The sequence below is a fragment of the Hyaena hyaena genome, unplaced genomic scaffold, assembly GCF_003009895.1.
Source record: "Hyaena hyaena isolate Hyena2069 unplaced genomic scaffold, ASM300989v1 scaffold_1044, whole genome shotgun sequence".
NCBI lineage: Eukaryota > Metazoa > Chordata > Mammalia > Carnivora > Hyaenidae > Hyaena > Hyaena hyaena.
In genome coordinates, this window is record NW_024081681.1 from 269151 (window position 1) to 413329 (window position 144179).

The 144179-nt window shown below is 37.8% G+C and overlaps 1 protein-coding gene across 3 annotated transcripts; it reads left to right on the top strand.

Moving 5' to 3' along the window:
* Window positions 1-2091: 2091 nt before the first annotated feature.
* Window positions 2092-112895, top strand: MET (MET proto-oncogene, receptor tyrosine kinase). 3 transcript variants are annotated; one of them, XM_039222056.1, is made up of 21 exons: window positions 2094-2568; window positions 29328-30544; window positions 56311-56502; window positions 67239-67373; window positions 68143-68316; window positions 73209-73369; window positions 75171-75273; window positions 75374-75510; window positions 76195-76356; window positions 77361-77460; window positions 81528-81746; window positions 86763-86909; window positions 88498-88654; window positions 88854-88994; window positions 91282-91512; window positions 93406-93486; window positions 95149-95330; window positions 99972-100081; window positions 101284-101449; window positions 110441-110577; window positions 110686-112895. In XM_039222056.1, the coding sequence occupies exons 2-21, from the start codon at window positions 29330-29332 to the stop codon at window positions 110894-110896; spliced, it is 4161 nt and encodes a 1386-aa protein (XP_039077987.1). In that variant the 5' UTR covers window positions 2094-2568; window positions 29328-29329; the 3' UTR covers window positions 110897-112895. The 3 variants fall into 3 exon arrangements, with proteins under 3 accessions (XP_039077988.1, XP_039077987.1, XP_039077989.1); XM_039222057.1 differs by lacking the exon at window positions 88854-88994 and having other exon boundaries at window positions 2092-2568; XM_039222058.1 differs by lacking the exons at window positions 2094-2568; window positions 29328-30544 and adding an exon at window positions 50969-51126.
* The last annotated feature ends 31284 nt before the right edge of the window (window positions 112896-144179 follow it).

Consider the following 144179-nt stretch of genomic DNA (forward strand, 5'->3'; position numbering starts at 1 on the left):
GAACTCCATCATACAGTGTGTCACCCATGCCATGGATCCAAGGAAAGTTAAACAGCAATAATTAAAGTTAGCCACAAAACCAAAAATGAACTGTAGAACTCTTATTGGCTTTTTAAAGTATCTGCTTCTATCCATTTCCAAATATGTGAAATGACTTCTAACCCTTTCCCTGATGAAAACTATCTGGGTAGTATATAAAAACTGATTATTTTATTTTCACACACCCAGATACTTTTATGATGCTATTCCTACTAAATGTTCTTTTTATAAAATGTTATCTCCTTATTCATGGTTAATAAATCAAGATGACAATTTTTAATACAGTTTCAAAAGTGGATTAAAATTTGTCAATAACTAGAAACTAGAAAATACATATCTAGTGCTAAAAATACATAATGCATTATTTGGAATTATAATCTATTTTCCAGTTTGTATTGGCTTTTCTACTAGTTTAATTGTAATTTTTTTCTTTTGTGTTTTTGTCACGGTACCCAAACTCAGAAAACCTGTTAAGGAAACTATATAATGCAATTTAAACATCCAGTTAACATATTACTATGAAAACCAGGAAATAGAAACAGCACTCCAGTCATTCCTTTGGACAACTTTGGCTAATTGTGTGTGTGTGTGTGTGTGTGTGTGTGTGTGTGTGTGAATTTATTAGTTTACTCCCCTTTTATTGAAAGTTGGTACTGAACCCCAAATCTATAATTGATTTGTCCATAAATAGGACCAGTGCCCTAAGACCTGTAACTTAGCGTTTAATAACTATATAACCAATATGGCTATACAGCAAATAACCATAGTCATAGTTAAATTATCTCATGTGATATCAGGAAATCTTCAGTAGGCTTGCTAAGCTTCGGCCTTTCGGCATGGTGTGAAGAACACCTGACTGGGATTTGAGAGTTAGGTTCTAACTTCACCTCTTTTACTAACCAGTGTGACCCTCTCAGGAACTCTTAGGCACTCAGATTCCTCATCTGCAAAATGGTTCAATGCAGAGCTCTAGTATCATGTAATAGGAAAGTTCTTTTTCCATAAAATTGGGGAATCGTGAGGTAATTACTTTTGAGGATTGAAACTGCTCTATGCAGTCCCTGATAAAGTGCCTGGCACACAGTAAGCTCTCAGAAAAATGACAGCCATTCTTATTATACTTTTCTGTTTTTCATTTTGTAGTAAATAATTCCTGAACCTGCACAGTAAATGTTTTGTCCCATGATTCTGTAATTAACAGATGCCACTATCTGACAAGCCCTTACGCCAGTCGGCAAGATTACTAAGACCTAAAAGGCAATGCTGTTCCTTAGATTCTGTTGCCTTTGAGTGTTTATTTTCTCTTGAAGGTTAATGCCAATTTTGAGAGTCAGGCATATGAAGTATACAAACTTATCCTAACACAATCCTAATACAATTCACCAGGCTTCCCAAGCCTTATTTTTTTTTTCATCATAAGATTTCAACGTTCAAGAATTAAACGTTTGTTCTGTTTTGCTTGTTCATTGCTGTTTGCCTAGTTATTTAATCAGCCTGTTTCCTGCTATGAAAGAAAAAAAAAATGAAAGAAGCTGAAGTTTCCTCAGGGCTAAACTCCTGTGTTGTTCTTCCTTCGAGAAATCCGAGTTATTATATAGCACGGGATAATCGTTGCATAATGAAATCATTGGGACAATTCTCCATCCACTCCTACCTCCGTCTCTGACAATGAATTCCTTGTCTCTGTGGTGTTCAACTCTTTCTCTACCCGGCTCAGTGCCCAGCGGCTGCCGGCGCCGTGGGAGACGCTGGCAGCAGCCCGCCGCGCTTCTCCCGCCGGTAGCGCGCGGGGCGTGCGCGGAGTGTGCGCGGAGTGGGCGCGCCGGGCGTTCTGAGCGCCGGCTGACGCTCGCCGAGCGAGCACCAGGAGGGGGAGACTCGGGATCGCTTATCTCCCGCTGTGCTAACTTCAAACTGCGGGCGCTGGGGGAGTTGAGATCTCGCGGCCTGGGCGAGAAAACTTCTCCACCTAGAAAGTTTCACCTTGTCGGGGGCGGGGGAGGGATGGGAGGAAACGCGACCCCCGCGGGGCCAGGCGCGGCGCGCGGGCGGCAGGAAGGGCGGGGGCCGATTTCCCCCTCTGGGTGGTGCCAGTCCCCACCCCAGCGGTCCTAGGACCGGCGGACGGGGCGGACGACCCCGCGCGAGACAGACGGACACGTGCTGGGGCGGGCAGGCGGACGAGCGCCTAGGTCGGGTCGCCTGCCAGTGCTTCCCGCCTGGACGCGCCCGGGGCCGCCGCGGGCCGCGCGCGCCAATGCCTGGCTGAGTCACCCGCTCGGTTGCGCGCGGGTGAGAAGGGGCGGAGGGAGCTCGGCCGGCTGACAGACCGGGAGTTCGGCTCGGCCCCGCCGCAGGTGACCCGGACGCTCTCGCCGCCCGCAGCGCCCCAAGCGCTTTGTGATCCGATGCGGAACCCAGAGGACGCCAGCCAGATGCGGGGCGACAGCTGACCTGCGGCCGGGAGGCGCGGAGCACGCGGGTGGTCTCTGTGCGACTGACTTCTCCGCAGTTCTTGGACACCTCGAGGTAAAGCTACCACCTCAGACCCCGCACCCCACCCCTCGGCCGCGGCGTTCGTCTCTTTGTTCCCCCTAAGAGACCCGAGTGCTGTTCCGGAGAGCAAGACCAGGGAGATGAACAAGAGTTTAGGGGTTTCAGAAACTGAAGGGAAGTGGCCGTGGAGAGGTGTAAACTAGAGTGGGGCTTTTCGTTTTAAGGGGTTGTTTCTGACGGCCACCTGTATGACTCAGGAGAGAGAGGAGCGCTGGAGTAAGGGGTGATGTCTGACTGTTATGGCCGGGCAAGTTTCAAGGCTGTGATCTGATTCAGCCCTTAGAAAAGGGATTTGGTCACCGTGTCCCGGAGTGATGCGGCAGGCAAGATTCGAGCCAAGCGCTTTCCTTGTTCCCAGCCCTGCTTTATCTGTAATACGTGAGGATCCTTCCAAGGGGCAGGTGTTTTTGTGAAAATCTGAATTGTTCATTTCTGGCAAATACACAGGGCTTGTGATCCATCATTTTCAACCGTACCTTATCTCTTTGCTGGGGCTACGTGGAGGGCATCTATCTTATTCGGGAAAATAGATTATAACCAGAGGTCGGGCAATCTAGCTAGTACTGGTACTGACCCAATAATTTAAGTTCCAATGAAAGTATTTTCACCGACTCTTGGCAATACAGGATTTACTCTAAAGTATGGCTTCCCATTTCATACCTTCCAAAAAGCCATTTACTAATTTGGCAGTTGGAGAGAGTTCCAGTGGCTCACGCATGAATAGTTGCCCAGTGCATTTTACCTTATCACAGTTTTATGTTCAAAGGAGCTCTGGGGCTGAATGAAATATCGTCAACCCTCTTAAGCAAAATAATCAGGATACTATAATTGTCAGGTTAAGATGGACGATGAATGTGAGAGGATTGTAAAAACTCACATTGGAGAGAATATAGACTGTATAGAATTTTAAGAACACTGTTCACATTCTGTAGAGTTGGGTGGAGGTTTATTCTGTCGTTTTCATCAGCCAGACACATGGACATTGCCATGCAAATGGATCCAGAAAAACATTATTTTCCTTTATAGCTGAACTATTATAGCTGACTAATGCATTTTTTCTGCATGAAGATGGTCTGAAAATGCTGTACATCATGTTTCTCTGTGCTACTGGGACATAAATTGTGTTTTTATGTAAACTGTTAAGTGGTGCTTGGATTACTTACATGTACATAGCCTTCCTTTCAAGCTCTAAGCTTACTGGGATTTGTTTTAACCTGTAAACTTCTGTGGAACAGAAGTAAGGTGCTGGGATTCCAATTATACACTCCAAGACTGTGGTGTATTCAAAGCTCATTCTCTTTAAACTGCTGAATAATACCAGTAACATTTATATTACTCCTAAGAAATTTTTGTAGTCCCAAAATGTGTCTGAGTGCCTATAAAATACACTGATGTTTTGGAAAATCTGTTCAAGTCTCAAACTTAATGCTGCATAAGTCTATAATTATTAACCTAAATATATTTTGATTTTAACATGAGGGACTTTATGGCATATAAAAGATGATCTGCTGAGTACTACTTTTTCAAAGATTGCTTTGTTCTTAATACATCACAGTAGGGGTTTACATTATGTGTACACGCCATGCCTTCAGAATTAATGGGTGAGGTTTATCTGAATAATAAAGATACACAAGATTAACCACAGCCAGTTAGTATGAAAACTGATAATATTTTCATGACTTTTAAAATTACAATAAAAGGAAAATTGATACTCTTCTAAGGAGACATATCCTTATTTTATGAATTTCCATGTAAGCATATGTCCCACTGTAATCTTGAAATTTAAAAAGAAAATTTTACTGTGGGTTAGACTAAGAAATACATTTCAAAAGTCAATTTTCTTAGCTGTTGTCTAATTTTCCTTTTATAAATCTATATAGTAGCCTCAAATAAACTTTTTCTCAGAAGTAATCATCTCAAAACAAAGTGAGTAACTCACAAGGGTTATTCCTTTCAGGACACAACACCGTTCTCTAGGTGGCTGCATCAGGACCTATGGCCACACACCCATGAGGAGTACACAGCTCTGTACACATGCAGAGCACCTCCCATCTTTCCCTTTCTCCTCATCCCTTCTCATGGGTTGGGTCAGAGTTGCTTCCAAACCCTCTGTACCCCTGTTATTCCACTCTAATTTTATGGTTTCTTCTTACCTGTCATTGGGCTCACAGAGCTAGCTATGTTTTCTTTCCCCCATCATCCCTAGTAGTTTCCTCAGGCTGCTATGCTCGTTAATGGGACACCAAATTTCCTAATTGTGCTGCCTTAAGTGAAGAAAATTTGAAGAAACTCACGTACCAGGAAATTAACCTTCTTTACCTCGCTGGTATATGTTGAAACTGGTATCCTTGACATAGAGCCCTCAAGGGCTTTGCTCTATGCAAAATAAATAGTAACCTCTTAGAAGTGGATGATAAATAGACTGACTAATGTCAATTTAAGATCACTTTGATTCTCTTTTCTTAACAGACAACTCAGTAGTTGCTGCCAGGTTCACATTTGCCTTACCCAAAATAGCTAAGAACTTTATGTTGAGCGTCATATGTGTCTGATACTAGAGAAACATTTTTAAAAAGGGAAAAATGAAATCCCTGCCCTTGAAGAGTTTATGATCTAGATTTTCAGATAAATAACATATAAAATGGAACCAAGATCCATAATTATTAAGGTGACATAACATGAAAATGACATTAGAAATCATCCCATTTACTACAAAATAATAGACCTTTTTTAAATCAAAAGATTGGAATTTAAAGACTTCTTAAAATTTTCAAGCTATTTCTGAGCATATCCTTTTTTTTGAGACTACAACAACCTTATGAAATAGACAAGGCTATTATCAATGTAGTAATCTCTCCTTGCTATAGGCAGGGAAACTGCATTTGAGCCTAACCTCCATGCTATCTCGACATCACCACATAGCATCTGCCCAGCCATCAATAAAGATTAACTATTTGAAGCATTTTCCACTGAAGCATATTAGGGATCCTTAGGTTAGTGATAAATGATGAGTGTAACATTTCTAGTTTCTGGAGTTTTTCTCACCTTCTTTTTTCCAAGTTATCTTTTTTGCTCTTTTTGAATAAAGATGCCAGAAAAAGCCTTCATTCATATATGTGGGGCATTCTGCTCCTGTTATCAGATAAAGAACTGTGAGTAATTTTGTAATCTGCCCTACTATCAGAAAGCCCATTCTCAGATATCTCTTCAGCTGTGTTTAACAGTTTAGTATATTCCCCTTGGGATTTGTTTCAATAAAAACATCCAGTAAAATCTTACTATGGATCCTTTGCTTTTCAGAGGACAAAATGAAGAAAGTGTTTTTATAAGCTGTAAAATGTAATTGAGAGAAAAATCACACGTGTGGCATTTGTAGTGGGAGGTGTGAGCACAGTAGGGAAAAAAAAAACTCAGCTAACTGGCTAATTGCATATCCAGGTATACATATTTCTTCTGTGGTTGTGTAAATTTGCACAAGTATATTTGCGCAGGTTCCTCATGTATTTTTTAAATTCTCTAATAAATTATGTAGCTATAGGAACCATAGAATTCATACTAAGGGCCTGTAGGGGCACCTCGCTGGCTTAGTCAGTAGAGCATATGACTCTTGATTTTGGGGTTGTGAGTTCACACCCCACGTTGGATATAGAAAGCCAGGTTCCTATACTCTAAGAATGTGATTGGGGATTTAGGCATTCAGGATAATTTATTGAGCAGCTACCAGCCATAATTCTAGACTCTGGCAAAGCAGTAGAGAATAAAACAGACAAAGTTCTCTGACAGTATAATACTCTGTTTTATATTGAGGAAGGCAAACAATAAATAAAATACATAAATAAAAATGTGGTGTTTGTGACGTGGTGATAAGAGCTGCAAGGAAGTAGAGGGAGACTGTCAAACATAAGAGGGGATGGAGTAGTAATTGAAAAATTCAACAGTAGAATTAGAGAAGGCTTCACTTTGAAGGTGACCTTTGAACTAGAACCTGAAGGAGATAAGAGAATGAGCCATGTGGAAATCTGGAGCAGGGCTTCTACTTTGCACTTCTTGGGACTGCTATTTTCATTTTGTTTCTGGAATTGTGCAGTGCATAGCCTGCACAGCTGTACTTGGAGTCCCTGATCTTTTATGGGAAGTCCCTGGACAGTGCTTACCATAGTTCATTGAAGTCCCAAAGGGGACAGTGAAGGGATGGCCCACATCTTTTGTTTTATGGTGTATGGAAGAAGCAAATCCATAGTATTTTCCTGGATTCAGTTGGTCCCATGTCCACATGCCATCCTTGATCAAGGTTCTTGCTGCATTCAGATGATTTTCCTTCCTATTTTCTACACTGTAAGCCTGGCCCAAAAGGATTTGTTGAGAGTAATACCCACAGCCTTTGTCCAGATCCCTTCCATAGTAAATATTTGGAGACAGCAAAGGAGACAGTTGTTCATGGTATGCAGCCTCTGTTTGCTGCACACTTCTTTCTTGTCTCTCTCCTTTCTTTTCCCTTCCCAATGTTGAACCACTGTGTTGGATTTTCTTTCTCTTTTTTTCTTGTCCCTTTAAGCCCTGTCTATATCCTGTATCAAGATTTGCACACAGGGGGGGAAAAAAGGGGAGGGAACCTGGCTGGCTTAGTCAGTGGAGCATGCAACTCAGTCTTGGAGTTGTGAGTTAAAGCCCCATATGGAACGTGGAGATTATTTTTTTTAAAAAATTTGAAAACAGGTAACCTAAATGAATGAAACTAACCATTTCACTTGGGATGACAACCTGCTTAGGAAAAAAACCCCACCTAAGAGGAGGCAGCCAGCGTTAGCATCATCAGAGTTACTGTGGATCCCAGTATATGTCATGGGCCCATATGGTGGTGTCTTTTAGATTTTCCAGAGAAACTAGAAACCTTGCAACTTTAAAATGTTGATCCAGCATCTTTAAATCACTGTGCAGGATACAGAGGCAAAAAGTCTGGATGCCAGATTTGGCTTCCAGTGGTTCTGTTTACAAGCCTTAGCCATGACTATACCTGCCAAGTGGTCTACTGTGTCACCTTCAGGTGTTATATTCAGCAGCATGCATGGCTGAAGTGTCCCAGAGCCACTTGTGCCAAGTATTTTATCATCTAGAGTTCTCAGATTTGTCCTTCCTCTGGAAAATTAGGTTAGCAATTAAAAAAAAAAAAAAGAAAAGAAAAGAAAAGATAGGGGCGCCTGGGTGGCTTAGTCAGTTGAGCATCCGACTTTCGCTCAGGTCATGATCTAACAGTTTGTGAGTTCAAGCCCTGTGTCAGACTGTGTGCTAACAGCTCAGAGCCTGGAACCTGCTTATGTATCTGTGTCTCTCTCTTTCTCTGCCCCAACCCTGCTCACCCTCTGTCTCTCTTTCTCTGTCTCTGTCTCTCTTTCTCTGTCTCTGTCTCTCTTTCAAAAATAAGCATTTAAAAAATGTGAATAAAAAAAGATACGAGTTTATTTTTCTAAACTCACTAACCAATATACTTTCTATCAAGCTATGTATAGTTGTAAACTAAAGGGTAATGTACTTTTTTTCATTCTTAAAGTGAAGCAATCATTTTCTGAAACCTCAGTTCATCATAACTGTATGCATAGATTTCATTTCCAAGTTCACATTCAGGATAAACTCCCTCTTTGGAATACTGGTGCTTTTGCTTTGTTTTGTTTTTTAGATCTGCCTGAACTTCACTAGTTGTTATTTCTCTTTCATTGAAATTCAATACGTGTACTGCATTAGTTTCTAGTGCCCTTTAAAAGCCATCAGATCAGTATTGCAATCTATTTTTCCAAAGGAATGAAAGCTCACAAGTTGTGTGCTAACTTGTTTCCTTTAATCCTAAAAACTCAGTGAAATGCCCAGGCTAGCGGCCTTCAGGAAGGCCATTGTGTTAGAACGGAAGATTATGTACTATATTTCTTCCTAGTATTTTAAGTGCAAATAAAATAATATATCATGAAACAGTGCACATATTAATATCAGTGGTTTTTTCCTGTTTTGAAGTGATCCCATAATCCCTGACAGTTGGATCTAAATCCGAATCCAGGGGTGCCTGGGTGGCTTAGTCGGTTAAGCGTCCGACTTTCGCTTAGGTCATGATCTCGCGGTTCATGGATTCGAGCCCCGTGTCGGGCTCTGTGCTGACTGCCAGCTCAGAGCCTGGAGCCTGTTTCAGAGTCTATGACTCCCAGGGTCGGCTTTAGCTCAAGCGGTTACTTCGCGACTGGTTACTTCAGAGTCTGTGACTCCCTCTCTCTCTGACCCTCACCTGCTCACTCTGTCTCTCTCTCTCTCCTAGAAATAAATAAAACATTTTAAAAAATTAAAAAAAATAAATATAAAATCCGAATCCAATTTTGAAGTTGTATGTAAGAAAAAAGAATTGACTTGGAGGAATTGAAAAGTACCGCAATTGTTTTTTAAGACCATGGGTTATTTCTGATTTTTAATCAGATATTTTTAATATTTTATTGAAAATATCAAGAAGACTATTCAGAGCTATAGTTGACCCTTGAACAACATGGGGGTCAGGAGCACTGACCCCCTGCACTGTCAAAAATCTACATATAACTTTTGACTCCCCCAGAACTTAGCTACTAATAGCCTACTGTTGACTGGAAGCCTTACCAATAATAGTTGATTAACACATTATGTTACATGTACTATATACTGTATTCTTACAATAAAGTGAAAAAATATTATTAAGAAAATGGTAAGGAAGAGAAAACACATTAACAGTACTGTATAAATGGACCCGTGCAGTTCCAACTAATGTTATTGAAGGGTCAACTGTAATGTAGTTTTCACAAGGCAGAGAGAGAGGTGGAGTAAATTTGTTTAACAGAAGACAGGTTGTCTCTTTTGAAGTCTAATCATGTGAGAAAGGGAAATCCAGCCAAGTTTGAAGTCCACAAGACAATTCAAACTATCTTTAAAAATAAGTTTTGGCTTTTCTTAAGACCAATGTGTGTTTAGACCAACATTTTAGCTCTTAAAATTTAAACCTAGGAGTCTTTTAAAGGAAATTTAATCCATGTGTTTTTGATTCACTAAATCCTAAATCATTACCCATAAACAGTATGTCTCTCTAAGCTCTTTGATGTCTAAGAAATCTTTGAAGCTATGTAAGGCCTTTTTTGTTCCAGAAGAATAGGAAGTTGGTTTTGCTAAGGGTCAGTAAACAGCATCTTCAAATATCTGAATTAGGTCTAAAATCTCACAACCATAACAGAATGAATATTTGAACGAGTGCTAATGCAGTTTTCTGATGCAATGTGAAAAATGTAAGTACTTTTAAAGACCCAGTAGTATTCAGTTGTAATCCTTACTAACCCCAAGGAAATTATTTTGCCATCACTCCTCTTTCTATTGTTAAAAAAAAAAAAAAATGGCAAGGTCCAAATGTTTATCATTTTATCCTAACACAGAGTTAGGTACTCAGTAACACTTTTGTTGAATGTTAAATGAATGACGTTTTCTTCTGCTTAGAACCTTCTAGCTAATGTCAATCTTTCTATTCAATATCAGTATCCATCTGTTATGTCTCAGAATAAATCTATCCTGAGTCAGTGACCTGGTTCGACAAATTTTTTAAATAAGCCATCAAACTAAATATATGACATTTATTGAAATACATTCTGTACCATGAAGCAACTGCCTTGCAAACAGTGCTGAAAATAGGAAGGCATTTCTAGGCTAATTAGATTAAATATTCAGTTGTTACCATATGCTCTCTGAAAATTGATTTTTCCCCCTTTACTGTTCCTGCCATTCTTCCTCCCACCTTGACATGCTTACTGAATGAAAACTATGCACAGAAAAGGGCAAGCCATTTGTATCTATAAGCAAGTTCAAACGGGTTTAGAAAATGTAATGCTATAATCATAAGTTGCCATAATGTAGAAGGGAAGAGTTTTCCAACAATAATGAGGGTGTTAGGTTTTGCTCCAGATTATATAGATGACATATCTTTAAACTGTATTGTGTGGAGAAAAACACCTCTTACTGTACTTAGGCTTCCTGTTTATGAGTATGTATTTTCTAGTAACTAGACTTCCCATATGGACTCGGCACAAATATGTAGCTTTAAGTGCAGTTGAAATGCTATCAAGACAGCAATTCCTTCTCTCTAAAAGAAAGAAAGTAGTATTTAGAAGAAGGCAGAGTACTGAAACATGGGCATTGAGATCTTCCTTGATACCATGTTGTGAATTTCTGACTACTCCTCACATTTTGTCTTCAGAAAACATTGGGGTGACAGAATTTGGCGATTTCTTATACCTTGGTGGGGAGAAAAAGGAAAATTGTGCTATTATGGTCTTTAAATAGAGGTTCTTTTAGGTGAACCTGAAGGTTTAGTGAATACATATTCCATCATTAAACTTGTTTTGAAACTTAATTATGGATAGCACTATTTAAGGAGTAATTTATTTATATGGTTTATATGGTGATATATATACACATAGAGAGATGCTTAATTTCTATTTCAATGGCTGAGCAAACAATTAGTATTAATCATATATCAATATGTGCATGTTCATTTTTAGATGCTCTTTAAAACTCTTAAAGCTCTCATAAGTTGATAAGCCTTTGTATTTATACATTCAGAAAACTGAAGTTCAGTTTAAGGAGGTTTTTGTGATAACTCTTATGCAATAGATAGACAAAATAAGTAATGAAGGAGAAGACCTGGAAGTTTGTTTTACTGTTTTTTTGTTTTATTTTGAGAGACACAGAGATAGCGCCAGTGGGGAAGGGGTAGAGAGAGAGGGAAAGAATCCCAAGCAAGCTCTGCACTGCCAGCATGGAGCCCAATCATGAACCTGTGAGATCATGACCTGAGCTGAAACCAAGAGTCAGATGTTTAACCCACTGAGCCACCCAGGTGCCCCAAGACCTGGAAGTTTTAATGGGTGTTGGATCAGTGAGGTTACAGGAGGGGAGAGGTGGGTGGATACACTGCAGAGCCATGAGCTTGGGAGCAGTGAAGGTTGTGAGGAAAGTGTCGCATTAGAAATCAGACTGCTGCCTTCTGAATAGGAAAAAGTCCAGGCAAAACTGAGTGGGGAATCCAGGAATACTCATAGGAAAAGGGTAGGGCATGTGATAGTTAGGCAAAGTCTGAACTTCCTCTGTCACATGTGGTTTGATTCTGGGAGAAGTGAGGCTATCATCTGCCTGGTACTAGACCAGACCTCTTAGTCTGTTCTACCCTCAGATACCAATAAGAATGGCAGGGATATGTAGCATGAAATAGAAGGAACTTTTCTTCTGAGTGTTGGAGACATGATCTAACCATTCTTTTATCTACTAGCAGACACTCCAAATGAAATTCTGTATTCTCAGAAGAATTTGTAGTATTAAAAGAAAAACCAAACTTACAAGTGTTTTACACAATGCTCATGACCAAAATTTTCAAGCATATCAGCTCGTTATAATGCATCAGTTACTCTTGGGATCAAAGGTTACAGCCTTCAAAATTATACCCATAACTATTCTCCATTAGAATAGTCTCTGCTGTAGATCTATATTAGCTTTTCTTTCAGGTATTCTCTTGAGGCTATTTCTTTGGGCTTTGATTATACACAGTTCATGCTGGAGTGTGTGTAATAATTACATTTGTTATGTTCTAAACACGAACTCAGACAGTGGTCTAAAGATTTGAGGAAAGCTCCTATCAAGGTCTACCTTTACTTTTTGTCTTTTTCCTCTTCTGAGAGACTGAGGTGAACAGATGTCATCTGATTCTAGTCTCATATTCAGGCAGAATCCCTTCAGCTCCTGCTACACTGTCCAAGGTGAGTTCATGGTCTGACCAGTGTCTAGTTAAGATAGAGACAGCAGACAAATAGAATCATTTAGGGCTTACATGAACCTTTGGGCTTAAAATGCTATTACCCCAGCAGGTTTTTTTTTTTTTTTTTTTTTTTTTAGCTAAGTGTAAAATAGTACAATATATATTTTAAGTACTATTTAATTATAAAGAAACAGCCAAAGTAAAGTTTGTTGACAGAAAAAAGTGTCTTCCTAACAGAAATAAATACACATTTTGGACTTCAGAAATTCGATTTCTGTTGTGTCAAAATTAAGATACTTCTAAATTTTATTTCAGTTTTACTAACACATACTTGGATTGTTCATTGTAATCTATATGTCAGAATTCAATTATTTTAAACACTCTTCTGCTCTTCAAAGAGCTTACAAAAAAGATTGTTCTTTAAATCATCAGAAGAGTGTAGATAAAACCCCAGTTTCACTAACCACAATGAAATGTGACAGCCCTTGAGTCTATGTCATAAGTTGATTAATTACTTTCCAAATGTTTTTAAAGATTCTGAATGAGTAACTAGAGTGGTATTTAGGATCAAGGCTCCCTCACAATTCCTAAATGGGTTTTATTTTCACAGTTAGATGATCATTTTATCTGATTCATTTCTTTAACATCTTCAGATTGTTGGTTTTATTGAAAAGAGAGCAGAGTATCTGTTTCAGTATGTTTTCTTTTCCCTGAAATTATTCCTTGCAGATTTTAATAAAACTGGTTTTGAAATAAAAATAATCAAATGCTGGCATTGCCCTTTAATAAAGGCCCATATATCCGATGAGTTATATAAACATTACAAGGAATTCACTACCAATGTCATGATTATGAACCATTTAATTCCCAAATCTACCTTGCTGACTGTTTGGACACTCATCTGCAGTCAGCATTGTGCATTAGGATGAATATCACCTCAAGTGAACTTTTATTTTGGTCATTTCCCATTTTTTCCCATTCCCAGGAAGATTCCAAACTTTCACCATTTTCTGAAGCTTTTGAAATCTCCCTTGCTTCCTTTACTCTTAGTATATCTGAGAAAGTATATCTCGCTTTATAGTTTAGAGAGTAAACAGAAGCCCAGATGGTTTCCATATACCCGTTATTACCTCCCTGCTTCTGTCTCAAGTGATAAAATGGTCTTTTCACCCGGTGGTCTTGATTCTATTCTTCCACATCTTTGAGCACCTTGCTTCATCTATCCTACCCTCTCTCCCCACCCCTCCCATCTTTTAAAACCTCCCTCATTTTTTTCATTCAGCCCTTACTCAACCTGCTGCTGCTTCTAGAAAAAGAAAAAACCCCACATATCCAGATATTCTAACAAGATTTTTACTATACATTTACCTTAAGTATTCACTCCTATTTCTGCCTTATCCTTTAAATAAAGAATTCTTGAAAATAATTTCTAACTAATTGTCTCTATTCTCATTCATTAATTCATTCAACTCGAGTAGTCTGTTCCCAACTACCAAGAAGATGCCTTCACTCTAATAACCAGCAACTTCCTCAGAGTGAAATCTGACGGACACTTGTTTTTATCCCACTTGACCCCTCTGTGAGATTTGACACCATACATATTGCTCCTCCTTTTTGAAATTTCTAGCTTCTGAAATACCACTCAAACTTTTCTTTTTAAAGCTTAAATTTAGGGGCACCTGGGTGGCTCAGTCAGTTTAAGGGTCCAACTTCGGCTCAGGTCATGATCTCATGGTTCGTGGGTCTGAGGCCTGCATTGGGCTCTGTGCTGACAGCTCAGAGCCTGGAACCTGTTTCAGATTCTGTGTCTCCCTCTCTCTCTGACCCTCCCCTACTCATGCTGTCTGTCTGTCTGTCTCTCTCTCTCTCTCTCTCTCTCAGAAATAAATAAAACATTAAGCAGACAAGAAAAATATTTTTTAATTAAAAAAATAAAGTTTAAATTTAAACTTTATATCTAAAGCTTGAATTCATTCTTTCTGCATACCAAACATGCCCATAGGTGATCTTACTTAACCTCCATGACTTCAGATACACTGATGGACCAGGGATTCACAGTTGTCATGTCTGACTCTCTCTGCTCTAACCACCAAGATGTTAGCTACCTTAAGGGCACTTGTACTTGAATGACCAGCAGATACCTCAGAGTTATTAATGGAACTTTTTTTTTTTTTTGCCCCATAACTTTTCTCTGCCTATGTATCTTACCTTTGTTTGTGACATCCAGGATAGATATATTTTAGTCAGCCCTGACTTCTGATTCTTCTCCTATATCCAAGTCCATGTTGGATCATTGTCACATTAATTTTATTTCTTTAATATCTTTCTAATCTAGTAGGTTTTTTTTTTTTATTATATCCATGCTGCCAGAGTCTTTGTAAAGTGTCATTCTTTTTTTTTTTTTTATGTTTTATTTATTTCTAGGAGAGAGAGAGAGAGACAGCATGAGCAGGGGAGGGTCAGAGAGAGAGGGAGTCACAGATTGAAACAAGCTCCAGGCTCTGAGCTGGCAGTCCGCACAGAGCCCGACGCGGGGCTCGAACCGATGAACCGCGAGATCATGACCTAAGCGAAAGTCGGACACCCAACTGACTAAGCCACCCAGGCGCCCCAAGGGTCATTCTTTATTAATTCATTTCATTACCCATTCCTTAACAAATCCTTGCCAAGTGCTATGTACTGCTAGGGTCCAAAAATGGAGCTTTCAGTCTGGTGGGAGTTATAGACAAGTAAATTGCAACTCAACATAAAAAAGTTTAAGAATAAGGCAGGTTTGATATGTGAGCATATGGAACAGTTTCTACTCCCTTTCTAGAGAGTGAGAGAGGCATCAGAGAAGGCTTCCTGAAAGAAGTGTCACCTACAGTGAGACTTGAAGAGAGAGTAAGTTAACCCGGTGAAGGTGAGGACAAGAGTGTCCCATAGAGAGGGATCCACATATGCTGAGACCCAGAGTGGGAGAGCTCACGGCCTGCTTCAGCAACTTGCAGAAGGGCAAGGTGGCTAGAGCCTAGATTTTTAGGAGGACGATAGCAAGAGGCAAGGCTAGAGAGTTAGGCAGAAGCCAAATCGTGAATGGCTTTTAACCTGTGCTAAAGAGTTTAACTGTATTTTGTTTTGTTTTGTTTTTTTGAGTTTATTTATTTATTTTGAGAGACAGTACACGCACACACAAGGGGAAGAGGGACAGAGAGAAAAGGAGAGAGAGAATCCCAAGCAAGCTCCACATTGTCAGCACAGAACCCTACGTGGGGCTCAAACTCACAAACTGAAATCATGACCTGGGCCAAGATCAAGACATTTAACCAACTGAGCCACCCAGGCATCCCAGGAGTTGACCTGTTTTTTGTTGTTGTTTGTTTATTTTTTTAATGTTTATTGTTCAGAAACGGGGAGGGGGGAAGGGGAAGGAGCAGAGAGAGAGAGGGAGATACAGAATCCAAAGTGGGCTTCAGGCTCTGAGCTGTTAACACAGAGCCTGACATGGGGCTTAACTCCACAGACCGTGAGATCATGACCTGAGCCAAAGTCGGATGCTAAACCCAACTAAGCCACCCAGGCCCCCGCAAATTGAACTGTTTTTAAACAGCAAAGTGACATAATCAGATTGTCATTTTAGAAAGATATCTCTGGTACATTGAGGAATCAGGGTTAAGAATGGAGGGAGAATACCAGTAGGAAGCTGTTGTAATCCAGGCAAGAAGTGATACCACCTTTAACTATGATAGACAGGTTTAAAACACCTATGGGAGTCAAGAGTGATATTCTGGAAAAGTGGGAATGTTAGGCATTGAGACAGGATTCGAGGTAGTAGAAGAAGTTTTCATGGGAAGGACATCTGACTGTTTCTTCTAAGTCTGTTTGTCTCATTCACCTTCTCCTCAGCCTGCTACCTTTGGTATGCCTAAGCAGGCCTCCTCTGCATTCTCTACACTCCTTTCCTTGGTGGTCTCATTCAGTCTCATGGCTTTTTCATACCATCATCAATACACAGTTTCCCAATTTAAATCTCTAGTAAGACCTTTCTTCTTAACTCAATGCCTCAAATATCCAACTGCAAACTCAGCATTTCCAATTGGATGCCTAAAAAGTATCTCAAACATGAACAGAACTAAACTACCTAATTGTCATATTTTCATGCCAGACTTGCCCCACCCACCAGCTTCTTTCTACATGTCAGTAACTGGCAAAACCATTGTCCTTGTTACAAAACCCAAAATATTTGGAGTATTCATGACTCCTTTTATCTCACACTTTATCTCCAATTCCTTTACCAAATCTTCATACCTCTGTCTTCAAAATATAACCAGAATTCAACTACCCCTCATTATTCACTCCTTTCTCTCTAGCCCAAGCTACCATCTTCACTCATCCAGACTACTACAACAGTCTCCCAACTGATTTGGCTTCTCCATTTTTGCCCTATCCCATCCCCCTGCCACCACCACTCTTCTTACACACACAGTCAAGGTGATTCCATTCAAATATATTCACTCTCTTGCTCAACACCCTGCAATGGCCCCTCATTCCACTCCAGTAAAAGCCCCAGTCTCACAGTGGCCTACACGGCCCTATATGGTCTGACTCTTTGTCTACTCTGACTCCTCTCCTCTCATGAGGGTCTAGGCTTATTGACAAATAAGATACACCAGGCATGCTTTCAACTTGGTCCCTCTTGCCTCTGTAAGAAAAAAAGAAATCTCTTTTCACATCTCACATGGCTAATTCCTCTCCTCCTTCAACTCTTTCCTTAAAAGCTGCCTTGCCAGCTTTTCAGAGCCACAGACTTCTCCCACCACTTTCCTTCTGTGTGTTCCTGATCCTCCAACTCTCTCTCCCTCTTTCCTGTAACACTCAATACTCCTCACCTTGTAACAAATTATATGTGTAATTTGTTTTCTGGACTTAACTGCTAGAAAGTAAGTTTCACTGCTAGAAACAGGAATGTTTGTTTTATTTACTAAGGTACCCCTACCCTGCCCTAAGTACCTCACACATATTAAGGCCTTAATTAGTATTTGTCAGATGTAGTCTTAAATAGCTGTTGGATATATAAAACTGATGCTTGAGAGATGGATTTCTGGACTTTCTGGAAATAAAGAGATAAAGATACAGATCAAGGAATCTTCACTGTTGTTAATCTTTATCTTCAATTGCCTGTACAGATGCAGTAACCTTTTGTAGTGTCTTCTGGCCTCTAGCTTCTTTCCACTTCAGTCCACTCACCACACTGTCACCAAAATTGTCTAGTAGGTGTAGTTACAAGTACTATGCTCATTTCCATCTCCTGCTTAAAACCTTCCAGTGACTCTTCACTACAGATCCTTCAACAGGATGTGTAAGACTTTCTATGATGTGGCCCTGGACTAATCTTTCAGTTTCATCCATAGCCAGCCCAGCCCACCCCACATAGTCTCTGTGCCAGTTAAAGCTTCCTGAACAGCCCTGCACATTCTACCCTAGGTGCCTATGTGTGTGTCCTGTCCATCCCCTGCCTCTGCTGTGCCTAAGCAACTCCTAACCTGCAAGACCCGACTCAAGTAATATCTCCATGCTAACATACTCCTTGGCTCTGCTTCTGTCTGACAATTAGCTGTTTGTCCCTCTGTGTTCCTTCAGCAATGTGCACCTGTCTTCATAGCACTTTATAGCACACTGGGGGTGGGAGGCTGGGACTGCCAGTCCATGAGCAACACCAATATGGTTGAAAAGGTTTTTTGTTGTTGTTGTTGTTTTTAATGTCTTGCCCTCTCCTTTGTCTTTCTGTTTCTTTCTCCCTCAAACACATGTACCCCTTACACACACATACACACACACACACACACACACACACCTGTGCTGGATTAACTTTCCTTGAATTGATCAGTTATATAAACACAATCTTGAGCACAGTTGTTTTTAAGTTGTCCTAATGTCCTAACCTTTTGGTTTATTGATTTTTCAAGGACCCTAAGTGTTTACTGAGTTTTAAAAATTGGATTTTGTACTTATGTACTTATTTTCTGCACTGTTCCATTTTTTACAAGGGTAGCTTTTGCTTGACATTCTCTATCCCTTTAAAAGTACTTTAAGATTTTTATAGAAAGTTTTCTTTGGTTCTTTTTATCCTCTGTATGTTGAACTCGATGTAGTGATATTTATATGCTTTTAATTTTTCTCCAAACACTGTTAATTACATTATGTTCACCCAAGGAATCCACATCTATATAAAATATGATTAGGTTTGACTATTCCTTCCATTCATAGTATTTATATGATTTCTGAAAGTTTTTTCTACATTTTCTGAAAAAGAACATGTTATATACTGAAAAAATGTATCTTGAAAAAGGTTCCTAGTTTATTCCCCTGGCAGAGAATCTACTTTCTTTGATTTCCAAGAAAAGTTCTCAGGTATGAGCAAAATAAAGTTCAGACCTACCCAAAGAACTTAGTGAAAATAGAATTATAGAATAATGCCCACCTCACATGGATTTGACTCTATATTTCTGGTTTGGGCCTCTCCCCTTGTCTCTCTTTCCCTAGGTACTGGTTTCTCTTTATGTGGCAGCCACCAGGACACAAGAACGATCCACTCATCACCACCATTTCTCACAACCATTTGATTGTTGATTGTTATTCCTTTAGGTAACACTAGAGGAGATTTGATCAGTTATATAGACCCAATTCTGAGCACAGCTCCCCACATTTGGAATTCACCATGCCTTATGCCAAGGACATTTTCAAACACTGAGGAAGGGAAATATGTCTGATTCATTAATGAGTAATGTACCAGCTTCCTTTCTAACTGGTCTCCCTCAGTGCTTCACATTCTGACTATTCAGTCAGGTTTATCCTATTCCAACCCTGTGCTTGAATACAGCTGGAAAAAGTTGCTAAGCTTATTTTAACTTACGTACTTAGGAAGATGTTTCTCAAGTGTGATTTGTACTTTCATGTTATTCACTGTTCCTGGATTAATTGAAGAAAAACTGGTAGCATTTCTGCACAATCTGAACTATAAAATTATACCTATCCATTAGGGAGAAAATTATTTTTAAGTACTTTTATAGGATTTCAAGCTTCTTAGCACTTTCTTAACAGTGAAAGTTCAGTGTTCACATTTTCAAGAGTAATGAAACATTCTTGTCTGACCTACAGCTTATTAATGGGACAAAAGCCTATCCAATCATTCAGAACTCTGACAGTTCAATGTATTTTCTCAATAGGACTTTTTATAGTATGTACAATGTTAAAACAAATGTCCATTTATTCTTCTTTCCCAGAACTTGAATATTTTCACCAGTCTTAAAAGGACAAAGATGTTTACTAACAGATTATGAATGTATGAAGGATAATCTTAAGAATATAATGAAATTCTTTTCTTTTATCTTTATTCTTACCAGATCAGAGTTGGACAATGGTCTCAGTCATATGTTACAACAAGAAAATGCACAGTTGGCTTTTTCTAACACTACAAATCTATCATTTTCAACTTTTAAAATGTTTATTGGAAGAAGAAAGGATGCAGTATTGGATAAGGATCTGAATAAAACCACTAATTAGGTCTTTTTCAAAGAAATAACATTTGCATAGTATTCAAGCCTCAGTGTTTAGAGGAGCCCCTAAAATATTAATTAATTATAACAAGTGAAAATTATTATTGCGCCAAGTTTAGTTTAACTTGTTTTCTCCTATAGCCACCTATATGTGAATTTTTAATAAGCTTTTTTATCATAAAGTAAGTATACAAATCAATCTAAAGATATTTTTCCTGTTTTAGAAATTTTGTGTCAATGACAGGCTGCCATATATAGTATAACTTTTCTCCACAAATGCATGAATCTTTTCCTTGGTTTTTAATTTTAAAAAAGAAAAGAATACTTACTCCCTTTCACGTAATTATATCTTCATGTGATATTTAAATTATATCTTCATGTGATATTTAAAATCACCCGTTAACAACAGTTTACTGCGTAAAGTTTACTGTACAAATAAGGCTTACTGTATACAGATAATCACTTTGAAAACAGCATGTTTTAGACCCACAGCAACAAAACAACAGAAACAAAATAATCATATATAGTTTTGCAATATCTATGTGCTACAGAAACTGTAAAAATACTGTTCTACCCCAATAGATAAATGTGGTTGGCCAAAATCTTTTCAGTCTGAATTCTGTTAGTAAAAAGAGTAGTTGTTTCCTGATTTTCTTCCATTTGCTTACAACTAGGATTGTCATATAAAATATATTCATGGGGGGGGGGTGCCTGGGTGGCTCAGTCGGTTAAGCATCCACTTTTAGCTCAGGTCATAATCTCACCGTTCGAGTTTGAGCCCTGTGTCAGGCTCTATGCTGACAGCTGAGAGCCTATAGCCTGCTTCAGATTCTGTCTCCCTCTCTCTCTGCTCCTCCCCTGCTCATGCTCTCTCTCTCAAAAATAAACATTAAAAAACTTTTTAAAATATATTCATGGGACATATTTATACTAAAAAGTATTGTTATTATCGGAAATTCAATTTAGCTGGAAATACTATATCTTTATTTGCTAAAACTTAAGTGAGGGTGTGGGTTTGCTCTTCTTTAAAGTGGTAAAGTAATGGTTTCCTTTTTTGTTGTTCTTCCTTAGAATGGAAGGTCCTTACCATGGCCTTTGTCTTGGAGGACAACTTAAGAGGGACTTCAAGAACTTGAGAATGGTTTAGAGAAAACCCACAAATGGCCAGAGTGTGGGAAAATAAGAAATAACAGTATTTAAACTGTGAAAATTAAGGTGATGAAGTAGTCACCAAGTATTTGGAGTGGGCTCACTCACTAGACTGTGCCAAGTTCCTCACTTTTGATGAAGGCAGGCAAAAAACTGGCTAAAACACAACTTAGGATAAGCATGGTAGCCATTTTATTAAATGCCAGTGTATGCTGCATCTATTAATGCCAGTGTCTCATGATTTATCTTTAATCTTCATGATCAACCCACAAGATGTGTATCATTATCCCCACATTTTAAAGAAACTGACACAAGGTATGTAAGAGGTGAAGCCCAGATTCACATCACATCAAATTCAGTCTGACACCAAAGCCCATACTCTTTCCACTATACCTCACCTCTTTTCTAGTAGGTTTTATGAACTTTTGGGAAGACTGTTGTCAAACAAACTAGTCTGTAAATATTAGACATAGGATTGACTCCTGAGTATTCAGATCATTTAAACGTGATGAGAGAAATTGGGAGGGCTGGAAAACTCTCAAGATTTCTTCTGTCATCTCAACTTACTGTTAGAAATCTCTGTCAAAGTAGTATCTGGCTACATTAGGTGGGATTTTTTATATGGTGTGTTGTTTTATCTTTCTAAAGTCAGTTTAGACATTTTTGATGTTCATAACACTATTAAATCTTCAGGTATAAGAATCAAAGGTTCAACAAAGCATGTTTTAAGATTTGCTTTCTCGACAGCCTGATAGATCCATTCACTTTTCAATTTAGGTTATACACTTAGATTTTTACCATTTATCTTGCTGTCTTCAAATCCACAGACTGGATACTTTTTTGAGAGTAGGAACTCTCAGTATCTGGTAAGCTCATGGTATCCAATGAATGTTGACAAACATTTGGCTAATATTGTGTGATATAATATGATTCTTCACATGCAATGAATGTTTATAAATACAGTATTTTAAATGACATCAGGAATCTCCTATTAGGATCTCTTAACTTGGCTTTTATGGGCCTACTTTTAAAGTTAATAGAAATAATCTAAGTGTGGAAAAGGCTTAGAATTTTTTTTTAAGATTTCACTCTTGCAAGTCCTCATGGAGATTTAGCTATGACTGTTTTTATGGCTGCAATTTCCTTCATATGGGGCCTCAGCCATTTTCCATCGTCGTAAATCCCTTTTAAATACTTAAAAGCAGGATTGAAATGTTTTCTGCTTTTTATATCTTGCCTCTTCACTTAGATACGTTATCTCTGTCTTGAGATTACATTATGTAAATATCATAGAAAAAATTTGGAATTTTATGGCAGGAAAAACTAGTAGACCACCTCAGAAATTTTAATTGATAGATGTGTTTCTAAATCCAAAGTGAAATATTTAAATTTATTTTTGAGAGAGAGTGAGAGAAAGAGAGAGAGCGCGCAAAGTGGAGGAGGGGCAGAGAGCGAGGGAGACATAGAATCTGAAGCAGGTTCCAGGCTCCAAGCTATCAGCACTGAGCCTTATGCGAGGCTCGAACCTACAGATGATGAGATCATGACCTGAGCTGAACTTGGATGCTTAACCAACTGAGCCACCCAGGTGCCCCATCAAAGTGATATATTTAAAATAATTATTCAAGTAAATAAGGAAACCTTCTTTGTTCTTTGTTCTAATAAATCAAATATTTTACTTAAAATTGCTTTTATGCACTTGACTTTGTGTTTGAATTCACAGGATTGTAGTATTTTCAACTGGACATTATTTGGTCAGCACTTTTTCAGGAGCAAGGAATAAAAGAATCACAATGAAACTGCTGATGAAAGAGAGAAAGAGAGAGAAAGAGAAAGGAAGGAGGAAAGATTTTACTGGTTTCCATTAATTTAACACATGATGGGCACAGATGCTCAAACAATAACATTGATAACGTGCCTTTCTCCATGTCTGGGTTCTCCTGCCACATGGGTCAGTTTCTTGTTCATGCAGGCTTTCTCCACATAATGGATGCCAAAAGTTGGGCATTGGACACTCTTAAGTTAACATCATTTTTAGTGTGTGTGATCTTCGGAGGAGAGAGGTCCTCTGCAAGTATCTGTACTAAATTTTAAAAAGACTCTGATTGGTCTTGCTTTGGTCACATGCTTATCCTGACCAAGCTCTGCATCAAAGGAAAAGTTCATTGAAAGGCCAATGAACTTGGTTTGCAAGCTCACCTTGTGATAAGGGAGGTAAGGCATGTGATGACAGCCCCATTAGATAGGAGGGGGAGTTTTCAAAAGAGCTGCCAGTAGTAGAGACATTGAGAACTGGGTAGGTAAAAACAAATGTGGTTTTTTTTTTTACGCCTTTTGAATAAAAATATTTTCTAGGAAATGCAGATAATTTAAAACTGCTCAAATTAGCATGATACATGTTTTAAAAGCATTAGAAACAAGAACCATAATGCATGTTTAGTACATTTTGCATAATATTTTCTATGAATCTGTTTCATTATCTGAAAACACAAGAATAATGCTTACCTTATAATTATGCATCAAGATGAGGATGTAACTGATGAGGTTGTAAACTATATAGTACTATTTATATAATTGCAAATTATTATGATTTTAAGAAAATCAGTTCCTAAAGAAAGCAAAGTTATCCCTGTCAAAATCTAGAAAGTTTCTCTTACAAGTGTATTCTGTTACATCTGTGGTGTTTTTTTCCTGAGGAATCAGTGCTCAAATACAGCACACATGTGCTTTGAGATAGGTTTTTGTTGATGAGGACAGTGCCAACAGTAGTAATAGTGATAGGCACAGGTGGCTACTCAATAAATTCTTAGAGAATTAAATATATTTCTGGCAAATGAAAAACCAATGTAAGTTAGTTTAATGAGAAAACTGCAGGGGCGCCTGGGTGGCTCAGTCGGTTAAGCGTCCAGCTTCGGCTCCTGTCATGATCTCATGGTTTGTGGATTTGAGGCTTGCATTGGGCTCTGTGCTGACAGCTAGCTCACAGCCTGGAGCCTGTTTCGGATTCTGTGTCTCCCTCTCTCTCTGACCCTCCCCTGCTCACTCTGTCTGTCTGTCTGTCTGTCTCTCTCTCTCTCTCTCTCTCTCAGAAATAAATAAATATTTTTTAAAAAGAAAGAAAACTGCAGATAGATGGCAGATAGAGTGGAGTAGCTTGTCTTAAGTTTAGGCTGAACTGATATTCCTAGCTAACAGAGTAATCCTCTTTAGAGGAAATACTCCTAAATACCAAGAGTTTAATAGCCAAGGTGCCATTCAGATAATTACTCCCAGGAAATGTTTTGCCAGTGAGATTATCTTAACTATCAACTGAAAAGAAATAAAGAAATGTTTTACGGATGATTCATTTTCACCTGCTATGTGTACAACATTTTAAGAGAATGAATTAGTCAATCTGTTTGAATCATCTTTACATGTACCTTTTAGTAAAGAGCTCAAAGTTGGTTAAATGGCCAGCAGTATTTCAGAAAGAAAGAAAAAACAGAAACAGTAAAAGCATTCTATATTGAAAGCCTGATCCAGGCACATCACAGGAATAAATGTATCAAGACAAAAATATATGAAAAGTGAAAGTATTTCTGGAGTCACTACCAATATAAATATTAAAATTGCTCACACATCCCGATCTGGCCGATTATATAGATAGAAAGGAAAAAGCAATATATGCCAACGCAGTGGCATTGAAGTAAAATATAATTGTAAAAAAAGTCTCAGAGTTGAAAATTATTACAGTTAAAAAATAACTTTGGAGGTCATTAGTTCAGCTCGGGAGTGTGCTTATATTTAATAATCATCTCTTCAAGGAAGGAAAAAAGCTCTGATTTGTAATGTTTGCCAATTTCTGTGGTGTAAATACTCCACGCAAGGCATATTTCAAGGTAGGTCACTGAACTCACAGTTGGGAAGAGAGGCACACAATAGGCTGTCATGAGCCAGAGGGCTCCAGCACATAATGAGTTCAACACTATCGTTTTGCAAATAAGAAAGCAGCTGAGGCCAAAGAAATTGTGTGACTGGCTTTGAGTCATACAACTATTTGGCTGCACTGCCACAAGCAAAACTTAGACTCTCCCCCTCAGGATTGTGAATGTCTTATGAGGAAAAGACCATGACTGATTGATGCCTGCCTGACTCCCCGAGCCTGGTTAAGCTCCCCTTCAGGGACCCCCCCCGCCCCCCCCGCCAAAACCTTTCCACCTTGAGTTTAAACTGTGGTCTGTTTGTCTGTCTCCCCTACTAGTCTGAGATTTCACTGACAATTATAATCACTCCCATATCTCAGATGAGAAAATAGAGTCTCAGAGAAGTTATTTGCCCAAATAGCACACAGACAGACAGCAAATGGTTTTAAACTTTGCAGTCTGTCTCTAGAGCCTGTGCACTTGACTATTCAGCTGCCACTTATTTAACCAGCAGTGTCATCAGGCTACATAGCTTAGTAAGAAATACTTCCAAAAGCTGTCCCTCCTCCATTCCTTATGAAAGACAGACATTTCCTGGAGAAGATCTAGTCTCACCAACACACACCTTTGTTAATGGGGAGGAGACTTAATTAATTGAAATGATCTAGGAAATGGAATGTTTAAGTTTTCTCATTATCTGAGGATTAAACAGAAACCTGTGTTTTAATTAAAAGTCCTATTGTTGACAGTGGGCTCTAGTCCTGGCTTTTGCTTTAATTTTAAAAAATAACCATTCTTTGATTTCTCAATCTGAAAAATGGCTTCACTGTTTGCTATCAAAAGAATGTAAAGAAGATGAAGGAGACAGGATTAACTAACTCCAGGGATATTATGCAATGTTGTGTGTTTTGTTTTGTTTTTTTTGTTAAATAGAAAAAAATATTCCTCCTACCCTACTGCTTTTATGATTTGCCTTCTCATCAAGTGAGATAACAAAAAAGCCCATTAGTATATTTGTACATTTTTTTGGATTTTAGTTAACTGAGGCTTTGTACTGAGAGTGACTTATATACCAACTTTAAGATATGGACCTTATTTTTAAAATAATATAATACCTCAAATTAAAAAAAAAAAAAAGGATAATTTTGAAGCCTCCTTCTAAAAGCCTAAATGAAAAAGTCATTCACCCTCCACATTGTATTAATGGATGTCAACTAAGATGCAAATTGGTCGTAATGCTTTTTTTCTTTTGGCAGTAATGGTTCGTTTATTTTCTTTCTTTATTGTTTTTCCTAAAGAAAATTCAGTGATAAATTATGTAGCAGACTAATGTTCCCAATTTTAGGAGATACACTAATACTATATCAAGAAGTTTGTTTAATTTTTCCGCATAATATATTCTAGAAGTTTTAGACACATATGCAGTTTGTTTGGAATTTAATTTAATTGTGTCTTCTCAGAGGGAAACTTGTCTTAAACCCTTCTTTTCCTCTACTCCTTGTCATTTCCCCCACTATTGCCAAAAATGTGTACTAGTACATTTCAGAACAATGAAAATTACATATGTAAATACCAAGTGCAATACCCTGCATTTATATTTACATACACTATATAATGGTCAAAGCTTTCAAAGATGAGATCTCTTTTTCATACTTAAACCAATTATGTGAGGATATTGGACCCCAGGATTCAGACAGAGGTGGATGAACTAACAAGAGTCCTGTAGCTAGGGAGGGAAAGGACAAGACTCAGGACTCTGATTGTCTAACTAACTTCTGCCCCAGTGCACTCTCCCCTTAGCTCAGGAAGCTGTTTCAGTACTAGGGAAGCATTTAAGAGCCTGGATAGATTCCTGTCAGGCAGACACGGGGTTGAATTTGGTTCTGTGTGACTTTTGGCTAGTTTGCTCATCTGGAAGAAGAGAATAATAATACTTTCTACTTCAAAGGGTGTTTTAGGGACGTCTGGGTGGCTCAGTCAGTTAAGCCTCTGACTCTATCTCAACTCAGGTCATGATCTCCCGGGTCATGAGTGTGAGCCCCTCATCAGGCTCAGAGCTGACAGTATGGAGCCAGCTTGGGATTCTCTCTCCCCTCACTCCCCCAGCCCTGACCCTTCTCCGCTTGTTCTCTCTCTCTCTCTCTCTCACTCACTCACTCAAAATAAATAAAGAAACTTTAAAAAAAAACAAAGGGCGCTTATAAAGCGTAAATCAGAGGGTTTAGCAGAATGCCTGGCACATGGTAAGTGTTCAGTACATGTTATTATTATTATATGACTTATACCTCTTTCAGTTCTTCACCTTAATGTCACTTTGCTTTGTCCTCTGGTCCAGCTAGAATTCTTTCTACTTGAAAAGAAAGCCACAACACGTTGTGTTTTATCTTAGGAGCCCTTGGACCTATTATGCAATCCTTCTTTTCATTTCCTGTTGACCTGTTTTTGCATGCCTTACTGTAGCTATTCTAAACCTGTTTCTCTACTGTGAAGAACCTAGTCCCTTTTCTGAAACCATTACTTTTAGTGATGGTCATTTACCCTAATTTATTTTTAGAATGTTGAGATCATATTCCCTGAACTCCTTCAGTGTCTCTGTACTTAATCTTACTTCATCTGACTAATCCTCACCTGCTGTCTCAGAAAAAGTGATGTCTCTTAATGTTCTAGGCTCTTGGAAATGCCTCTTTTTGCTCTTTTGGAATATTGCACCAACAATTTTTATCTCCCCCATTTGCTTTCCTTGGTTTCCCCACTTCTCTGAGCTCAACAACTTGCAGTTCTGGCCATGCCATATGCTCTCTCCTGCCTCTGTATCTTTGCACAAACTGCTCATAATCATGATAATTCAAAGTACAAGTTATGCCTCCCTCTCTTAATGCTTTTAGCTTTGGTTAGTACTAGGAAGGATATTATAATGCTGTGTATTCTTGTTATTTGTGTATGTGTGTTGTCTCTCGACCACACTGTAGGTTTACTGAAGAATAAGTGCCACATCCCATTTCCATAGTGCAAGCACAGAACCATGCACATACTAGTTGTTAGATTTTGTAGAGCTAAGGTTAGTCTTTGGCATAGTTATAATGCCTAGTAAGTCTTTAAAGGTTCCTTTTGTCCTGTCAGAATTATGCAGTAAAACAGGAGGGGAAAGAGTAATAGCTATTTGGTTTCTATTCCTTCTAAGTCCTCTCCTTTCTAACCTACCACCTTGCTTTCAACTTTTATTTATTTATTTTTAGATTTATTTATTTTTGAGAGACAGTGAGACAGAGCGTGAGCAGGGGAGGGGCAGAGAGAGAAGGAGACACAGAATCCAAAGCAGGCTCCAGGTCTGAGCAAGATTTCAGCGCAGAGCCTGATGTGAGTCTCGAACCCACGAACTGTGAGATCATGACCTGAGCCAAAGTCAGGCACTTAACCAACTGAGCCACCCAGACGCCTCTTGCCTTCAACTTTTATAGGTAGAACTAACAATGTTTGTAACCTGTGTACCTTAAATTTTTCAAAACTGAAAAACAAATATACTCGTTGAAAACTAGTTAGAAATAACTGTCCATGTGCATACAATGGAATGTTAAAATAATGTTCTTTTTACTAAATAGCTTTTGACTTGTTAAAAAACAATATGTTGTTTTTCTCTGAAAAATTTTAGGACTTTAGACATGAACATTTTATTTTATACATTTTCAGCTTGTTGTTTTTATGTTTCTAGTGATCTTAAGCATTTGTCTATCCAAAACAATAGGTCAGCTATAGCCAAATTATAACCATACCTTTCCTCTCCACACAAAATCCTATAAACAGCATGTGATCATATTGCTTCTAGAATTTATGATTGTTTTCTTCCAAAAGGAAGCTAAATTTAGCCTACTAATTCTACATGCTCCCAAGAAAACAATGCCTGCTGTGATTTCTAGAATAAATGAATCTGAACCACAGTTCCTTTACTTGACTGAGAAAGCTTAAATATCAACCTAGTCATTAACCACAAATATTAAACCACATTAAACAACCAGCAAGGGGTTAAGAAAGAAATTTGCTATTTCTGATTTCATTGCTAAATGAGTCTAACTTAGTTGCTGTATTGTCTTTAATACTGAACATTGTTTGCATCTCATAATGGTTCTCTAAAATTACTCGTTCTGGCTTGAGTTCTAAAATTAAACTATGTAGAGTCATGTCCATCTGCACAATGCATCTTTATGTGAAACCAGCTAGAGTTTTTCTTTTTCACTTGATGTAAAAATTCCAGTTAGGAAGCTTTGTTTCTAATGGTTTAACTGGTGTAGTTCTTTCTGTTTCTTTGTTTCTAATGACAACTAAACTGTTCTCGCCTTGAACATGTTTTGGCAGATATGCTTCTCACCATGAAGGCCCCTGCTGTGCTTGCACCTGGCATCCTTGTGCTTCTGTTGACCTTGGTGCAGAAGAGCTCTGGGGAGTGCAGAGAGGCACTAGTAAAGTCTGAGATGAATGTGAACATGAAGTATCAGCTTCCCAATTTCACTGCAGAAACGCCCATCCAGAATGTTGTTTTACACAAGCATTATATCTACCTTGGTGCAGTTAACTATATTTATGTTTTAAATGACAAGGACCTTCAGAAAGTTGCTGAGTACAAGACTGGGCCTGTGCTGGAACACCCTAATTGTTTCCCATGTCAGGACTGCAGCCACAAAGCCAATTTATCAGGTGGTGTTTGGAAAGATAACATCAACATGGCTCTACTTATTGACACGTACTATGATGACCAACTCATTAGCTGTGGCAGTGTCCACAGAGGGACCTGCCAGCGACATGTCCTTCCACCCAGCAATACTGCTGACATACAGTCAGAAGTTCATTGCATGTACTCCCCACAGGCAGACGAAGAGTCCAGTCACTGTCCTGACTGTGTGGTGAGTCCCCTGGGAACCAAAGTCCTGATATCTGAAAAGAATCGGTTTATCAACTTCTTTGTGGGCAATACCATCAATTCCTCTTACCTTCCAGATCATTCATTGCATTCGATATCGGTGAGAAGGCTAAAGGAAACGCAAGATAGCTTTAAGTTTTTAACAGACCAGTCTTATATTGATGTTCTACCTGAGTTCAGAGATTCCTACCCTATTAAGTATGTCCACGCCTTTGAAAGCAACCATTTTATTTATTTTTTGACAGTCCAGCGAGAAACTCTAGATGCTCAGACTTTTCACACACGAATAATCAGATTCTGTTCTGTAGACTCTGGACTGCATTCCTACATGGAAATGCCTCTGGAATGTATCCTCACGGAAAAGAGAAGAAAGAGATCCACAAGGGAGGAAGTGTTTAATATTCTCCAGGCTGCATATGTCAGTAAGCCTGGGGCCCACCTTGCTAAACAAATAGGTGCCAACCTGAATGATGACATTCTCTATGGAGTGTTTGCACAAAGCAAGCCAGATTCTGCTGAACCAATGAATCGCTCTGCCGTCTGTGCATTCCCTATAAAGTATGTCAATGAATTCTTCAACAAGATTGTAAACAAAAACAACGTGAGATGTCTTCAACATTTTTATGGACCCAACCACGAACACTGCTTTAATAGGGTAAGTCACATTTATTTCCCACTTATAAATTATAATGTATAAGTAGAATAAGTAGAAAAGAATATCAAAGGCTTTTTGGTGCTTGATAAATGACCTTTATCCAAAATATTTATACATTCTTTCCAAGAAAATTTAAATATTGACTCTTCTTTTAATTATAAAATCATAGCATGAGAGAAATTAATGTGGTTCTAAAAGAAAATATGTATTACAGTTTGGGCTTACGTGTTTGTCAACACTTCAGATTTTTTTTTAATGTTTATTTATTTATTTATGAGAGAGAGAACACAAAGGGGAGGGACAGAGAGAGAGAGAGAGAGAGAGAGAGAGAATCCAAAGCAGGCTTCAGCCTCTGAGCTGTCAACACAGAGCCCAACATGGGGCTTGAACTCACGCACTACAAGGTAATGACCTGAGCCGAAGTCAGATGCTTAACCGACTGAGGCACTCAGGTGCCCCAACACTTCAGATTATTAAACTTATTTCTCATAGAAGTTTTAATAGTTCTGGTCAGATTTACATAAAGTAAACACATAAAGTAAAGTAACACAACAGCAGTTCCTGTAAAACACAATTATGGAGATTCAATGCAGTCTTTACAACATTTAGAATAAGAAGCTCAAGTTAATTTTTGGAGTTTTGAAGGCATTTTCCTTATAAGGCCCCATTCACTCACTGATATACAAATAAATGCTTTACATTCTGAGCGTTACCTGAAAATTAACCAAAACCAAACAAACAAAAGATCTCTTCTAGAATGTTGGTAAATAAAATTTTTAAATCTGCTAATACACTTCTCTGAATAACTTAGAAAACTAGAGGAAATTTTTGCTCCTAAATCCTTCCTTTGGAACTTGCATGGACTTTCTACTTGAATGGACATGTTCTACCACCTTCTAGTTAGGTACTTTTACCAGGTTGTTATCAATGCTTGTTTAAGCCTACATGAAATGATACTTTCACAGGAAGTGCTAGGAACAGTCTCTTGCTTTGATTTAGATGTTGATTCAGATGTATATATCAGCTATCCCCAGGGGGGTTATCCTATTAGCAATCAGATCACTCGGTGCTAGAAGAAGAACACGGAAACAAGAGTTCATTGTGGCTTTAGGCTTTTTGGTTTGGACCCAGATTGAACATGTGAACCTGGCTACTCCTAACATAATGACCCCTAGTGATCATAATTGGATGAACAAATAGTATTGCTTTTCTGAAGATGGTTTGACTTTGGAAATCCACATCTCTCTACTCTAGTAGCTTTCAGTTTCAGAAATAAGGTTGAAATTGTAAGCAGGAAAAACATTAAACATATCCTTGAGGAAAGAGAGTATATAATTTGCTGAAGCGTACCAAAGACATATGAATTCAGAAACATTTGGTTCACTTTTGCTGAAACGTCTGGGATACTTCCCCAAATGGAAACTCCAAATAACTGCTTAATAAAGCTAGAAAATGCTGAGAAAATGAATTCATGTTTTGGTGAACTAAAGACATAACTTCCCTCCTCACCCCTCCAAAGTCTAGGAATAAAAAATAATATGCATGCATAAATCCCAAATAGTACTTATTTCTCCCTGCATCCATATCGTATATGTTACAAATTCTATAAGAAGCAATAAAGATGCCTCATGAGGCTGCCCCTTTCTTTCACTAGAAAATACAAAAGAATGAAGGAAACAAAAGAACTTTCAGAAACTTGAAATTAGGGGGAAAATGTAATATTAATACTATTCCAGAGAAAACACTTTCTTTGTATCCAATAAATTACAACAGAAACACGAGTTTTTAAAGATTCTATTAGAAGTTCCTCCAGGGCCTCTAAAGCACATGACTTTGCTATTTAAATCTTGTTCTATTGAAAATTAAAAAGAGACTTTACCTTATAAAGGTATATTGATATCTCATTTCATTATTTTATTTTGTACGTTTTAGCCCCCCACCATGTAAAAAACTTCTCAATTCTAGAAATTCTCAAAATACACTTAAACTTTTTTTTTTTAATCCCTTTCACTCTCTTAGTGTTTTACAAGGGAAATAAAAAGGCAATATTATCCAGTGAAACTCAGGTCAGTTTTAGCATGCAGGGAAAAAATGCACAAAATGCACCAACTGCACCTGAAATCATTATCATTCCCATTGCAAAATTCTTGTGGAAAACAAGATGGAGCTTGCCAGCATAGTCTTCTTATGAGGGAAGCCAAGTTTTGCACTGGCTAAATTCCATAAAGACAAATACATTCCAACCTCTTCTACTTATTTGCCTGTTTATCTTTTCTGGTTACTAAATATCAAAATTCTTCTGAGAATGAGATTACCTACATGGTCAGTTTTCATATACCAACCCACAGAAAGAGCTCAGGTTCTTCCAGTAATCAGCATACAGTCATTTCCTAGCTTTATCTTAAAATGAAGGCATCTAGGAGCCTTTACTCACACAAATGATTTATAAAATCAAACCTATTTGGAAAGACTAAGCAATAAGATGACTCCATTTTGTCTTGGCAACTTTACTTGGCAAGATATCAGGTGACCCTTCTAATAATTTCTTGGAACTGAGCTTTTGTTTTAGCATAAAGGTTGGTGAATAAACACATATATTATAGTTTTGTTATTAACATCTCTAATCCATCAGATCTTTATGGAGGGACTGTTGTGTGCTCTGTAGACAAGGAAAGCTGCAGTGGTAACTTTGTGCTAAGGCTTCTGCCCAATTCCTCAGTGTGTGAGCAAAGCCATGGCAGGTGTTTTCTGGCTGTCTTTGAGCTTCTACCATGTACAAAAAGGGTTTCTATCACAGGATCAGACAGAAAAAGGATCTTTAAGTTGTAGGGTTCCAGCCAGTATATAAACCTGACTTGTAGATTTCAGGTCACATATTAGGTTGCTTTTCCCACTCACATTTTATGAAACAGGTCTATACTTCTCATATTGGTGACCTCTATAAAGCCCTCTTTTGAGTCATTTGATAGTTTCTAGAACACATCATCTTCCCATCTAAGTTGTCTGTGCTTCAGAACTCTTTGATTCTACATAGATGTTGTCTCTGGAAACTTATCCTCAGCCATATGTACCCATTCATGTAATATTAGAGTTGATTGTATCAGTTCTATAAAAATAAATTCTTGATCTTCACAATGTAACCATTTTCTATGTTGCTATTGAAAATGATTCTTAAAGGATATGTTTACGGTGATTTCCGGCACTTAGAATTATGAGATTAAACACCCACAAATAATTACTAAATCTTTAGTCTTAAATATCTTACCATCTTTTCACTCATTCATCATTTGACCTCTATAAACATCCCAGACTGGTATTTGACTAAAGTTGTTTTAGTCTAATGCATATTCCCTAAACAGTACATTATTATTCAAAATAAGTGAGAAAACGTCCCATAATATGGAGACTTTGTAAATCAAATTTGAGGATAAACAATATTAAAAATTCAGTTCATTTTAGATGTGGTATATACATGCAATGGAATATTACTAGGCGATCAAAAAGAATGAAATCTTGCCATTTGCAACAACATGAATGGAACCCAAGTGTATTATGCTAAGCGAAATAAGTCAGAGAAAGATGAATATCAGATGATTTCACTTATATGTGTAATTTAAGAGACAAAACAGGTGAACATAGGGGAAGGAAAGAAAACATAAGATAAAAACAGAGAGGGAGACAACCCATAAGAGACTCTTAAATACAGAGAACAAATGGAGAGTTGCTGGCAGGGTTTTGGATGGGGGGGAGGGGCTAAATGGGTGATGGGCAGTAAGGAGGGCACTTGTTGGTATGAGCACTCAACCGGGTTGGGTATTATATGTAAGTAAGTGATGAATCACTAAATTCTATTCCTGAAAAAAAAAAATTAAAAATTTTAAAAATTCTGTTTATTTAAGCATATTAATGGGACTCTTCAACAGTATCATCTAAGGGATTTACTAACACAAAAATTATTCTGGGAAAAAAATAGAATCAATACACATTGGCCCAGTTCCTTAAAAACGGGATCCATATTGAATAAAAGAATTTTCTTAATCCCCAAATCTCTAGACCCTATTACCTAAATTATACTTACTAAGAGAGGTGGATTAATACATTTTGGAAAGATTTTTAATCACAGTGGAATTAGAAAAAGAGTTTTTGCAATATCTCTTGCCTAACCAGAAAATACGATTACCACATTACACTTTTTCTTCCAATCCCATTTTAAAGTTTTGCTCTATATGTAAGCATTTGAATGAATGAGTAGGCATGTAGTAAAAAATATTTTCACCAACATCTTAATGACCAGTGGTTGATCTGTTGAAGGGGAAAAGCAAGCAGTTTGGTGCCAGGCACAACTGGATGGAAGCCCCAGTTTATTGCACATCAACTATGTGACTTCTGTCACTTGACTTAACTCCTTAGACTCCGTCTCCTTGTTTGTAATATGTAGAGAACAAACCTTCTTCACAAGGTTTTGTAAAAATTGGGGATAATATATATAAAGTACCTGGAACAATAATATGACCATAAATTCAAGGCACCTAGGTGGTTCAGTTGGTTGAGTGTCCCACTCTTGATTTTGGCTCAGGTCATGATCTCAGGGTCTCATGGATTGAGCCCTGTGTTGGGCTCTGAACTGAGCATGGAGCCTGCTTAAGCTACTCTCTCTCTCTCCCTCTCCCTCTCCCTCTCCCTCTCCCTCCCTCTCTCCCTCCCTCTCTCCCTCTCCCTCTCCCTCTCCCTCTCTCTCTCTCCCTCTCTCCCTCTCTCTCTTTCTATGAAAGATTAAAAAAAAAAAAAAAAAAGGAAAAAGGATGGCCACAAATTTATTAGCTCTTTGGGAGACAACAGCATGGTCTAAAGGAACAAGACTGAAGTCAAAGATCTGGGTTCAAATCTGTACCCCATCATTTTATACCTGCCTGGTCACAAGAGCATTATTTAAATTCTCTGAACCCATTTTCCTCCATGCAGGACCATTGGAAAAACAAGTGCAATGGGGCACCTGGGTGGCTCAGTCGGTTAAGCGTCCAACTTCGGCTCAGGTCATGATCTCACGGTTCGTGGGTTTGAGCCCCGCGTCGGACTCTGTGCTGACAGCTAGCTCAGAGCCTGGAGCCTATTTCAGATTCTGTGTCTCCCTTTCTCTCTGACCCTCCCCTGCTCACTCTGTCTCTCTCTCTCTCAGAAATAAATAAAACATTTTTTAAAANTGGGTTTGAGCCCCGCGTCGGACTCTGTGCTGACAGCTAGCTCAGAGCCTGGAGCCTATTTCAGATTCTGTGTCTCCCTTTCTCTCTGACCCTCCCCTGCTCACTCTGTCTCTCTCTCTCTCAGAAATAAATAAAACATTTTTTAAAAAATGAAAACAAGTACAATAATGTTTGCAAAAGACCCTAATTTAGTCCTTGACACCTAATAAATAGCAACAGTTATTGTAAGGAATATTGTAAGCAATTCTTTATGTAAAGAAAGGCGAATTTAGATTATTGCATTTTCTGGAAGAAGTACACTCTGGTTCTACTGCTCATGAAAATCTTTCACTTATCTCCCTTCCTGTTATGAGTGACCTACCTCCATAATACTTAATTTGTATATAAGTCCTTCATAAAACTTGGTGATTCAGAAAAGAGAGAAGAAAAGAGGGGGGAGGGAGAGAGAGGTGGGGAGTGGTGGTAGTTCAGGGAAGAGAGAAAGATAACTGAAACAGAATTGTACTCTAGTCAAGCTAGGAGTTATAACGTGTGCTTCTGTTCCCAACTTTCAATTCTAACTATCCATGGCACTGTAAGATACTAGGCTTATGTAATTTAAATTATACTCTGCAAAAGTATTGCAGATAATGCTGTTTTAGAAAAAGTCAACCTCACAGGTTGTTTGTATCAAGTTTCCTTGTTTTTAAATATCATTTATACTCAAATTCAAAGAGTAGCCAACCACTTCCCAAAATAAAGGAAACCTAAAGTAGTAATTTTCCATCTCCGTTTTGAAGAGTGCCAAAGTTAAAGGGTCACCACTCAGAGCCATTAGAGGAGGAAAGCAAAGTGATTAGAACAGTTTTGAATGAAAACAAAATCAAAACAAGATGCAAATGAGGAATAATAGGAATAGGCAGAAAAATAAACATATAGTGATGTTTCTTTATTACTATTATAAAAATGATAGATGAGTAAAATTGGGTTACATTTAAGTTGTAATGGAAGAAAATAATTGCAGCCTTCCATCAGGAAACCACAAGGACCATTATTGATCTGTCATCCTCAGGGCATGTCTCGTAATATTTAATAAAATAAACAAAGATTTATAACTCTTTATAGGCCATATATCTGTAATCTCCCACACACCACACCATTTGAACTGGGAATGTGGAGTCAGTGTTACAAATAACATCCATGTAATTATACTGGTTTGGCATGTCTTATTTAAACAATCTAGCACTCTCAAGAGAATATTTTTGTATTAGGGATGAAAAATGTGAAGTTGGATTTCAGGGTTTTGGTTTTTTTTTTTTTTTTACTTCCTATGCTATGAAATGAGAGAATGTTATCCTATATGAAAAATGTTTTTGAGGATTCTTCATTCTAAACACTAGATACCTTGGCCTTATGCCAAATGTAAAAGCTACCAAAGCAAAATCTTGCAAGAAAGAAAATCCTTGAGGTATAAGGATTCAATATACTGTTTTAAAAATCTGAGTAGAAATTTGTTAATTTTAACTTGATTCCTCTCCTCCCATGAATCTCCTCTCATAAACTCATTTATTCTCAACCAGGCTCAGGGCATCACTGCTCCCTAACTTACTTATTTGAATTCTACATCCTGCCATCCCATGGAAAGTAGCAAATTGCATTATTTTATTAAAAAGAATTTAAAATTACTTTCTTTCCAGAATTTTGTGATTCTCTCTGAAATCACAGAGCACATCCAAAGGGTATTGAAAATGTGTTACAGTGAGCAATTAATATCCTCTACTCTTTCTCTTCCTCCTGCTAACCTTTCTTTAAACCACTTGGTGGTTTATTCAAAAGTCCACCCCAGGAAAGAATGAAAAAGCAAGGGCATGACATTTTTATAAGATAACAGCAAAGAAATACAGTTAGTGCTGCCACCGTCACCAAAAAATGTAGGTAGGCTTACCTGTGGATTATATTGATCCGTTATATGATGAATGCATTTTGAATTAACTGTTCATTGTTAATACCTTTTGAAGCAGGTGGTATGATCTGCATTTTATTTAAGTAGTTGGGTTCTACATGGAGATTCACTTGGTAAAATTAATGTAGCAAACAATAAGGAGTTCATATAAAAAATTAGTCTTAAAATTGGTTTTTTAAAAGCTAAAGTGTTAAGTCAGTTCTAATACATGATATTTTCATTGTCACACTACTACATGGTTAGAGGCAAATGAAAACATGTGGAATCCTGCATTTTGATAAAAATATTAAACCTCCTTGAGTAATAATGGATTTTTTAACTTAGAATAATATATCAAAGTTTGGGTGTTACACCTTTATGATACTTCTGTCTTATCAATCATCATCCCGCCCTACGCTGTTATCTCCCCTAAAAAGAAAATTGAGGATCTGTTATAATTTGGATAGAATACCCATGAGGAATTTCTGCCATTGCTTTTTCATGAATTGACACAGATACGGAGGGCACACGGAGTCCAGAATGACTCAGTGCCCTGATAAGTGCTGGAAGTCACATCTCCAGCAGCCAGAGGGCTGTAAAGGGCTCCTGTGTCAGGGGAATGAAACCAAGGGCTCAACTACTCTTGAAGTCATTAAAACTCCCTTAGGGTGTTTTGGGGTGTTTTGTTTGTTTTTGTTGTGTGTGTGTATGTGTTTGTTTTTTTAATAATAGTGAATGTGGTAAGTGATTCTGGTATCATGGATACATTCCAGTCTGCTAATTATATATTTTTTCTAACTAAAATGTTCCAGGCTGTTTCATTTGCATATGAATTACTTGCTGAGCAGTGTTACTTACTTTCTTAAAAGCCTTGGGGAAGAAGTTTACTACACTTCACCCTAGACCTAGGCTAATTTAGAGCAGATCAAGTATGTCTACCTTCTATATTTCAAAAATATTCTCTGGTTTTTCAACAAGAGAACAGAAAAATATCTTACAAATTTGTGCTGATATAGAATAAAGGCTATTTACACCACTCTATGCTCACAAGTAAAGGAAAATGACTTATGAATAGCATAACTGAAAAAAAAAATTGTGAGTTCAGACTAAAGTCTGACCTCAGTTGTCTTATTTGGGCAAATCACCAAAATGCTCATCAATCAGAGGACATTAAAATGGTAGGTGACATTTCAAATCATGTTCTAGGTAAAAGGGGTGAATTAAGGTCAGTTTTGATTTGTAAAGCACTCTTTTCTAGAGCTGATTTTATGAAAATTAAGTTTGCTAAGTTGTCATGTCAAAATATATGGATTATTCTGATTCGCTGTAATTTGTGTCCATGTACCAGAAAAGTGTAAATTTGTATCATATTAAATTTTTCAGTGACATTTTAAATTTAAAATCTGATTAACACTTGCAGGTAGCAGCCCCCCTACTAACTGAACTATAGGTGAGGTGGTGCATAGCAAATGGGAAAAATGCAAAGATTAAATTGGTCTGTTAGCTGAGCGAATCAATAGTATTTAGTGCTAATGCATTAAGCCGATATAAGCACTAATGCAGTGGCAGTCAATAGCAAAAACAAATATCTGTAAAAATTATCTTGACAGTAAAATGTGCAAAATTTCCCATTTTATTTAAAGCTACTCTCATTACATGCTTGTTCTTTCATCTTACTAGTTTAAGCCAAGTTCTAGAAGCCTAATCATTTTATTTAGTGCATAAAATGACCAAAACCTTGTGATCATTGTTTTCAGCAAAAGGGAAATCCCTTTCAGAGAAAGGAATTTATTCATACAACCAAGATTGAACAAGAAATTCACTAGATATGGAGTGCCTGGCCTTTCAGGTATTACAGTGGTGAATGACATAGCCATGGTTCTTGTCTTTATGAAGCAGACACACTAGGGGAGATGTCAGTAAGAACTCAGTCATACCAATAAATATATCATGATAGTTTATGAAATATATTGTGAAGGAAATAAAAATCTGTGAATGTGAGGAGGAATATGTTAATTTAATAGTATAGTCACAAAAGGCCACGAAAGGAAATGAAAGTTAACTTTTACATAAAGCCCAAAATTTTAGAAAAAGCCATATGTCTTTAGCACAAGGCCAACTACATAGCCAGTATTTAATAAACTTATAATTACTATCTCTTTCATAAATTTGAGGTCTTAACTACATGGTGCTCCATTTAACCAGCTTTTTTAAGTGGGTTCTGGATATGAGTGCATGTTATTTTATAGTTAGAAAAATATATCACAAGAGGTAGAGCTATGCCAGAGATTATAACTTTAACAGGTTGTTTTTTAAAAAGTTGTTAATTATATAAAGTTTGTCTTTTCTTTGATTTCTAAGTGAATTGAGTTACTTTTCATTAGGTAATTCTTAATCTGAAGAAGATAATATGTAGATTTCTAGAAGCTAAAGACACAATGCAGGTAGCACTGTGTCACATAGAGTATTCACATAGAGGAGGTGAATACCCTCCTCTCGTAGCCTGTCACTTTAATCAGCTCTGAAAAGTAGAGGTTTCTTGTATCTGTCCAAGTTGTTTCTTTCTCGTCCCTCTCGCCTTTCTTCTGTAGCCAGCACTTGGGATCCTATGCAGCAGAAGAATCTGCATTTCCTGGGGATGAAAGGGATTGTCCTATCACCAGTAAGTCCTATGGCAAAGTGAATCATAAATCCAAGAACACACAAAATAAGCTCTTTTGAAACTATCAAAATTATAAAAATTGATGGAATTTAAGGGAATGTGATGCTGAAGTGGGCCCAAATCATATTGTCTTTCTGTATCCATATACCGTCCTCTGGACAACTGCCTTATTTTAGACCATTTTGTTCTCATGTGAATCATGTGCCCTAGAGGGCCGAAGGACAAGTGCTCCCGGGACTCACGAGGATGTCATGAGCACCTACTGAATGTACGGGGCCGTGTCCTCTAGTTACTGCTGCCTTTATGTTGTTCTAATGCATCCCTAACTGCAGACATTTTGCCTTTCTCTTTCATTTTAATCATATTTATTTATATATACATAATCATGCAAATATCTAAATAAGTTTAAGGTCTTAGAGGGCAGGCAGTTTGTCATGTTTCTTTGTAGCTGGGTATATATGCCTTGCAGACAACAGACAATAGTGTTGATTTTATTTGGCAAAAAATAGTGCTGATTTTATTTGATTTTGTATTCCAAAAGAAATCTGTACATTTACACAGTAAACAGAGACCATCTAAATTGCTACAGTGGATAAAAGCCCTTGATAATATCTACAAATGTATTTTTATGAGGGCCGTAAAAAGCACTGTTTTTGCCATCCCCAGAAGCTATGAAGATTTGAAATGCAAGTGCAAAAAATACGTGTGAGGAATCCAAAGACATACTCACCTTTTTCTTGCTCACTTTGTTAACTTTTGTTTGGTTAAGAAAGAAGTGGAGTTACCTATCGGAAAAGATGAGGGAGTAGGAGCCATTTAATAATCCTCAGGGCTCGTTCCTATGCCCGCAAGTCAGAGAGGTCATTGGCTTGTCCCTTCCTGAAGGCTATAATTATGGCAAAGGACTATATTTACTTTCCAGTAAAGTAACCAGAATCTTGAATGTCAGAGATAGTTTATAAGAGTACAGTTTGGGGGAAGAGGGGGAGTGGGTGGATATATAAAACCTTAAAAAAGATAATAGGTGAGATTATTTTTCTAAATATGTTCATTAATATGAAAGGGTCTGAGACTCTGGAAATGTTCTGAAGTACAGTAATAGAGGTGAATATGAGGTCACATTAGGTGATCCGGTACTTAAGGAACTGAATTAAATGAATAAAGAAGAGGAATTTAAAATAGAATATATCTGATGATTCATTATAATATATCTGAGGATTCATTAATGTAAACTTATTTGTGGTTCCAACATCATGGTAAACAAGAATCAGTAAATGTATTAGTAAGAGTAATTGAGAAATATTTCTAATTTGAAAATACCAGTTACACTGGGTCTATCCAGAGCTGATAGGGAAAAAAATGGGCAGTGTTTCTTACTTTCAACTAAACTCACTCTGATTTCTGAAGAGTCATAACAAACATATTGATTCCAAATAGAATTGGGCAAACAAAACACAAGATCAGTTCTGTTACTGGCCCAATATTGAGAATATTAGTCAGTGTTGCAAAATGGTAAGTAATATATAAATGGTAGCTTAACAATAGCAGGTATAACCTGTAATTAACATTTAAAGGTCAGGTTTTTTTACATGCACAAAGAAGACTAAAATAATGTGCCTGTTTTAAAAAATATATATTATGATAAATTGTGACAATCATGATGGTATTTTCTTTTTTTTAATTTTTTTAGTGTTTATTATTTATTTTTTTGAGAGAGTGAGACAGAGACAGTGCACGCAGGGGTGGGACAGAGAGAGAAGGAGACAGAATCCAAAGCAGGCTCCAAGCTCTGAGCTGTCAGCACAGAGTCCAACACAGGGCTTGAACTCATGGATCATGATCTAAGCCAAAATTGGATGCTTAACTGACTGAGCCACCCAGGTGCCCCTATGGTATTTTCCGTGTAGATATGTTTTTAAGAAAACAAAAACACTAATTTCAGATTTTTAGGCAAACAATGCTTTTTGTGATCCTGAGTATGTGGCATGGTGGCACTATTGAAAATTTGAAGTTCACTGTTTGTGACACAGTTATAGATCACAGAAAAATAAACACCAGGACCTTATCACATCTAACAAGAAAGCTCTTTTTTAAAAAATAAATCAAAATTTTTCAAGATCTAGGGTAGTCCTGGTGTAAATGATATGATATTGAGTATCTTATGACCCTAGGGATAAGATAACAATCCAAGTGAATGCAGATGAACTCATAAGAAAGAAGGGATTATTAAATATTTGAAAAGTAAACATCTAAATTTTCATAAGTAAATATTAATTTAGTATTTGTGTGAACTTTAGATATTAAAGCTTTTCCTTCATTGTCTGGGCCCTTAGAACCAGCTGTTTTTAGAACTCCCAGTGCTTTTTTAAATACTCTCTATGCCAGATACTCACAAACTGGCTAAGAAATAGTCAAATTTTCTATTTTCACTGTAGAAATATAATAAAATCTCTGTTCCAGTGAATGGGTGGATAATTATTTTAGTAATGATCTTGACATTGCTTCATTTTATCTTTCTTGCTACTAGCAAGAGGCTTTTATTTTATACTCTGAACTCTGGCTAAATCACAAGTTAAACTGAACTATTGTTTGTTTAATGCTCTATTTCCTTCTAACCTTATTTTTGTCTGTCAACCTCAGCCCAGATCCCCAGTGGCTCAGGAAACCCTCAGCTAGGATTAAGTAATAGTTTACACAACCTCTCTCATTCATTAACCCAAGTTGACATTCTTATTCTGTGTACCAGCCTTATTTAAGACTTTCTAAGCACCTTTTCCAGATGCTGGTTTAGGTGCAACTAACAACACTTATTTAATGTAGGAACTTAATATTTCCATAGAATCTCTCACCCTATCTCAACCTTCTCCATCAGTGTGATCTAATTCAGCCTGCTTCTTCTATTCCTTCTTCAGAATAAAATTTGGCCTCATTCATAGTAAATGTGAAGTTTAAAAATCTTTACTGCTTCTTTCCTTCTGTAGATACACAAAGAAGAAACAGAAAATTGTATGTTATCGTTCCAGATAGATTTTGCTTTATTAGTATGTTGAAATTATGCTAGTTAGATAAAACTAGATCTTACTGGCTCCATTCTCATCCCCAACCAATCTATTTGTCTCCAGACTGCTGCTGGAATAAGTAATCTTTCTTGAAAGCAAACCCATTTGTGTTACTGTGTCCCTTAAAATAATTGGAGGGCTCCCCAATGGTTTCAAAGTAAAATCCACACTCTTTAATGTGTATTCAAGAAGTTTCCTACATTAGTCTTGACTCTTTCCTGGTCCTCAAACCCACTAGACTGCTGGCAAATGTCTAATTCTCAGGGAAGTAGGGAGTAAAAGCCCCAATCTGTAGTGCTTGCCAATTTCTGTGGTGTAAACACTCCCACCAAGCCAATTTCAAGCTGCCAAGTAAGCCACTGAACAGGATGAAATTAGGAAGACATGTTCACAATTGGCTCTGTAAACTGGTACAAGATGGCTCACTCAGAGCACTGCCACCCTACCCTACCTTCAGCCTATCGTCCTTTAAAAAAAAAACCCTGAAAACTGTCTTTGCAAATTTCAACTATATAATAGTGTTGTCAGCTATGATCACCATGTTATACATTAGATCTTCAAACTTTTTTAACTCTTTTAACCGAAAGTTTGTACCATTTTACCAATGTCCCCCTATTTCTACTATCCTCTCCACAACCCATCACCCCTACTGCTGCCCCAGCCCCTGGCAGCCAGTTTTCTACTCTCTATTTCTAGGAGCACAACACTTTTTTCTCCTTATATTTCACATAAAATTGATAACATGCAGTATTTGCCTTTCTCTGTTGCTTATTTCAGTTAGCATAATGCCCTCCAGGTTCATCCATATTGTGGCAAATGACATGATTTCTTTTTTTTTTTTTTTTTTTTTAAAGTCTGAATAGACATATCCTGATCCATTCATCCACTGATAGGTACTTAGGTTGTTACCATGTGTTGGCTGTTGTGTATCTTGCTGCAGTTAACATGGAAGTACAGATATCTCTTAGAGATAATGGTTTGTTTGTTTTTAAGGTTTATTTATTTTGAGAGAGAGCACAGCAGCATAGGAGGGGTGTAGAGAGAGGAAGAGAGAGAATCCTAAACAGGCTCCATACTGTCGGCTGCAGAGCCCTATGCAGGGCTCAGACTCCCAAACCATGAGAGGAAAATCCATACTGTTTACTGGCTGTACTGGTTTACATTCCCACCAACACTGTATGAGGGTCCCCTTAATGTCCTTACCAGCATTTGTTACCTCTTGTCTTTTGGATAATGGACATTCTAACAGGTGTAAGGTGATACCTCTTAATGGTTTTGATTTGCATTTCCCTAATTAATGATGTTAAGAACCTTTTCATGTTCCTCTTGGCCTTTGTATGTGTTCTTTAGAAAAATGTCTATTTAGTTTCTTTGCCCATTTTTTTTTCTTTTTTTCTACTACTGAGCTGTATGAGTTCCTTGCATATTTTGGATAGTAAGTGAATCAACCTGTGCCTTTATCAGACATGTGTCAGCCTATAATTGTTGTAGTTCCCAGAATCCATTAGTGTGTCTCACATCCCTGCCTTAACACATACTACTTCATCTGCTTCAAATTCCCTTTAACACTCGTTTTGACAAGTTAACATTTTCTCCCTCTTTTTTATAATTCTACTCAGGCATTTCCTTCCCCAGGAAATCTTTTCTAGCTTTCCCCTAACCTTCCATTCTGGATAAGCTGCTCTTCCTGAGTACTCCAGTAGCACCCTTTGCTTATTTCTACCATATCTCTTACCACACTCTGTGGTAATATGTTCACTGGTTTCCTCATTAGCCCCTGAAGACATGAATTGTGGCTTTTATCTCCACATCCTCAGCTTGAACAAAATATCTGTTTATCAAATGAGCAAATATTTATGGCAAAAGCTCATATTTCAAGTAATGTGATAAAATACTGATCAGTAAAAATACTTTTTAGATAAAACAGTTTTTCATTTTCTCCCCAACATCTCTAAAAACTAATTTATATAATTGAGGAGTTTCCAAAAGTTAAATTAGAATGGAAGAAATTCTGGGAAGTTTAGGCCCCTTCCTTACACACATAAACACACATTCCTTCAATCATCTACCAGTTTGGAATGAAGATGGATCAAAACACAAGGAGAACAATGAAAGAAGAAAAGATGAAGATGATAGGTAGAGTAAATAGAAATTCCAGAGATTTATACTTAATCAAAATTGGAAAAACAAAATTAGATCAATTCAAAGAAGAAAGGTAGAGTAACTTCTCTGTTCCATAAGTCTTTTTTGAGCCTTTCAACAGAGCTTCCCTTTTGAGTGGGTGATACTGTCTGTATGAGGGACTTTAGTCAAAACCTTCTGGTGGACATTGCTTGAGCAGTGGTCTTAGTAGAGGTGACCTCCCATGAAGTTTGCTTTTTGAATCCGTAGATTTTTCACTAACCACCAGTCTGTGATTTCAAGTTGAAAATAATATGTGGGTTAAGGAAAAGAAGAGCAAAGGTCTTTATCAATACCACCTTTACCTTGGCCATAATGGCATCACTTCATATGTACCAGATACATGTTTGGTGCAGAGCATGAGCTTGGCTTTGATGTAGATGTAGTACGATTAGAAGAGAGTTTGGCCAATGAGAAAGGTTGCCCACAGATTGAGGTTTCTGCCAATGAGGCCAATGAGAACTGCCCACAGTTCTGGAACAAGGGAAGATGAGTAAAGAGTCTCACTGCACAATGATAAGATGGAAAGGAGAGATAAGAGGTGATGACAGTCATGTCAGGTTAGAATATAGTCATGGGTTTAAACAAAATACTGGGGCACAATTGAAGAACTCTTTCATCCATCTTTCACCTCAACTGGACATGCAGTAAGACATTCATCAACCTGTTTTCTATTGAGCGTGACACTGTTAGGCACATAAATAGACTACAGCTCTTACACTTTACAGAAAGAATTGCTTCTGTTTTATTGCTTAGTGCAGGGTAACTAGTGTTCTTTGTTTTGAGTATCTCTTGCAATTCAGTGAGTAAGTACATTAAAATTTGTTTTCTATTAACTAAATAGAAAAGGAGAAAAATTCTATACACTAAGCATTAAAATTTGCTTCACTTGGAACAGCTTTCTTTATGAATCACTCTGTCACTCCTGGCTGAAGTGAGGTATGAAGGCTGCTGAGCCAAACCACATGGACTTGGTCTGTTTTAGATCTGATTCACCTTGGGAAATGATGATAAAGAAGGAAACATTTTAACACATAGAATTGCAGAACCCCTATCATTGTAGAATTCAGAGTCTTTTGAATCCTGGGATATGTTGAAAGGAAGGTAGATACATTTTTATTTCATTTATATATAAGTGCATTTGTATATGTGTGTATATAAATCCATACACACATATACATAAAATACATTCTGCTCCAAGTACTTCTTCCGTCTTCACTAATCCACTTTCTGTCAAGACCTGTGGCAGCTTCGGGGCGCCTGGGTGGCTTAGTCGGTTAGGCATCCGACTTTCGCTTAGGTCATGATCTCGCGGTTCGTGGGTTCGGGCCCCGCGTCGGGCTCTGTGCTGACTGCCAGCTCAGAGCCTGGAGCCTGTTTCAGTCTGTGACTCCCTCTCTCTCTCTGACCCTCCCCTGCTCACGCTGTCTCTCTCTCTCCTAGAAATAAATAAAACATTTAAAAAAAAAAAAAAGACCTGTGTCAGTTTTGGCCTCTGCCATGAGCAGAGCTGTTTAAGCCCATACTGATCTCTTTTTCCTAATCTTCTAGCATTTACCACCTGTACCAATGTTTTCAGACTGTATCTATCAATGATATTCCTTTTGCTTTGCATTATTAGTTAGCTATTTTGTGTGCCCGCCTCTGGCACAATTCATTTCATTTAACCCTCAAAACAAGTCTATTAGATAGATGTGCACTTTTCCATTTTACGAGTGAAGAAGTGAGGCTTGGTGATCTAAGTATCCTCTCTAAGTTTGCACAGCTGATAAGGGCAGGACCACCGCTGAATCCATGCTCTTCTCCACTAGGCTAGGGTGGTTACCACTGGATATGAATGAGTAAGTAGGCATTTGAGGAACCTTACTCTAAAAAGTTATGGAAGTGGAATTGAACAAAGAGATTCTGGAATCAAGGAAATTAGATTGTGGGAGGTCAAGTATGAGATTTCCTTTAACTATAGAAACATTTTTAAGAATTGACAGATGGATATAAACACTAAAATAAAAGGAAAAGTCAAAGATGACTGAGATGTCCCGTAGGGAGAGGGTGGCTCTTGATGCCATATAGAAATAGGAAACTAGAAGAGGGAATTAGTTTGGAAGTAAAAGCAATGAGTTCATATGTCATCAATGGCACATTCAAACTTGGCCTGAAGGCAGTTGCAAAGACAAGGCTGGTCCTCAGAAGAGAGAATGCTGCTTGGGTGTGTGAAGTTAGATCATCCACAAGGCAGTGTCCATCACCTCGTGAATCACTACTGTTGAGCTAGCAGCCTGTTGGCCAGATGCCTGGTTGTATTGCATTAAGGGCCATCTGAACACACAGAGCCTGAGTTGATGCCCTTTCTCTCTTCCTGGAGACAAATCAGCTCTTCTTTAACTGCACACCCCTCACCCCCACCCCAGCTTAGCTCCCCTGCTTGAGGTCTCTGGTTGTAATGAACTCCGTGGCTATTGAAGCCATGCGGCAGGATTACTTCATCAAGGAGAGTTTGTAACAGCACAAGTATTGAGGAAGCATCTTTCTTTTAAAACTGTGACTGAGCACAACATGAAGCAGAATTGTCTTTGTAGCACAAAACAACAGTCACATTCTTAACATTCAACCACACCAGTCTAACAGTCTGGCCTTGCATGAAGGACCCCAAAGAGAAGGGCCTGCTCTGTCAGAGAATTGGCTCTTCTGCATTTTACAGAGAACCAGACTTCAGTGTAGACATGTTAGACATTTGAGTACAGACTGATAGAGGTTAAATATGTCTGAAAGTAACATAAGCAGACATTGAAGTTCAAAGCTCTGTGCCTCTGCCTGCAGTCAGTTCCATAGCACCCTCCTCCCAGTCCCACCAAATAAACAGAACAGAGAACATGAATGAAATTTAGAGAAGTAAGTTATGTGGAATTCCTGAAATTAAAGCGGTTAAGCTTTTAACCAGCTACATGAAAATTCTAGGCAAAGAGGGACTATTTATTTTGAACATAACCCCTAGAAAACCACTATTACATGTCAACAGAATTTGTAGAAAGGGTGATTATGAATAAAATTTATATTAAAATGCTTCTGTTAATTTTGTCATGGAAAAAAAGAAAGAGGGCTGGTAAAAAAAACTGGCAAAGACTTTACAAAATAGTACGTTTTTTTACAGTCTAGCTGCAAGACTAATTTAAATTATCTACAGATGAGCTAAATCCGTCCTATAGATGAATTAAAGGAATCTCTATTTTAAATATATCACATCCTTAATTATATAGAATTAAATTTAATTGCATGTTCACTGCATGGATCATAATGTTAATTAGGGGAAAACGTTTGAATCAAATACATTGAGGTACAAGGCACTTCAATTTTCATTTTATAAAAAATAGTATATGTCTGAGTCAGGTAAAAAAAAATCATCTGGCCAAGAAGCAAGTTTGTAACAAGTTTTTTGTTTTTGTTTTTAAGCAGAACAGGATGTTTACCATTGGTTCTCAGAGTGGACTTCATATTATTATTTTAGAAAAGGGTAAACCTTGCACAATTAAATGCTTTCAGAACTTCTTTAAGAATAGGCATATGTATCCAGAACCTGTCACGTGTTGAAGTAGCCTAAGGTGATTGGCGGACGGTGACTGTTTACTCATGACATCCTTACCATCCTGAGCAATCATTTGTTCCAACAGCAGGCTAATGGCAGTTTGGTAATTCCAAGCCTAGAGGAAGCTTTGGAAAGCTATCCACAGACCCATAGCATGGTAGAGCCAGAAAACAACTTTGGATTAATTCACTCAACCCCTTCCTTTGCAGACAAGCCTGGGTGGGGCGTGAAGACACTGCTGCTGTGTGACCTAGGTTTAGTCTTTGCCTTGCAGCTTCTGCTGGTCTTTTGACCATGCAGTGCCTCAGTTTCCTCCTAGGATTGCTATGAGGATTCCATGAATTAATATTTGGAAAGTGCTTAGAACAGTGTATGATACATTATAAACACTCTGAACAAATGTTTGTTATATAAGTAAAGTAAAGCTCATACTCAGAAAGATCAAGCTGTTTGCCTAAGGTCATGTAACTCATCAAATCCCAGCTGGGTAGAACCAGTCCTGTGCTGTAGGCACACACATTCTTTTTCACCATGTCCTTAGGCCATCCCTAGATTTGTCTCAGAAACACTGTAGGAGTCTATAAGTAAGGAGTATGATGCCGTGGATTTGGATTTGAAATCAACAATTAGGATTCAAGCTTTGATATTTACTGACAACTCTCTAAACTTCAGTTTCTTCATCTATAGAAATATGATGATCATAACAAATCCAATTTACAGACCTGAGAGGATCAGATGAGATAATATACTTGAAAAACCATAACCCACTATGCAGATGATATTTAACATTATTACTGTGAGCTCCTATGAGCTGAGAAAAGCCATAAGAATGTTTCAAACCTGCTTAGAATGTCAAGAAATTGGGGTGGGAAGAGTTGTTAATAGGTTCTCTCCACTTTCTCACTTCCCATTTATTCATTGTTTTCTTTTAAAATTTATTTTTGTTATAGTATATTCATATGTGCAAAAAATCATGTAGTGTGTGTGTGCATGTGTGTGTGCACATGTACAGTAAAGCAGATACTGAGTTCTCTACCACCAGGCTTAAAAGAGAGAATATTACCAAAGCCTCTAAGTCCTCTGTATGTCCTACCCCAGTCATATCCCTCTCCTTCCCAGAAAAGTAGGTAAACAGTAATTGCAAATTGTTTGTCCTTACCTTGCCATTAGTTGCACTACACATGTATATATGCCTAAACAATATGTTGTATTGAGTGAACTTTTTTCCTATTTCTTTTTCCCTCTTGACTCAAATATCTCAAGCTATAGGATACCTTCCTATATCATATCCACCTTATGCTTTGTCACTATCTCCCCTCTCCCAATTCAATAAAACATAACTTCTGTCCTTCAACAAACTTTGCAAGGAGAGACTTTATAAAAGAGCCAGTCTTTAGGTTCACATGACCAAGGAGTGGGTGTCACTGACTAGCAGGAGCTATGACATCAGCTGCTAAAGCAAATGCAAGAATCCAAGAATGGGAGGGGTATCAGGATAGCCACTTGTAGATTCATTTGGTGTCCTAGATGGTCACTTGACCTTTCGCCTTAATGGAAAAAAGACTTAAAAACAAGCTAAGGCAGGTTTGGATACCATTAATAGGGAGTTTGGGCTTTTCCTGCAGTTCTTTGGGAAACAACTAAGGTTTTGAAGAAGAGAGTGACAGCTTATAACTGCTTCAAGGCAGATGAGATGGAAGACAGGAAGACCAAAGAGGAAACACCTAGCCTAGGGCAGGGGTGTAGGCGTGGCTAGAGGGCTGTAGCCTGAGGTCAGAGGAATTGAGCAACTAGCTGGATGTGGGAAATGCTCAAGAGAGAGGAGCTGGTGATGACTGAAATTTTAGACTTACCTGGGTGGAAACATGTTAACGTTCATAAGCCAAAATAGGCAACAGAGAGGAAGATTTGAGAGCCAAGCTGATTATAACAGCCCACAATGCTAGTGGTCATCTTTGTGCTGCTATCCAGAAAAAAGGTAATTAATTCCAACCTTTCTCTCAGAATAGCAATCAGGGGTGGGTGAATCTACATTTCCTACTTTGAAGGGTTGTAGGGTTTTTACATGCTAACTGATAACTTTCGCTGAATGATTCCAACTTTTTGAGAGATACAATTTCCCTGAATTTAGTTTCTTGTACTTAAAATGAGAAGCTGGGGTAAGATGGTCTCTAACGCCCTTTCCATTTTTGTAATTGTGCAATTCTTGGAACTTTGCCCAGATTAGTAAATAGTAGCAGAAGAAATTCATGAGCTTGAGAATCACAGAGAGCTGAATTCTAATGACTATTTCAGTTCTGTGGCCATTTCCAGCCTGCATCAGCCACTGTGGCCGCACCCTTGGCTGCTCCGAGTCTCCATTCCTAAAAACTGAAAACCTTCCAGGGCTGTGAGTCTGCTTGCACTTAAAAATGCCCAACTCAGTGCCTGGCACAGTGTAGGTAGGTGCAGGGTAAAGACAGATTTCCCCCGTCCCTTACTTTCTTCCTTCTTCCTTCCTTTGTTACCAAAAAGAGAGTGTTAGTCTGCCTCCCCAACTAGTGCTGGGCTGAAACCTTCTTTGTACTCTTCCCTGGTGCCCCAAAGCAGCTCTTTTTACCAGACAACTGTCTTCCACCAGCTATGCTCAGTTTTACCCCAAAGCATAAAGCTTTGAGGGAAACACAAGTGGCAAGGAAACCCCTGGCAGCAGATCTATAGATCTTCCATCTTGACCCAATCCCACCCCCAGATGCTGCACCAAGGAACTATAATTAAAGTTGTGAGAAGAAACCACTCCATCTTCCCTGCACAAATGAGCAGCAAATACATTTCCTTTAAGGGACATAGTGAATCAGACTAAGATTTAGTCATATTTGCACAGTGCCCTACCTTTCCAATGCTGAGAGCTTAAACCAAGGTTCCCTGAGAGTTAAAATTCTATTCAAACTCAAAAGCAGTAATGGGGCTGTATAAGCTAGCTCCTGCCACCCTGACCCCAATCATTCAGTTTATCAGGATTCTCAGGAGACAAGGAGAAGTCCCCTCTCCCCTCTCCTGCACTGAATGCTGGAATGTTATGTTTTCCTAGAAGCTAGTGGCCCCAGCCCTCTCCTGCAGATCTCTGCTATGGAGAAAATGAAAAATAAAAAGGTTAGGATCCCCTGATTTATAAAATCTGAATGTCATTTGGATCTGACATGATGTTTGTTTTTTAGCTCCAAATTGCATAATTTTTCAAGATCAAGGAGTTCTGTAGATCCTATTCCAACATTGTGCAATGTTCTTATACTTAAGAATTTGTTTTGGGGGGAGAAGCATAATCCAATTAGTCTTTAAGGAAGTACCATTTAGAGACCTTACTATTTCCTAAAGGAGATGTCTAAAAGTATAAATATACATGAATATACATAAATATGAATTAAGTCAGGTGCAGAGTTCTATGTTTATGCCTTACAAGTGAGGAAACAGACATACAGGCCAGAGTTCTGGTTGTGTTGCTTTCCCTCCATTAAAAACGATTGAGGACTTCTTGCAGGTTTGCAGACTCTCTCAGACCCATCTCACCTCCTTTCTCCCACTGGCCCAGTTCAGGAAAGCAGACAACAAAGCAAGCTGGGTAGGCAGATGGTCTTATCTCTGGGTACCTTGCAGATGCATTAATTTTTAAGGAAGCTATTATTATATGCCTACTGTGTACTGGGCACAATACAGGACGGGATGATAAAAGATGAATGAGACCATTTTGGGCCTCTTGTTGTTAGAAGTCTGCTTCTAGTTTACAATCTAAGACTCTACTCCAGGTGCAGCAAATTGTTTTTGTATTCCAGTGAGTCCATCATATCTCCACTAGGTCAAATTTGAGGCTTTAAGTTGCCAGGATGCCATCTAGACATAGAAAAAAGTAAGAACAATCTAGAAAAGGAAGAAAACAACAACCACAGATGCTGACCCTGAAGAGTAGTCCCTTCTGAAATGGGATATTTGAGATGGTCTTTGATTTAAAACTGGTCTTTGCTCCTTTAAGCAGCATCCCTAGGTTCTGACTATCTCTGCAAAATGGATGATTGATCACCAATGGAAACTTAATTACCAATTAATCGGTTACTATTGAGTTGCTGGTATGTCTCAGTTATCTGTTATTCCTCAGAGCAATCTATAGTACTTTAGTGAGGAAAAGCTTCTAATTAAATAGTGAAATAGCACTCATTAATATATCAAAATAAATGTCTAGAACCAGTACATTTCATTAAGTACAAAGTGAGTAGGTTTAGCATCACTGAGATTCTTTGTTTGCTAATTTATTGCCACTTAACATGAAGAAATATTTGTTGCTGTATAAAACAGCATTGTAGATTATTTTAAACCATAAAAGTTAATAGATGTAAGAACTCTGTATTCCATACGACAGAGAGAAGTTTGACACTGAGGAATAAGGCCATTTTGCATAAGGATAACTAAATTTTTTATTTTACTTTTTTCTTAAACATTAAGTTGGTTTGAAATCTATTATGACAGCTTTCTAATTATTATAAATATAATAGGACAATAATAGACAATTCCTAATCTTCAGATAATTCTCCTTAACTTGAAACTACATACAAAAATCTATAAAAACGAACTTTTTCTCTTTTTCTTCCAAATTAGACGTCATCTTCCTTGTTATATCTTCCTGCCTCCTGTTATCTGCCCTTGATTTACTAATTCCCAGATGTCTTAGTACAGTCAGGAGCCAGACACTATTCATTTCTTATAAACTCTTTACTATACCTACCTATTCCTGAAAGAAAAAAATAAGCTTTAGTAATATTAGTTTATATCTCCACACTCATCCCCTCTACTCATAACTGATTCATGTACTCATTCATTCAGTTAATATTTATTAAAGATCTCTATGTTATATTTCATCTACTAGCAATACCATAGTGAACAAGCAGAGTCTCTGATGGCAGGGACATCAGTCATAATCCACAAGCGAATAGTAGTTGCAGCTATGAGTGCTATGACACATAGGTGAAATGTATTATGACAGTCTGTAATAGAAGCACTTGACCTAGATATTAAGGTCAGGATAGGCTTCCTAAGGAAATGATGACACGCCAAGATCTGAAGGAGGCATAACAGTTAATAAAATGATTGAAGGTAGAAGGATCACTTCAGGAAGAGGGAACAACATGTGCAAAGGCCCTGTAGTGAGAGGACATGTGACATATTTGGAGAACTGAAAGAAGGCCAGCTCACTGGAGCACAGAGTACAAAGGAGAACCCAATGAGAATGAGTCTGGAAAGTTCAGTAGGATCCAGATGATGCAGAGCTCATCAGCCACGTTAAAATTTTTGTATTTTATCCTAAGAACAATAGGGAGACATTCAGTTTCTTAAGCAGAGTGATATGAAGAGATTTGTGCTTTATGGCAGAAAAAATCTGGCTGCAGTGTAGAGAATAGATCTGGAAAAAGATTGAATGAGATCAGATGTGGCAGGTCCATTGTGAAAGCCATTGTAGTAGTTCAGGAAAGGGAGAGGATGGCTTGGATAAGAGTTGAAGTTTGGAGGCTGAGAAAACTGGATGGATGCAGGAGATATTTAGAAAGTGCAACTGATGAAAATTGGTGATGGACTGTACATGGAGAGGAATCAGAGATGGCACCTAGATTTATGACTTGTGCATCTGGAGGAATGGTAGAACCATCCGCTAGGGTGTGTTGTATCATCACCAGATATATCATCAGATCAGGCATGGAGGAAGATTGTGGTTTCTACTTTGATCATGTTGAACTAGAGGTCTTGGAGACATCTGAATGTGTATTTCATAGGTAATTTGATATATGCACAGTCAGAGGAGAGGATAGGGTGGAGGTACAAATGTGTGTCAACTAAATAGTAATAGACATCATAGGAGAGACAGAGGTTGCCTAGGGACAGTGTGAAGAATGAGGAGAGGAGCAGTCCTAGAATGGAACCCTGAGAAACCCTGACACAGATGGTCCTACACAAGAGACCAAATGTTGCAGTCTAAGAAGTAGAAGGAAAATCAGGACACTGAAGTGTCAAGGTAGAGGAAGGGATCCACAGTGCTTAACTGACATATATAATTGAACGATATTTTTAAAATTTTGAAATTGAACCTAAAAGATAAATACCTGATTGAGTGGTAATTGCCTTTTAGTAAGTTGATTACTCTAGCATTTGATGCATGGTTTCTCCATCTTTTTGAGCCTTTCACCACAATAATGACAAATACTTCAGTGGTATTTTCTGGGTGCTGGGTTCTATGGTAAGAGATGTCTGTAAATTAGCTCATTTAACTTTTATAACAGCTCTGCAAGGTAGATACATTTCTAAAATTCTGTCAGTTTTACTGGGAGACTGAAATAGATAACCTTAATTTCACAAACACATAGAAGTTATAGGGGCCATGTAAGGTAAATAAGCATGACAGACTAGGATTTGATGCAGAACTTGAGTCTGGGGTCTGTGTTCCGCTGCCTCCCTGTAAATTATCTATCAGCCACCATCCCCTACCACCTCACTGCACACAAAGCCACACTTTTTAAAATATATGATGTATTATGTATGACTCTAACATTTGTTATTATTCCACTTGAAATCCATCTTATTGGACTTGCTTGCTAAAAGCACTACCTTTTTTTTTTTTTTTTTTTGATAGAGAAAGAGAGAGTCCGAGCTGGGAAGGGACAGAGAGAGACAGAGAAACCGATTCAAAGTAGGCTCCAGGCTCTGAGCTGTCAGCACAGAGCCCAATGTGGGGCTCAGACCCACGAACTGAGAGATCCTGACCTGAGCCGAAGTCGGACACTTAACTGACTGAGCCACCCAGGCGCCCCTAGAAGCACTACCTTTCTGCCCAGGGCTGAAACATTTATAGTTTTGTTTTTCTTTTACTAGCACCACTAAGTTCCATTTTTATGTATGCACATATTCAACCAAGCTGCAAACTGTGATAGTAAGGTTTACCCCAGTTAAAGTCTATTATACACATAGTGGCACCTACCAGTACTGGAGTCATGTAGGTCACTACAATAATTTCTGCATCTCTGGAGCTCTTTGCATAGTTATCCTTGCTATTCTCCTCTGAGCCCTGAAAAGACACACTGAAAAGTTTCTTACCAGCTTGTTCACATCTGACTCACATTAATTCTATGACCATATTTTATTCCAGACACTTTTGAGAAATTCATCAGGCTGTGAAGTGCGCAGTGATGAATATCGAACGGAGTTTACCACAGCTTTGCAGCGAGTTGACTTATTCATGGGCCAATTCAACCAAGTCCTCTTAACATCTATATCCACCTTCATTAAAGGAGACCTTACCATTGCTAATCTTGGGACGTCAGAGGGTCGCTTCATGCAGGTAAATGCTTTCTGAGAGTCTGTTTTACCTGGTTTTGTGCAATTAGTTGGGTTTTGTTTTTACAGAAGGTATTTACAAGTATTGTAAGGTGAAAATCACAGTAAAAGCTAGAGACACAGACTGAAAACAAAACAATGAAGCCTGGTCCACTCTTTATGAAGTGTTATGGCCTAGTTTTGTTAAGTTCTTGAAGCTTTCAGTTTAAAAGTGGTTGCTTTAATTTTCTTGCCCAGAATGGTTTAGAATTTTGTTTGTTGTTGTGGGGTTTTTTTGCCATTCATGATTTCTCTCACATGATTGGAAAATAAAATGAAACAATTAAAGCACTTCCAGGCGATGTTTTCCTATTTCAAGGGAAGCTACAGATCAAAGGAGAGCTATTGTGTGAACCGTGTGTCTCCATGAGAAGAAACATTCACATCATTGAGAAATATTGGCAGGAGTTAGGAAGGGACGTTATCATCAGGATCCCATTATAACTCCAGCTCTCCTGATTCTGCAAAAGGATAGGGTCAGACACAAAGAAGTTCAAATACTGGGGGAGGAAAAATCTGGATTTTTATTAAGAAATATTTTTAATGGATAGCAACAGTATTTCTATACAGTAAAAATTCACATTTCAGACTTGCAGTTTTCATGTTTCCAAGATACAAGAACCATAGCACTTTGCAGAAATTAAAATTTCTCTTGTGTTGAATCTGTTTGCTTTAACAGTGATTGGGTAGTGCTTTCAACATGAGTTCATTTGTAGGATCTTAATTAAGGCAGAATGACCAGGGTATCTTTGGAAATATTGACTTTTTACAAATAGTAGAAATTTTGTCTAAAGAGATTCTTACTTCATAATCATCTGATATAATTAACATCCTAATTAGACAGTGACTTCTGGTAAGCCAGTTGAGGACAATGATGTTTTCCTATGACTTGCCCATCTGTACATCTTCTATCTGTATTCTTTTACAAAATATATTTCTTAAAATTACCATTGTTTTTATAGTGGTATGGATATTGATCATTGCCATATTTTAAATCATGTTTTTCTTACACTAGTTGGATATATTTTTAAAACACATAAAACATAAATAAACCCTTTCTAGCTCAAAACTAATCATATAGATCCTGTTATCTAAATGTTTCCACACTTAGTCTCCACTCCTCCTGTTGCTTCAAATTACTATACTTTTTCTCCCCTCCCCTTTCTCCCAGCCCAGTGTTCTTATTTACCCACCTCACACCAGTTAGTTCTGTCTTAACTCCTCAAAATGTGAAGAGTGGATGCCCAGTCCCCTTCTACAAGCATTCTAAAGTATTTGAAATATGGTAGTATCTATTATATGTAGTTTTGTGTTTAAATGTGTTTTTAATTGACACTTCTATTATTCTGTAGAATTCCAAAAAAATTTTGAAGGAGGATGAAAGAATCTTGCATCTGTTGAATTCCTAAGGTGTTCACTATTTTGATTTGTTATCTTCATTTTTTTCTCTTTTTTTCTAAATTGTTTATTACCTCATTCATCCAGTTTCATATTAATAAGCTTTCTATAGTCACTTTAGGTCTGATACTTTTCTACATCAAAAGCTTCCTGGCCTATTTCCAGATTCTAAAGTTCTAATAAAATCCCATTTTTAGATATATTGCTTTAATAAGTGAATAAATCCTGCTGTGTGAAAGATTCCACCACCTAAGTGATATGTCATACATCAGTCTCATTGTGACAGAAATGCTGTGACAAGTGTTTTATTCTTATCTCCCAGAATTTTCATAAAAGAAGCAATATTATGCCCATTTTCTGTGCATCTAAAACATTAAAGAGAAAAATAAGTAAATATTTTATGGAAAGTGCTGGTATCACTGATTTTTTTAAAACTGTGTGGTTCTTAATTCATCAGATATCCACTGAGAACTTACTAACTTTGCTCTACTAGGCAAATAAGTGAAGCAAAGGAAGCACTGACACAGAACCTGCCTTTAAGGAACTAAAATTTTAGTATGGGAGATAAGAACATGTACCTGATATCAAAACAACAAGACAAAGACGTAAAGACAAAGGGCTATTGAGACTCACATATAGGATCCATTTCTCTGACACTCGTCCAAGAGAATTCCAGTCCCTTAAATTTTATGTAAATAAACCTAAAGCATTTGAAGGATCAGACAGTCAACATCACTGAAATCCAGTTTGTTTACAGCAAATAACATTGGGGGAGGAGTCCAGCGGCTGCAAAGACCTCAGGAACTTCAGTTTAAGCTAGCCAAGTAGTAACTGCATACCAAGTTCTGTAAATGTTTTGACTGCAATGAAGTGCTAAATCTGTGGCCAGGCCTACTTTCCTACATCTTGTGTTTTAGTAATACTATGGAGTTTCTGCTATAAAATAGAATGGATATAATTTTTTTTCCAAAGACAGCTGCCATCTATGAAAAGGAACAGAAAAATGATTTTTACTTCCTTCCTACCCTGAAGCCTAAAGGCAGAGTTGCTTTGCAAATGTTTTCTCTCATGAGTTTGCAGCTGTTTCTGCCTTTCCTATTGTGATTATGTTCAGCTCTGGCTGGGAATACAAGCTTCAGCCCCAGCTGTCGGGTGCAAAGTGAATCAGGTATTTCACAGTGGTTATTTGGTTAGAAAGAATTACATTGTTTAGCTAACAATATTGTATGTGTGGTAGAGAAGACATGTTTGTCATGTTTCTAACATTTAAACATATGTAACTTATCTTATACAGGTGCAGATCTACCTAAATATACTGATGTGTACATGTATTGGAGTCTTTCTGTAGCACCAATTCAACATAGATACAAATTTCTAAAATGGTTTTTATTTGTGTGATCACCCTCTTGGGATACTTTGAAGTAAAATAATGTGATATGTTATATTCAAGATAATATAAGTAAACAGTGAGAATGGGGCTTCTTACAAGTTTTAGAGGGGAAGGGGATGTTGAAAAGAACAAGACTCAGATACATTAGCACAGTGAGCAGGGCTGTGTGGGAGAGGGAAGACCGTTACTCATGATGATCACAGGACTAATCACAGGGATTGCTCGAGTCTCTCCTTCTGAGATCCTCATCTAATCAGTTGCAAAAATAATGCTTACTTGATATATAACTTTTTTTTTTTACAGCTCTCATATAAGGCCTTTAATCTCTAGATGCAAGGCATTGCTATTAAAATATTTGTGCATGACTGTCAAGCCAGGGAGAGTGAGTATATCGGGTAGGTTGGGGGAAGGGAGGCACTTTCAAGACTATGGAAGTTCAGTTCCACAAATATTCATGGGGCAGCTACCTTGTCTGCATACAGTAGCCTCTACCTGGGCACTGTCACAGCTGTCACTTGGTTCTTTGGCGTCATCCTTGCTCTTCTCCCATCCCCTTTTCCCCTCTCCTCAATTCTTTGATGCTGTTCCCACTCATTGCCACTATTCTCTTGTGTCTCTTAACTGGACTAGTTCGATCACAAGCAAGAAAGTTAAAAAGACATAGGGATCATCTAAAAAGACATCCTTTGCTTATGATCATTACTTATGACCATTACTGGAAGCATTATGTTAGTAATTGGTGAGCTTGAAAATAATCACACACTTTCAGTAAAAAGAATCAATTCATCTGTTGACTTCCTGTCTTCAGATTCTTTTGGTTCCTGTGCCACCATCATGGTATGTCAATGGTTTGTGTTGGAGTCCTGTGGCATACATTACCTTTGGGATTATTGCTGTGTTAGAGTAATAAATAAATGATATGAGCATCCAGCAGAGACCAAGGCAAATGAAGCTTGAACTTAAACAACATTTCTCTTTAGGGATTATTGATCTACTGGTCTCCTTTATAAAATGCTTAGATAAAAATATTATCTGCCCTTTTTTTAATGTGCACATGATTGATTTAATTATATTCCTCAAGAACAGTAGATTCGGTTTATTTCTTTTTATTAAATACTTATTCATTTATTTTGAGAGAGTGCACGAGCTGGGGAGGGATAGAGAGAGAAGAAGAGAAAGAATCCCAAGCAGGCTCCATGCTGTCAGTACAGAGCCCAATGAGGGCTTAATCCCACAAACCATGAGATCATGACCTGAGCTGAAATCAAGTTGGATGATTAACTGACTGAGCCACCCAGGTGCCCCCCTGATTTGGTATATTTCTTTAGAAGAAAATATATTCATTAATCTTGAAACTTCTTTTGTTTGAAAAAGAACCCATTATAAATAATAATTTCAGAGTTCTATCTATAACTAAAATTTAAACCCAGGGCATGTATAGTCTCCTAAAATGAATCCATGCATGCTCTTGAAATATGTATATCCTATACACTAGTATATTCATAGAAAATTAAAACATAAATATTTGAAACCCTGGGAAAATGGTAAGCTTTTGTTTGTTTTGTTTTTTGGAAGTAAGGAATAATTAGAATTTCTTTGGGTGCTTTTTTGAGAGAGTAGAGAGACATTTTAAAACATGAAGTATATGAATCAATAGGGTTTTTTTTTTTACTTTTATCACTTTTAAAATTCAGAAACAGATATACTCTGTGTATAGATTGACAGATCCTACAATTACCATATTTGGAGTATTGATTTGAAAGTACTGATAAAATTTTTATATTTGCTAGACTTTTTGGTTTTTAGATGCTTGATATTTTTTTTTTTTACAAAAGTCTCAATCTGGTTTTGACTCATTTCAACTTACAATGACTCATTTAAAAAACTTTAAACACATACATCACTATTGCAGCAATAAGGAAAATTGTTTTCCTTTTTGTGTATACCTGGCTTTTGTAGTATCAAGTTGTGTAGAAGTACTCATTCCCATTTACCAAAAAATAATAATAATAATAATAATAAGGAAAGAAAGAACACAGTAAAGCTTCATTTAATTCATTTTTACCACCTGGTACTTTGTCTTATGACTTTTATTTCTTGAGCTGTCAAGAATTTCTGTTTCTTTTCATGTTGTTGTTTTCCATTCCAGAAAACTAGATGTTTACCTTAAATGAAATAAATGGTTCCACTCTTCATATCTGAAACACCAATTTCTTCATACTGAAGAAGGTGTCTGAACCAGTTCAGGCTACTCTAACAAATTTCGATAGACCAGGTGGTTTAAACAGCAAATATAGTTCAGGAGGCTAGGAAGTTCAAGGTCAAGATATCAGCAGATCTAGTTTCTGGTGAGAGCCTGATTTCTTGTTCATAAATGGCTGTTCTTGCTGTATCCTCACATGGTGGAAAGAAGGAAAGAGAACTCTCTGGGATCCCTTTCTTTCATAAGGGCACTAATCTCATTCATGAGGGCTCTACCCTAATGACCTAATTGCCTCCCAAAGTCCCCACCTACTTAAACCATCACATTGTGGGTTAAGATTAAACATCTGAATTTTAGGTGGGCGCAAACATTCAGTCTGTTGCAGTAGGCAAGAAACGAGAGACATAAGAAGCCATACATTGAAAATGCAGATTGAACTCTTGGAGGTTATCTAAATATCTGAAACATTTAAAAACCTTATCCCTTCATCAAGACTTAAGCGACTTCTTATTTCAGGTCATTCATATATTTAGGTAATAGATATTCTTTTAGGTCCTACTGTGTGCCCAATCTTGTATTGGAAACTACAGTTAAAGCAGACCCACTCTAGATCCATAAGGTCACACCCAATTATAACCCAGGCTGTTTATTAATGGTGTCATCTCCTCTCACATTTTTTTACTTTCAATTCACATTTTTCTCTCACTGAGTTTCAAACTCCAACAATTTGCATCATCTTTCATTACAAATGAAGTTTCCCTCATTCCTTAACAGAAATCCTTTATTCTTCTTTATTTTTAAATTAGAAATCAGTCTAGATGATATCAAAGGTTCTATTCAGTTTTATTTGCCTAGAAATTGAACTGTATATATTCTTTTCTTATGAAAGGAAAATTTACTTTGATCCTCAATTTTAGTATATGTGCTGCCAAAGCGAGCACTACTTTGATCTTCAAAAAGCAGTAGGGCCCAGGGTGCCTGGATGGCTCACTTGGTTAAATGTCCAACTCTTGATTTAGGCTCAGGTCATGATCTCACTGTTTGTGAGTTCAAGCCCTGCTTCAGGCTCTGTACTGACAGTGTGGGGCCTGCTTGGGATTCTTTCTCTCTCCCTTAAAATAAAATAAAATAAACTTAAAAAAAAATTAAAAAGCAATAGGGTCCAGGGAGTGTGCTGCATCTCCCACTTTGATTCTTCTCATGAGAATCCATTTTTATTTCAACTTTTATCCCTTCCCCACTTCCAGCCTCTCTAGGACCTTCTTTTACAAAAGTCCAGTCTGACCATAAGAGGATATTCAGGACACTTAATTTAAGAAAACATTTGGCAGAGAAATAAAAACCGAAATCACAGTGAAGGACCACTTAACACAACTGTTGTTGGCTATAAATAATCAAGAAAATGGAAATTAGCAAATGTCTCTGAAGTTGTGAAGAAATTAAAACCCTCATACATTGTTGATGGGAATGTCGAATTGTACACACCTATGGAAAATGATATGACAGTGCTTTAAAAAGTTAAATATAGAGTTATCATAAATATAACATTTCTTTTCCTAAGTATATACCTGAGAAATGAAAATATATGTTCTCACAAATTGTATGTGAATGTTCATAGCAACATTACTCACAATAGCCATAAATAGAAACAACCCAAATGTCCCATCAGCTGTGAATGCATAAATAAGACATGGTATATCCATATAATGGAATATTATTCAGCAATAAAAAGGAATGAAGTACTAATAAATGTTCCAACATATTAAGCCTTGAAAATTTTATGCTAAGTGAAAGAAACTAATCACAACAAAACCATATATTGTAGCATTCCATTCATTTAAATGTCCAAAATAGGGAAATCTATAGAGATAGAAGGTAGATTCATGGTTGCAAGAAACTGGAGAGTGTGAGGAGCGAAAGAAGATGATGGCTAAGGGGTATTGAGATTCTGTTTGAGATAATGACACTGTTACAAAATTGTTTGTGGTGATGGTTGCACAAATCTGTGATGGTACCCAAAACCATTGAATTGTCCACTTCAAAAAAATTAAGAGAAAACCACATACAAATATCTCGTGTTAAAGTGTATTCATCATTCTTAAGGAAATTAAATTTTGAAACAGTTTAATCAAAAATAAAACTCTAGGGGTGCCTGGGTGGTTCAGTTGGTTAAGCATTCAACTTCAGCTCAGGTCATAATCTGGCAATTCACAAGTTTGAGCCCCATGTCAGGCTCAGAGCCTAGAGCCTGCTTCAGATTCTGTGTTTCCCTCTCTCTCTGCCCCTCCCCTGCTCACATTCTGTCTTTCAAAAACAAATAAACATTAAAAATTTTTAAATAAACAAATAAATAAATAGAACTCTATGTATGGGGTAAGGGAAGGTGGCCTTTATGTATTTGACGATATATCATGCAGAATTATTTTATTCAGGTTTATGAGTTTTGGAGCCTAACCACAAAGGTTTTATTTTATTTGTACGTATATTTCTTCCCCATGTCTTTTCCCAGATTATTTGAGATCACAACCACACAATTAAGTACATTTGGATCCCTCCCTACTCCCCCACACCCAAACATATTGGTCTTGTATTTTCAGGAGCATTAAAGAAAAAGGGTTTGCTTGTTTATTTTTTCTCAGATAAACATTAAAAATTAGTTGTCAACACAGTAGAAACTCAAAGATGATTGCCAATCTTCTATTTCATACTTACTTTCATAAGATTGCTAAGTGATTTATCCTAAGAATTAAATTTAAATGCCAGATTTAGTTCTGTCCTTAAAACTATCTCCATGATGACCAAAAAGAACTTCTAATTTCTTAAAAGCATTCCTACAGGGGTATTTTGAAGGTTAAAGTGGCTATTCGATTATTTGGACTTCTAGCAATAAGATAAAGTGAGGAATTAATGATAGAAAAACATTCTTGGCATGTTATATAGCATTAGGTATCCCTGCAGAGAAAGGGCTAATGCTTAACAAAAAGGTATTTGCATCTCTGGTATGACCTCTGCTTAAAACTCCAGGTATCTCACTTTTCCACATAGCCTTCCTGTTTTCTCTGGTTCATTCCATTTTCTGTATGAAGCCACAAAAAATCCTAGCTCATGCTCAAAAGTAGAACCCCCTGGCTCCACTAGTAACATTTCCTCCGTGCCATCAAAAACTATTTAGACGTAGAGTCTTTCTCCTTAGGCACATTTAACTTGTGCAGCTAAGATTGCTGAAACAAGGAGTATTTGGCAACGCAAATATATTGTGAAATTTGTTTTAATGCTTTGACTCGCAAGTGGCTCCTGAGAGCTCAGAGTCGAAGCTTTTTATTAGTATTTACTCTGGTGCTCCAAGAGTGTAGCCGTTGAGCGTTTAAGAAGAGGTCAAGCAGTTGGATTCTGGCATTAGATAAAGCTTCTTGGAAACCTGACTCTTGTACTTTCTAGCTAAAATTCTCTGTCGTATATTCTTTATGGAAAATATTAGTACCTACCTTGTAGGATTATCGTGAGGAGTAAACAAAATATCCATTTAAAGCTCTGAGCACAATGACTGGCTCAGTTATCATATATATGGTGCTCTCCAGACAGAAAGTCTTAGGGGATACATACATTAAATCAGTCTTCCCAGTTCCAGAGGTGCAGAGAACTTCTTTATGAAAAGAGAAACAAAGGTTAATCCTTTCTGGGCAATGAACATTTGGATGGACTTCAGATATTTGATAAAGTCAAAGATGTTGACCTAGTAATTAGGAAGGGATTGTTTATTATAGATATGGGAAATGATATTAAAGAGAGCAAAAAGATAGAAAAAAAGGGTACTAAGAGTTTATTGTTATATAGCAGGTCTGAATAGAATGGAAGCACAAGAGAGACAGAGGAAATATTCATAGGAAGGTTCAGGATGATGAATAATCTTCAGTGAAGTGGAAAGCACAGAATGAGGCAAAGAACAGAGTCTGATTATTAGAGAGGCTGGGGTTTTGTTTTGTTTTTGACATGTGTTAAAGATTTTTTTTTTCACCTTTGTAGTTGAAAGTGATTGGCAACCATCAGGGAAATATGAAAAACATGAGGGTGGGCGGATAGGAAAAACAAGTGGTGAGCCCCAGAAGTAAGTCAAAATTGAAAAATTGTATAACTGAAATCTGGATAATTTGGGATAGAGGCTTTAGAAGTCTGATATCCTGATTTCTGCTTGTAACCTGCACCCAGGGGGAGGTAGGACTAGTAACTGAACTTCTTTTTACTTTGGCTACAAAAGTCACAAGTAACTATTTGGCCCTAAATTTAGGAATAAAGTTTCCATCCTTTCTCATCCTGATCAAATGACCTTTGATCCATCATTTACTTCTGTGCAAATATAGCCACCCTGCTTAATGGAGATGTTTTGAAAGTGTTGAGTGTTTGGGTTAGAACAAGTGTTAGAAAAAAAAATGTCATGATGTTTAACTTTTGTGGCTGTATGTGAGTTTGGTTAGTTTCTCTATCAACACCCCACTCTCTGGAAGCAAATTAGGTACTTTGGGAATCTTCCCAAATTGTTTCAAGCTATTCAACTCCTTGTGCTTAAGAAAAAAATTATACTAGCTCTCCAGAACATTTGCATGTTCTGTGTGAGTTTATTAGAGTACTAAGCAGTTAATTACACCTGTAATTTTCATTACCATTTTACAAATGAGAAAGGTGAGGTAGAGGGAATGGTTATTTAATCATAATCTCACAGATGTCCTGTGATTTCATACCCACAGCAAGTAAATACATTTTAAATGAAACATAAAAAGGTGTTTGGGATGTCAGGCAATTTCACAAAGTCAGTTTCAAGCCCAGAACTGCAATCACTCTCCTGCAACTCATGTAGATGCAAACCCATGTCCTATTAAGAATGAAAATCTTTCTGAGCACTGCTAAATTCCCCTGAAGTCTGAGTGTTCATCTCAGAATGTCATTCAGATTTTATTCCTGGACTTCATTATTACTGGGTCCTAGCAGTAGGGAAGATGGAAATTATATAGCCTGAGAAGCATCCCAAATTAGAAATACCTGAAAGCAGGAATGACACAAGTCATCAAACCCCATTTCCAAGGCATTGTTAAAACGATCAGGCCTTATTGTAAAACCAAGCCAAGAAAAACTTTATAATCCAAGAAATAACATCTGATAGGACAGTGGTTTATAAAAACGACATTAAAGTACCTGAAGGCCTATTTCGACCTCAGAAGATCTATAAATATGGCTTAAGAGTTAGCAAAGCTGGAACTAGATTCAGGTCTCCAGACTCCCCGTCTACTAACCTTTCCATTACGTTATGAAAACTGTCCATTGGGGAGGGGAGGGAAGATAGATTTAAAAAATAATCTGAAATCCTTAGAGCGTAAGTGCGGTCTTCTGGTTTGGAAAGAGTTTTGGCTCCTCCAGTTCCCCATACAATTGTGAAGATTTGTCTTCATGTGCTGGCTGATTGACTGAAAGATCTACTTACCAATAAACCGTTAAAAGATCATATACAAAAGCCTATTTGGGGGGGGGTTCAGATGAACTGTCTTCATAGCAGGAGATTAGGAGATGTCGTATTGATTTACAATGAGATAAATTGTTGGGCCTTTAGTTCAAATACCCACAAGCTCTCCTAATCTGTTATTAACATGATCATCCACATTTTCCACTTACATTTAAAGTGAGCTTGTTGGACTAAGGGTGTTTGCATTTTGTTTCTCAGGTTGTGGTTTCTCGATCAGGATCATCAACCCCTCATGTGAATTTTCGCCTGGATTCCCACCCTGTGTCTTCAGAAGCAATTGTGGAGCACCCATTAAACCAAAATGGCTATACACTAGTTGTCACTGGGAAGAAGGTAAGGGAGGGAGGTTCCAGGGCTCTAGTTTTTAATGAGTGGATATTTACAGCCTGTATCATATGGTCCTTTTTTAACTTTTCTCTTGGTCTTCAATTCACCTCTCCTTTCTCATTATTTCTTGAGTATTCCAGAGATCTTCTGAAACCAAGTTAAATTTTTATTCAGGAACAATGGACCAAAGGGAGGTCCTCCTCATAGTGTATACGTCTCCTTTTGTCCTTTGTTTCTCAATAAGAAAAACAGACATGCAGAATGAGAATTATAGTCCTAAGGGCAGACTCTAGTGCAGGCTGGTAAGTCCTGAAATGTACATTGGAACCTGACACCAACCAGCCGTCCCTCTTCTCTGAGACGAGGTGCATCTTGATGCTGAATGATATGTAAACTTACTTAGAATTTCCCAGGGATTCACATGTGTTTTCCAGCAGCTTAAATTAAACTCTCTTACTTTTTTCAAATCACCTCAGACAGAGCAGAAAGTCCCTACTAAATAAAACTTCTAACATTGCATGACAGTACTTGTTTCCCTGGATAGTAATGGTAATGTTTATCACATATGTGCCAACAATAGAGGAAAGGAAGGAAAGAATTTGGTTTTTTGGTTTAAATCACTTAATCATTATTACATGATTTTTACACGTAGGTGTTATCTCTAGTAGACTCTATACAACTATAGTTACATATATCTTTGGGGTATTTACTTTTCATTTAACAAACCAATTTAAAAAACCTCTCTGTAACCTCTTTCAATCACTTTTCTTCACAGATCACCAAGATCCCACTGAATGGCTTGGGCTGTGAACATTTCCAGTCCTGCAGTCAGTGTCTCTCAGCTCCTCCCTTTGTGCAGTGTGGCTGGTGCCACGATAAATGTGTGCAATTGGAGGAATGCCCCAGCGGAACATGGACTCAGGAGACCTGTCTGCCTACAATCTATGAGGTAGGAATCTGTTAGCTGTCATGTATGTTTTTTGGTAAATATAAACCCCATTAATGAAAAATTCTGAACTTATTCACTTAGCCGTGAGACACCAGCCAAAACACCATCTCCCTCCAAAGTTTTCCTTCAAGGTGGCATTTGGGTGCATCACCCTGAGACCTGTACCTGAAGTGCTTGCTTCTCACTCCCTAAGTAGTTCTCTCCTTGAGCAGTTGCTGTCCCTTAGTGCTTTGTGAATAAAAGAATGGTGGCTAGTGAGCAACATGGCTCCCCATTTCCTTACCCTGGGGCTCTTCCCTACTGACTCATTTGACTCCATGATTTCCTCACCACCTGCTTAATCTGCCCGGTGCCCAGAAATGAACCTCCATCACTCACAGAGATCTGCACATGGAATAACCCAGAATCTTAAACTGAACTGTGCAAGCTAGGGATGTCAGCCATGCAGGAGCAGACAGAACAGAAAGTTTCTTCCTGTCTGATGCATAGATGGTGGCCTTGTCTCATCACACCTAAGACTAGAGATTACAGGGGCACCTGGGTGGCTCAGTCAGTTAAGTGTCCACAACTCTTGATTTCCACACATGTCATGATCTAACAGTTTTAGGGGTTGAGCCCTGCACGGAGCTCTGTGCTGACAGCATGGAGCGCTCCAGATTCTTTCTCCCTCTGTCTTTTCTCCTCCCCTGCTCATAGCTCACCATCTCTCTTTCTCTCAAAATAAGTAAACTTTAAGAAAAGACTAGAGGTTACCCCCAGGACAATATGGGAGGCAAGTAGACACTGAACACCCGTGGTTAGCTATGCACCTTCTCTTAAAGTTCCTAGAAGAACAGTATAAGTGCAGCTGATGACTATACTAACATCTATACTCTGTGAGCCATTTCATTTTTTAATTCATTCCAAAAATACTTACTGAATGCAAACCATATAGCAGGCACTCTTCTAGACATTAAGGAAATGTAGTCAAACAAGACAAAAGTGACTCCTGCTATCAGAAAACTTAGTTTCTACTGATAAACTCAGTTGGCTTATTGTAGCCATGCTCTCTAGCTCTCTACTGCCTTGTTTGGCACTGTGAAAATCTCCGTGGCAATTTTTTTTTTTAATGTCTTGATCCAAATATATTTTGCTTGAAAGTAATTTTCTGGAGAGGACCCAGTATATATTTTTTCTGTCCATATATAGAACAGTTGAACCTGTGAAAGATTCAAGTTAAAGGTCTCAGTCGCCTGGTTCAAGCCCAAGTAAACAAGTGTGCGAGTCAGAACAAGAACCGCCCCCCAAGTGCATGACTGTTTTCATTTAGTTACGGTTTGGGGCAAGATTTGTACAGGGTAACTGGGTTTTAAACCAAATTACTTTCTGTTAGGTAAGACACAATTATTAAGATTTAGTTTGATCAGTCAGGGAATAAACTAGAAGATAGAAAACAAATTTAAATCTATATGCATCCTTTCTGTTTTCATTGCTCAGTGTATTTGTGAAACCACATGCAAAATTATAGTTTCTTAAACACACAGCCTTGGCAACTTGAGACTCTAGAAATCTGAACTCAACAGCTCCGTGAAAGAGATACGGGAAGAGTGTATGTGGGGTGTGTGTGTGTGTGTGTGTGTACGTACATGCAACTGAATTACACCAATTTCATTTTTTCAAAAGTAGCCAAACTGGTGTTTTAAATACAAAGCAGGGAGAGCCTATACAAGTGAAACATTTAATTTTGACCAATGTACTTCCTTTTATGACTCATGAAAGCCATATTAAAACGTTTTTTTAAAACAACTAAATATTTTGTGCTCGCTTTGGCAGCACATATACTAAAACTATATGTTTTAAAACTAAATATTTTAAAAATTTTCTGGAACCAAAGACTATCTGACAGTGCTTAATAAACTCCCTCTTCTCTCCCCTTTCCTAACTCCACCTTTCTGTAGTTGGTGATTTTAAAAGGTTGCATTGCCTCATGCACAGGTCAGTGATGCTTGGCTGTACGGTTAGGAGGAAAGTAGTGCAGCTGAGTCCATAAATCCCTTTTGGTTCATAGTTGTTAGGAAGATTTCATGCTGCACTAGACCGTGACATTTAGCATTCTTACTGCAAAAAATAAGACAGATTGTTCATCTATTTCTTATCTGTCTTAAATACTATGGACACAAAACCCAACTAGTGTATAGTGTTACTTTCCAATAAATGTAAGTTAACCTGCTTTTCAAGGTATGTGATGTTCAGTGGCTGAAATTCTTTGCACTTCCACAGATGAGAGATTTCAGGATTGCAAGCCCATTATTTTGTTTCACACATGTTATCTGATCTCATACTTAAAAAGCAAAGAGAAATGCTTCAGAAAAGGAAAAGCACTTTCCAATGTATTCTGAATTTATTAAGATAAAATTGTCATATCTTATAGAATTGAATTCAATCCCAGTGAGACAATAAAACCATTTATTAATTGATAGGAAGATTCAGATAAGGAGCAACAGCAATATCTTATTGGGGCAGGGAGGTCATTCAGGCAAAAAACTATCACCACTGTATATCACCACTACTAAAGAGGCAAATTCTAATTTTCCAGGAGGGGTTTGTTGTTGTTTTAGCATTCTCTTGTATTATCTTGATAAGTTTTGAAAATGTGATCATTTAAATCATTTTTACCTGTGAAAGAGCACCAGCTGCTTTTGTGGCTGTTTCTTTCCTGTCCAGACAGGTGGGAGATCTGCCTCTGTGGCTTTATACTGGACACTCCTTTTCTTCCCACAGAGTTTTCCTGCCCTTTAGGATAACTCAGTTTGCCAGCTCATTGTTGGTTCTGTCCAAGGGTGTGTTGTCCAAGACCACTTCCTTCCTTTTACCCTGGAAGAGTGAACATTACCGCATAAGCTCAGTGGGAAATGCTCCCATATGCCACTCTAGCATCTCAGCCCAGGGAGGAAACCAGAGTTCAGCTGGCCTTTCGAATCCTGATCTACCATCTATCAGATGTTTTATAATACTCATTTCTGTTTGCCAGTATACCCGCTGAACAACTTTTATTGTGTTTTCTCAAATCATCACCCAATCCATTTGCCTTATATAGAAAGTGATGATGTATGTAGAGTGACGGAGTTCAGTTTTTATAGAGAAAGAGGGGATCTGGGCAGCAGGATCAGGCCATCAGCCTTTGACAGCTGTTTTCTATGGGGAAGCCTCCTCCTCAAACAAGGGAAAGGCAGCTGTGTGGCTGCTTCAGGCTGAAGAGAGTCCAGAAAGGTTAGGTGTCTTATTCTCTCCTACTGAACTCCTAGCATAATAATAAACAGATATTTTTTTTCTAGCAGTTCTTTTTTGGCTAGACATGGACGAGGTAAGTTTTCATGAAAGGCACAATTGTTTAATGGATTTTATAGGTAAAATAGCTATATAAAAGCATTAAGCTAAGACTTTAAAGGGGTTTGGTAATAAGGGTAAGTTAAGACTTTGGTTTGCGATTATTTACTTGGGATGAATGGGAATGTTTGCAAATGTGGATTTTGCTAAAAGCCCTTCTAAATTGTGAAGGAGTCACTTTTAGACTTGTACTAACTGGCCTTTAGTAAACACTTTTACTGGTTTTTGAGTTGCCTCTATGGTGGTGCTATGTTTTCCCACTATTGTACTTTTACAGCACAATTTACAATATGTCCTCCCCAAAAGAGCACTTCCTTTCTCAATTGTCACAAAGCTGCTGAGGAGAAGCTTATTTTTAACTTGGAAATTTGTTTTGTTTTAATAGTTTGAGCCTAGGAACAGTTATCTTATAGACTTCATAAGCGCCTACTGCTATCTTATATCACAGTTGCTGAAGTTTTGTTAATGAACTCAAGTTTTACTTTCAACACACCAAAAGTAAGCCTGCAATAATAAAATGAACATATTTATTTAACACTGAACATGGTAGAGAAAAAAAATCAACCCTAGAAATGAGATGCAAAATAATGCCAAGAAAGATAATTAGAAACATTGCTACAATACAGATTACGTCTGAGGCTGTCTCTAGTTTTTTTAGTATCTATTTCTAATATAAATACTATATTGTATGTATTTAAAATTGTGTCATTTTTTTTAAAAGCTGGGTGTGTCAACTAACCAGCTGGTATATATCAAATAGTGACCATATTTAAAGGAAAAAAGAAAAATCCCAAATCAGTAATAAATGTGAATTAACAAGTATAGATTCACGTATTCATTTGTTAGTGCTTAGCACATAGTAAATAATTTATAACAAATAATGAATGAGTGAATAGCAGATATATTGAATACCATCTTTGTGTTTGGTATTGTGATAGCTGCTGAATGCAATTATGAAAACACTGGACACCAAGAGGTGTTTTTACTGTGTGACTTTCTTCTCTGGGTGAGGAGTACCATAGCACAAGACTATAAGCAAACACCCAGCTGGTGCATGGACAAGGCACGTGTTGCTGCTTGACTTCCAGGGCGCATGAAGGACTTTTGATCAGAGTTTGATCTGGAGGCCCATGAAGGAGTTATAATGAGAGTTATAAACATAAAAGTCTGGGCCCAAACTGTGTCTACTCCACTCTAGAAGATTACAGATGGATTGTGGCCCACAGAGGCCCTACATTTCTACCCAGGCTGAATCTGCTTTCTTTCCTATCTCTGGATCTCCTGAAAACAACTTTTATTTCATCAGCATGTTAGGTAATTTTCGTATTTGTTCCAGATTCTGTGAAATTTGTGACACTTATTCAGGGGTTTTTTGGGGTTTTGTTTTTTTGGTTTTTTGGTTTTTTGGTTTTTTTTGGTGGTGGCAGGATAGAAGAATTTCAGACTGAGGATAAATATTTTGTTTTGCACACAAATGAAGGATAATATCTTGAATATTTTTTTTAAGTTCTCCATTGTCCTTTTAGGTTTTCCCAACCAGTGCACCCCTGGAAGGAGGAACAGTGCTCACTGTGTGTGGCTGGGACTTTGGATTCAGGAGGAATAATAAATTTGATTTAAAGAAAACTAGAGTTCTCCTTGGAAATGAGAGCTGCACTTTGACCTTAAGTGAGAGCACAACAAATATGTAAGGATCTTAAAATGTTTTGCTGGGGTGTGGTTGGAAAACAGGTTGTGTTGTAGAGTTATGCTTGTAAAATTGTCCCAAAAGTCCATGTCTTGAGAAAGCGTATTGGTCTTATAACATCCCTTGTGGAACTGTTTTGTTTTTAATCCTATTTACTTACCAGGATTAATAAAGAAGAAAGGTGACATTACCTAGTAACAAAAAGAAGAATCCAGCATCTGGAAGTTTTGAAACCATTTTTGTAACATTTCTTCAGAAATTGCCTAGGTAGATTTAAAAGAACAGCACTGGCTAGGGTTGCTCCATCTTTAAAGTCTTCAAATATAGAATCTCTAATGGCTTTTCCTATAAAAATCAGTAAAACAGCTCAATATAGACCCTCACTTGTAAATTCACTTTCTAAACCTCAGCAATGTAGTGAAGCAGCTCGATCATATTTTTGAGAATTGTTTCCTCTTTCTTTCTTTCTTTCTTTCTTTCTTTCTTTCTTTCTTTCTTTCTTTCTTTCTTTCTTTTTTTGATGCCTTTAAATTTATCTTCAGTTGATATTTGTTGGCACTATAATGGAAAGAGTGTATCTCATTTAGCCATTCCCAAGTCCAAGGAGATAACAATACCATACCTATTTTGCAAAGGTGGTGCCTGAAGTTCAGGAGGGTGGAATGTAGTTTAACAGGCAATCCAGAGAATAAGAGCTTAATAGGCCTTTACACTCAGGTGTCCTGATTCAAGACACATGCTTCTTCTGCCAGTTTCTACAGGTACTTTCTATCAAATGTAAATTCCATAATGAACAGAGAATCCAGAAATTTTTAGTTATCAGTAGTAATAATAATCAAACATTTAAAATTTTATGGTTGAACCTATTCTATCAAGTGATTATTTTATAACTTGTAGAATTCCTTCAAGGGTCACACAGAGGTCGAAGTCTACCCATTTGCTGAGACCAAAACATCAGTTAATGTCATATTTGTTTAGGCTAATGGAAAAACAAATCCATTCTAGAAATCTCCCTTGTAAGTTCTTACTCATTGCATTGTATATTAGAGCCTGTAAAAGTGAAACATAATTCATTCTCTTCTTTGAAAAGTTGTTTAACAAAACAAAACATATTTGTACTTTTTCAAGACTATAACATTATTAATTAAAAAATAATTATATGGAGGGGCACCTGGGTGGCTCAGTCACTTAAGCATCTGACTCTTGATTTTGACTCAGGTCATGAAATCATGGTTTGTGAGATCAAGCCCCCACAGAGACTGCTGGGGATTCTCTCCCTCTCTCTGTCTCTCTGCCTCTCCCCTAATGTACGCTCTCTTTTTCTCTTTCTCAAAATAAAGAAACATTTAAAAAAAAAATTCTATGGAAAGTCTGTCACAGTTTCATTACTTTTAAAGTAAGTTAAATAAACACACGATACATGTAACTACAGAAATGTACCTGTTGACGTACTTTAATGAAGAGATTTGATTTTTAGCCCATTGTTTCATATGCTGTTGAAATATTTCTTTAAGTATGCCAAACATTATGCCTACAATTTTAGAGGATTAGACTTAGATTATTATGAATTTTTTAGTTGGTAAGGTCTGCATTGATGAGGTTTAACAGTTCCTGTTTTGTCTGTGTGAAGTATAATAGTACAGAAATAGAAATACACAATTTTTAGCCCTAATGCTTACCATAAAACTGCTTGCTATTCAGAGTATCCAGCTCATCACAATTTAATGTCCCTTCATATAAAACAGCCAAACCAGAAAAAGCCTTTGGATTTGCAACATATTAAACTTTGGGTTTTTTTCAGGCTGAAATGCACAGTTGGTCCTGCAGTGAATGAGCATTTAAATATATCCATAATAATTTCAAATGGCCGAGGGACAGCACAATATAGTACATTTTCCTATGTGGTAAGTCTAAGCACTACAAGTTCTTATGAACTAGGATATTTGTTACCGAATCTGTGTAGCTATAAAATCAACAAGTTACTTTATTTTTATTTCCATTCAGGATCCTGTAATAACAAGTATTTCTCCGAGTTATGGTCCAAAGACTGGTGGCACCTTGCTTACATTAACTGGAAAGTACCTGAACAGTGGGAATTCTAGACACATTTCAATTGGTGGAAAAACATGTACTTTAAAAAGGTGTTGTAAATTTATTTTTTGTTGTATCAATTCAGTAGGATTAGTGTCTATACCTAACAAATCAAGAAGAGATTATTTTGTTTTGTGAAGGAAAATCAAGATGCATATCATTTACTCCGATACTGACAAAATTTCTTTTCCATATCCATCTACCTTTTTGCTAATTTTTCTACCGTTCCATTATGTTTATTAATTTCACTTTTAAGTTTCATCTTCCCAACTACTTTCTCTACTGTTACATTACATCTTATTATCCTAGCTATGCTGTGATCTGTGTGCTGCAATTTAATTGACAATAAATTAAAATAAACATTTCCATGAAGATTTACAATTGGATTAAATCACTTTGGGGAGGTGAGAAACATGGGGGAGATTGGGTTTAGAGAGAAGTTATGTTTCTGATTCTTCGAGGTGAAAGAGCTCAATTTAATCAAGTACCAAAAAGATACTTTAAAAATTGCTTTAAATCACAAATGTTCTGAGGTCAAAGATGACTTGTCTACAACAAGACTGAGTTTGGGATCCAGTCAAATGTAAAGAGGCTACATTAGAAAGAACTTCTTTCTAGACACATCTGGAAATTCTCATTTAGGAGCCATTAAGTGATACTTTTGATTTGTCCATATAATCCTAAAATATGTATATCTAATAGTTAACGTCAGTTTTCTTAATTTTTTTATTCAGTGTGTCAGATAGTATTCTCAAATGTTATACCCCAGCTCAAACCATTCCAACGGAGTTTCCTATTAAATTGAAAATCGACTTAGCCAACCGAGAGATGAACAGTTTCAGTTACCAGGAGGACCCCATTGTCTATGAAATTCATCCAACCAAATCTTTTATTAGGTAAGTAAAAGCTTCTGATGGGTATAAGAAAATAATGAACATAAGGATGATTTGTCTGTCAAATAGTCAAGAGGAATTGCAGTTTTATCTCTGGCTTTGATGCAGTTGCATTTCTTTTAAAACCTGCCTTTTTAATTCAGGAGTGAAAACTACATTCAGGTTCTGAGTACAATTTAATTTTATCATTTGCTAGGTTCATGCCAAGAAACATTTTATCCTACTCTATTACGTTTTAAATGGATTTCAGTGAAATAGTTCAATGTGGTACCATAGTATTTATGCACTTATATACATGTCAACTCTGTACTAACTTTAGTGCCCAAAAGTGGAATTACCTTTCTTCCTTCCATTCTTCAATGTATATTTGGTCTGCCTGTTTTAGACATAGCTTTTCCCTTTACCAGATTCCCTTTGAATCAGTATCTCATTGGAGCCAGTTCAGACTGCCAGTTCAGTCTGCATTAATTCTGCCAGTCTAATAGTTAAGTTTGTTTTTCTTTTATTTATTTTTAAGAGAGAAAAAAAATATTTCTTTTGTATATTTTGTGAATAAAAATAAAAATGCATTTCTTCAACTGATGAAATAGGAATTTTAAAAAATATTTTCAAGTTAAGTAAGTTGTTTCCAAAGAAGAGTTACCACTGAACTTCCATTTGACTTTGGTTCTGACTATATCTTGTAATCATTACATGTGATTTAATTTAACTTATTTCTTAAAATATTTGGTAAAGAAAGAACCTCCCATTATTGCCTTTTTTTTTTTACATTTATTTATTTATTTTGAGAAAGAGAGAGTGTGCATGTTTACATGTGAGCAGGGGAAGGGCAGAGAGAGAAAGAGAGAATCTCCAGCAGGCTTCATGCTCAACATAGACCCAACATAGGGCTTGATCTCATGAACTGTGTTATCATGACCTGAGCTGAAACCAAGAATCAGGACACTTAACTGACTGAGCCACCCAGGCACCCCTTGATATTGCTGTTTTTGTATTTTATTTTTCAGTGGTGGGAGCACAATAACAGCCATTGGGAAAAACCTGAATTCAGTTAGTGTCCTGAGGATGGTAATAAATGTACATGAAACAAGAAGGAACTTTACAGTGGTAAGTCCTTTGAGTGATGGTTGTACTTAAAGTTCTGCATCTCCACCTTTATCACTGGTTTTCAGGGTTCAGAGGGCATTTGGGTTTTGCTTCTAATATTTGCTAGTTCCCTTCCTTGCACCACAGGTCAAATAGTATATTTTATTCAACAACTAAAATTATCTTGTCTCAGGCTAACATTATGAAATGCACATATACACACAAAATGCTTAGACACAATGATGAGTAATAACTTGAGGCAGTGTTTTTGAAGATAGTACAGATGGAAACTACATCATTCCCTGTCTTAGTTCAGGCTGCTATAATAAAAACACCATAGACTGGGTGGCTTACACAGCAAACATTTATTTCTCGCAGTTCTGAAGGCTTGAAAGTCCAAGATCAAGGTGCCAGCAGATCTGGGTATCTGGTGAGGGCACTGTTGCTGATTTGCAGTAGAGCATCTTCTTATTGTATCCTCACATGGCAGAGAGTCAAAGAGGAAGCAAGCTCTCTTGTGTCTCTTCTTATAACGGCACTAACTCCTTTGTAAGAACTCCACTAATTACCTTCCTGAGGCCCCATCTCCAAATACCATCATGCCGAGGATTAGGGTTACAACATGTGAATTTGGGATGAGCATAAAGAGTCCATAGAATTCCTCTATCTCCCCTTTTCTGTTTATGCAGCAGAGAATGTTACCCCTCTTACCCCTTTTGCTGTAATCTTGCAACAGCATTCTTGTCTTTCTAGTCTTTCTAAGTGGTAGGCACACATATGTTCTTATATCCCAGTGTAGGAACGGTGTTCTTACCATTCTTCTTGTCCCTTTATTAGCATGTTATCAAGTAATGACAAAGACCATTAGGAGACTGATGTCCTAGACTCTTTGTTGCTTGGTATTTCTCCACCTTCCCTCCTTTTATTTGCAAGGTCAATCAAAATTTAACTGAATGCCTCCTTCAAAGTGATTGACCTATTTTGTGGTCCAACAATTTATATAGATCATATTAAAATGGCAATTTTCTTTTTTTTTTTTTTTTTAAAATATTATATATATATAAAAGAGAGAGAGAGAGAGACAGCGTGAGCAGGGGAGGGTCAGAGAGAGAGGGAGTCACAGACTAGAACAGGCTCCAGGCTCTGAGCTGGCAGTCAGCACAGAGCCCGACGCGGGGCTCGAACCCACGAACCGCGAGATCATGACCTAAGCGAAAGTCGGACGCTTAACCGACTAAGCCACCCAGGCGCCCCTAAAATGGCAATTTTCATTTAGACTTTAGGAAGGTTGGAGTTATTTACAAAGATTTCATATTTTTGTTGACATTTTTCTCTAATATAAAATACCATAATCTCATATGTTTGCATGTATAGGAGGATTAGGAGGAACTTGACGGAGGAACAAGGGGGAGAAGAAGGGCGGAAATGGTGGGGGAAAGGGAGAGAGGCAAACCATGAGAGACTCTTGAATGCTGACAAAAACTGAGGACTGATGGATGTGGGGGGGAAGGGGGGGATGGGCATAGAGGAGGACACTTATGGGGATGAGCACTGAGTGTTATGTGGAAACTAATTTGACAATAAACTATTTGTAAAAAAAAAAAAAAAATACCATAATCTAGTTGGACTTGTGCACTCAACTAAAACTGAAAGTTCTAAGTGCCCCCTCTCAAGCAGGGTCTTGATTGGGTAGGTGATAGATTGAATTACAGCACTTTCTTTTAGATCGCCATCCAATATTTCTTGAAGACTAAGGCCACAGTGTTCTTTAATTACGAAAACCAATTTGGGGCTAAAAATGTCAAGCCAAATCACCAAACAATAAGGTCACCTCCAATGAGATTTTTCTTGACCTTCTCAATCAGCCACATTGCATCACCTCTAAAGAATATTATTAGATTTTTATCATATTCCTGAGAGACTATACTCCAGGGAGTCACCGTATGAAGTAGAGAGCTTTAAAACCAACCCCCACACATGGCCACAAATGAAGTTAGAATACCACTGCTATTAATTTAAGGAATATCACTTCTCCACAGCCAAACAGAACAATTTTTCATTAACCAAATACCTTTTTTGGTATTGGCATGGGACTCTAGAAATCTGAGAAATTGTTAGCATATCTAATTCACGGTGAGCCTAGGTTAGTAAAATAATGGTTAAGTTTCCTTCTCCCTCACCAGCATTATGATGACACGTAGATCACCTTTTGGCTTTATTCATTTATTTGTAATCAACCATTTATTTAAAAACCTCCTACGTGTGAGACATTACAGTTCCATAACCCAAGAAAGATTCAAATAATGGTACAAGATAAAAATCTTATCTCTACATATCTGAAAATGTAAACTTCTATTGTTTTAGCCACAAACATATTAGCACAATAGAACTCTGCATTAGAATTGGACAAGAATGAAGAATTCTACTTGAGTATTGTTTATTGAGAACTACTTCATAAAGAAATGTGTGTTCCTTCTATGTTCCTTGATGTTTATAGAATTTGAAGCTGACCATGATGAATTGAACCCATTTATTATTTAACAAAAACTCTTGGCCAGGTCTGATTTAGACATACTGATCCAGCCCCTATAACTTTTAAGTCCAAAACTCTCTAATCTTTTAAAATAAAAATACTAACCACCTCCTTAACAAAATTAATATTAATACACATTATATCCCAGAAGCCAGTAGTTTATTGTATAGTTTTCAAATTTCCTGTTATTAATAGAGAATTATTGTACTGGCAGTAACACTGTTTCCATTTTCAAGATGATAAGAATAAATAGCTTTTGGCATTATAATATGAATTTGATATAAAACTAACATTTTATTTCTATTATATCTGTGCATCTGTTTTCTTTATCTGCTTACAGCATACATTTTAAAATGTGGAATAATTTTTAAAAATTATTTTTAGAAGAAAATACCAAATACCAAATTTTGTTTGTGCTTTTTATGTATATCCTGAGTCCTTTTTCTATTGTGGGCATAAGTAATTGTTTTATCTCCAACTCTACTTGTCAAAGAAAAGGAAATCTAAGGATGTTGTTGCTTGTTTGTCTTTTCCTTGGGGGAAAAAATGCAACCATTTAACTTGAAATGTGCCACTTCGTGTTGCTGGTTTAGTCTAAGCACAATCAAGAGGAAACCGCATTTTCCAAACTTCCATAAATCAGAATTCTAAAGGGGAAGATTTGAAATGAAAGATGAAAGCACATGAAATAATAATAGCAAAGCCTTTGTAAAATAATGTAGGAAAAAATCTACCAATATAGAATATAGAGTGAGCAAGAAGCCATATCGCATGGGAGTAAGTCAGTGAAGTTGAGCCAGTGGCCTAGGATTTATATTCCCACTTTGCCACTCAGAGTTGTGTGACCTGGTCTAATGGCATGAGCTCAAAAGCTTAGTTTCTTCATCTGTAAGATGTGGGTAATCATAGCACCTCTCAGAACCGTGAGAATTAAATGAGACCAGCCGGTAAAGTATTTTGCATAGAACCTGACACTCAAAATTGATAGCTTCAAACACACTAATCAGATGTCCTGACTACATAGATCATTATGATGTCAGCAGTAGGGTACTTGGTAGTTGACGACACACTTTAGCATGTAGTGTCACACACTTTAATTTCAATTCTTACTTGAGGAGATTGAGTCTCCTAGCAAGGACTTTGCCCTGATTCTCACAGCTTATTTTAAAGGTCTGATGTGAATTGAGGACTTTTAACCACACAAAGTCCAGCCCTCACTGTCCCATAGCTGTTTTGTAAATGAAGAGGCAGTCCCTTCAGGTGACTATCCTATCTTAAGGAAAATAAAAGTGATGGAGGGAGAGCCAGCTTCAGATAGATCAGTATAGCTTATTCCAGGCAAATGAAGTTCTGCGTTCCTTTAAAGACTGTGTTATTTGGATAATTTTGCATTTATCATGCTTCCAGATGCCTTAGCATTAGGAAGTTAAATGCAGATTTTTTTTCAAAAGTTACGTATTTTCAACTGACGGTCTGAAACAATGAAATGTGGAAGTTGCTATTGATGTTGTTAAGCTGTATTCTGTCTACAGTGGATAATTGTGTCTTACCATAGGCATGTCAACATCGCTCTAATTCAGAGATAATCTGCTGTACAACTCCTTCACTGCAACAGCTGAATCTGCAACTCCCTCTGAAAACCAAAGCCTTTTTCATGTTAGATGGGATCCATTCCAAATACTTTGATCTCTTTTATGTACATAATCCTGTGTTTAAGCCTTTTGAAAAGCCAGTGATGATTTCAATAGGCAATGAAAATGTACTGGAAATTAAGGTAAGAAACACTTAAAGATGTTCTCTTAAATCATCAACTTGAACTTAATTGACTTCATAGCTATATGAATAGAATTTTTGTACTAGGTTATTATCTTATACTATATCAGCAAATATCTAAGCTCTGAAAAACAAATCTTTTTGGCATTAAGACTGAAAGGTAAGTATAATCATGGGCTGCTTTTAAATGGAACATTTAAAAATTCTTGTGTGTGTATTAAAAAGTAGCAAATGTGGGACACAATCTATTAAATAGGCTGCCTGTAATGCATTATGCTGTGAGATTAACATTTCCCGGGACACCTAAATGTGCTCATTATAAGATAAAAGGTAAGAGCCATGAAAGTAAATGCATCAATTGTAGTTCTGTACTTCCTTATAATACTGGGAATTTTGTATCTGGGCATGGTCATCTCTAGGGTGATTGCTAAATGAGCTAGATTTCCTCTACCTGAGGAATATATTAGACTCCACATGTAATTTAATTGGAGGATAACAGATTGTTTTTTTCTAACCCAGGCTGTTGCAAACAAAGAATACTAATGCCCAGAGAGGTTAAGTGGTTTGCCAGGTTATGAAACAGTAGCAAAACAAAGACAAAAGTACAGCCCTCTTACATCACTTCAGTCATTCTTACTTCAAGTAGTAATAAAATGGGCAAAATGATCAAGACTTTATCAGTAGCCCCAGTCACTAGAAACAGCAAAATATTTACCTTTCAGCATGTTGTTTTAGACATTCTGACTTTTTTCCCTGAAAGATAACCTGAATGCAAATATGAACAAACACAAAGTAATAGGATAGTTCTTGTTTAGATGTAATATAAATTACTGTAGATCATCTCATCCAAGTAATGTATTTCTACTGAAATTTTCTGCTTTTTCAACAAGATTTTATCTACAGTTGAATTCATGCACACGTTCATAGTCATATAAGTTTACTAACCTTGAATTGTGTTTTATACAATAATTAAGCAAGCCCAGCATGAAATTAAATGGAAGCCTGCTTCAGTGAACAGCATGTTTACCACAGCAAAGTTCTTTCATCTGCTTCTTTAATTAGTTTTAGAAAAGGAGAAAAAGCTTTTATCACTTCTTTTTTTTTTTCAATAAAACTAATCTAGTGTGACCTTTTGCTTTCAACAATTACAGTGTTTGCCATTTGAAAGATTCCATTTGGTTTTTCTTGATGAAAACAAAGGTTTATTTGCAAATATTTTTACACCCAGATAAACTCTATTTTTCTGTTTCTATATCTCTGATGGAAGGATTAGAGATGAATGGTTCTTTATCTGCCCTTCCAAGCACAGTCCTATCTGGAAGAGAAAACTTATTTTTCTATAAATTAAATACCCATTATTCAATGTCCTACAAAATTGTTGGACGTAGAAAAACATGATTTGACATCATCCTCAGCCTTTCAGTGCTATTCCCAACATGGCCCAAAGGGTCTCTGCAAATAGATACAAAACACTTTCTTTCTTTGCTTACATACAGAATGATTCTTTTCTCTAACAAGGGTATAGCATCTGTCATGTCACAGCGTGGTAGTTTGGGGGAAAGAAGGGGCGGTTAGAAGGGATTTTTTGGGTATCATCATTCAATCTTCTTCCATTTTCTTTATATGTAAGAGGAAATATAAGATGTAAGATTTGCTTGACAGCTGTTTAACCCTTTATCAGTTTCTAAAGTTAATCACATCGAAACCTCTGTCTCTCTTGGGACAGAAACAAAGGAAAGCAAAGCATGAGAAAAGAAAGAAAAGTCTTCTGGACATTCAGTGGACTGTTTTTATCAAAAGAAAGGATACCATTTTATTTCATGTTGTGCTTGTCCTATTACCATTCAGAACATAAGTATAAAGTACGTTCATATTCCATCAGTGAAAACTATGGAGAGAATTATGTGTTTAGAGAGAGATTTGCTCCTTATTGCCAGGGAGAGTTCATGCTCCTCAGGCAGCCATGCATGCAAGAATTCTTTGCTAAAAAGTAGATTCCCTACTTGTAGTGTTACAGTGCCCCAACTAGCCAATGAAGAAACCATTTTAATTTTGGTTCATGCAGCTTTTCCCAAATGGCCAGGGATCTCCTTCTACAAATGTTTATTAACATCCTGTGGAACTCAGTTTTGAAGCCTTCTATCAAGGTTCTTTGGCCTGGTCCCTAAAGGAGGGGCTCCTATCCTCTGGATGAAGTATAAATCTCCTCCTTCCTGCCCCTATCTCCCCCAGTTCACTTCTTGCCAACCTCCCTGGACTGTTGTCTCTCTGGGTCCTGCTACCAGCCTGCACCTCACTGCTTTAGCTGTCTTTCCCAGACTCAATCCTGTGGCCACCTGGATGTGTGAAATCTTGTAAGATCCCTCCTGCTACAATGCTGGTTTTCAAATTTTACATACTGCTTCTCCCATCTGTTGTGTTCTGTAACCAGCTCAGACATGGATCCCTAGGCCTGAATCCTAGATAGAAACACTGTGTCACACCTGGCCAGAGTTGAAGTGGAAAAGAATAAGGAACATCCTAATATAACACATTAGGAGTAATTAGTTTTCATTTTAGAAATGTATTTATTTTAACATTACAGTGAAAAGAAAAAACTCTTGTTCATCTTTTATCTTTATATTCTCAGTAACTGGAAGTGTGTCTAACACACAGCAGATGATGAGTAGAATTTGTATCAAATGGAATTGACTTGCTTCATGACCTAGTCCCTTATTGAACCTTAGTTCTCAATGTGTAAAGCTAGAATGACAATAACACCTACCTCAGTGGGGCTGTCTTTACAAGATAAAATGAGATAATTCTGAATTGCTCTATGTGTGTAGGGAATTAAAATCAGAAAGCTTTTTCTGTGCTGCTTTATTTAAAAGAGTATATTACCATTTTAATGACTGAAGACCTGAGCCAAATTTATAAATATGTTCTTCTGTTTCATAATAGTTAATGTTAAATAATAAAAAGTAAATAATAAAAGTTCTAAACATATGCCTTTTTCCCATAACTCTATAAAGCTATGTTTATTTTAAATGACAAAAAGTATCCTATACCTTTTTTTTTTTTTCCTGATTTGGGCCCATCTGCATATAGTAGTGGGCTGCCAGTATCATTTATCTTGGGTTGTAGACTTTTAAAACAATTACACATACAAAGCTGATAGTAATTACTTGTATGTCACTATTTATTTTATGTTCCTTACTAGGTACAAATGTAAAGAGGGTCATTGTTCAGCTGAGTGGTCTGTTTTTGTTTTAGAGAAAACTTTTTGCAACATGCAAGGAGACCCTGTGCCTGAAAGGAGCATTTGGAGTACAAATGCAGTGTGTTCATCCCTTCCCCCAGCCTTCATTATTATCTAAGCAAGCAAGACACATTTTAGTCATTCCCTCATAAATCAAGTCCTTCAGCTCTTTAATCTCTTTTCTTTGTCATTCCCTGAATTCCCTCCAATATGTGAGTGAGTGCCTTACCCCTCCTCAGACCTAACCAACAAGTTGTCATTTGAAGCCCCAAAGTGACCTGTTAGATTTATGTGCTTTTATGTTGAATTGCCCTGTGTGGCTGACCTGGTTCAATGGCATACACATACTGCCTCTAGAAATATCTAGAAAATAGAAGCATACAGTTTGTCTCTATCCCATTTTATCTTAGAATCCAGATTCATGTTCGAAAAAGTATTTCCTTCCAACTTCTTTTCCCAGAATGATTTCTGACCTACCAATCTGTTGAGATCCACGCAAAACAATGTATATAAAAGCAGTTTGTCAAGTATTAAAGATCACATAAAACAAAGTGGCAGCACCGTAGTTATTACTGGCTCCTCTTTGTCCATGTTTTGATATATCTCTCTTTTTAACTTTTTAATAAATATCTATACTTATTAAGTCTTGATATAAGAAGCTGTACCTATATTTTCACTTTCCCAAGGCTAATAATTGGTTTCTTCAACAAAATGTTGATATTTTTTAAATGCTTTCGGTTAACTAAATATGTCAAGTTGCATATTTTTTTAAAATCCCTATGTAACTATAATTGGTCAAAATAATGTAATCATGCTCTCAAATCATAAGGAGGGTCATATGGCATCTCACAGGACTTTCTGGAAGAATTAATTTATTTATGTATAGGATTCAGCTGTGCAGGAAGGATGAAAAGAAATTGCCCAACTCAAACACAAAAGGAATATATTAACATAGATCAATTAAATCACAATCTCTGGAGATGGGACCCAGACATCAGTATTTTGTAAAGCTCTCAATGTGATTCTCAAAGTAAAGCCAAGGTTCAGTGTCACTGCATGAAATAGTGTTAGCACAACTGAATCTCTAAATTACTTCCTTTCTGCCAACCATTCATACCTACTGAAGACTTTAATAAGGTGAATTTGGTTAAGACGTCATTGGATGGAAGGATGTGAAATGAGAAATCTCTCCTTTGCTCTAAAATCCAATTTGATGGAAAAGCTGTAGGGGCTCAGTCCATAGGCCATGTGACTCTTTTTTTTTTTTTAATGTTTTATTTATTTCTGAGAGAAAGACACTCAGAGAGGGAGGGAGATAGAAAACTGAAACAGGCTCCAGGCTCTGAGCTAGCTGTCAGCACAGAGCCTGATGTGGGGCTCGAACCCACAAATCATGAGATCATGACCTGAGTCAAAGTCAAATGCTTAACTGACTGAGCCACCAAGGCGCCCCAGGCATATGACTCTTGATCTTGGGGTTGTAAGTTTGAGGCCCACATTGGGTGTAGGGCCCAATGGGTTTTTGTTTTTTTTTTAATTTAAAAATGAAATCTTAAAAAAGAAAAAAAAAAAAAGCTCTGTGCTTTGCATCCTAATTAGTGGCCCAGAATGGTCAGGCTCTCTGGCAACTATCCAAATTCCCATGAAAAGGAGTATCATAAAATCATGTGCCTTGCCAAACAACATGGCCTATGTTTGCAGTATATTTATGTTCTTTCCCAATTGTTAGTATTCCTACAAAACTGTGAAGTGTTAACAGCCTCCTTTTTTCTCTTTCAGGGAAATCATATTGACCCTGAAGCAGTTAAAGGTGAAGTGCTAAAAGTTGGAAATAAGAGCTGTGAGACCATATACTCACATTCTGACACAGTTTTATGCAAGGTCCCCAATGACCTGCTGAAATTGAACAACGAGCTAAATATAGAGGTGGGATTCCTGCATTCCTCTCATGATGTAAATAAAGATGCCAGTGTAATTATGTCACTTGCATGCTTAAAATAAATCATTAAAGCTCATTTGTGTGTTGGCTTTAGCTCATCAGCTCAGCCTTGATTCTTAGTTGTTATTTTAGAATTAGTTCTTAGTTGTTATTTTAGAATTAGTTTTTGTTGCACTGTCTTCCTCCCAGACATTAGCAGGTGGATCTCAAAAGTCCTGCTTAGCACGGTCTATCTCCATCATGCTCCACTTTTGCCAAAATTTATTGTACCTCTCAGGAAGAATAAGGGCACATCCTAGAGTACCCTACCCCCACTTCTTAGCACTAGGAGGTGAGAGCCAACATACAGCTGCTCTCCACAGTGATCTCAAATGCATGGACAAAGTAAAATAGTAAATAAACTAAGTTCTTTCATGTCGCACCATGCAACTCACACTTTTAAAATGTACATACAGTTCAGTGGTTTGGGGTGTATTACATTATTAATTTTTTTAATTGTGGCAACATGCATGTATCATTTTAAATATTTTTTAGAGTACAATTTATGGCATGAATTACATTCACAATATTGTGCAGCCGTCACCAATTCCAAAACTTTTCCGTCACCCCAAATAGAAACCCCAGAACCATTAAGCAGTACCATCATACTCCCTCCTCTTACCCAGCTCTGGTAGCCTCTAATCTATTTTCTGTCTTTATGAATTTGTCTATTCTAGATATTTATAAGTGGAATCATACAGTATTTGTCCTTTTCTGTGACCATTTTATTTAGCATATTTTCACAATTCACCCATGTTGTAGTATATGTCAGAACATCATTACTTTTTAAGGTTGAATATTCCATTGTATAGATATATCACATTTTATTTATCTAAGAATGATTTTTAAAGGGTTCCTGAAGTCTTCTAAAAAGTTATGAAATGGTCAGGGGGCAAGTTATGAAGTGGGAAAGTACAAAAAAATTAGAAAATTTAAAGCTGAATCATGATATCAGAGTTTGAAATTAAAAAGGACCCTAAATTCTAAAAGTCATACCATGTTAGAGCCAGAAGGATCCTCAAAGATTTCTTCAGTGTATCAAAACTGAAATAAAAATATTATGCAACCTTATTATTCCATATGATTATTTACTGCTTAGGGGAAGTCTTCTCTGCCCTCTACCCAACCCTACAGGACAGAATCAATGCCCTGTTGTCTCTGTTTCTTACCGTTTATTCATATTTCCAAGGTACATTTCACATTATATTATTACTTATTTATGTTTGTTTCCCTTTAATTTAGTTTCTCAAGATCAAACTCTGTTTTTTTTAATTTATCTTTTTATCCCTAATATCTAGTTATAGGTATAAACAGCTAAGTATCATATAAGTACTTTAGGAATCAGTAGCCCCTAATTATTTGAACACTGAAACAGAATTGAGGAATATCTTACTGCTCTGAAGGCAATTATGCCACTTCTAGAACACTAATAACCAGGTGGTGCTTTGGGTCCAAGGAGGCTATGATTCAACCTGTGTAGTATATTTTGTGTTTATCATGACTAAATTCTCACTTTTCTGTATTTGTCATTTTTAGTGGAAGCAAGCAGTTTCTTCAACCATCCTTGGAAAAGTAATAGTTCAACCAGATCAGAATTTCACAGGATTGATTGTTGGTGTTGTCTCAATATCAGTAATACTCTTATTATTACTTGGGCTTTTCCTGTGGCTGAAAAAGAGAAAGCAAATTAAAGGTGCATTTTTGTTATTACTATTTGCTCTAAGAGGTTACCTGAGGTATATAGTCATTACAGTTTAAAACTGCCATAGATTCATGTGTGTTGTCTTATGTACAATCCACAAAACCCAGGAGTTCTGGTCACTGGGTCAAGGTCTACTGGGACCCATGATAGCCAAATCTTTAACAAGCTCTTTCTCTCTCTCTGTTTTAAGATCTGGGCAGTGAATTAGTTCGCTATGATGCAAGAGTACACACTCCTCATTTGGATAGGCTTGTAAGTGCCCGAAGTGTAAGCCCAACTACAGAAATGGTTTCAAATGAATCTGTAGACTACCGAGCTACTTTTCCAGAAGGTATACTTCAGTTTATCATTCTAAGAAATACCTATACATATACCTCAGTGGGTTGCGGCATTGTTGTTTATTTTTGGTTTTGCCTTTATATTTTTATAAAAACAAGAAAGAAGAATTTACATCTTCCTTAGCCAGAGAATTAAGTTTAATTTGACACAGAATTATATGGCTCTTATTTTTAAATGGACTCATTTATATATTACATTAGCATTTGAGTCTTTAAGCTTTCTTCTTACAAAAAGGTTAATTTTAAAATCATTTGAGCAAAGGTAAGGTCTTTATCATCTGAGTTCAGTACGAAGAAATTGAGAGCTTCAGCTTTCTTTAACAACCCAGGAAGAGTTAAGATACAAACTTCTATTTATCTAAGTGGGCATTGTTTTACCTGTTAATCTACACACATTTAAATTATACTTCTCATATTCCTTTAAAGGATTCTCAGTGAGCTGTTCGTACACAGCCTTTTACCCACCAGCATTCCAGGACTTGGATATATTCTGAGTCTTATCCAATAAAAACCTTCAATTATGCTATTTAAAGACAAGTGGTTAGTGCCATCTGCTTTGCAAAACACTAGGCCTAATAATGGTCAGGTTAACCAGAGAATTTCACATTGTTTTATTTAAAATCTCCTGGTAAAAGCAAAATGTCTGTATTGTATCTGCTTCATTATCTTTAGAAGTTACAGGACGTGAGTCAAGTACAGCACTTCCCTGGTTGAATATTTACCATTGGACAAATAAAATGAGTCACAGATGGTTGAGGATACTGGAAAGCTAGAAATTGCTCATCAAAACAAGTATAAGAGCAGTGAGGCACTGAACATTTTAGCTTTTTTAACACTGCCTCTTATTTTTTGAAGTTTTTATTAGTTCTATAGAGATACATATAAATATTGTCTTTGCCCACATGACTCCATTTGCCTTTGAAAATCCATGCCCTTAACAACATGAACAAATCAAACCCAGTTTATAGCTTTGAAATTTGTATCTATTAGTATTTTATATCCACACTTAAGAGCTCTAATCTGAGATCATTAATATTCACAAGTAATTTTTTTTTAAAAACTTATTTAATCTTCCTCAACCTTGTTATTGAACAAACCTCTTTCATCATTACCAAGAGGCTTGTCTTTCATCCTCTTTCCTACATTAAACCTGAACTTTCAAGATGTGGAAAAGTAAAATAGACAAAAGAAGGTCATCCAGAGAGAAGAATGAGGAAAAATACACAACCAGCATCTAATAAAGAGGCAGCTACACAGCTTTTCTCTTTCATGCAGACCTAGAATGCTTGGTGGCATTACAGCAGAATCACACATTGATGGTTTAAATTGGTTTTTGAGCATGTTTGAGTTTAGCCAAGGACCAGTAGAATTTCTATACCAGAAGACTTTTTTCCTGTATCTCACCAAGGATTTCCCTCAGTCTCCGCACCCCTGAGAATTTAGAACTCTGATCTCCAGATGAAAGGTTTGAGAAGTGAAGGTGAAGGAATGAGATCAGAGAAACTTATTTGCATTACCCCTTGGGGAAGTTTTGGAGAAGCCGACTCTAGGATTAAAGGAACCAGGCACCCAACTAAGCTCCCTTCTTCCCTCACCCATCCAACATTCCAGGTACTCACCTGATGTTCTGCATCCTTTCTTCAAGGCTGCATCTGTCTTGTTTCCAGCCAGTTACTATACCTATAGGTGGTCCCCAAAGCTTTTATAGAACCACTATGGAGATTTACTGCTTTAGCCAAATTGATAATTGTGCATTATGGAAAATACTAAAAATGCTTAAACAGGGTTACAAATAGTGCACCATCAACTTTCTTTTATTCCCCTCTCTTAAGTTCTGATTTTCCTGGTCATTTGCTTTGGTCTTTCTCTCTCTCTCTCTCTGTCTCAAGAATAAACATTAAAAAAAAGAATATGGCATATTAAAAAAATAAGCCTCAAGCGTGGCCTTTTGCTATATATAAAAAGAGAAATGTCTAAGGAAATGAAGAAGATAAACAAGGTTTCAAAGTTAATGTTTAGTTTATTTAAAAGAAAATTTACAAACATTGTTTTACAACTCTTGTATATATAAACAAGATCTTGTATCTTTTCCCACCTTACCATTTTTATTAAACCAATTCCTTTGTCAAGGCTCTTTTTAGCCTCATTCAACAACTAAACTATCATTCCTTAAATTATAAAGTCCAGACTTCATTATTAATTCAATTTGTTACCCCTGTTGTAGTCTTCACTAAGAGAGGCTTTGCTGTTGTTTTCTAATAATTTTGCTTTGTCTTGCAGACCAGTTTCCTAACTCATCTCAGAACGGATCATGCAGACAAGTACAGTATCCTCTGACGGACCTGTCCCCCATGCTTACTAGTGGGGACTCTGATATATCCAGTCCATTACTGCAAAATACTGTCCACATTGACCTCAGCGCTCTAAATCCAGAGCTGGTCCAGGCAGTCCAGCACGTAGTGATTGGGCCAAGTAGCCTGATTGTGCATTTCAGTGAAGTCATAGGAAGAGGTAAGTATTTCCACTCAGCTTTTTGTTAAATACAGTTTTCCAGTAAGTATTTTATCTTCTCCCTTTGCAGATTAGAAGCTTAGACAATGGTGAAAGCAACTGACAGAGCAGTGATAACAAGTGCACTTGATTTCTGTTCTGCAGAAATACAGCTCTACAAATCATATCCATGGGGATTTGCCCCTGTGCAGGGAGGCAATTTGATAATCTTGTAAACATATTAAAAATAAATCACATCCTTTCCTCACTGTTATCATAATGGCAACTATAGTTTCTTGGAAGGTGCCGTTTACTTCTTTATCAAAATCATTAAGTTCCAATATTTTTACTCATATCTTCCTTCCTCTAGTCTTTCTTTGCCCAGACAACAGTGACTAACTTTACAAAGTCTTGGCTTATGGCAGTTTGTACACTTCTGGACAGCATCAAAAGATGGGATTTATAGCATTACCCTGATCTGAAGCAACATATATCATCTCTACAATGCATTTCAATTTCTTTATACAAAGAGGATGAATATTTGTAATAAGCCAGCCAGAGCAGCAATAACAGCTTGCATACGTAGTGTTTGAGGAATTATTTAGCAGGAAAAGAAAGCAACCAGAAGCCAGGAAATGAACTGCGCTCTTGTCGTTTTTACTAAAAAGCTTTTGCTGTTAATACTGAATGGCCTTTTATTCTGTATGTGCAGCAAGAGGTAGGCAGACATCTACCAGCATGATGCAGAAGAAGCTGATGGGACAATTTGCGTAATAGGAACACAAGACTTTCCCATTTTCCTCTATCATACATTCCAGATTTTAATCCTTAGCATTTTCTCCCTTCCCTAACAGTAGCTTCACTATCAACAAACCTGTTTTACATCAGAGTAATATTTAGTTCTATTACTGGCCTATAAATTAGAGAAATTGCACCAGTTTTAAAGTATGCAGCCTCTCACCAATTTTGTTCTAATTCTATACATTGTAAATTAGAATTGTTCATTTTTATTAGTAAAAGTGCTAAAATGGCAATTATTTTTCTTAAGGAGTAGTAACCATTAATGATTCTATAAATATTAACTATTATTTATTTATACATTTTTCCCAGTAAAATTTGAGCCCTCAAGAGCATAGGTTTTATTTTATTCATCTTTACATTATGAGAGGGTAAGCTAATGCCTGACACTCACATACTAGGAACTCAGAGAATCTTGGCTGGGTGGATGAATTAACTAATGAGTGTCTTCCACAGCTATCAGACATTTGGCACCTCTGGGGAAAATTACTGCCACTGGATGAAAGGCTACCATTGGAAAGTGATGTGGCTACACCAGAGAGAACTAGATGAAATGACTCAGAGTGAATTTGCTTCATTTGGGCAGTTGCCTTTTAGTTTCTGCCAACCTGGATTACGTATTAACCAGTGACTAATGGGGGAAATCTTTATTCTATAATGCTAATCTTATTCCTAATGGTAATATTTTTATTTTGGTTTAGTTTACTGGTATATAGGGAGCTGATTTTATTGCATTTCTTCACGTGATAAAACTTTCTTTTCATATTTAGAAGATATTATTTGATCCTTAAAAATAATAAATATTTTTTATGAGGCAGATGTTACTCCTGTGTTCAGTGGCTCCACTATAGTTGAATATTTTGCTGTATTAGTCTTTAATAAGAGTTATAGAACCCAGATTTTTTTCAAATAATCCTATAGCTTATATCTTAAGAGGGAAGTACATTACACCTAGAATTTTACACACACACACTGGTACTACTAATTAAAAGTGTAAGAAACAATGTACTTTTTTGCCATGTGGAAAAAAGTAAATGAAGATCATGAAGGGCTTTGCATGTGATATTGCATAGTGATAAGTAATGCAGCACTAACCAAATTCCCTCTTTCATGTAGGACATTTTGGGTGTGTTTACCATGGGACTTTGTTGGACAGTGATGATAAGAAGATTCACTGTGCTGTGAAATCCTTGAATAGTAAGTAATACTTTAACAGTGGAGTACACCTCCATGGACTGCTAACTAATAAATAGTTCATAATAAGATGTTGATTTAGACTTTCCTTTGTGAATCGTTTCTTGGCCTTTTGGCTAAGATCAAGTATAGACTTTCCTTTGTGGAAAAATCAGCTACTGCTGGAATTAAGGATCTAATCCTCAACATTTGTTTGGTCTAAATTCTTTTTGAAATATTTCCTTAGAAATTATTTCTCAGAGCACTCATACATAAGAGTATAGGAAAAATGAGGTTCTTGGATTAACTAAGTGTCATTTAGCAATGTTTGGCTTATAATATTTGTTTTATGGAAGCTGTTGGAAGCATGTTGGCACGTACGGTAGTAATGACTCATTTTACCCAGAGAAATTATTATAATTATTTTTTAACCACAACTTTTATTAAAAAGATTTTAAAATGATATAGGACAAACAGGAAAAATGTACTGGCAGAAAATTGAAAAATTATAAATGTGGAAGTATCTCATTTATCTGCATTTTTGGGGGAATGAGGTATTCTACATAAATGAAACTCCTAAACAAGGGATACTTACCTCCTTTTAATGCTAGAATTTTTTTTTTAATTTTAGATGTTACTGAGAAAATCTTTTTTAAATGAATGTATGGTCTGTTTAAGAAACAAAGAGGCTTCTAGACATTAAGATTATTGATGACCTAGAGCCATAATTGAAGCATAAATTACTCTCTTGTACAACCCAGTGTATCCCTCATACTAGAATTTTCCTGGCTTCACCTTTGCTGACAGGTCTCGCGTGTCAAGTCAGTGTGCTTGCATTTTCGACCCATATTTCTAAATTTCTAAATTAAAGAGACAGTTTATATGAAACCTAACTACAGACTGTGAAGGATTAAGTATGATTGTCAATAATATCTGCCTCACAAAAGAGCACACTGCTCATTGTACTCAGAACATTCCTAACAGCGAGAAATCCTTCTCTGTCTCTGGTGTGCGTTAATCTCTATTCCGTCCTCATGGACTTGTCTCAGAATGCATTGCATTGTAAAATATTATCATCACTGACACTGATACTAGTCAGATTAATAAATCAAAGATCATTAACCTTTCGTCAGTGCTGACTAGTGTCAGACCCTCAGGATCTCTCTCTGGAAATGAATAGAAACTATTATACCAGAAAAGTCTACTTAGAAACCATATGACAGGATTGGTCTTCAAAGCCTGCTAGTCCAGGGATCAGAAAATTATGGCCCAGTGACTGTTTTTATAGATAAATGTCTGTGGCTGTTTTGCACTACAATGGCAGAGTTGAGTATTTGCAGTAGAGAAGATATGGCCCACAAACCCAAAAAGTATTTACTATCTGGCCCTTTACAGTAGTTTGCCAACCTTGGCCCTAGACAGTCACTACAGAAGTAGACTGGCCTACTTCCCTCTCCTTTTTCTGTATGAGACAAACCAATGGCTAGAGTTTGGGGGTGACTTGAAGGCACCCTGCAGAGTGACATCATTTATTCAAATGTATTATTAAAAAAATCCTCTGAGGATGAGGTGTCAGGACAGGATTCAGCCCTGTGGTTTTACATTCCATAACTCTCCCTATCTGAACTCGACTGAGTATTTATTGGCCTGTAATGAAGTTAATGTCCCTGCTGCTGGATTTCTCAGGAATCACTGACATAGGAGAAGTTTCCCAGTTTCTGACTGAAGGAATCATTATGAAAGATTTTAGCCATCCAAACGTTCTCTCACTCTTGGGAATCTGCCTTCGAAGTGAGGGGTCTCCACTGGTGGTCCTACCATATATGAAACACGGAGATCTTCGAAATTTCATCAGAAATGAGACTCATGTAAGTACATTACCAAGCTTCTAGCTGGTAAACTAGCTGTAAGCCAACGAGTTTTCCAAAATGTTTCTGTTTTGAAATTTTTAAAAGCTTTTAAAGAAGCACATATAAAATGTTTGCACCATTCAGCTATATAGAGGCTAATGTTTGCACCATTCAACTATATTTGCTGGGAAGATAGTGGTACATAGAAGGGTTTCCCAGGGGCAATGATTCTTATCTGTCCTGTAAGCTGCCTTGGTCTACCATCCCTCTGATCATTTTTGAGTGCCTACCATGTGCCAGAAACAGAAAGCACAAGAGGCATAGAGGCAGAATGAGCCTCAGCCCACATGGAGTTTTAACTCTAGAAGGAAAAGCACAAAAGAACTAGTTACAAATGAGTCCCTTAGTATTCTCCAAACTTATCACCCACTGTCCTAACTCAGGGCCTTTGTATTTGCTGTTCTATCTGCCTGGAACACTTTCCATATATGTCACTTCTCATCAGCTTCAGCTTTTTGCCCTAATGTCATCTTCAGAATGAGGCTTTCCTGGCCTGTCTGAGTAACTGACCCACCCCACCCCCATGCCTCTTGTCTGTTGTCTCCTGTCCCCTGCTTTATTTTTCACCATCATACTTACCATCATCTGATACACTAGGCTCAAGCAGTGCGCCACTGTGGTCATGAGCCATATGTAAAATGTGGCTAGTCTGAATTGAGATGTACTGTGAATGTAAATGTGCTATAAATCCCAGGTTTTGATATTTAGTGTAAAAACAGAAAGGTAAAGTATCTCATAATTGTTTACATTGATTACATGTTGAAATGGTATTTTGGATATCTTGAGTTGAGAAATATATTATGAAAATCAGTTTTACCTGTTTCTACTTTTTTAATGTGACTATTAGAATATTATTATATATGTGGTTTGCATTGTATTTCTATTAAACAATGCTATACTAGACAATAGAAAAATACATAGTAGCTATATGAACATGTATATATGGTTGTACGCACATAAACATACACACACACACACACTATTAGAATGCAAGCTCATGACAGTAGAGATTTCTGTGTATTTTATTCATTGCTTTAGATTTAAAACCTAAAGTGCGTTCAGCACATAGGCCCTTAGTAATATTTGCTGGATGAATGAGCTCAGGATTACAAAAAAGGTTCCTAAGTTCTTGCAAGTGAGAGTTTTCTTAGTGACATTTATGCCTAAAGGGTGAGCAAGTGGTCAGGCCAGAGTAAGAAGTAGAAGGAGTCCTCAGAACTGAGGTCACAGGTGATCTAAGGCTTCTTGGCTCTTAGAACGATCCAAGCCTCTGGGAGTGAATGGAGTAACTTTACTCTTGATCAAAAACAAAACACATGGGGTCAAGTTCTCAAAAGAAATACACTCTAGGATGGTACAGAAATACTTTGTATTCAGCCAAAAGAATGAAATACTCCCTAACTGTGAATTTTTGCAGATCAGGTGAATTTACCTCATACAGTGAAAACTTCCCTGACAGATCCCACTTTTCAAATTTAACTTGTCATTGTCCTGATGAGTCCATCTGAGTGAATATGCTGGCTTCTCTAGAATAGTATTCCCCCAGCATTCAAGCATGATAGAGATTTCCTATTATCCAGAACCATGGCCTGTATTTATAGTCCCAGAATTCTATATTACAACCACTAACAGATGCATTCTAAAAAGAAGCCAAAAACACAAGAAACTGGCCTCTCCACATGTTGTCTGCCTTAAGGGTGCTTGCAGCCTTTGTAGCAGGGCCCCTAGTGACTGCCTCTTGAGCCCACAAACACCAGTGGCTGCTGAAGAAGAGATACCTCATTCCTGAAGCCCAGGTACCAGCAGGGCTACCAGCCACGGTGACATCTGTACGATTTCAGATATTTTTTTTTTTTTTTTTTTTTTTGAGGGAGGGGGGCAGAGGGAAAGAATCCCAAGCAGGGATTGTCAGCACAGATCTCACAAACCGTGAGATCATGAACTAAGCCAAAACCAAGATCTGGACACTTACGTGACTGAGCCACCTAGTCTCCCCTCAGGTAGAGTTTTTATAGTTAGCTACTAAAGGCATTCCTCTGTCCGCCCAATTCTGTGGATGGAATTTCTGGAAAATGAGATCTCCTGTTCTCTGTGTGGATCCAAGCCATTATAGTTGCAGGTCATTGCTTTAATACCAGTGGGAGAGCTTCTAATGTGATTGATATCACTACAGTGTGGGCTTTGGAGCCTAACAGATTAGGTTAAAATCCTAACTCTACCACTTACCATCTGAGTGGTTTTGGGTGATTTATTTCTCTCTGAACTTCTTATATTAACCATACATTTCTTTATGTTTTTTATGCTTCAAGGTTTTATTCAAATTCTAGTTAACATTTAGTATAATATTAGTTTCAGGAATAGAATTCAGTGATTCATCACTTACATATAATACCCAGTGCTCATTGTAACAAGTACCCTCCTTAATGCACATCAGCCATTGAGCCCATTCTCCCTCCCACTTCCCCTCCAGCAACTGTCTGTTCCCTATAGTTGAGAGTCTCTTACAGTTTGCCTCTCTTTTTTTTCTTTTTGTGTTCATATCTTTTGTTTCTTAAATTACACACGTGATTGAAATCATATGGCATTTGTCTTTTTCTGACTAGCAAAACATACTCTAGCTCCACTCACGTCATTGCAAATGGCAAGTTTTCATTCTTTTTCATGTCTGGGTAATATTTTATTATACATATATACCACATCTTCTTTATCCATTCATCATAAGTCATTGGACACTTGGGCTTTTTCCATAATTTGGCTATTTTTCATAATGATGCTATAAACATCAGGGTCCATTTGCCCCTTGGAATCAGTATTTTTGTATTCTTTGGTAAATATCTAGTAGTATAATTGATGGGTAGAAAGGTAGTTCTATTTTTAGCTTTTTGAGGAACCTCCATACCATTTTCCAGAGTGGCTGCACCAATTTGCATTCCCACCAACAGTATAAGAGGTTCCCCTTTCTCTGAATCCTCACCAACATCTGTTGTTTCCTGTGTTATTAATTTTAACCATTTTGACAGATGTAAGGTGGTATCTCACTGTAGTTTTATTTGTATTTCCCTGATGATGAGTGATGTTGAGCATCTTTTCATGTGTCTGTTGGCTATCTGTATGTCTTCTTTGAAAATATGTATATTTGTCTTCTGCCCGTTTCTTCACTGGATTATCTGGGTTTTTTTGGGTGTTGAATTTGGTTAAGTTCTTTATAGATTTTGGATACTAACCCTTTATCTGGTAGGTCATTTGCAAATATCTTTTCCCATTCCATCAGTTGCCTTTTAATTTTGTTGGTTGTTTGCTTCACCGTGCAGGTTTTTATCTTGATGAAGTCCCAATAGTTCATTTTTGCTTTTGTTTCCCTTGCCTTCAGAGACATATCTAGTAAGAAGTTACTATGGCTGATGTCAAAGAGGTTGCTGCCTGTGTTCTTTTCTATGATTTTGATGGTTTCCTGTCTCACATTTAGATCTTTCATCCATTTTGAATTTATTTTTATGTATAGTGTGAGAAAGTGGTCCATTTTCTTTCTTTTGCATGTTGTCCAGTTTTCCCAACACCTTTTGTTAAAGAGATTGTCTTTTTTCCACTAGATATTCTTTCCTACTTTGTGGAAGATTAGTTGACCATTTAGTTGTGGGTCCATTTCTGAGTTTTCTGTTCTGTATTGATCTATGTGTATGGTTTTGTGCCAGTACCATAGTGTCTTAATGATTACAGCTTTATAATATAGCTTGACGTCTGGAATTCCTTTTCTTTTTCAACATTGCTTTGGCTATTTGGGGGTCTTCTGTGGTTCCATATAAATGTTAGGTTAACCATGTATTTCTGATGCTGTGACTTCTGGTGCCTTGCTGACCTTGGAGGGATGGCCTTTCCCAGGGCTAGCAAATTCCCCAAGATAGTAAACAGCTCACCTTCATAGAGCTTGCCTTTCGTAAGCAAACCAACCAATCCAAAGTTCACACCCCAATCACCTCCTTTAAAGAGCTCTCATAATCTGAGACACTATCCACCTGCTGTAATCACTTCAGGGCCAGGTACCAGGCAACTGCAGACCTGCTGAAATTATTCAAACTACACCCCAGAATCTGCTGAAATTATTCAAACTAGCCCAATGCTTAATCTGCTTACCCTGCCTCATTCATCCCTTCCCATGGGAACCACAAAACAAGCTCTTGCCCATGTTTTCCCCTTGCTCCCTCTGCCTCCTAGACCAACTCCAGTGCTTCCCTGTGTGGCCTTGCTTGGTTTGGTATGGGCCATCCTCGTGGGAACTGTGAGTAACAAGCTATCTTTTCAGTGGCAGTGGTCTTCCATCTGTTAGCCCTACCATACCAGAATAACTTTAAAACACTTCCATTTACCCATCTAGAAAATGGAACCTGCTTCGTGGAAGTTTATAAGGATTAGCCAAACTCAAAAAACATCTAGGCCTGGTGCTTTTCAACTAATAGATATCTAATACATCATTGCACTTATTAACAAGGCACGAGTTATTGCTTGAAACAATATAATTCTTATAAACAGTTCAGAATTCTGAAATCATAGCTAGATCAGTAGATGCTTAACTTACGCATCTTCAATTCTCTTTGATTGCAGAACCCAACTGTAAAAGATCTTATCGGCTTTGGACTTCAAGTAGCCAAAGGCATGAAATATCTTGCAAGCAAAAAGTTTGTTCACAGAGACTTGGCTGCTAGAAACTGTATGTAAGTATAAGAATCTCTGTGCCCACAGTCCAAATTAAGTGACAAGGAGGAATCTGTTTCCCACTATTGAAGGCTAGTGAGGATGTTTTCTCTTCTTATGCAAAAGTCCTTTATTTCCGTTACAGTTTTAAATCGATATGTAAGCACTGGAGGTGTAGGCGGGGCTTTCAGGCTTTATCTAATGGAGAATTTAAAAGGAATTCTCCAGAGGGGGTCTTAAACAGCTGTTGTGTGCTTTTGCTTTTCTTTTCCCTTCCCACCAGTAGCCCCCAATGTTGTGGTTTCACACTGCATTAGTATTTGGGAGGGAGAATTTGATCTTCAGCATTTTACAGTGAAAAGGAGAGGGTTGGTAACACAAATACCAACATACTGCAACTTCCCAAGACTGGATTTGAAGTCAGTCTGCAGAAACCCTACCAAAAATGGTATTGGGGAATGAATATACAAAGAGCTTTATTTGTGTCTGGGTGCCTGGGCTGTATAATTCAACAGTCAACAGTTTGTAATGGATTCAGTGCTTCCCTCACATAACACTGATTCATGACTTACGGTATGTGTGAATGAGAGAGCTGTGCTATTAATTTCCTACCTTGGTTTTGGTCAATGTAACAACATAAAAGCCAGCTTAAACAAAGGATAAAGGATACATAGCCTCAGATAGCAGAAATTGATTTTTGTTGAGCCTTGCTTTTTTTGTTAGATTCTTTACTATGTATCCTATTTCTCTATTACCTCAGCAGTGAGATACATGAGTTTTATGTAATAACCTAGCCCATTTGAGAATGAAAAAGTAAAATAACAGTCCTGTGTCATAACCCCCCATAAAACTGAGTATTACTAGTAAATTGACAAGTGAAGATTAACAATTTCTTGGGGTAGTCAGTTGGCATACTTGATTTAGGAACAAAGGAATGTTAGGAAAGGGAAAGCTTAACTTTGCTGTTAAGGCAAAAGGGATTTTCTTATGCCACATCATTCATGGATCCCTTTCCTTGGCCTGTTGAGTTTGTAATGTAAATATCAAGCATTTTTATTCAAGAATTCCATTGTAATTTAGTGTTAGTAGAGACCAGATGAAGCCCACTCTGCAGAAGTTATGGATTTCAAATATGAAGTCCTTGTTTTGACCTATAGATATTCAGCCTCACTGTAAATTATTCTATTTCAGCCACTAATAGTAATTTTTGTCCTTTCTATAGGCTGGATGAAAAATTCACTGTCAAGGTAGCTGATTTTGGTCTTGCCAGAGACATGTATGATAAAGAATACTACAGTGTACACAACAAAACAGGTGCCAAGCTGCCAGTGAAGTGGATGGCTCTAGAAAGTCTGCAAACTCAGAAGTTTACCACCAAGTCAGATGTGGTAATGTACTCATCATCCCTGATTGTCTCCTCTTTTACTTTCATATCCAACATTTTTAGTCATTTTATGGCTATTTAATTTTTCAAAACACAATGCCTTCAACACCACTAATTTCAGTTTCTTCAGAGCTTGATTGTCGAACCAGATAGCCATCATAATTTCTCACAAATTCATTCATTTATCAAAAACGTTTGTCTAGCAGGGTAAAATTTTAGGTCCTTAGTAAACCCAGAGCTGAATCAATCAGGCTTGAACCTTGTCCTTCAGGAGCTTTGGCTCTACAGAGCAGAGAAGGCATATCCATCACTAGCTGTTACACAAAGTAGACTGGGATTAGCCCGGCCACTCAGCTCGAGGGCAGCTCATTCCACCTGAGAAATCTGAAAGCTATCACTGAGGCAGACCTGGTAGTGAGGTGCAGTATTACTCCTGCACCCAGCTAGAAATGTGCCCTTCTTGGCTGCCTGGCTGGGTCAGTCAGTAGAGCATGAGACTCTTAATGGAAACATCGGGTCTTGAGTTCAAGCCCCACAATGGGTGGGGAGCCTACTTTAAAAAAAAAAAAAAAGAAAAAAGTCTAGAAACATGCCCTTCTTTACCTACAAAGGTCATCCTCTCATAGAACAAGCTTTAAAAAGCATACACCTGAGTGCTGAAGGTGGGAGAGACACCTGGGCAGCCAGATTTCTCTCACCTACCTACCACCTGGTAGAGGAGGTGGTACTTGATATATATATAGTGTATATAAGGTACTTCTATAGGCCTTAAGAATGGGCCATGAAATAAATACCAATCCAGGTAACGCAAAGGGACAAGAAAGTATATACATCTTTAAAATGCTAAGGAAACAGTAAGGAGTGAGTGATTTGGCAAAAATGGACGGCACAGAGGGAAGTTCTGAGGATAGATTCAGAAAAATATATTCATACTAGATCATAGAGGTTCTTGGAAAGCAAACAAGGGTGTCTGGAATTTATCTCTGGCCATGTGGAAACATTAAAGTGTAATCAGATAACATTACAGCATTTCTTTATTCTGTAAGATGTTCTGAGAGGAGTAGATGCAGGAAGATGAAGTGAAAGGTAGAACTTGAAATAATACAGAAATTGTGGAACAGAAAAGAGATAGCAGAAAGGGCATCTGAGAGGTAATAATATTTAGCAAGAAATTGATAAAAGTCAAAGATGAGTAAAGTTATATGCTAGTGCAGCAAAAGACTAAAAACTGTTTGAGGAGGAAAAATACCAGTTGAAGCTTAAACATACTGAGTTTGACTTGGTAGTAAGACATCCAGGCAGAAAGGTCCATCAGGCAATTGGAAATGTGGATTTGCAGCTTGTACAACCTCATTGGTTATCTTATTCAATTGTGCTGCCATAATAAAATAACATAGACTGGGTGGCTTTAACAGTAGACATTAATTTTTCACTGTTCTGGAGGCTGGAATTATGAGATCAGGGTGCCAGTGTGGTGAGGTTCCTTATTTGCACATAGCTACCTTCTCACTGTTTCCTTATGTGGGAGACAGAGCCAGAATAAGCTCCCTGATGTCTCCTCCCATAAGGGCACAAATCCCATCATGAGGGTTCCACCTTGCTCTAAACTAATTACCTCCCAAAGGCCCCACCTCCTCATACCATCACACTGGGAGTTAGAGTTTCAACATATGAATACAGGCAGAGGATCCTTCAGTCCATAGCAGAAGTTGAGGCTGGAAATAAGCTTCTTAGAGTCCAGAAAACAATTACTCCAGAGAAACTACACATAGGAAATGAGGGGGGAAAGCAGAGAAGTAGGAGACCCAGGAGAGAAAAGACCAGAGGAAGAGAAAGTTTCAAGAAATAGAATATGGTCAGCAGGATCCACTGTTACTCAGTGTACAAAAATGGTCTTGAAAGGTGAGTAACTTGAATGCTTGGAGGTCGCAAGTTTGCTGAGGAGCCTGGGTGTTGAATAGAATAGAGAGTATACTTACTCTCTATTTGCATGTAGTAAGTCAAGAGGACTGTGATGTGTAGAGGTAGAGAAAGATTAATTTTCAGTTCTTAGAGGTAACAACTGAAAAGCAAAAAAATGTAAACTGCTGATATCAGCAAATGAAGTAGACAAAAAAATAAAATTAATGGAGGTCATAGACTTCAAAAGAAAAAGGGTTGGCAGCTATTGAAAGATGACAGGGGACAGAGATCTGAGTGTGGCATTGGGAAGCAAGAAGTCATCTACCCTCCTCCCTGTGAGTCAGCAGGTTTCAAAGACATTGTGGTCTTCAAGTGAAAGCAGTTTCAGTTCCTGAGGAAGTGGGGGAGACATTAAAGACTAAATCGAGAGTGACTGGGAGTTTGTTTTCAGTAAATGTGTTACAGGACATGGTGGAGGGATAGGGCTTTGGGGTGGATAAGATTAATAAGAAGACGTGATAGTACATGCTAGAGTGGAATGCCAGGATCTGAAGATGAAAGAACTGAGTGCTAAAGAGGTAGGCTGGAAACACATTAGTGATGGTGGCAGGTGAAGGCATAAAGTAGGGAGAATTAACCTGTCCTCAATGAGTATACATTTCGTCCAGACTTGACTATTGTTCTTCCATTAAGAACCAGACCAACTCATACAGCTCAATAAGACAACTCAGGTTTTTTTTTAAATAGGCAAAAGATTTGAATAGACCATCTACCAAAGAGACATATGAATAATTAGCTCATAAGCACATGGAAATATATGCCCACGCATGAATGCTCACAGTAGTATTATTCACAATAGGAAAAACCCAGGAGCAATCCTAATGTCGATCAACTGGTAAAGGATAAGCAAAACATGGTATTACTATTCAACAGTATAAGGGAACTGCTAAGCCATGCTACAACATGGATAAACCCCAATAACGTTATGTCCAGTGGAAGAAGGCAGATGCAAAAGATTATATGTTGAATGACTGAATTTATATGAAATTTTTAGAAAGAGGCAAAGCTAGAGAGACAAAAAACAGATCAGTATTTGCCTGGAACTGAGGGTGGAAGCCAAGATTGACTACAAACAGGCATGGGCAACTTTCTGGGGTGTTGGAATTGATCTGAAAACTGAATTGTGACAATAGCTACACTATCAAACAAATTTACTAAACATCGTGGGCTGTCCACTTAAAACTGGCAAAGTTTATGATATATAAATTATACCTCAGCAGCAAAGTTCTTAAAACGAAAAGAACCTGATGAAATTTTGAATTTTCAGGGCAAGAGTTATGATTCTGAGCTTTTAGATAACCACACACACATTACTACCTACACACACACACACACACACACACACACACACACACAAACACAGCACAGAGGCCACCACTTCTCACATAACAACTGTCACTCAGATACTTGACTGGAGATTTACATAGGCTTCTGTAGATATGAAGTGCTATGTCTCTCTCCCTCTCATTGGAAGATATTGTATTGTACTACATAAAGGGTGAGCCTGAGTAATCCAAATGCAGTGCTGCTTTGACAAATGATTATTAATTACATGGGTAAATTTGCATGAACTTTAATTTGCAAGACAGCACAGTCTTTTGAATGTTGACATGGAACGTTTCCAAAAGCATATGATAAGTTTGTATGTAGAGATACAAACAAAAACTTACATGCTTGTAGAAATTTCCACTCTCTCACAAATGCCCAGATGGAGTTCAGCTAAAATCTGAATTCTCTTGAAGCCCATTCAAACAAAATAGAAGTGTTACCATATTTGTGATTAAGAAATCACCAGTATTGTACAGTGTGCCACACTTAGTACTGGTGCTTCCATTAAAGTTAGTATTGCCTTCTCAGTTGTTCAAACAGCTGACCTTTTCACCTTGCTTCAGAACTTAACATTGTCCACCACCCTTCCTTCTCAAATTTTCCTCCTCCTTTGGTTTTGAGACACTGCACCATCTGGTTTTCCTCTTGCTTCTTTGTTATGTTTGCTTTAGCCTTAACAGCTATCTTACTTCTCTTATATGCCACATGGAACTCTTTCTCAGGATTTTGGGGAAGGAAGGGTCTTTAGGTGCCAGCCTCCCTCAAAAATTTCAACCATTCCCATCAACAATCACCTCTGAATCTCTTCCTGGGTGTTTACATCAGCATCACAAAGTCATCATGTTCAAAGGCTGTCCAGTTCTTTCCTGCCAACTGTCAATTCCTCACTTCTTTATTTCTATTAATGGTATCACCATTATGCAATATATCAACTTTTTACCCTTTTTAATGTACACTTCTTTAAGTTTTGAAGAATGCATACAGTTTTATGACTATCACCACCGCAACTAGGATATAGAGCAGTTCCATCAACCAGGAAAATGTCTTTGTGGTCCTTTATAGTCAAACCATACCCTATCCCTAGGACCTAGAAAGCACTGGTCTGTTTTCTGTCTCTACAGTTAACCTTTTCTAGAATGTCATATAAATGGAATCATACAGTAAATAGCCCTTTAGTCTGTCTCATTTCACTTATCATAACACATTTGCGAGTTATCCATGTAGAATGTAGCAATGTATCTAGATGGTCTCCCTTTTTTCAAGATTGTAGTAAAAAAAAAAAAAAAAACCATAAGAGAAAAATGGCCATCTCAACTATTTTAAGTGTATGGTACAGTAGTGGTAACTAACTATATATACATTGTTGTGCAATCAATCTGTAGAACTTCCTCTTGCAAAACTGAAACTCTATACCCATTGAATAGCTCCCCATTTACCCCTCCTCACAGCCTTTCTGGCAACCACCATTTTACTGTGTGTTTCTAAGAACTTGGCTACTTTAGCTACCTCATATAAGTGGAGTCTTGTAGTATTTGTATTTTTTGTGTCTGGCTTATTTCACTTAGCATAATGTCCTCAAGAGCCATTGATATTGTAGCATATGACAAGATTTTTTAAGGTTAAATGATATTCCAATATATGTATATACTACATTTTCTTTATTCATCTGTTGATGGGCATTTTAGGTTGTTTCCATCTCTTGGCTTTTGTGAATAATGTTGCTATGACTATTGGTATGGAAACATCTCAAGATACTGATTTCATTTCCTTTGAATATATACCCAGAAGTGGGATTGCTGGATCATATGGTAGTTCTATTTTTTGAGGAACCTCCATACTATTTTTTATAGCAGAGTAATTCATTCCTTTTTATTTAGAGTGGAATTCCTTTGTACAGATGTCCTGCATTTTGTTTATCCATTCACCAATTTGGAGGACATTTGGATTTTTTCCAGTTTTAGGCAATTGCTTATGCATAGCTACAACTACTAAACATTTGTTTAATTGTTTTGTCTATAAAGATTTATATTTCTTTTGCATAAATATCTAGAAGTAGGATTACTGGGTCATAAGATATATATATTTGACTTTATGAGGAACTGCCTCCTGTTTTCCACAGTTCCTATATATTTCATGGTCCTAGCAGTAATATGTAAGAGTTCTAGTTCTTCAGTAGCCTCACCTACACTTGGCATTGTCAGTTTGGGATTTTTAGCCATTCTCATGGGCTGTAGTGGTGTCTCATTTTATTTTCAACTTGTATTTCCCAGATGACTAATGATGATAAGCATCTTTCCATGTCCTTATTTGCAATCCTTCTATCTCCTTTTGTGAAGTGTGTGCTCAAATCCTTTGCCCATTTTTTTTTAAGGTTTAGAGTTTTGGGGTTTTTTTAATTGGTTAGTTTATTTCTTTATTATTGAGTTCTTTATATATTCTGGATTACAGGTACATGTTATCAAATACATATTCTTGTGAATATATTTTTCTAGCCTGTGGCTTGCCTTTTCATTTGTTTACTGATATCCTTCGAAGAACAAAAGTTTTAAATTTTATTGAAAATTTTATCCATTTACCAGTTCATAAAATTTTATGAATCTCTCCATTTTTTAATCAATTGCATTGTTTTGCACATTGTGTTGTATCTCAGTTTACCAACTCTGGAATGCCCAAATATGGCTGTCTCCATTCCTTGCTTACCTTAGTGCCACCTTCTGTCACTTGTTATGGCTTATAATAGTCTCTCCTGTCTAATAACTGCTTTAACCTTCACCTTTGATAAAGTTAGGCAGATATTCTTCAGAGGAGCTCCCTGCTGGTGCTCGGATAATCAAAAAGGCTACATGCACACAGTAACTGTGAAAGAATGGCAGAACTCTCCTGTCTTGAAATGAAAACTTATTTCCGTCATTCCTAATGCACAGGCATTGCTCACCTATCTCTCCCTCTCCCTCTCCCTCCTCTTCTCATTTTCTCTCTGTCTCTCTTCTTGCTCCCACTCCTATCTTCACCCCAGCCTCTCTCTTCTAGTTCTGCCTCATTCTCCTCCTTCAAGACCTCTCTCTCCACCATCCTGTCAGTTCCAAGCTATTCGTGGGGGTTTGGAATGCAGGCGGTACCATGCTTTTCCCAGAAGCTGCCTCCCTATCACCTCTCCTGTCCAGTGAGTCTTCCAACCCTCCTCTGATACCCAGTCTTTGCCCAAGTCCTATAATTCCTCAGAAATGTACCCAACCTTGCACTCTTTTTTGTGAATTTGCCTTCAGACAAACCTATAGCCTAAGGTGTGGGTTAGGAGACCTGATCACAGACAAGTAACGAGCCTCAGCCAAAACTTTGGATTCTTCACCCTTAAAGCTTCTACAAAACGAGCTACATTATAGGACTTTTAGAAGGATTAAATAAAATAATCTTTTTTAAAAGGGCCTGAAGTCTGTTCCTGGCTTCTTATATGATATATACCCTTCCCCACCACCTCAGTTCGGGAGTTCAGTCTCATCGGGTTCCGGGTTGCCAAGATGCAGCAGCACCCCCACCAAATATTCTGTTCACAAACCCCCCATCTGGTCTCCTACGTGAGCCAACTCCTCCTCTTTGTTTAAAGCGTAGCATTTACACATGCATGTCCTGTCCCTTTCAGTGTAGCCCACTTGAGGCACTCAACACCCCCCACGACATGGTCTCGTTTTTACCTTACCTATCCCTTGTCTCCCTTATCTCCCTATGTACTCCATACATCAAGTAGAGAGACCTGTTGTCCTTACGTAGTTCAGAAAAACACACGAGTACTGTCACCTCTGGGCCACTGCCTCCACCCAGAACACTCCTCCCGCCCTCACTTTCTGTGTACCTGGAACACAAATGCTCTCGTTCTTCAAGATTTGCTTTACTGTCACTTTCTCCTCGAAGCCTATCTGTTCTCTCTGACTTTTCACAGCATTGGTACCTCTTTTCTATTTTTAGTCCATATTAGTTACTCTGTCTTACTGTTCTGTGTGACAGTCAGTTGTGTCATAACTCTTAACTCTGTTAAATCAGCCATAGGCCCATCCACTAACTTGGACAGTAACCTACGTGTACACCAAGAGTCAGTAGATACTTGTTAAATCGATTTAAACTTTAATGCATATTTTGGAACTTAAAGGTTAACACAGTGAAGTTGTCAGAAGTGACTCATAAAATTTTCAGGCTTTGGACACTTTGATTTTTGAAACCCTGCAGAGGACAGCAAAATTATCTAGTTCCAACTGGAAAAGAGTGTGTTCTCTATTTGAATCAAGGCAGTCAGTGCTCTTAAAGGGCTCCTGCACTTGGGCATGTGCTTCACTCTCCTCACTGAATATTACAAGCTACACTGCTTCTCAGTGTTAGGTTTTCTCAGTCTGCCTGTCTGATCTGGATTCTCCTTTCCCTCCAAGCCTCCTTGTTCCCAGGGCCTTATTTCTCCCCCCACATGCTTCTTAGTCTTTGAGTGGCCTAGATGTGTTTCTAAGGAAGCGTTGATTTCCTGGGTCCTCGGCCAGGGGTGACCCGCACATGACCAATTACTCTCTTTGTGTCATTCTTACCTTGGCACACATCCAGGGGGAGATACTATGTATGACCTAGTGTATTCTGAGTAGAGTGCCTTAAATCAAGAAATTACATATTTAGTGCAGTTCAGTAGACCAAGCAAGACCCAAGAGTCAAGAACTCTTAAATGTTTATCCCAGTGTGAATTCAGATTTATTGGGGAATTTCTAGCAAGCCACTTAACCTCTCTGTGTCCCTACAATATTCCTACAAAGTACTGACACGGCTGTTTAATATCAACCTTGTACTTTAACATTTTCAAAGTACACATATTTTTTTGAAATCAGTTTTCAACAGAGGACCTTCTTGCCTAGCAGTTTTATCACTTCTGATTTTTAATATGGATTTGTACTTACATTGCCTTAGATTTTGCCTTTTAACATTAATGTTTAGATGTGTTTATATTTTTTTGTTTCTTTCAGGGATTTTTTGTTTGTTTGCTTATGGTTATGTTTCTTTAAAAAAAGTATTTACATTCATTCAAAAATCCAACAAATTTAAATCTTGGAAAGCTTCCTTTATCTTCTTTTAAAAATAACATAAAATTTTAGCGAAACTGTTAGAGAAGAAGACAGAAACATGTGAATGCTTTGACCAGTGCTTTGATGCTTTAAGAGAAAACCTGAAAATTATACTGTACTAACTGTAGATGAAATCTTAATCCTCATGTGAACTTCAGATATTCTTTTTAATGCTTTATTTATTTCTGAGAGAGAGAGAGAGAGACAGCATGAACAGGGGAGGGTCAGAGAGAGAGAGAGATACAGAATCTGAAACAGGCTCCAGGCTCTGAGCTAGCCGGCAGCCCAGAGCCCAACACGGGGCTCGAACCCACAAACCGTGAGATCATGACCTGAGCTGAAGTCGGATGCTTAACCAACTGAGCCACCCATGTGCCCCCAGATATTCTTTTTAAAAACTTAATATTTATTTCTAATCTTAACTTTATCCAGTTCTAGTATAAAGAAATCATAAAATATGTAGCTTACTAATTACCTTTAAAGAACTTTTTGTCCCAAAGAGCAATAGCCTTGAATATGCTAAGCCAAATTTAGTTCTCAAGACCTGATCACCTTTCATGTTCATGTGGTCACAGTTCTCACCTGGATTTTCCCTTCCATTGTTTGACTAGTGGTCCTTTGGTGTGCTTCTCTGGGAACTGATGACAAGAGGAGCTCCACCTTATCCTGATATCAACACCTTTGATATAACAGTTTACTTATTGCAAGGCAGACGACTCTTACAGCCTGAATACTGCCCAGACCCCTTGTAAGTAGGACTTTCAACAGAATCTTCTGTCATTCCTGTATTCTTCACTTTTACAGAAATGCATGCCTTCATGATGTCTCTCATAGCATTTCTTCCTGTTTGAAACAGATATGAAGTGATGCTAAAATGCTGGCACCCTAAAGCAGAACTGCGCCCATCTTTTTCTGAACTGGTCTCCAGGATATCAGCGATATTCTCTACTTTCATTGGGGAGCACTATGTCCATGTGAACGCTACTTATGTGAATGTCAAATGTGTTGCTCCATACCCTTCTCTGTTGTCATCACAAGATAACATTGATGGCGAGGGGGACACATGATGGATGGATACCTCACCAGCCCCCTTCTGAGAAACATCATAGAACTTTCCAAACAACAGTCTACACTTTGTTCAATGTTGGTTTTTTTGTTGTTGTTTGTTTTTTTGGTCACTGCCTGGCCATTGAAAGGCCACCAGATATTTTTTGCTTTTGCCAAGATTGCACTATTATAGGACCTTACATTGCTATTTAAAATGACTGGATTCTAAGGAATTTCTTACCTGACAGAGCATCAGAGCCAGAAGCTCTGTCCCACAGGCCAGTGACCAACAGCAACCCCACAGCTGTGATGATGCTCCTGTACATGGAGGCCAGAGCCTGAATTTTAGGTTGAAGATTTTAAAAATCAGGATCCTGCATGATTTCATATGAAGAATGGAAGCAATGAATTTTGAGGGCTTCTTGATCACAGAAAATTCAGAAGTGGTAAAGTCCAGGACAGACGTGGCTCCAGTACCAAGCCACGCATTGAGAATTAAAGTGTTTCAGAGAATTTTCATGTACTGAATGGTCACTAACATGTTTTATTACTGATGTTTCCTTTTGCCCATTAGGCAAACATTCCCTTTTAAATATTTGTATACATTCCTTTTAATGGGGAAATATCCATAGGCAACACAGTCAACATTTCAAAATGGCAGGACATGAAATGTGTTTATAAATTAATAGGGATATTTACATATTGTACATAGATGACATTAAGAAGGTTCTCATAAAATAGCTTAGTCATAATGAAATATTTAGTTGTCATTTAAAAATCAACTGAGAATGATACTGTTCTTATGATCGTGGACATATAGATGATTTGTCTGTATTTTTTTTATGACGAATCTGAAAATAAAACAAATGATTTGTGATAAGTGTTTTTAAAGGTGTAACTCAGCATGTTTTTAAAGCCTAATACATCTGACTAAAAGGTTCATCAGTTCCAATCATGGCTCACGTAGGGCAAAGAAAGGATCAATGGACTGGAAATATTAGCCTCTTTCTTAGGTGGCAGTTTCCCACCCCACAATCGGAGGCAATAAAACTTTCTGGGAGTCCAGTTTTTCATTAGCACATGCTTTGTGTGAAGCAAAACATATTTTACAGGGAAAAAAAGCAATTGAAAGTTCTGGCCATTTCACCTGGATCTACGGTTATTCTGGGCAGGACTTTTGTAATGTTTTGTTCTGTGGGATTTTGTGCTTACTACTGTATAGTGCATGTGGCACAGGATACTCTGTTTTTGTCAATGTAAACATTTAAAGTATTATATTTTTATAAAAATGTTTATTTTTAATGATATAAGAAAACTTTTGTTAGGCCACGAAAATACTGCACTGTGAACATTTCAGAAAAGGTATGTCAGACTTGGATTAAGTAACAGCATAGTTCTCAATGGCTGTAAATAGTGATAAGGAAATGTACTGATTGCCAGTACACCCCACCCTCATTACATCACCAGGACTTGAAGCCAAGGGTTAACACAGAAAGCTATAAAGAGGGTGTGTTACACCAAAGCCCAATAGCAGAGCTGGGCTGACGGTTACAACTTAAACTCTTTGACCATGTTGGAATTTACCAGAAGTCACAAGGAACTGTACTGTAGAGATATACTTCAATTTAAACTTTGTTTCAGAAGCGTAGAAGAGTGATACCAATGCACAAATACTGCAAATAGTCGGTAACAAAAGAAAAAACTTTGCAGAAATAAATATCTCTACTAATATCAAGAGGATGAATGCATCAAGAGCAGAAAGAGCTGTGGAAACAACCCATCATCAAGATTACACACCTGTATATATGCTTGAGAAAGCTGCAATGTGAAAATCATGTTTGCTATTTATAAAAATGTCCTTAGATTAATGTGTCTGGACAGATTGTGAGAGTAAGTGATTCTTCTAAGAATTAGATACTTGTCACTGCCTATACCTGCAGTTGAACTGAATGGTACTTTGTATGTTAATAGCTGTTGTTTTGATAAATCATTCAATTAAAATAATGTATCATCTTGTTACTGAGAGTTGGTTATTGCTAGTCATCCTCGATTACCTCTCCATTTACATAATGACTGAGGAAGCCTAAGATTGATTTCACCTGGCTACATCAAGATCGTCCATAAATGAGAACCTTAATTCATTCCTGGGCAGCCAAAGGAATTTGCATCCTTTGAATCTCAGGAAGTCTCTGTCTTTCTAAGAGTGGTTTGCCTTGAGTTGCCAAATTACCCATATTTGCCTGTCTTTCAGCTAAGAGCATCTGTCTCCTGCTTTTAGCATGATGCTCTTCTCCAGCAAGGTGCATCCTTGGGCCAGAAGCTATGACATTAAGGCTAAAAACCCACAGTTGGCAGAGAGATAGATGTCTATTTGAGTGTTAGAGGAGAGAGGCCTTCTTATCCCCTCAAAAATACTTTTTCCATCCATACAGGGTTCCACCATTCAGGAGCCCCCAGTTACTAGAGAACATAACTTTCATGTTATCTCCATGAATATTCTTATAATGCAAGGAAATAAAAAAATTTTTTTAATGTTTGTTTATTTTTGAGAGAGAGAGCATGAGCAGGGTAGGAGCAGAGAGAGATGGAGACACAGAATCCAAAGCAGACTGACTTCAGTCTCTGAGCTGTCAGCACAGAGCCTGATGCAGGTCTCAAACCCACAAACTGTGAGATCATGATCTCAGCCATAGCCAGACACTTAACTGACTGAGCCACGCAGGTGCCCCTGTAATGCAAGGGAATTCAATGATGATATTTCCATCATCTGAAAATCATGTGACAATTTGGAGCAATATGATTTTTAAAAAGATCCAAAATCAAACTGATACCTATAAAATATAGTGGGTGACTGATTCTTTATCAAAGAGAATTCATTCCATGTACACAGACAAACTCCGTCTCAGCCAAGAAATGCTTATCTATAAGAAATTCAATCAGACTCCATGCCCCTAAAGGACAAGAACCTGTCATCTTTATATCTTTAGTATCTGGCACTTAGGAGATTCTAAAATAATTGAACTGAAACCAAATTTTCTTATCCTTAATCACTTTAAACCACCACAAAGTTATTACCTATGTAGCTTCCATGGCATTTGGTCAGCAAGGACATGGGAAGGGGAGGACCTTTCTGGGGAGAGAAGGATGAAAGGATCTTCCTTTACAAACTTTTGTTTGGTGCTCTGAATTTTTAATTACAGGATTTTTCATTTCACAACGTAAGCATCAATTGTATTTTTGTTCTTTCTGACCTACATAGCAGATTGCATCCTTAAAGAAATACAGTGAAGGAATACACAACCTGTAAAAAGTACATCAAATGTTTGCAGACATCTCCCATTATTAATCTATCCAATTGGGTTGAGGAAACAAGTTAGCATTGTATATAAGAAATTGATTAATATTTCATTTAATTCAATTATTTATTGTGCAGCTACAAATGTCAAGCACATGTGCTAGGTAATGGAGATTTAAGAATACAGCCCCTGCCACCCCAAGGAATTTAATGGAAGAGACAAACAAAATTATACAACTAGTGCATGTTCTAACTATGCATTTCTTAGATCTATAAACTATCTTGAAGAGGCATCAAAGTTTTAACTGTACGTTTGTACCTTTTGACCCCCTTTACCCGTTTCTTCCAATCCTATCCTCCACTTCTGGCTACCATGAATCTGTTCTCTGTTTCTATTAGCTTCGTTTTGATGTTCTTTTGTTTTTGTGGGGTTTTTTTGTTTTTATAGATTGCATATATAAGTGAGATTATATGGTATTTGTCCTTCTCTGTCTGACTTAACTTCACTTAGCATTATACCCTCAAGGTCCATCCATGTTGTGGCAAATGGCAAAATTTGCTTTTCTGTGACGGAATAATATTCCATTATATATCTATATCACCTTTTCTTTATCCATTTATTCATCAGTAGGCCCTTACGTTGTTTCCATACCTTGGCTTTTGTGAACAATACTGCAATGAATATGCATATGTCTTTTTGAGTTGCTGGGTTCCCCCACCCTTGGATAAATACTCAGAAGTGAAGTTACTAAATCAAATGGTGGTTCTAGTTTTAATTTTTTGAGGAACGTCCATACAGTTTCCCAATTTACATTCCCACTCAACAGTTCACATCCTTATCAACACTTGTTATTTTTTGTCTTTTTGATAATAGCCATCCTAACATGTAAGGTGATACCTCATTGTGGTTTTTTTCATCATTGTTTCCATGATGATTAGTGATGTTGAACATCTTTTCATGTGTCTGTTGGCCATCTATCTGTCTTCTTTGGAAGAAAGTCTATTCAGATCCTCTGCCCATTTTTAAATCATTGCTTTTGCTGCTCAATAGTTAATTTCTTTATATAGTTTGGGTATTAGCCCCTTACCATATATATGTTTGGCAAATAGTTTCTCCCATCCCATAGCTGGCCTTTTTGTTTTGTTGATGGTTTCCTATTCTGTGCAGAAGCTTTTTAGTTTGATATAGTCCCACATATTTATTTTCGCTTTTGTTACCTTTGCTTTTGACATCAGACTCAAAACTTCATCTCCAAGGCCTATATCAAAGAGTTTACTGCCTGTGTTTTGTTTAAGGAGTTTTATGGCTTCAGATCTTAATTTATTTTGAGCTAATTTTTGTGTGTGGTGTAAGATAGTAATGTTTCCTTCTCTTATAAGTGGCTGTTCAGTTTTCTCAACACCCTTTATTGAAAAAACTGTCCTTTCCCCACTGTGTATTCTTGGCTCCTGTGTTGTAAACTAATTAACCATATATACATGGATTTATTTCTGGGCCCTCTTTTCTGTTCCATTGATTGATGTGTCTATTTTTATTCAACACCATACTGTTTTGATTCCTATAGCTTTGTAATGTAGTATGAGATCACAGTTTAAACATTCCAAAGTGAAGCCCCCTGGGCAAATAGATCAAACACTGACCTACCTTGTGCAAAATACTGAACCTCTCTCAAATAGGTTAATCCTATTTATTTCACAAAGTTGTTTGAAAACTAAAAAATAGTATAGAAAGGTACCTAGTACACCATAGTTGCTCATTAATTGTGATATTATTATTATCTTCAATCTTGAGTAATAAGAGCCCAGGTAATCTGTGGTTGATTGAAAGGAGAAATTAAACCTCAGAGGCAACTTACAGATGTTTAAATCCAATCCTTACCCCATCCCTCATCTGATACCTGCTTTATACATTAGAAGCAGAGTTGTTATTTCAACTTTTCCTTCAGTTTTGATGTGGCAGTGTGTGTGGATGGGGGTGGGGGATAAATAAGAAGGGTAGCAAGACAGTGACAAAATGGCAACAGCTTCCCTCTCAGTGCCAGATACCTGAAGAATACCTCCACCCCTTCCTTCTTGTTTCCTTAAACTCCCTACTATTTCTTTAATTACCTCTCTAATGACTAATTTCCTTTTTTCTGGTTTGGTCTTCAGACCTAGAATATACAACAGACATGAAAAAAATTTTTCTAAATTCCAGGAAAGTTGCATGAAGACGCAATAACAGGAGTCACAATTCTCAGTATTCATGTCTAGAGATTATTACTGTTCTTTGTTTTGCTCGAATGGATGGTTAATGATTATTCAGATTCAGGAAAATGTGGGCTTAATACAGTATTGTTTTAGTTATGTGATGTATGTTTGGAAGATAGGGAATACTTCATTAATATTATAATCCATCTGGATGACTAGACAGGTAACTACACAGACAATTTCAAGAGATAGGTATGCAGACATTATGCCCCAAAGTAAGAAATGCTTATTGCTTTTAATTCCATAAAATGTTTTTCCTTTTCATACTTGACATTTTTCTTAAAGACTATCTCAATTCCCTATCTATCAAAAATTGGAAATAAGTTCAGTCATAAACCAGTGAAATATTTCAGTGGTGAATTGAAGGTAATAAAACAAAGGCTTGCCCAAACTGTCCTTTGTTGTAAATTTACACCAGAGGTCTAGATTACGTCAGCCTGAGGTATTGATCACAATGCTGAGAGGTTTATAACTACTATTGACTTACCATGCGACCCAGGAGCAGAAATCTAGGAAAATTGCAAAAGCATATCTACGGTAATGAAAAGCCCATCATTAATAGAACTTACTATCCTGTCATCTAACTAGTACTGTGTTGGCTTTAAGGCAAATATTTAACAAATGCTGGAAACAGAAGGATTCTGTCTTCTCCCTTTTCTCCATTGCTGGCTCCTGAGCTATTCTGATAAATGTGTTTCCCTTCATGCCAACAAAAAGTATAGGTTAAAAAAAAAAACTGAAACGAATTAGTTAATTAGCCCCACATAAAATTAACATCCAAACATTCAAATAGCTCCTAATTCTTCAGTATTATTTTTTCTTTTTTTTTACTGAAGAGCTAATTCCCCAGATAGACTAATTTAGACTAGGACTAATGTCCTATTCTCCTGGGCAGTGAAACCCTACCTGGTTAAGCATTCTGAAAACTAGTTAGCATTAAAGAAGCAATTCTGAAATGAAAATGGATTTATATTGGCTGTATAAACAGAATTTTTGATTTAAGTAAAATAGTACTAGTTGAACATTATTTTGAAGCTGTAGATCCAGACTGCAATGATAATTTTTATGCTTTTCTTGAAATGAAGTCCTTTGTCTTTATGCATTCACTTTTTCACTGTCACATGAGTACATTCTTTTCACCACGAGTTCCAGGCTGGCAAAAACATCCACTAATCCTTAGACCTCTGGGTTGGAACGACAAAAATGCATAAAATCTTACCAGGCCAAAAGAGATCAACTTTAAAAATCTTTGGCATCTAAACATGTCAGAACTGTTTTTCAGTGACTATCCAAGCCATTTGTGTTCCCCATTATGGTACATGGGATCTGTACTATCAGTTCCTACTTTTATTGGGCAGCCTGGAATTTTGAAGAACCACATTTCATTCACCTTTCTCGGTTGTTTATAATTTTCACAGTTGTCTTGTGAGTTTTCTTTCTGTCTCTAATTCTAAAAGTTTTGGAAGTGATAATGGACAGACTGCTCTCTGCCAGCTGAAGCCGTCACTTTGACGTTTGCCCCTATGTTTTGGTGACATCTGTTCTTTCCATTATAGTCAAGCTGGGCCTTTCCTTCTATGGAACTGTACTCAACAACCACCATATTTATCAGGGGCAACAGTTCTTGTAAATAAGAAATGCTAAATTAAGAGCCTTTGTGAAATCCTGCCACACAATGTCTGAAGTCAGTCACATGATCTTCAGATCTTATTTCAGAAGTCCCAATAAAGAAAAATTACAGAGAAACCCAAATATCCTATCAGGATTCTTTTGCAAGCTGTTTCTAATTTTTTGTTGGACCAGGAGAATTAAACATAGGGAATTTAAATTAGCTTCGGTGGTAGTGAAGGGTCTGTGAAAACACATGGGTAAAGCAAGAAGTCACTATCACATAGATACTAAAAAAACATATTCCAGAAAGAAAATATCCAGTGTTAAGACTATATAGATATTTGTTTCTGAAAATGAACTTAATTGATAAAAATAATGATGATAATAATGATCTCATCTCAGTACATGTCACAGGAATGAATGACTGTCTGGCAGCTAATGGACTAAGGTAATGCTCTCAGGAATTAGACTTGCTTTAATGAAATGCTGTTTGTTTAGTAAACGAATGCTTGAAATGACAGAAGTAAAAAATCAGGGCTGCCACCATCAAGCCTGGTTGATTCACAGAGGAGGAAAAAAAGGCTAACGCAAAAATGTGTCACATGCTGCTCTTACTCATTTTTTTATTCATTTGTGATTCAGAAAAAATACATATCCTTTATAATTTTTTCTTTCATAATCTGTCTCCCACTTTTACCCTGAGGATATGTTTACTTATGGATTGTTTTATTGACACAAAATTAACCTGTTGAAGAAAATGTAACTCCCTTTAGTGCAAGCATAACAAATTTAAAATTATGATTGCTTTGAATCATTTTATTTTAAAAACTGTGATGTGAAGAAAGTGGATCCTCCATGCGGGCTTTAGAATATTGTCTCTAAGTTACACTTGGCTTAGAGGTCATTACACAACATCTTTTTCCAAGATTACTCTAACTGACCTCCTAATTCTGTCTTATCCATATTGACTCTTCCTTAATATCCAAAACCAGCTGCCAAAATTATATATCTGATTACATCATTTTCCAGCTTGAAAATCTGTGTCCATTCCTAGAGGGTCCCTGAATGAATTCTTTATGTTGTTATGTCATGTTTTGTGTTTTTAAGTATATAACCTTATGAGAAAAAATTTTTAGAGAAAAAGATAAAAAGTGCACAGGAAATATCCTCTGACCACACTCTCACACACTCCATCCTTACTTCCTAAAGGTAAACAATGTTAACACTTTCTTGTATATTCTTCCAGAAATGTCCACCTTGCATCAGTTCCAAACTAAGTCAGACACTTTCAGGACATCCTTCAAAAGCCTCCATTTTATTGACCAAACTGTCATTCATCATAATCTCCTACTTAAGAGACTATCTCTCTACCTTTGTGACTTTGAACTTATACCAAAAATACCCCCCTTTTGGTATAAATGGTATAAACAGGGTTAGACCAAGCTATTTGGACCATCACCTTCACCCAAGCTGGCTTATAATTTGGTGCTCCTTCAAACTGATATTCTTTAAGTAGTTTCTCAACTTTTATTTAAAAAGATTGAAATAATGTTCTTTTAATAAAAATATTAAAGGATGGATTTATTCATTTCCATTTAACAAAGCAGAATCAATATCCTTTAAAAAAATCAGCAAAATATTGTACTTTTCTAAAACTCATTCTCTTTTGCCATATTCCAACCAAACTAGCTTGGAAATCATAAAGGGTTTTAAACTTAGGTAATAAAAATAAATCACGCATCCCTGATATGCAGTATTCTGTGATGGATTATTTTTAGAATTTCAGCTGACTGACAACTTTTAACTGACTGGAACTGTACTTATGTGTGGCAAATATACACCACAGAGATGGGTTGTTTACTGTAGCAAGTTATTTTGCTTCACTCCAACTGTCCTTTTGGCAGAAGTACATCCAACCTAATTTTGCCCGTTACATAAGAAGCCACATGTGGAAACCTGAATCAGCTGACATCATAATACTGACTTAATACAGCCGTAATTCAGTGCCCAGTGACCTGGCGAGCCCATCTCTTACTCTCATTCTGGATAAAAGGACTATAGCATGGAGCTTAGGTGGATACACTTTGGGATCGGATACCCTAGGTTTGTATCATTTTCACCACTTATCAGCAGTGTGTTTTTGGACTAATTGCTCAAACTTTCGAAGCCTCATTTTCCATATTTAGAAGATAGAAATGCAAATGATGACTTGCTCATAAGATTGTATGAGGATTGAATGGAAGAATACATGCATAACACTCAATAAGTGGCAGTAATTATTTCTGGAGAGCTTGGTTTTAGTAGTAGTAGTATCATCATCATCATCATCATCATCATCATCATTTATAACCTGAATTTATAATTATAACAAAATGATTCAATGTGGAAGACATTAGAATAAAATTACCACAAAATAGGTCCAAAGTTTGGCACAATCCAGAAATATGTGAAGATAAAAGTCATCAAAACAGACACAGGTTTTCTTCATCCTTTTTAGTAGTACCAGGGAGCTATGGGGCCCTTGTCCAGTCTGACTTTACTGCTTGTAAGACCGTCAGTGTCACTTCATCTTTTTAAGTTGTACTATTCTTCTCTATAAAGTATGAGCATAATTATACTCAAAGTGTTAGCTATAAATATTAAATAATATAATATGGTTTTAGAAAAAGTTATTATGGTTATTCAATTCATCAAAATATATTTTTTAATACTAAAAAAATAATTTCAAAAGTCTACTTAGAATTCATCTGATGTATAAAAGTTTGCTCTAACCAACCCCAGCACTTCCTTTGCTCCAGCATAATTGCTGGAGTTGTTTACAGAGATCTGAACTTAGAATCAATAGGCTCAGGACTGGAGAAGGGCATGAAACTGGCCCTGGGCCTCAGCATGGGGGTTCTGGGTGCTCATTGCTAGCTGACCCTTAAACAACTCCAAGTCCTCTTTGGAGTTCAAAGTTTGGGGGTGAAATCACTGCCCCTTCTCAAAGATAAACAAAAATGCAGATCTGAAGTGGTGTCCTGAGCTAACATGAAACAAGTTGAGTTTGAACTCATCAGGGCAGTGTTTTTCCAACATAATAAATTGCTCTTTGTTTAAATCAGAAACTGAATTCATTTTATTTTCCAAAATCGGCCCTGCCAGGTTTCCTTGATTTAATTGTATCTTTTTTGTCTGCTGACAATGAAAAGCAGAAGAAAATAGTCTTGGTAAGGAAATGAAATATTACCAAGAAAAACAGGCATTCTCATACTGGATGAGGTGGGCTTTTTTTTTTTTTTTCACATTCAATTTTTTTATGAGAAAAAAGGTCTCTACCCTTTGAAATAACAGCATTATTGCAGTTACTGTTAGGTCATATCTACATGGCCCAAAAGAAAATGTTGGAAAGAAAATTAACTAGTTCATAAGGGTATGGACATTATTTTTTAAAGGAAATGGTTTTTCATACATAGAAAGAATAACAAATGATAGCAAAGAAAAATGAGAGTTACAACAATTATTTTAAAAAACTCAAATAAAAATGCATGACTAAAGCATCTGTGGAGTTCAGGTAAAATAATTTATAGGGAACACAAAGTAACCAAATCATTACTATAATTCTTCAATTTATTTAGCTAAGATAACCCTTGCTTTAGCAGCAGAAAAAAATTCAGTTCTGATTGACTGGTAAGGAAGTCTCATAATGAAGGAATAAGGGCTTGAAGCAAGAAAATGCCAGGTTCCCATCCCAGCTCTGCCACTACTCACTATTTACCAGGGGGAGAAAATTGGATTTTCACTTATTCAATTTTAAAATATTTCAGAGAGTCTTGCATGGTAGGTGCTGTTCTAAGGAAGAAAGATACAGCGGGGAATATACCAGACAAGACAATTGCCCCCATGGGGCACTTACTTTAAACTAGGGGAAAAGGTGAAGGGAGGGAGGGAGGGAGGGAGGGAAGGAAGGAAGGAAGGAAGGAAGGAAGGAAGGAAGGAAGGAAGGAAGGAAGGAGAAAGAAAGAAAGAAAGAAAGAAAGAAAGAAAGAAAGAAAGAAAGAAAGAAAGAAAAGGAAAGGAAGGAAAAGAAAAAATGGATAAAGACAGGGTGTATAGACAGATACACAGGATAGATACACAAAAGTTATTTTCAATTGTTATAAGTGCCATGAAAGAAATAAATGGGATAAAAGGTAAAGACTAAAATGGCTATTTGGCATAGGGTGATTAGCAAAATGTGAGCTGAAGATAAGAATGAGCCAGCAGTATGAAGGGCTGGTGTGGAGCCATCAAGGCAGGGAGAACACCAAGTACAAAGGCTGTTTTTGGAGGCAGGAGAGAGCCTGTTGAAGGCCCAGGAAAGAGACCTACATGACAGTAATATGTTGAGCTGGGTGGGGAAGAGCGGTATGAGGCAAAGTTGAAAATGTAAGCAACAAGTTAGTTTTCTATTCTAATGGCAGTGGGAAGCTGCTGGAGGGTGTTAAACAGGGTATTTTTAAAGATCAGTCTAGCTCCTGAGTGAAAATAGATTGTAGCAAAGCAAGAGAAGAAGCAAGGTGGCTATTTAATAACATTTGGGCTGAGACCATAGTATCAGGTGGGATGAAAGTATGATGGATGCAGTGGAGATAGAGATAAGTAAACAGATTTGAGATTCATTTTAAAAATGAAATGGATGGAACATGCTGATGTACTGTATGTGGATATGGAGGGAAAGGGGATGATCAAAGGCAACTCTTGGATTTTTGGCTTATGCAAATAGATGGATGATGTCACCAGCTATTGAGAGAAAGCTAGGAGAATCACAAGTCAGATCAAGAATTCTACTTTGGACATTTCAACTTAAGATGCCTTTTAGCCAAAGAACTGAAAATGCCTGGTAGGCATTTCAATCTGTAAGTCTGAAGCTTAGAGGAACAAAATCATCAACATTTGGTTGTATAAAGCCATGGAACCAGACAAGATTATCGAGAGAGAGAAGCTACAGAGACCAAGGATGGAACTTCAGGGCACTTCATGTATAGAGGTCAGGGAGGTAAGATTGAGAAGTTACTTACTTCATCATAAAATACAAACATCATATGGAAAAATTAAATAAAATATGTATGCTGTGCTACTAGCTGGTTAAAGATACTTAGCAATGATTAATTTCTTCCATTTTTTAAACCTTCTTGCTCACTCCCACCATCCAAACATGATTAACCTCTGCTTCTAAAAAGAAGTGAGCTACTATATATCCAAAAGAATAAAAACCTAACACTTCTTTTACCTTTATCTATCTAGGTCCCAAGTGAATGTAATAAGCAAGCAAAGATCATACCCTAACCAGTCATTATGCATCACAACTGGTGATCCCAGTGATAAGTCTCCTCTATCCTTATGAGGAATTCCATTTCATGCTAATTGTTCTAAAGTTTACATTATTAAATCAACACATTATATCTAAGCTTATCTTCTTTCATTTTAAATTGGAAAGATGTTCATCCTGCATTTGCCCATTCACTTTGAACATTTTAACTCCTGCTTTTAAGCTTTTATGATCATTACTGTACTTCAAGCAAGTATCTGAAAGCAAAAAAAAAAAAAAAAAAAAAGTAATGATCCACAGTTAATCTAGAGTATGTGTATCAGGATTGGGCTCAGAAAAACCCAAAACAACTCTGGCTTAAATGAGAGAAGAGCTTCCTTCTTTTATACAAAACAAGTTGGAAGTCAGACAGTTGGGGTCTGGTGTGGAGGCTATAATATGTCACCAGGGACCCAGGCTCCCATCTTTTTGCCTGTTGTCACCGTGCATGATTTCTATCCTCATGGTCATCTTGTGGTCCAGATGGCTTCCTGAGTTTTTGAAAGAAGGAGGAAAGGCTGAGTCAACATCCTTTAAGAACCTTTCTAAAAGGCCTGCAGAACTCTTCCACTGCTATATTTGGCCAGAATGCAATCTTAGAGCTACCCCTAGATACAAGGGGTAACTGGGAAATGTAGTCCTTTACTTTTGGCTCCAATATGCCCAACTGAAAATCAGGGTTCTTTTAAGGAAAGGGAGAATGGATATGGATAGGCGAATATATATATATATATATATATATTCTGCCTATCCATATCCATTCGGATATGGATATATAGTCGACCAGTATCAACTAGTGTTCTTTTATGGAATAAAACACTTACAAATCTTCTTTTTTTAAAGATTAATCCAAAAAATACGAGGTGTCCCTGACTTGGCTATCCATCTTGGGTCTTTTGATCAAGTTTTATCCCATCTAATTTCAGTAAATTCAGTATTTATGGACTGTAATTGTTTGATGAGGCACTTGATCAGGTAATATAGGTGATACAAAGATTTACAAATCTCTCCATAATTTACAATTATATTAGAAAAGAAAAATAAGGACAAAAATCTAACTGTGGAAGATTATTGTATTAAGCATAGAAATTAAGCAATTAGGGAATTCAGTATATAAGGGGATTTATTGTGCTAGAAAGGGGCTGAAGGAGTTTTTGTGAAAGAAGATGCACTTGAGCTGGGCCCAGATGGATAAACAGGAAAGGAATACTCCACTAGAGAGAGAGTCATGTCTGCAAGGAAGTCGGGAAAGTACAAGAATGGTAAAGGAACAAGAGAGGTTAATTTGAATATAATACTTGAGGAAGAAACAGTAGTGTGTCTACTGATAATGAGCCTGAGGGAACAAGCAACTGCAAACCTCCCCTGCCTACCTGTCTTATCTTCTCATGACCCTGATTAATACGTTCAGAAATTCAGGGATGAGTTGGGTAATGGAAGGATATAATCAGAATAAAAATGAGTTCTTTGTCCTTTTTGATTTCCAGTGCCTCAGCTTGGATCATGCCACCCCACTCCTGTCCTGGGTGTGAGCCCAACCAGAACGCTCCATGCCACTGCATGTGATGCAATATGGCCTCTGCTTTCTCTTGTAAAAACATAGCATATGGTCAGCTACAAAAAAATGCACTGCAAAAAAACGTCGTGGATAAGAAAATTGCATGGCACTCCCGGAGCTAAGGAGCATGCATGGTCCGGGAGTGCAGAGGACTCAAAGTACGAAAGGCCTTTAAGGTATTGGGAAATGGGGAATGACAAAAGGCTTTCAAAACAGAGGGCCCATAAGATCAGAACTCTAATTAGGAGTAGAAACTCCAACAGCACTGATTGGAAGAAGAAATATTTTAGAAGCTCAGTGAAGAGACTATTTCAAGTTAGTCTAGGTGACAAGGGCAGAAACTATAGCTGTACTGAAGGAGAGTGGCAATAGATCAGCATCCTGTGATCACATTGCACTGTTGCTGTATGATTCTATTTGATGGCACAATTGTTTACAACCCTTCTCTTTCTTCTCTGCCTTATCATTAGTGTTACTTTAGAATAATGAAGCCTGTTCCATCCATTAACTCCACCAACATTTGATCTCCCCACGGATTGAGGTTAAAAATTAATTACTCTTCCAACATATTGATTACATGACTATAAATATAAAAACAGAACTACAGAGCAACTACAGGGACCTTTGTTTAAATAGCATGTTTGCTCTTTTTAAAGGAGGGAATTAATGCTGAAGGACCTTGGACCTGGAGGAACATACAAGAAAAGCAACGCTAGAGTGCCATCTAGCGTCGACAACAGTTTTTAATGCAGCATATCAGAGAAAGGTAGGCATTTATATATCGGCAATTTCCTCCTGTTGAAAACTAGTCAACGTCTGACTAGTTAGAGCCAAACTGTCAAACTGCTTTCATTGCTTGCCACTCAGATATAGATCTGAATTTTAAACAAAATATTCATTTTGAAACTGCATTGAGAGAAGGGCTTCAGTTCAACGTCTAAAATGTGATATGTCAACAGAATCAGAGGACATTATTCTCAGCTATGCATCATCCCTTATACAACTGCCTCTTTTTAACGTTCTAGGAAAAGACCCTGAAGTAGAGCTAGCTTTTAATTCTCTCTTTTCATCTCTTTAACTGTTTCAGACTGTTTCACCTAAAGAAACGTGAACTCATAATTTTCGTGAATTAAAGGATGAATAGTATGGAAGAGATTAGGAAATGATGTTAAAATCTCTTGCCGTGGAAATTCATTGTTACTGGGGTGGCTCATATATCAGAGCACTGCCTTCTGCAGACATTAAAATTCACTTTGTTTCGTGTCCCTAATACTGCCCAGCCCTTGGGAAGCACGAAGCTGACATTATATTAGGCAATTCACGCTGACCTAGTAACTCAAAGCAATCATCACTGGTAACTGAAAGTGACTAGACTCCAAAAGAAATAGAGCCTAAGGTCACAGTTGTAAATCTTGCCACAGGAAGGCCAAAGATTATAATCTTTATACCAAGTGCTTGCTACAGATTCCTTTCTGCTAAGCAGAGTCATATTTCAAAGACTTTACAAAACTAAAACCTATAGGCGGTTGTGACAATAACAGATATGGCTTAAATGACATCAAACACACGTTTTAAAGAAAACTGGTAAATCAGTGGTAAAAACGTAATTGCATTTATTATATCTGAGATTCAGATTTTTTTAATGTTCAGATTTTATCATTCTAGCTTTGCACTATACTGGAATCCAAGTATGATGATTTGTATGGATTAAAAGGCTAACATAATTAAATCATGGCTCATTGAGGAGGGATATGATCCTGTATCCACGTATGTTTGTATAACTTGTAAGCTGATTCTGTGTTTGCTATCAGTTGGAGCTTTGTGCTACTGAGACCAAGGTCAGAGGTTTGATTCCTAAACAGGACAAACAGCTTCACTGTTGGGTGCTTCGAGACATCAGTATGTTTCCTCAAAATCAATGGGCTTTGGGAGGTTGAATGTACAAAGTAGCCACTGCTGAAGAAAAACACTTGTAAAAATCTGTCCTTATTAGACTTGTTATTTCGTAAGGAATGTATGCCTGTGTGCTGATTAATGTCAAGAAGTAATTTTATGAAAGCTCACACTATTGCAGATGCTAACATTCCCTCCCAGGACAGCTGTTCCAACAGATCCTCTCGCCCCCATATTCTCACGCCTCTTCGCACTCAGAGAATGATATACATTTATGTTGATTTTAGAGTTTTTCAATAAAGATAGGATTATGCTAAGGATATAATCTGCAACAGGATTTATTTTCACTTAGCAGTATGTCACAGGTATTCCTCCAACTTGTAACTCAGTCTTTTTTGTTGCATAATTTTCTGCAAAATGGGTATTTAAAACTTCATGTAATCATTCCTCTCTTCATGGGCATTAAAGGTTATTTTCAAGTTTTTTGTTTTGTTTAACATTACAAACAGTGCTGCCAAAAATATACATATAATCTAATATACCAGCCTTTTATTCTATGATACAGTCCTAAAAAGACAGAAAAAGTAATAAATAATTGATGCATCCTCTAATATCACATTACACTAAGTATCTGAGGTTTGAAGATTTCTCCTTAGACACATAATAAGTCTGTGTCATAACAAAAAGGCATGACCACATCCACTCCAGGTCTGAAATTCTGGAGAAAAAAAATGAAACTGGAAAAGGACAACTCTTTATGTTGATACTGTGATCTTCAGCATACACTGTCAAACCTATATTGTCTGCAGGGATTTCATAAAATGTAGCAACATTAAGTTCTGACCTGTGCTCTGCAATACAGTTATGAGTTAAGTAAGAATCTAAACAAGATATCTTTGGCCTCAGATGCTCCTTGAAAGAGCATTTCAAAACAAAATTATTTCAACTTGCTTTCCCAAAATTGGGTCTAACTTGAATGATATTAAGACCACCAGAGTCAGAGCCAGAAGAACTGGGTCCAAGGGCTGGCTCAGTCACTTTTTAATTGGCAGCATTTATTGAGAACTTATTTTGTGCCAAACATGATACAAAATACTTTTCATGGATTAACACATATGATTCTTACAATGACCTGATGAGATATATGCTGTTACTGTCCCCATGTTATAAATGAGGAAAATGGGCAGAGACTTAGGGAAGTTGCCCAAGATTACATAGCTAATAAACAGCTAGACCAGGAATCAAACATAGGCAATGTTCCTCTAAGAACCCAAGCTTTTAATCAACATTCCATAAGTGGATAACCTTGAGCCCTTTTCTTCCTAAGACTCAGATAACTTATCTCAAATGTGAGGGTAATAAACCTCTTCTAACTATTTCCCCAGGTCATTTTGAAGAGTGAGATCATTAAATATAAAAGTCTCAGTAAGTGATAAATCATTACAGTTTTCAGGGTTTTTTTCCTGGTTCTCAGAAATGAGCAAGATGAATTCTAGATGAAATTCTAAAGTAGATGTCCCTTTTGAACAGAAAGATTGACACTTAGGCAAATAGCCTGGGCTTGATCTTACAACATTGCTGCACTTTGAAACTAGGTATGATGTCGTTTTGGCAGAAAATATGGGTATAGCGTGTGGAATAGAGTCAGGGCTCTAGGCCCCACACTGGTTTCAGCCCTTATCCACTTGACAACATAATGTCTTATCCTTCATTCTTCCCACCTGTAAAACCCATTCACTGTTGGGGCGCCTGTGTGGCTCAGTTGGTTGGGCGTCTGACTTCGGCTCAGGTCATGATCTCACGGATGGTGGGTTCCAGCCCCGCATCGGGCTCTGTGCTGACAGCCAGCTCAGAGCCTGGAGCCTGTCTTCGGATTCTGTGTCTCCCCCTCTCTCTGACCCTCCCCTGCTCATGCTGTCTCTATCTCCCTCTCAAACATAAATAAAACATTAAAAAAAAAACAAAAAACCATTCACTGTCTCACAGGCCGTCTAAGTAACACACCTAATGTGTTTTGTAATCTACCAACCAACAAGCTATTCTGTGATTTATTGCCATGTCAGAGAACTGCTGTGTACAACTTAACCCAGGAACAGAGAAAGAAAGGATGCCATTGGCATGGAAACAGCTCCAATTACCTCGGTGCCTCAGATTCTCTCACCCTCGTATTCTGGGAGAGCCTGACTTTGATGACCACAGGTTTTGTCTTTTTTTTTTTTTTTTTCAGCCACACTTGGTGGGGGCTGTTTCTTTGCCTTCAGTTCCTGCCACCCATAGGGAAATTGCCTACTTGTTATTCCTTTTGTTCAAGTACCAATATGTCTATTGAGCATCTTCCAGGTACCTAGCAGTGTGTTAATCATGGTGAACAATGGGAATACGACAGTAATCAAAATAAAGTCCCTGCCTTATGGAACTGACATTCTAGAGGGAGATGTAAACAGAAAGTAAGCAAACAAACAAAAAAAATTAAACAAAAGAAAATAACATGAGATAAGTGCCTGAAGGAAATCACAGTTATAGTGAGATGATGAGTAGGAACGGTCCACTTCATGGGGGCAGCAGTAAAGATGCCGAAGATGGCGATGGGAAGACACATTTAAAGTCTCTCTCTCTTTTTTTTAAATGTTTTTATTTATTTCTGAGAGAGAGAGAGACAGCATGAGCACAGGAGAGTCAGAGAGAGAGGGAGACACAGAATCTGAAACAGGCTCCAGGATCTGAGCTGTCAGCACAGAACCCGACGTGGGGCTCGAACCCATGAGCGGTGAGACCATGACCTGAGCTGAAGCCAGATGCTTAACCGACTGAGCCACCCAGGTGCCCCTAAAGTCTCTCTTAAAGGTGGAGCCAACATAGCTTGATGGATCTGATGTGGGGGTAAGAACAGAGAGATTTAGAAGATGACTACCAGGGGGGCACCTGGATGGCTCAGTCAGTTAAACGTCCGACTTTGGCTCAGGTCATGACCTCACGGTTCGTGGGTTCGAGCCCTGGTTAGGGCTCTGTGCTGACAGTTAGCTCAGAGCCTGGAGACTCTTTCAGATTCTGTGTCTCCCTCTCTCTCTGACCCTCTCCTGCTCTCTCTCTCTCTCTCTCTCTCTCTTAGAAATAAATAAAACATTAAAAAGAAGAAGAAGAAGAAGATGACTACCAGGTTTCTGCAATAGACAACTGACAGGATAAGAAATTGGAAGAGGGGTTGTGGAAGTCAAGATATATTGGGATACGTTGATTTTTAAATGCCTATAAGCCATTAAATGTCAATTTGGGGGGGACATCTGGGTGGCTCAGTCAATTAGGCATCAGACTGTTGATTTTGCCTCAGGTCATGATCTCAGCATTTGTGTCATTGAGCCCTGCATCAGCCTCCATGCTAACAGTACAGAGCCTGCTTGGTATTCTCTCTGTCTCTGTCTCTGTCTCTGTCTCTCTCTCTCTCTCTCTCTTTCTCTCTCTCTCTGCCCTTCCCTGTGCATGCTCACATGTGCTCTCTCATGCTTTCTGTCAAAATAAATAAATAAACTTTAAAAAAATGTCAAGTTGGAAGTCTGATCCCATACCACAAAGGAAAGCTTTTGAAGAGAAAAATTGGGATGCCAAGAGCTTGTAGACAGTACTTAAAATAATAGGAATCCACATTATAAACTATTTGATGTTACTTTTCCCTTGGTTATTGACATTTTAAAAAAAAAATTTAGGGGAGCCTGGGTGGCTCAGTCGGTTAAGCGTCCGACTTCGGCTCAGGTCATGATCTCACTGTTTGTGGGTTTGAGCCCCTTGTCAGGCTCTGTGATGACAGCTAGCTCAGAGCCTGGAGTCTGCTTTGAATTCTGTGTCTCCCTCTCTCTCTGACTCTCCCCTGCTCACACTCTCTCTCTCAGAAATAAATGAAACATTTAAAAAATTACTATTTAAAAAATTTTTTTTCAATGTTTATTCATTTTTGAGAGAGAGATCATGACTGAAGGAGGGGCAGAGAAATAGGGAGACACAGAATCCCAAGATTCTGGAGCTCCAGGCTCCAGGCTGTCAGCACAGAGTCCGACATGGGGCTCAAACCCACAAAATGCGAGATCATGACCTGAGCTGAAGTCGGACACCCAACCAACTGAGCCACCCAGGTTCCCTGGTTATTGACATTTTAATTAATAACAGAGAAGTTTGAAAAACCTTAAATAATGGATTTTTTTTAATCCCTCAGTAAACTATTTCTGGCCAGAAACTGAGAGGGAGTTCTTAGGCTCTGGAAAATCACATCAGTGGGGTGATCTGCTCCTCTGGTGGGAATATGAAGCAATGGAATAAGACGGCCAGCTCTGTGGCTTGAAGGAAATTTGTGATCCTTTTCATCTTCCTTTTCTTTTTTTATTGGGAGATGAGTACAAGTAAGCAAAAGCAGAGAGAGAGAGAGAGAGGGAGAGGGAATCCCACGAGGAGTTGAGAGAGGAAAAAGAGAGGCAGAGAAGTGGGGTTCACCCAAAGCAGGGGTCGTGCTCACCCAGTGAGGGGCTCAGGCTCACCTGAGGCAGGGCTTGAACTCACAAACCAAGAGATCATAATCTGAGTCAAAGTCAGATGCTTAACAGACTAAGCCACCGAGGCGCCCTCACCATCTATTTAATTATCTAAACAGTGAAAATTAAAATACCTACCTTGTAGAGTTGTTGTGAGAATTATAAATACTATATGCAGAAATGCCTAGCCCAAGATAGTGCTCAGTAAATATTAGCAACATCACATTTCTCTTCTTCCTAGTACTATCAGAATATCTTAAAAGACCCAACCTCTATGACCACACTTCTTTTTGTCAATTCACTCCAATAAAGTTTGTTTCTTTTTTAATTTTTTAAAATGTTGATTTTTAAGAGACAGAGAGACACAGAGAGAGAGAGCATGAGTGGGGAAAGGGCATAGAGAGAGAGAGGGAGCCACAGAATCTGAAGCTGGCTCCAGGCTCTGAGCTGTCACCGCAGAGCCTGGCATGGGGCTTGAACTCACAAACCACGAGCTCATGATCTGAGCTGGAGTCAGATGCTTAACTAACCAAGCCACCCAGGTGCCTCTCCAATCAAAGTGTCTTATCTGTCCTCTCCACTGGATCTCCTTTTATCAAAGTCACCAGTGGCATTAAATCTGTCCTCATTTTGTATCACATCTTCACAGCATTTGACTCAGGTGATCACCCCTCCCTCAGTGGTCAGCTTTCTTCTTGTCAGTTCAGTGACGCCATACCATCCTGGTTTTCTATCTATGTCGCAGAAAACATCTCAGTCTCCTCTGTTGCATCCTTTTTTCCCGGCTCAAACCCAATTATCTCGTGGAGCCCCATTTCTTTTATGACCTCACTCCTTCCAAAGTAATGTCAAGTCCTGTGGTTTTAAATACATCTATAGATTCTCAAATTTGCATCTTCCCCTGAATTCCAAATTCACATATGCAGCTACTCACATGACATCTTCATGTGATAAGCAACTTAAGTTTAACAAATGAAAAATGGAACTCTCGACCTCTCCCACTCAAGTCCTCCACCATCTTAATAAAAGTGCATCACCGTCCACCCAGTGGTACTCTATCAAAATCACCCTTCAGATCATGCTAAAATAACTCCATTTCCAGATTATATTCCACAGTCTGTTTCATCTGTACAGCTAAACCCCAAACCAGGCCACCATTATTTCTTACCTGGATTACTGCTCAGATGGTCTCCAGGACTCCACTACAATCCATTCTTCCATTGAAGCCAGAGTGAACCTTTGGAAACATAAATCAGGCCATGTCACTTTCACATCTAAAATCTTCCAACAGCTTCCCATTGCATTTGGAATGAAGTCCAAGTTGTTAACTATGGTTCACTGAGGTTTCCATGATGGAGCCCCAACTCTTCTCCAACCCATCTCATTCTACTCACACCTTCAGCACACTACCAGCTGCCTCACCAGCCTTCCTTCTTTCCCCTTCACTTGTTTCCCCTTCAGAATCTTGCCCTAGCTATAGCCTCTGCCTGGAACTCCTTGTCTTAGATCTTTTCTTGGTTGACCCCTTATCATCATTCTCAGCGGGGCCTTTCCTGATCACCCAGTCTACAATAGCACTCATCCTCAGTCATGCTCAGTCATATAACCCTGTTTTCTCTTCCTTTTGTTGTTTATAACTATTTTAAATTATCTTGTTCATCTGTGTTTACTTCTGTATCAACTGTCTCCCCTCCATTTGGTGATAGGCTCTAGGAAAGCAAAGATTGATCTCTCTTACTCATCCCTGTGTCCTTAGAACCTAGACAGAGGCTGACACACATTAGACACCCAAAAATATGTGTCAAAGAGTGAACGAATGAACACCACTTACTATTGTTCTGCCTAGGTACAAAACTGAGACTTGGGTACTATGGAATATCATCTTCTACTTGGTTCAACTTTTGCTCCTTGGCCTATTCCTCCTGCTTTATCTAATTGCCTGTTCCTCTCATTCTCTGAGTCACCCACATTTCAAATGTCAGGATTTCCCAAGGCTCAACTAGTTATTAAATTTTCTCTTTTAAACATCTCTTATTTCTATCTCGTCTTCTCCTGCCTGTGTTGATTGCCTTAGCTCAGGCTCTCATCATGGTTTACCCTAACACTAAGCAGTCTCCTAATCAGTCTAACCCCCTCTAGTGTCACCATTCTGAAACCCAATATCCACTTCTCCTAACATACACATTTCCATTAGTAGCTTTCAGAGATTCTGCCTTTTCTATAGACTCCTAAGTAAGGTACCCTGGCACTGGACCCCTGCCTTCTATGAGCCTCACAGTTCACAGCTTCCTCAGATGTCAGGCCAGTCCAAAATGACTTTTAAGTGTTCTACAACTTTTACTTCTTTGCTCTGGTGTAGACTGTTCCTTCTGCCAGAGATGCCTTTCCATCACCCTACCACTCCCATCTGTGTGTAAAACTCATAGTCCTCATTCAATAACCAACTCAGGGACCTCCTCTTCTGTAAGACGCTCTCCAGTGTATCAAATCCGTGTTGGTCCTTTTTTTTTTGCTGTGCTGTCCCTTTAACAAATACATACTTTTGTTACTTTATTTTTCAGACTATGTGGCAATTATTTATTAGCTTGATACATATTGTCAGCTCCTGACCACAAGAACTATGTTTTATATTTGCATCTCTAGCACTCTGACTAGAATGTAATTAAATGTCACTAACAAACATTTGTTGATAAAGAAAAAGAAAGAAGCTAAAGACAATGCATTCAACCACTTAATAAACATGCATTATAAGCATTAAGTTATATTTCCAAATCATTATTTTAAAAGTATCAGTGAAAGAGGTTGTACACTATTAATCTTCAGCATTTACCAGAAAGATGTGATGGAAGAATAAAATTATATACAGTTAAGCTGTGAACAAGGCAGGGGTTAGGAGAGCCTACCCCGACACAGTGGAAAATCCATGTATAATTTGACTTCCTCAAAGAGTAGACTATTTAGTAATGGTAAATAGTATATTTACCAATATACTGGAAGCCTTACCAATAACATAAACAGTCGATTCACACATTATTTCATATGTTATATTATTATATACTGTATTCTTGCAATAAAGTAAGCTAGATAAAAGAAATATTAAGAAAATCGTAAGGAAAAGAAAATACATTTACAGTACTATGCCATAAGAAATCCATGTATAAGTGGACCCACTCAGTTCAAACATGAATTGCTCAGAGGTCACCTGCATTCTGAAACCCTGCTTAACAATTTAGGTCAAAGCTCAGAAACTTGGAAATCACATTTTTGAGAGCTTTTGTCACCACTGTGCCTTTCCCTCCATTTGTCACTTTGAAAATGGCCAGTTAACAAAGTGTTTGTCGTGCATCTCATAATTGCTTTGATTAAAAGAAAAATAGCCAGCAGTCTGCTTATTATGAGAGCTCTTGGTTATTTTGGAATTCCTGAACCAAATATACAAATCAGTTCTTTTAATAGTCCATGGAAATACAGAGCAACTGAGCAGATGCCAAAAGAAAGGGAAAAGCTTGATGTTCTTTTGGTGGGGCCTGAAAATACCATGAACACTAATAAGCGCTAGAACTGTTGGACTGCAGTCAGTGTTCACTGTAGAAGTGCACACTAAACATAAGCCTCTTTTTTTGTTGTTTTTATCCTCTAAAAATATCTGAAAGACTAAAATAGGATGTATATCGAAACCGTATTATAAGGCCTCTGCTGCTCGAAAGAAAACAAAACAATCTTCCCTTTCTGTTCAGGCCCATCCTACCTACCACTAAAATTAGCATATCATCTTTATAAAATCCCTGTTAAAAAGCACCCAGGAAGGTTTCTTCCATGAAAAATTAATTCTCATTCCTCTCTTGGTTCTAACGATATGTCAGATTTTCAAAGGGAGACCACCCCCCAAGAGGTCAGAAGGACAAGAAATAGGAAGTTGTTGATAGAAAAGGAAGTCTGAAAAGGGAAGGACAAACTGGAGGCAAAATTCAGTCTGCTTTTGACTAAGGCTGGCCCTGATGTTGGCATAACGATGTGGTGGTAAAAACTTGCACGAGAAGGAACCAGAGCAAGGACTTCCTAAAGGACATTGGATGAGAGTTGGGCTTCAGCCTTGACTCTCTGAGGCTCAGTCCCCACACAAAGGCGGTCTTTGTTTTGTGCTTAGCTTGCAGTGACAAAGTGAGAACTCCTGAGCTAATGAGCTCCAAAAGCATCATGGACGGAAAGCGCTGTGTGAGGCTCCTAGCTGGGCTGGGCTTCAGTTCCAGTGTCTCCTGTGAGTCTGACCAGACAAGACCACCCTGTAATTGCATTTTCTTTTTAATTTTTTTTAACATTTATTCAGTTTTGAGAGACAGACAGAACAAAGCACGGGCAGGGGAGGGGCAGAGTGAGAAGAGACAGAGAACCCAAAGCAGGCTTCAGGTTCTGAGCTGTCGGTACAGAGCTTGACGTGGGGCTCAAACTCACTGACTACAAGATCATAACCTGAGCTGAAGGCGGACATTCAACTGACTGAGCCACTCAGGCTCCCCTGCACTTGCATTTTTAATGAAAAACGTGAGAAAAGTCCCCCCAAAAACAAGATTTCCTCCTAAAATGTCAGAATGGGGGGACGGGGGGAACCACACTATTGAAATGTTTTCCCAGTAGAAATGTGAGAAACAGTGTGAAACACAGAGTTTCTTAACTACACCAGAGTGGAATAGACCCCATGTCAATGGGAAATGCTACAAGACCAGAATGGTTGGTTAGAAGGGCCGTGAGGACCCATTATCCCTGAGGTAGAACCAAGTAGCCATGTCGGAGGCAGGAAATGGAGAGATTAAAGGCTGACCAGCAAGAAGTTGTTAGATTAAATAAATGCTTGTTCCCAGATACAGGATAGATTCTAATATTGTTATTAAGAGTTTACTTACTAGAACTTTTATTTATAAAGGCACACTGAAGATTTTTGAAAGGTTATTACTAGCTGCCTGTGGAAAAAACTACTTTATAATAAATTATATATATTATAGTATGCATCTTATATATAATTATATATATATGTATAAGATACATGACAAATATATATTATATGTATATATAAAACTGCTTTATAATAGTAAGTTGATGGTAATAATACTTATTACATCAGCATCTCCCACTATTTACTTTTTTAGGGCTGTCGTAATGTACTACAAACTGAGTGGCTTGAAACAACAGAAATTTATTTTCCTGCAGTCTGAAATCAAAGTGTCAGCAGGGATATGTTCCAAGACTAAGCAGAATCCTTTCTTGTCTCCTCCTAGCTTCTGGCGGTCCTTTGTTTCCAGCTACATTCATTCCATCTCTGCCTCTATCATTATGTGGTATGTCCCTATATCTCTCTCTTCACATAATGTTTTCCTTCTCTTATAAGGACACCAATCATACTGGTTTAGGACCTACCATATTGACCCCATCTCAACTCGATTACATCTCAAGACACCTTATTTCCAAATAAAGTCATAATCACGGGTGCTTGGGGCTAGGACTTCAACGTATCTTTTTAAGGGACACAGTGCAACTCCCACAACAATCAAGATCCTTTCCCTTGATCCAGCCTCCAGTGATTATCTAAAACAGGCCAAGCCCTAAAGTAAAATTGTCCCAAGCTCTAAAATAAATTTGTCCCACAAGCCTTGACACTTTCGAATGCAAGCTGACATTTGTCTTTTACCATAACTAATATCTATTAGGTAATCTTACGGCATTAATCTTATGGGAGCCATTTCTAAAGTACCTTTACCTTTGATTAACACATCATGTAAGTGGATAAACACTTGATATATTTGTAATACTTTTGTTCTGTCTGTGTGTCCAGTTCTTGCATGTCTATATTTGACTGTGAGCTCCCAGGAGGCAATGAATGATTAATACTTCCTTCCCTTTTTCCTGTTAAGCTCTTTAGAGAAGTTCCTACAGCAGAATTTTTTGGATTCTTAAAGATATAATTCTTTCCCACATAGCAGCCTGGGAAGGTTGACACTGAGTGAGGGTGGGTTCACATGCAGCCACACATTATATTTAGAACCTTCTTCTACCTTCTAACTTGGACTTTGACCTAAGTGCCCTAAATGTAGAAGAAGACTCTCTACTTCTTTATGAGGAATTTTATTTCAGACAGCCCATTGCCCTTCCTTTAATCTGGCTTCCCTAAACCCGTCCTCCTGTGAATACATCAAATATTTCTATATGACTGAACACTGAATATGGCCATGAAGCAAATTCTTTCCACTGACACTCCAGGGACCCAGACAAATTAAGACATAGAGTTGGAAATTTGTGTAAATGGCCCCGTGAATATTTCCTTCATCATCATCATTATCATAATCATCCCAGTCATCATGAACATTTATTGAGCGCTTGACAGTTATTTTCTCATTAAAAGCCCCATAAAGAAGATATTTTATTATCCTAACTTAACGTATGCATAAGGAAAACTGAGGTACAAGGACATTAAGTAACTTGCCCAAGGTCACGGGGCTGCCCAGTGGCGGAGCACAGGGTTTCATGGTGTGAGGAAGCTTTATCTGCTTGAGGATGCAGGACTCCAGGAGCCTGTTACCTAACTGGAAGCACTTGCAGCTGGTAGCTGAGGGCCCCTGTTGCAAAGAAAAGTCATATGTATAAGAAGAAAAGACCAGTAGCATGGTATTGGTTACAGGTTATAGAGTAGTTAGTAAACTCCTATTTCAGTAGGGAGACAGTGCTTAGGCAGAAGCAAGTCTGGAGAGGAAGAAAAATGAGTGACCACAAATGGCACTCTGAGAACATGCTCCTTCTCCAGACAACTGCAGCTTGCTTTGTCTAATTAGATGAGCTTTTTCTTCTTTGTTCTTACTTCACTTTACTTCTAAGGAATAATTTAGATAATTATACCAAAAAATGTCATGAGTGAACCAATACATAATAATTAGGAGAAAGGTGGAGAAAGAGGGAAAAGAGATATACAAAGGTTAAAATAATAGGAATATTCTTTCTAGAGAAAACTGAAAGGAAAGAGGAGGGGAGAAAGGGAAAGCTGTCCTCTGTTCTCACTTCAGGAAGTAAACAGTGGCATGGAGAAGCCAAAGAAGCATGTAAACCAGTTTGTCCTTTCTTCTTTCTTCCTTCCTTTTCCACAAAATGTATTGATACAATGAATTCAAAGTATCTTAAGATGGAGGAGCTCTTGAGAATAGTCTTGCCAAGAGCAGTGTTGATGCAATCTTGACAAGTGAAAAGTTTGACCTTGGGTCTTCATACTGCTCATCTTCACCTCACCCAATCTGTTTTGTGGTGAATCTCTCCCCCAATCTCTTGTTATGTGTATGTGCTTATATAATTAAGCTATCTGAATTCTTTAAGTGGACACTAGCAGATGTAAAGCTAACTATAAAAGAACCAATGTTGAAGATGTTCAGATGGTCAGGATATGCCAGGAGATGTTTTAGGTGAGTGATGTTTAGGTAAGTGCTCCTCAAATCATGCCACAAAGCACTGTGCCACTCTCTCTCCTTTCCAGGCCCTGGTTTGATCTGCTCCCTTGACTTTGAGCAGGACTAAGTTAAACCCATTGTATATTTCACTATAGCAAAAAGGCGACCCACCATCCATGGGTTTAATCATGATGAGAGTAGTTTTTCTAAATTGTCATGTTACATTTTCAAAACTTGCAGAGAAGAAGAAAATAGTATGTATTAATCATGGCTGGTATATAGTGAGTCCTCACTGAGTCCCAAGTATGTTCTAAGCCTGTCATTATCTCAAGTAATCTTTTCAAGAGCCTCGTGAAGTAGAAATTGTCAGATTTAATGTAGGAAATTGCTGATAATTGACTGCTCATAATGTATAAAAATGACAATTTTATGCCTATTCTTGTTATCCCATTTTACAGATGAATAAACTAAGTCTCACAGAGGTTAAGGAACTTGCCCCAAATAAATGATGGAGCCAAATATCTGAATCCAGGCAGTGTGAGTCTTTTACCATAGCCAAGAGTCTTCAGAGGTCTTTGAAAAATCATAGTATATGACAGAATACTTTAGGACAGATACATACAGATTTTTATACATGTAGAAAGTCTCTGAAAAGCTTTTGTTCTTCATGTTCTTCATCAAGGACAGATTTCTTTCTTGACTTAGTAATGCTTTTCATTTAGATGTCAACTACTTAATAGAAAGCCAAAGATTTCAAAGGAAACATCACTATAATGAAATTGTCCATTACTCCCCCAAAGGTTCTCCTCTTCTCGTAAGTAACTGTTAGTCACCTTTCTGGCCATTATCACAGTGATTCTGAGGATCATCATAGAACTCTGCCCCCCTAGAAATGATTCATCCAGTTAGTCTGTACAGTTTGTTGAGTGGTTTGATTTGTAGGAGGATAGGGATTGAGTAAATCAGAATTTACTTGTTGCTCTAAGGTGAGATCTTAGAACAGAAAAAGAATATCAGATAAAAACAGAGGCAATCCAGGGGTGCCTGCATGGCTCAGAGGTCATGGGATCAAGCCTCATAGCAGCCTCCACACTGAGCGTGGAGACTGCTTACCATTCTTTCTCTTTCTCCCTCTGCTCCTCTCTCCCTTACCCCACCTGACACTCTCTCTCACTCTCTCCTTAAAAAATTTTTTTTGAGAAAATCTGAATAAAGTATAGACTTGACTTAAAAATAATAAATCAATATTGGTTTATTAGTTTTCACACATATACTAATAATGTAAGATGTTATGTTAATAACATGGGAAACTCGGTATGGGGTATGTGGGAGCTCTGTACTTTCTTCGTAATTTTTCTGTAAATCTAAAACTATTCTAAATTAAAAGTTTATTCTTAAAGTCTATCTGCCTAAACATCTCCCCTGCTGATTTGTCCTGGCCATTATATCACTAAGAATCTTTCTGAAATATTAATTTGAAAATTAGTATAAGCTGGGAAAAATGACACATTAGCATAGTTTCATTTTATATATCATTTCCCTAATCTGATTACCCCAAGGTGATCCCAATTTGTGGTTTGTAGACTCCTCCTCAGAAGGCCCTAACTAAAGGTAAGGGTTCCCCTAATTCCTATGTCTCTATTTCTTACACAGCATATATATATAACCCTTAGGGTCAGTAGCAATGCACAGGCAGGTAAGTGAAGCCACACGGCAATGTTACTGGAGCACTAGTTATGGGGAGGGTAAAAAATATAATTTAAATTTCAAAGTAATATAGGCCTCCTTCTGTGTAAAAGTTTGAGAAGCATTGACAGGTACCAAACAAATCTTGTTTAGAGATTGACGTATGTTTATATGTTCTTTATATCACTGGTTTTCAAGGACATATAGATGCTGCTGTGATTAACAAAACATGTTTATGTGGATAGGAAGAGGACAGAGGAGACATCCAATCTATGCCAAGTCCCCCCTCAGCACCTTGCCTCAGGTCTCCTGGTTCTGACCTCCAGCTTCTCTCCCAGATGAGTTCCCTTCTCTCCGAGTGTGAATTTGCTCTCCTCACTTGCCAACTTCTGCTGCCCCAGCATCTGCACAAAGGCAGGCTTCCCGCTTCCACCTGCTTGCAGGTAGCAACATTGTTCAATGACGCTTGTCCATTCACAACTCACCCCAGCTCAGCTTTGCTCTCGGAACTCTCTGTGTCAAGGTTTCGCTGCTCTTCTTAATTTTTCCCCTAGAACCAGGATGGTAATTACATAGGGTTAGAGTGCAGGAGTACACAGTGGGCTTCAAAATACTGGTAAAATATTCTTTATCTTTAGCTGGATGGAGGGTACATGGATGCCTATTTTATTATTCTCAAACTATATGAATGTTGTGTACATCTACCAAAAGTTGAGATCCCTGGGAAGCAACCCCTGAGAAGGAGATTACCACGTAAGAGTTTTATTTGGGAGTGTTCTTAGAATCAGCGCACCTATGGAAGGGAACTGAAGAAAGCAGGACCAGTCTGGGTCTTGTTGAAGGTCACAAGCAACCACATAGAGAGTTTTGAAGCTGGGATGGTCCTTCCGAGTTGTCCTGATTTGGTGATGGGTCTAGTTTTTGTATACCCACACTGATCAGCCACTGGACATCCACCCTTGGGAAAAGGTCTTGATCTTGAGCAAAACTGCTCTCTTCAGCCACGGCCATCCACACAGGAGGCTCACAGCTGAGGACTTCTTGCGACCAAGCTCCTGGCAGCTGGGACTAAGTCTTTCATTAGTGAAAGGGATTGAACGGCACATCATGGTGTGGACAACATCATTTTATGTGTGGTGTTTTTCACAATCAAAACTGTTTAAAAGAAAAGAAAGTAAGGCAGGGAGGCCAAGATGTGAAAGGAAATGGTTTAGGAGTGGTACAGAATCTCAGACAAGACAGGACAAAGTCAGGAACCAAAAGCAACGAGCTAGGATGAGGGAGAAACTAAGCCAAGAGTTAGGAGTGTCTGTTCGTGGAGTTGCACACAGGTTTTCTGCTGGTAGAAGTGAAACCAGTGAATCAGAGGTGATTTGGTAATATAACCCAGACTGTTATGATTAATAGGCGTAGAAGAGTCAGCTTCATGGGGCATGAATGAGTTTGACAACTCCCAGGAAGTTCGTGTTGCATATTGGGCCCTGCTTTGTCCCTACCTGACTGTAAGAGACTTGTGCAGATAAGGACTTTTATTCTGAGTCTGAGGAATCTCTGTTCCTTTGACAATACAATGGAAGAGGGGTCCACCCGGGTGGTGACAGATACTCGAGAATTTTAGTCTTAAAATATGTTCGAATGACAATACAAAGTCACTTTATCTTCTCTCCTGCTGCCAACCATTTCATCATAATGTTATTATTTATTAGTTATTTACTATAAGCAGGCACTGTTTAACATGCTTTACATGGATTATCTCATTGATTTCTTCACAATAGCTGAATGGTAGGGACTAAAATTATTTACATTTTATTGATAAGAAAACTGAGGCACAGGTGAATTAAATCACTTATTCAACATCTCCAAGCTAGTAAGTAATAGGATGAGCATTGAATTTAAGCAGCTTGGCTCCAGAAACTATTTTCTGAACAGTCAATTGCCTCCCGGACAGGAAACTGTCCATATCAGTGGTGATAGGAGTTCTGTGTATTGCACAGCTACCTGGGCAGGGATGAGGCTTGACCAACTGGTCCAGCTGGTGAGATGCAGACACAGCATCTAGGCATGGAAAGTGTGCCTGGGTGGGGAAGGGTGTGGGGTGACATGCAGCAAGAGCTCTGAGGACCCAGCTTTACCCTGGTTCTTGCTCTGACCTCACAGCAGTCTACAGGAGCTCCTCCCTGAGCCCCTGAGACTGTTGTATGTCATAGTTGCTCCCCATAAGCACAAAACTGAGGAATAATTAAGATCATGATTAAAAGTTCTTGTCTGAAGATGGATTTTGAGAGAATAGGTGAGTGATATCACTAGCCATGGAAGGATGTTAAAAATTTCTCAATTCTAGGGTGTCTGGATGGGTTGGTTGTTAAGTATCTGACTTCGACTCATCATGATCTCAGGGTTAGTGAGCTCAAGCCCCACTTCGGGTGACCTCGGACCCTGCATATGGTGAGCATGAGCCCCTTCTCTCTCTCTTTCTCTCTCTCTCTCTCTCTCTCTCTCTCTCCTTCTCCCTCTCTCTCTCTTTGCCCCTCCTGGGATTCTCTCTCTCTGCCCCTTGCTCTCTTGTGCCCCACACCCCCCCAAAAATTCTCAATTCTTGGAGAAGTGGAAAAGCTAAATGAAAAATTAAGGAAATAAATGTTTTCTGAAGCAGAAAATGTCAGTACTGGGATGGAACTTTTAGGACTATCTCGATAGCAGAGGGGTTAAAAGCCAGACTCTGGGGACCATGACCTAACTCCATCTGAAAACCAGGGACCCAGCATGAGATGCAGAAAATCTCCTTTGGGCATGGACAAGATGGTACTCGCCTCATAGCACTGCGGTGAAAAATCATGTAGAGTTAACATGTTTCAAGAGTTTAGAACCAGACCTGACCCACATTATTCTAAGTACCTATGTGCTATTATTATCTCTTCCTGGGTAGGACATTGTTTGCCTTGACAATTCTATTCCGGCCTTTCTTTTTTTCTCCAGGAAATCAGGGTGTGGTTCTGGGATCAAAACCATTCAGAGTAACAAAGTGACTAACTATTCAGTCTGGAAGGAAGGCCAAGTATTCCAAGCTAATAGGCAGGCTAGTTCTTTCTAAATCTAGAATAGGCAGGCTAGTTCTAATACCTGGAAACACATCAAAGTTAATGATTTAAAAAACAGAGGACACAGGGGCGCCTGGGTGGTTCAGTAGGTTGAGCGATCAACTTCAGCTCAGGTCATGATCTCATGGTCCATGGGTTCAAGCCCCATGTGGGATTCTGCTGACTGACACCTCAGAGCCTTCAACTTGCTTCAAATTCTGTGTGTGTGTGTGTGTGTTTGTGTGTCTGCCCCTCCACCATTTGCCCTCTGTCTCTCTCTCTCTCTCAAAAATAAACATTAAAAAAAGAAAAAAAAGCAGAAGACACAATCATACTCTCTGGCTCTCTGGTTCCTTATATGTAAAGTTGGGGGGAGGGGTAGATTCAATTGGTGACCTCTAAACTAACTTGTGCAGAGCTGGGGTATTCCTCTCAGAGGTGCTATAGGCCTCCCAGGGTGGATGGAGGAGAAGATGTGCCAGCAGTTCCCCAGCCCCTTCCCCCCACTTCAACCAGAGTGGCTCTAATTGCCTCTGTTTTATGTATTTTCAAAACTGTAAGAACAAAATACCTGTAGGTGGAGACAGAGCAGAACTACAGGCCCTTGACTAAAAATATAATCAAGTTTTTCCTGGAGTAAGAGTCTCAGAGCTCCTCTTTTTG

Bases quoted from the DNA above. Each gene is read 5' to 3' on its own strand.
- MET (XM_039222056.1), top strand. From the start codon at position 29,330: ATGCTTCTCACCATGAAGGCCCCTGCTGTGCTTGCACCTGGCATCCTT. The intron at 75,511-76,194 runs GTGTTGTAAATT...TTTTTTATTCAG, and splicing joins AAAACATGTACTTTAAAAAG to TGTGTCAGATAGTATTCTCA. The intron at 101,450-110,440 runs GTAATGTACTCA...TTGTTTGACTAG, and splicing joins TTACCACCAAGTCAGATGTG to TGGTCCTTTGGTGTGCTTCT.